The sequence below is a fragment of the Somniosus microcephalus genome, chromosome 5 (assembly GCF_052327205.1).
Source record: "Somniosus microcephalus isolate GS21.2 chromosome 5, FLI_Smic_1.0, whole genome shotgun sequence".
Lineage (NCBI taxonomy): Eukaryota > Metazoa > Chordata > Chondrichthyes > Squaliformes > Somniosidae > Somniosus > Somniosus microcephalus.
In genome coordinates, this window is record NC_140991.1 from 47,216,898 (window position 1) to 47,361,076 (window position 144,179).

At 48.8% G+C, this 144,179-nt stretch overlaps 1 pseudogene; it reads right to left on the reverse strand.

Moving 5' to 3' along the window:
• Positions 1-13,769: 13,769 nt before the first annotated feature.
• On the reverse strand, positions 13,770-76,241 carry LOC147117026 (uncharacterized; annotated as a pseudogene).
• Between the last annotated feature and the right edge of the window lie 67,938 nt (positions 76,242-144,179).

A 144,179-nucleotide genomic window follows, 5' to 3' on the forward strand; every position in this document is an offset into this window, starting at 1 on the left:
TAGAAACCTGGACTAATAATTCAGAGTATGTGAGTTCAAATCCCACCACAGCAGTTTGAGTTTGGATTCAGTATTAAAAAATGTCAATTTAAGTAAAAGCTGGTAAAAGTGAAGCTGTTAGATTGTCATAAAAACTCAACTGTCTCACTAATGTCCTTTAGGGAAGGAAACCTGCCGTCCTTGCCCGGTCCGGCCTATATGTTACTCCAGTCCCACACCAAGATAGTTGACTCTTAACTTCCTCTGAAGTGACCTAGGAAACTGTTGTGTCAGTACCTTTCTACCTAGACACAATTTAGGACTCAGAACTCAGAGATTCAAACATGAAGTGCTTTATTCAGGAAGGAAAGGAAGTTCTGGAAAGTTCTGAACAAAGAGAGCTAAACTTAACCAAGAGAACACCCAACCATTTATCTGCTGTGACAGCGCCACCACAGGTGGGAGGAGAACACACAATACATAACATATTCCTCCCCTCTTAAATGAAAGGACCACATTATTCCTCAACAGGTAAGTTACTTTCAATGCACTCACTAACCAAGGATAGAGGTAGACTGCCTCAAACCCTGACTTTACCCTGGGGTTTATTTTGCCCCAGTCTTGTGGGTAAGTCACTAAGCCTACAGATCCAAGCGTCTTGGAGGCCGCCGCTCCCTGACAGGATACCGGTGGTCATCGCTGGCTTCCACAGCAGTAGGCATTGACACAGGCCTGGATGGAGAAGGTGCCTATGTCAGTCGAAAGTCAGGAGTTTGCACAGGTGGAACAGTCTCTGTCTCCAACAGACTTCCTGTGTTGGAGAAGAGCACTGTGGCAAAGGATGCTGGTTTGCGGTATCATCCATAAACAGTTCAGGCCAACCAGCCGTTGGAGCCTCTGTGGCTGTCTCTGCTCCTAGCAACAGTTGATCTGTGTGTCTTCTCGAGACGACGTCCTCAGCAGTCTCAACCGTGTAAGACACAGGGCCTGTCTGCGCGATCACCATAGCAGGAACCCATTTCGGTCCAGTGTTGTAGTTGCGAGCTAGGACGTGCTCTCCAGGGTGAAACCGCCTCTCCTTGGCTCTTTTCTCTCTCTTTTCAACTTGAGCTTGTTGTTGACAATGGACAACCTGTTCTGCCCTTGGAGGTTTGAGTAAGTCAAAACTTGTCCGCAACTGCCACTTCATCATGAGCGAAGCGGGGGAAGTTTTGGTTGTGGCATACGGCTCGTTCCTGTAAGACAACAGGAAGCTGTTCAGACTTTGGTGGATGGAGCCCTGACCTTGCGATGCCTTCAAGGCGTGCTTCAAAGTTTGCACGAACCTTTCTGCCAGGCCATTAGTAGAGGGATGATAGGGCGCAGACCTGATGTGTTGGACACCATTCACATGTAGGAAGGTTGCAAACTCCTGTGATATAAATTGTGGACCGTTGTCACTTACGACTTGTTCCGGTGAGCCATAACGGCTGAACATCTCACCAAGTTTCTCAATTGTTTTCTCTGCCGTGGTAGACCTCATCACAGCGACCTCCAGCCACTTGCTACGAGCGTCCACAACCACCATAAACATCTTCTCTTCGAAAGGACCGGCGAAGTCCACATGTACTCGCTGCCACACTTCTGCAGGCCAATCCCAGGGGTGTAGGGTTGCCAGCTGTGGAACATTCTGGACCCTTTGACATGGGGAACATGTTTTGGCTTTCTCCTCAATATTTCCATCAAGACCTGGCCACCAGAAGTAGCTTCTTGCCATTTCCTTCATCCGAACCATCCCACTGTGGCCTGTATGAAGTTGTTGCAGTATAGGTTCCCTCAGAGGTGGCGGAATGATGACACGGCGTCCCCAAAGAAGACAACCTGCCTGGACGGAGAGCTCATTTCTTTTTGAAACGTAAGGTTTCAAACTAGGAGAATCTCCTATAGCTCTCCCTCGAATGACATCGTCCATTACCTCAGACAGGACTGGATCGTTGCGGGTGTACCTTTGCACCTGAACTGCCGTGACAGGTGCTCCCTCCACTTGTCTAAAGTAGAAGATGTCTATCTGACGAGGCTCTGGGGGAGTAACAGGCAAGGGTAGCCTCGAGAGACCATCTGCGTTGCCGTGCAAGTCTGATTTGCGATATTTGATGTCGTATGTGTGTCCTGACAACAGTAAAGCCCACCTTTGCATCCTGCTTGCAGCGAGAGACGGAATTCCGGTGTGGGGCCCGAAGATTGAAGTCAATGGACGGTGGTCTGTCAGGAGTGTGAACCTTCTCCCAAACAGGTACTGATGAAATTCTCGAATTCCAAAAACGATTCCCAAGGCCTCGCGCTCAATCTGTGCATAGTTACTCTCGGCCTTGTTCAAGGTGCGTGATGCGAAGGCGATAGGTTTCTCTTCACCAGAAGGCATGATGTGGGATATGACTGCTCCCACACCATATGGTGACGCATCACATGCTAGCTGCATGGGTAGCTTTGGGTCGAAGTGTGTCAGGACCTCCGATTTCAGCAATGCTTTCTTTGCTTGGGCGAAAGCTTCGTTGCACAGTTCAGTCCATTTCCATGTTTTGCCTTGACCTAGCAACTGATGTAACGGCTTCAGCAATGTTGCTAAGTCTGGAATAAACTTCCCATAGTAGTTAAGTAGCCCCAGAAATGAATGTAACTGGCTCACATTCTGGGGTGCTGGGGCCTCCACGATCGCCTCGACCTTTAACAGCGCCTTATGCAGGCCAGTAGCGTCAATCACATGCCCCAGTTACTCAACTGAAGACTGAAAGAATTCACATTTGTCCTTACGAACTCTGAGTCTGTACTCTTTCAGTCGTTGTAGTGTCGCATCCAAGTTCAGAAGATGATCCTCCTCATTTGTCCCAGTAACAAGGATGTCGTCCAGGTAGCACTGGACTCCTGGCAGTCCACTCAAAATCTGATCCATTGCTCTTTGGAATAGAGCAGGGGCCGACGTAATTCCAAACGAAAGGCAGCAGTACCTGTATAGCCCCTTGTGTGTCACAATTGTCAGCAGCTCCTTTGATTTGTCATCGACATGCATTTGTAGATAAGCCTGGCATAAGTCTATTTTGCTGAACTTTTGCCCTCCGGCCAGGCCCGTAAAAAGATCATCAATGAGGGGAAGAGGGTACTGTTCCGCAGACAGCACCGGGTTAATAGTCACTTTAAAATCCCCGCAGATTTGAACAGATCCATCCTTTTTCAGGACAGGAACAATGGGTGTGGCCCATTTGCTCACGCTCGCAGGCTCCAGGACTCCATTCTCAACTAAGGCCTCCAAGTTAGCCTCAACTTTTGGCCTAAGTGCATAGGGTACAGGTCGGGCTTTGTGAAACTTCGGCTTGCTGTCAGGTTTAATGTCCAATCTCACGCTAATCTTTTTCATGCTCCCAAGTTCCCCATTGAAGAGTTCTGCATGTTTGTTTAACACTGCAGTCAGACCTGACTCCCCTTTTGACATCATGCGGACTGCAGGCCAGTCCACCGTGATTTTCTCTAGCCACGCACGTCCCAGTAGCAATGGGTAATTTCCCTTTACCACATATAGTGGCAGTTTCACAGTCTGTCCGTTCAATTTAACTGTCACCTCAATGGCGCCTCTCATGGCCACAGGTCCGCCAGTATACGTCTTTAGCACAATGTTTGTTGGCTGAAGGGTAAGATGCTTTAGCATTTTGTTGTAGACAGTGTCTGAAACAAGGGACACAGCCGCGCCTGTGTCCACCTCCATCTGCACTGATTGTCCCTCCACCAGTGGTGACACCCAGTAGCCATTTGGACCACCTGCAACCATCAGTATGTGCACCGCTTCCTCCTCAGAGGTGTCGCTCCCCTCTGTTTTGCTTGTTCCATCATACTGCACTGAATGAACACTCCTTTTCCTCTCTTGTCCAAATACAGACATTTTGCTTTCATGCTTCCCAGCTCTGTCTGTTCTTTTTTTTACCTCTACAGGCACGTCCAATGTGACCCTTTTTGCCACAATTTCGGCATTCGAGCTCCGTACACCAGCAGTCATTAGCGTGATGGCCCATTTTCCCACAACGGTAAAATGTGCCGTTCCACGCACCTTTAGGCTCAGACGACACCTTGTGAACTCTCCCTGTTGAACTCAACTGGTGAGCCTCCTTTTCCGCCATCTCCATGGAGACACTAACTTCAATGGCCTTTTCAAGAGTAAAGTTGTCCTCAGTAAGAAGGCGCTTCTGTGTGGCTGCATTTTGCAGACCACACACGAGTCTGTCTCTAATGGTGTCCTTCAGCACCTCCTTGAACTCGCAGTGTTCTGACAACCTTTTTAAAGCAGCAATAAACATCGTCACTGATTCCCCCTCCTCTTGATTCCGTTTGTGAAATCTAAATCTCTCAGCAATAACCAGAGGTTTTGGTGAAAAATGTGCTCCAAGAATTTCCACTAGTTGCTTATATGTTTTAGTTCCTGGCTTATCTGGCTGCACGAGGCTGCGAAGTAAATTGAATGTCTTCGGCCCCATTACACTCAAAAAGGTACGCACGACCTTTTCGTTTGCCACCGCATTCGCCAATACAAAATAGTCAAAACGTTCCGTATATGCGCTCCATTGCTCCACATTTTCATCAAAATCACCGATGTTTCCGAATATAGTAGCCATCTCACGTTTCAAATTAAAATTTCTGTTTATTCACTGCCGTAACATTAATGTGATGCTGCAATCTCTGTTCCGAGTGTTTTGTAGTTGAAAACAAGAAATTTCCCACAACGCAGATTCATCCGATCCTCGTCGCCACTTGTTGTGTCGGTACCTTTCTACCTAGCCACAATTTAGGACTCAGAACTCAGAGATTCAAACATGAAGTGCTTTATTCAGGAAGGAAAGGAAGTTCTGGAAAGTTCCGAACAAAGAGAGCTAAACTTAACCAAGAGAACACCCAACCATTTATCTGCTGTGACAGCGCCACCACAGGTGGGAGGAGAACACACAATACATAACAGAAACCACTCATTTGTATTGAAGAACTCAGCAGTTTAAGAAGAAGGCTCACTACCACCTTCACAGGCCAGTGATGCTCACATCCTGAGAATGAATAAGTATGTTTGTTAAAAAATATTTAGCACATTATAACCAAGGACATTAGTATTTTAGCATTTTGGTTTTCATCTTCCAGAATTCCCTAGACTCTAGAACGGTCCCCGTGGATTAGAAGGTAGCAAATGTAACCCCACTGTTCAAGAAAGGAGGGAGAGAGAAAACAGGGAGAGAGAAAACAGGGAACTATAGGCCAGTTAGCCTGACAACAGTAGTAGGGAAATAGCTAAAATTTATTATTAAGGACCTGACAACAGGGCACTTGGAAAATCACACTATGATTAGGCAGAGTCAACACGGTTTTATGAAAGGGAAATTGTGTTTGACAAATCTAAGAGTCTTTTGAGGGTGTAACTAGCAGAGTAGATAAGGGAGAACCAGTGGATGTATTTTTTTGGATTTTCAGAAGGCATTCGATAAGGTGCCACACAAAAGGTTGTTACGCAAGATTAGGGCTCATGGGATTGGGGCTAATATATTTTTTTATTCAGTCATGGGATGTGGGTGTTGCTGGCAAGGCCAGCATTTATTACCCAGCAGTGGCGGCGACAGTGCGGACCTGGGAGGAACAGCGAGGCGGCGGCGGCGATATAAAGAGAGCCCGAGGTGCAGGTAGGCCCCACAGCAGCGGCGGCGGTGGCAGTGTGGACCTGGGAGGAGCGGCGAGGCGGCGGCGGCAATACCAACTCAGAACCGGCAGAATTTTCAAAGAGTGACGTCAGAAGTCAAAAGTGGCGTCGGCACAAGGGGAGGGAGCTGATTGAGGCCAGTGTCGGGAGCGGAGAGAGTGGCGGTACAAGGCTTACCAATCTCGCAGACCGGTGGCGACGTTCCGGAGCCACGTCACGATTCAAAAAGTGACGCGGGCAAGAGGAAGCAGCTGATTGGATGAGTACGGCCAGGTGAGTATTTATACTACTCTGTAGTTTGACAGTGAAGATTAATAGTTTATAAAGTTTAGAAGGTCTTAATTTTTGTGGTTATAGTTTCTAAGGTCCCTGTTGTGTATCGGGGAGTGCTAGTAACCAAGGGCCCTTGAGTATATCATTTAATTGTAGTGTAATTAGTGGTATTGATTTGATTTAAATTAATTTAAATTAATTAAAGGGTAAGTCATGGCAGGACAGCTCGGCCCCGAGGCATGCTCCTCCTGCGCCATGTGGGAAATCAGGGATACTTCCTGTGTCTCTGATGACCATGTGTGCAGGAAGTGTATCTGTGGTAAACCACTGTTATCGTTTTCATTGTTGTTCACTACTGTTATCATTATTGCACATTGTTACCTCTTGCTACTCACTGTGTACCAATGCATGTCTCAGCTGGCTCCACCCATGGTTCCGCCTACATGACCTGGTATAAAGGTGGCTGCTCAGCAACCCACTTCCTTCTTGGAACCAGTCGTCCACGAGAGGCATGCTCTGTTCTTTAGTTAATAAAAACCTTTTCATTACCATCCTAATTCATCGCTTTTTATGGATTAATTGATAAGCGTATCAATTTTATTAACTAAAGTTAAAATGTCGGCACCTGAGCAGCAACAACAGCAACAACAGCAGGCGTTGCTGCGAGCCCTCAGACCAGCATGCCTGGACCTCGACCCTCAAGCGGCGGGTTCATCTACCAATTTCGAACACTGGCTGAGCTGCTTTGAATCCTTCCTAGAAGCCTCCGCCGTGATATCGGAGGAGAACAAATTAAAAGTTCTGACCGCCCAGGTGAGCCCTCAAGTATATACACTCATCCGGGATGCTACTACGTACACGGCGGCTCTCGACCTGCTAAAAGGGCAATACACGCACCCAGTGAATACGATTTACGCCAGACACCTCCTGGGATCCCGCAGGCAGCAACCGGGGGAATCGGTAGAGGCATTTTTACGGGCGTTACAGACAATCTGCAGGGACTGCGACTGTAAGGCGGTATCGGCTGTGGCGCACGCGGAGGGACTTATCTGTGATGCCTTCGTTAAGGGCCTTCAGTCCGACTACTCCCGGCAGAGACTGCTCGAAAGCAGGGAGCTTGACCTGAAGACGGCCGTAGCCCTCGCGCTCTCATTAGATGCGGCCCACCGAAACCTCGAAGCATACTCACGTAACGGTGCCGCGCCATGGTCATCGCGACCTTGGGACATGGGACCGCTGCCCCCGGTACCAACTACTGCAGCGATGTCCCGAAATCAACTGGGACCGCCACCCCCGGTACCAACTACTGCAGCGATGTCCCATAACCAGGCCCAAAAATGCTATTTCTGTGGCCAGTTAAAACACCCTAGAGCGCGCTGCCCGGCGAAGACCGCTACCTGCTCTGGCTGCGGGAAGAAAGGCCATTACGCCAACGCCTGCAGAGGGAAACCCGCGAACGCCAGCAGCGCCGCGTGTGAACCATGGGGGCAGCCATCTTATCCGCCATTTTGTGCACCTCCGGCCGCGTGGGGATCGGAATCATGGCCGCCGCCATTTTGCCCGCTGCACTCAACCGCCATTTTGTCTCCGGACTTGACCACCGTCTCGTCTGACGACCACACCGGCTCACTCAGCCATACACTGGCCTCCGTTACGCTGGATCAAGCTCTCCCTCATCATCTGTCCAGGTCCATGATGGACATTACGGTAAACGGCCGCGCCACTACTTGCCTGTTTGACAGCGGGAGCACGGAGAGTTTTATTCACCCGGACATGGTGCGTAGCCACTCCCTCACGGTCCTGCCAACGCGCCATCGGATTTCTATGGCGTCCAAGTCCCATTCAACGGACGGCGGCTACTGTGTGGTGACCCTTTCGGTTAGGGGCACAGAATATAAAAATTTTAAACTTCTTGTCCTGCCCCGTCTTTGCGCTGCCATTCTGCTAGGGTTGGATTTTCAGTGCCACCTTAAAAGTGTCACATTGGCATACGGTGGACCCCTCCCCCCACTCGCAGTCTGCAACCAACAGATTTTAAATCGCCCGCCGCGCACCATTTGCAGTCTTTCCACACCCAAAGTCTCCCCCCCTCCCTTGTTCGCTAACCTCACCCGCGACTGTAAACCCATCGCTACCAAGAGCAGGCGGTACAGCGCCGGGGACAGAGCTTTTATTAGCTCTGAGGTGGAGCGGCTCCTGAAGGAGGGCATTATCGAAGGGAGCACCAGCCCCTGGCGAGCCCAGGTTGTAGTCGTTAAGACCGGCAATAAACACCGCCTGGTCATTGACTACAGTCAAACCATAAACCGGTACACTCAGCTGGACGCGTACCCCCTTCCCCGCATATCTGATATGGTCAATCAGATTGCGCAATACAGGGTATTCTCCACCATTGACCTTAAGTCAGCATACCACCAACTCCCTATCCGCCCTGAGGACCGCCAGTATACTGCCTTCGAGGCAAACGGCCGCCTCTACCACTTCCTTAGGGTTCCCTTCGGCGTCACCAACGGGGTTTCGGTCTTCCAAAGGGAGATGGACCGGATGGTTGACCAGAACGTGCTGCAGGCCACCTTTCCCTATCTGGATAACGTCACCATCTGCGGCCACGACCAGCAGGACCATGACGTTAATCTAGAGAAATTCCTCCATACGGCCCAGCGGCTGAATTTAACATTCAATAAGGAGAAATGTATGTTTCGCACCACGCGCCTTGCCATTCTCGGCTGCGTAGTGGAGAACGGAGTCATCGGCCCCGACCCCGACATAATGCGCCCCCTTATGGAGCTCCCTCTCCCCCACTGCCAAAAAGCACTGAAGAGATGCCTGGGGTTTTTCTCTTACTATGCTCAGTGGGTGCCCAACTATGCGGACAAAGCCAGACCCCTCATCAAGTCCACCTCCTTCCCCCTGACATCAGAGGCGTGTGCAGCCTTCACTCTTATTAAGAGTGATATTGCGAAGGCCACAATGCACGCAGTGGATGAGTCCATCCCTTTCCAAGTGGAGAGCGATGCATCCGACTTCGCCCTAGCTGCAACCCTTAACCAGGCGGGGAGACCCGTGGCCTTTTTCTCAAGGACCCTCCAGGGCCCCGAGATTCGACACTCCTCTGTCGAAAAGGAGGCCCAGGCTATTGTGGAAGCGGTGCGACACTGGAGGCATTACCTGGCCGGAAAACGATTTACCCTTCTCACTGACCAGCGTTCAGTTGCTTTTATGTTCAATAATAAGCAGAGGGGCAAAATCAAGAACGACAAGATCTTGAGGTGGAGAATTGAACTCTCCACCTACAATTACGATATCTTGTACCGGTCTGGGAAACTCAATGAGCCCCCAGATGCTCTATCACAAGGTACATGCGCCAACGCGCAAGTTGATAGACTGCGGACCCTCCACAATGACCTCTGCCACCCCGGGGTCACCAGATTCTGCCACTTCATTAAGGCCCGCAACCTGCCCTACTCCATCGAGGAGGTCAGGACTATGACCAGGAACTGCCAAATCTGTGCCGAATGCAAACCGCATTTTTATAGGCCAGACAGAGCATGCCTGATCAAGGCCACTCGTCCCTTCGAGCGCTTGAGCATCAACTTTAAGGGGCCTCTCCCTTCCTCTGACCGCAACGTGTACTTCCTCAACATAGTTGATGAGTACTCCCGTTTCCCTTTTGCCATCCCTTGCCCAGACATGACCAGTACCACGGTCATCAAATGTCTGAATGACCTCTTCGCCTTGTTCGGGTTCCCTAGCTATATATATAGCGACCGGGGCTCATCTTTCATGAGCGACGAACTTCATCAGTACCTGCTCGCGAGAGGTATTGCTACGAGCAGGACCACCAGCTACAACCCCCGGGGGAACGGCCAGGTGGAAAGAGAGAACGCGACGGTTTGGAAAGCCGTCCTCTTAGCCTTAAAATCTAAGGGCCTTCCAACCTCTCGCTGGCAGGAGGTCCTCCCTGCGGCGCTCCACTCCATCCGGTCACTGCTTTGTACTGCCACTAATGCCACCCCACATGAGCAAATGTTCATTTTCCCCAGGAAGTCCACATCGGGAACCTCGCTGGGCCCGTCCTACTGCGGAGGCACGTGAGGACCCATAAAATGGACCCCCTGGTCGAGAGGGTGAACCTCCTACATGCCAACCCCCAGTATGCCTACGTGGCATACCCAGACGGGCGGGAGGACACTGTATCCATACGAGACCTCGCACCCTCGGGTGCCCCTGAATCACCACCGTTATTCTCCACCACTTCTCCCAACCCAACCCCTGTAGACGGCATGCCGGAGCCCCAGGACCCTTCGTTGACCACTCAGACACCAGATTCGACGTTGGATACTGCACCGCCGCCGCCGCTGCTACGACGATCAGGACGGCATACAAGGCCTCCTGATAGACTTACCTACACGAGCTTTTAGTACACTTCACCCCGCCGGACTCAATTTTAAACAAGGGGTGAATGTGGTAAACCACTGTTACCGTTTTCATTGTTGTTCACTACTGTTATCATTATTGCACATTGTTACCTCTTGCTACTCACTGTGTACCAATGCATGCCTCAGCTGGCTCCACCCATGGCTCCACCTACATGACCTGGTATAAAGGTGGCTGCTCGGCAACCCACTTCCTTCTTGGAAGCAGTCGTCCTCGAGAGGCATGCTCTGATCTTTAGTTAATAAAAACCTTTTCATTACCATCCTAATTCATCGCTTTTTATGGATTAATTGATAAGCGTATCAGTATCCAGCTGCAGCTACTGACAGACTGCATTGCGGTGCTGGAGCTGTGAATGGATACATACTGGAGCATTCGCGATGCTGAGGACATCGTGGATAGCACATTTAGGGAGATGGTCACACCGCAGGAAAAGGCTGCACAGGAAGGAAGGGAATGGGCGACCACCAGGCAGAGCAGGTAGTGCAGGGGTCCCCTGTGACCATCCCCCTCTCAAACAGATATACCAATTTGGATATTGTCGAGGGAGATAGCTTATCAGGGGAAGACAGTCGCAGCCAACCTGCTGGCACAGGACGGGAGGAAAAAGAATGGGAGAGCTATAGTGATAGGGGATTCTATTGTAAGGGGAGTAGATAGGTGTTTTTGCAGCCGCAGATGAGACTCCAGGACGGTATGTTGCCTCCCTGGTGCAAGGGTCAAAGATGTCTCGGAGCAGCTGCAGGGCATTCTGGAGAGGGAGGGGGAACAGCCAGTTGTCATGGTGCATATAGGTACCAACGATATAGGTAAAAACCGGGATGAGGTCCTAAAAGCTGAATATAGGGAGTTAGGAGGTAAATTAAAAAATAGGACCTCAAAGGTAGTAATCTCAGGATTGCTACAAGTGCCATATCTAGTCAGAGTAGAAATAGGATATTTCAGATGAATACATGGCTGGAGGAATCGTGCAAGGGGGAGGGATTCAAATTCCTGGTACATTGGAACCGCTTCTGGGTGAGGTGGGACGAGTAAAAACTGGACGGTTTGCACCTGGGCAGGACCAGGACTGATATCCTAGGGGGAGTGTTTGCTAGTGCTGTTGGGAAGGGTTTAAACTAAAATGGCAGGGGGTTGGGGACCTGTGCAGGGAGACAAAGGAAAGGGAAGCAAGGATAGAAGCAAAAGACAGGAAGGAGAAAAGCAAAAGTGGCAGTCAGAGAAATCAAGGGTTTAAATCAAACATGGTCACAGTAAATAATAATTCTAAAAGGTCTAAGAGTGTTAAGAAAACAAGCCTGAAGGCTTTGTGTCTTAATGCGAGGAGCATTTGTAATAAGGTGGATGAATTAGCTGCGCAAATAGATGTAAATGGATATGATATAATTGGGATTAGGGAGACATGGCTCCAGGGTGACCAAGGCTGGGAATTCAACATTCAGGGGTATTCAATATTCAGGAAAGACAGGCAAAAAGGAAAAGGAGATGGGTTAGCATTGCTGGTTAAAGAGGAGATTGACACAATAGTAAGGAAGGATATTAGCTCTGATGATGTAGAATCTGTATGGGTAGAGCTGAGAAATACCATGGGGCAGAAAACATTAGTGGGAGTTGTATACAGACCCCCAAACAGTAATGCTGAGGTTGGGAATGGCATTAAAGGGGAAATTAGAGATGTGTGCAATAAGGGCACAGCAGTTATCATGGGTGACTTTAACCTACATATAGACTGGGCTAACCAAATTAGTAACAATACTGTGGAGGAGGAATTCCTGGAGTGTATACGGGATGGTTTCCTGGACCAATATGTTGAGGAACCAACTAGAGATCACACCATCTTAGACTGGGTATTATGTAATGAGAAAGGATTAATTAGCAATCTTGTTGTGCCAGGCCCCTTGGGGCGGAGCGAACATAATATGATAGAATTCTTCATTAAGATGGAGAGTGAAGTATTTGACTTAGAGACTAGGGTCCTGAATTTAAATAAAGGAAATTATGATGGTTTGAGGCGTGAGTTGGCTAGGATGGATTGGGGAACGTTACTTAAAGGGTTGATGGTGGATAGGCAATGGCAAACATTTAAAGATCGCATGGATGAACTGCAGAATTTGTTCATCCCTGTTTGGCATAAGAATAAAACAAAAAAGGTGACTCAACCATGACTAACAAGGGAAATTAGGGATAGCATAAGATCCAAGGAGAGGACAAATAAATTGGCCAGAGAAAGCAGGGACAGGGCACTGAATTTGAATGATCAGCCATGATCTCATTAAATGGCGAAGCAGGCTCGAAGGGCCGAATGGCCTACTCGTGCTCCTATCTTCTATGTTTATATGTTTCTATCACTAATGGCTCTTGAGATAGTGGTGGTGAGCCGCCCCCTTGAACCGCTGCAGTTCATGAGGTGAAGGCTTTCCTAGCGGTTTGATACAACTGAGTGGCTTGCTAGACCATTTCCGAGGACAGTTAAGAGTCAACCACATTGCTGTGGGTCTGGAGTCATTAGCATGGATTGAGGATTGGTTGGTGGACAGAAAATAGAGAGTAGGGGGTGATTTTGCCAATGGGGGCGTGTTGGAGGCGGGACTGCTGCTTGGCGGATCGATGTCCCGCCTCCAATGATTTGTTTCCAACTCACGCTATTTTCCCTTGATTGACCTTGTTAAGCCCGCCCAGCGGGTTTAGCAGTCCAATTAAAGGAAAGCCAGTTACAGAGAACATCAGCGTATGACGTTTCATCTGTCAAAAATTTTTGACAGATGAATTGTCATCGTTTGACAGATCTGTGAAACTGTCAAACACTGACATTCTCTGTAATTTGATGAGTTCTTGAATTGGGCAAGAAGGTGGCAGGCAGAGTATAATGTGGAGAACTATGAAATTACTCACTTTGGTAGAAAGAACAGAAAAGCAGAATATTTTTTAAAGGTGATAGACTAGTAAATATTCGTATGCAGAGGGATTTGGGGGGTCCTTGTACACAAATCACTGAAAATTAAAATGCAGGTACAGCAAGCAATTGGGAAGGCAAATGGTATGTTAGCCTTTATTGCAAGGGGGTTGGAGTATAACAGTAAAGAAGTCTTGCTGCAATTATGTAGGGCTTTGTTGGGGCCACACCTGGAGTACAGTTTTAGCCCCCTTACATAAGGAAGGATATACTTGTCCTAGATGGGGTGCAACAAAGGTTCATTTGGTTGATTCCTGGGATGAGAGGGCTGTCCTATGAGGAGATATTGAGTAGAATGGGATGATATTCTCTGGAGTTTAGAAGAATGAGAGGGGATCTCATTGAAATGTATAAAATTCTTAGAGGACTTAACAGGGTAGATGCTGAGCGGCTGTTTCCCTTGGCTGGAGAGTCTAGAACTAGGGATCATGGGTCTAGAAGTTTGGGGGGTTTTGAGGCCCGATTTGATGGAAAAATGGTGGCTGCCTCACTTCCGGTGGGTCCAGTGGTGGCCGCCATTTTGGGCAGGTTGGCAGCCGTGCCAATGTCTGCATTTGCTGCAGATATTTAGATTAGGCACATCATGACATCAGTGAGTGTGCAATGCTCACTTGATGCCCTATCTGCTATTTTCACATTTGCCGCTTCACTTACCAGCCTGTGTTAATCACGACCAGCTGACGAAGCATTCACAAGCAGGAAGGAATCTCCAGCAGCGCTATCTAAAGGGAACATCATCGACAACTTGAAGCTGACTGGCTCTGTGTAACTTTCTTCAACTCTTGCAGCTTTCTAAACTTGTTCCTAAATAAGTTCCTGAGGGGACAGGGAGTATTGGTGCAAGTGGAGAATTCCTTAATTCTCATTTAAAGGCTTCTGCTCACACCACTTGCTCACAGTCATGGGGGCTCTACTTGCAGTCCCCCTCACGCTCAATTATCTTCGGGAGAGGGAGCGGTGGCAGTGAAGAAGAGGAGAAGATGCACGTAGAGGGAGGAGAAGGGCCAGGAGGGCTCACAGCAGGAGGCCTTATCCACCTAAGGTCTTCCAAGAGCACTTCTTGTATCTCCAATCAAGCAAAGAGCAATCTCCAATCAAGCAAAGAGCAGTCTATTAGGAGGCTCCGCTTCACCAAGGAGGTGGTCATAGAACTCTGCCACCTCCTGCAGCCAGAACTGCAGCCTCAGAGCATGGTGAACATGGCTCTCCCAGTAGCCCTCAAGGTCACTGTGGCCTGCAATTCCTTTGCCAGTGGATCTTTCTAGTCTGCAGCAGGAGACATAGCTAACATCTTACAGCTTGCAGTCCATCACTGCATCCGGGAGATCACAGAGGCTCTCTACACCAGGAGAAGGGATTACATTGTCTTCTTTCTGAACAGAGAGAAGCAAGAGAGGCACACATGTGGCTTTGCCAGGATAGTGGGCTTCCCCATGGTGCAGGGTGCCATCGACTGCAACCACGTGGCTTTGCAGGAGCTGCATATCAATCCTGAGATGTTCAGTAACTGAAAAGGCTACCACTCATTTAAAGTACAGTTGGTGTGCGACCACACCCAGTGATGCCTGATGGTCAATGCCCACTATCCTGGCAGCAGTCATGATGCCTTCATCCTGCGTCAGTCCGGTGTGCCGGCAATCTTCCAGCCACCACGTCAAACCCGAGGGTGGCTGCTCAGAAACAAGGGCTATCCGCTCTACACCTGGCTGATGACTCCCCTCCGCAAACCCACCACTCATGCCCAGCACTCATATAATGAGAGCCATGCTGCCACCAGGAACATCATTGAACAGACCATCATGCTGCTGAAACAACGGTTCAGCTGTCTTGACCGCTCGGGAGCTGCCCTCCAGTACTCGCTGGAGTGGGTGTCCCATTTCATTGTGGTCTGCTGCATGCTTCATAACTTGCGGGCAAAGCCCTTGCCACCAGGAATTGTGGGAGTACCTCAGGAGGAAGAGGAGGGAGAGGAGAAGGTGGAGGAGGAAGAGGACAAGGACTAGGAGGAGGACAAGAATGAAGTGAGGTGGCAGGCAGTCAGCAGATCCCTGTTCCGGACGGGCTGTCGGTGAAGGCCTCATCAGATTCCGATTCCAGTGAATGAAACCCCAGATTCCCGTTGATCACCATATCCCCATCATACCATCCCTCTGTCACGGAACATCACAGCTTCCTCCTAGGCGCAAATCTGAAATGAGAGCCACCACAAAACAAACACTCTAAACAAAATTAATAAAATTATCACTATTCAATCAACATTACAATATGAACTAATCACCCTTGTACAATTCCTTAGTGCCTGTCATTCGTGTGCCTTTTCCTATTCTGGTGCTCTTACACAGTGCTCCCCCAGTGGCTGCAGCATGGCTGGTGGAAGGCTGCTGAGTTTCCGTGCTGAAGACTACAGATGGCCTTGCAGGATAAGCACGACCAGCTCAAGACCTAGAAGGCCTGGCTGTAGATTGAACCACCTCAGCATGGGCGGCAGCAGTCTGGGCTGGCTGGCTGACAGACATGGGCAATGGCAGAATGGCAGTGGTGGGAGTAGGAATGCTGTCATCCTGAGTGAGGACAGCAAGTTCTTGCTCCACAGATCCACTGTCATGCCCCCGGGGCAGCACCTCAGCATTCCTAGCATTCTGCTGGAGGACAGATTGTTGGCCTGCTGCAATACTCTGCAATTCCCTTTCGACACTGATCAACCCAGCCGACACTGATCAACCCAGCCGAGATGGCAGCAGTCTGAGCTTGGGTGGCAGCAAGCTGAGATTGCATGATAGCTGTCTGAGCTTGCGGGCAGCAAACTGAGCCTGCAGGAGAGCAGTCTGCGTTTCCACTGCAGCACTGAGACGTTGGGTCGCTTCCACCTGTGCTACAATGGAAGCTGCAACATTGCCCATCACACGCAGCATCATGGCTGGGGCGACAAGGTCACTCCTGGAGTTGTCCATCATTTCCTTCCTGAAAATCATGGGCTCCAAGCTCTGTGCAAAGCCCTGTCCAATGCTGGAACCAGACTCCTCCATGCTTCTTGACAGTGACAAGAGGCTCTTTGGCAAGCTTGCCATTGCACCTAGCATTTCAATGTGCATGCCCATCACCCTTCTTCTGAAGGCTGCCACATCGAGGTTTTCTTCTGAGTCCTGTGCAGCAGAACTCATGCGCAAATTCGCCCACCAGGGAGCTCACTCCCAAGCTACCCTTTTCCCCTGGCCTTGCAGCAGCCCACTCGTGCCTGGCACCTCACAATGTGCAAATCCTGTTTCTATACTACCCTCAACATTCCGCACGGTGCCAATTTCTGAGCTGGTGTCTGCGAGTGTCAGATGCAATGACGGTGTGTCATCTTTTTCTCCTCCACTCTCCTCCACAGCCTGAGGCTGGCATTTCTTGGCCACCTGTAAACAGAAGGCACAAGAGTTGGGTTATGGTGAGGGGAAGGGGGGAAAGCAAGATATCCATGCATACACCATCAGCAGCTTGTAAGTGAGAAGAGATTGTGGGATGACGGGAAAGTGGGATGTGAGAAGAAGGATTAGGAATAACATACCGTCATTGTCAGCCAAGGCTTCAACTTCTCCCATTGCCACGGCCTCAGTGCCTGCCCCTCCAATGATGTCGAGCACGGACTCCTCCAGTTGGCTCAGGGTCTGTGCAGCAGCTTGGCTGCCTCCCGTCTGCCGTTGTTCCCAGCGGTTATGAGCCTCCTTTGCCTGCAAGAGAAAGGCAAGTGTTTCAGTGCGTGTACTGCAATGTGTTTAGGTGATGTGCCTGCCATAGTTGAATAGCTATCAATGTGTGCAAGGTGTGAGATGTGGGTGTGAGTGTTGCAGCAGTGGTAAGGTTGTGAGGGTGAAGTGAAGCTATGATTGTGAGGTATGAGTGGTGAAAGGTAGAGGTTGTTGGTAGCTGAGCGATGGGGTGTGGTGCTTTGAGCAGTGTGTGAGGCATATGGTACAGATGGTGGGATATGGCATTTGCTGAAGTTTTCACTCACCTTGCCCTGCTGTGTGAGATCATTAAACTTCTTTCGGCACTGTATCCATGTCCTTGGCACGACACTGTTGGCCATGGGGTAGGTAGCTATCTCCTGCTAGAGCCTTTCACTGGTAGCCTTGGATGGCTTTCTGCCACCCTGTGGGAACAGCACATCACGCCTTCTTTCAACTGCCACTAGCAAGGCCTCAAGTGCAGCATCCAAAAACCTTCTTGCTCTCTCTCTGGGTTGTTGTGCAATGGCTTTGTTTAGACAACAATGAGGTGCAGCTGCAACAAAGCATCTCCCCTTTGGGTAGTGGGGAGAGCCTAGGCTAAGCATTACTGTGGTCATTAGACTGTACCCGATATTGGCCCACTCGTTGAGAGCTAAGTGTTCAGCGCTGAGATCAGCACTGCAATCATTATAATGAGCAGGCAGCTCAAATTTTACGTGCTGCCTAGACCACTTTGAATGGGTGCAGGCAAATAGCGCTGGCCCTTGACACCACCCATTTTCGTGCCTTATCCAATTTCTAGGCCAGAGTCTCAGAATAAGGGGGCGGCCATTCAGGACTGAGATGAGGAGGATGAACGTTTGGAATTCTCTATCCCAAAGGGCTGTGGATGCTTTGTCATTGAGTATATTCAAGACTGCGATCGATAGATTTTTAGGCATGAAGGAAATCAAGGGATATGGGGTGGGAAAGGAGTTAATGTAGAAGTTCAGCCATGATCTTATTGAATGGCGGAGCAGGCTCGAGGAGGCATATGGCCTACTCCTGCTCCTATTTCTTATGTTCTTATTATGAATGCTTGTTTATTTTGAGCAGCATTACTTAGAATGGATTCCGAAAAGAGCAACAAAAAGCTTGTTTGAAAACATAGGCCCAGAAATTCGGTGGCCTGGGTGCCGGAAGTCCCGCCCCGGAAGGAGCCGATTGCGCCAGCGCGATATTCAGTTTCAGCGCCCCAAACGGAAGCGGGGTGTTGCTCCAGGCGCCCCACGTCCCTCTTGGGGCGCTGAATATCGCAGCGCAACGTGCCGGAGTGCCACACGCTGCGGCACGGTGCGCTGCGGTACTGCAGGCCTTCCTCCCCTTCTTAAAGGGGAGGTGCCTGCACCAGCATGATCAGAGATCGCGAGTGCCGGCAAAAGAGCCCGGCACCGAGGAGAGGTGCTGGGCTCTTGGGACACAGCTGGCACTGCCCGGGGGGGTGCTCAGGAGGCCGGGGACGGCGGCGCGAGGAGGTGCTGGCAGGTAGCCAGCAAAAAAAATGGCCGCCCTGCACCTCCCCTTTAATTAGCGCCACTACCGCCGCAGGTCGGCCCCCCTGAACCGGTCGCAGATTGCGACTGGCGTTACAGCAGGGGGCGTGACCCAATATCGCGATCGGGGCGGTAGTGGGGCGCTGCGCACACCGATGACATCATCAGTGGCGGTGCAGCGCTACAGGCTAACGCCGCCATTAGTGCCCCGCTAAGTTTCACGGGGGGCGTGGCCAGTGGCGCTAAAGCCACTAAGTGCCCTCTTCGGGCGCTAACTGGTGGCGCAGCCCACCGAATTTCTATAATCTGTGATTCAGCAGGATGTGCTGCAATCTAAAGGCTGTTTGTCCACGTGGTACATTGTGTACTGTTCCAAAGAAAATCATTTGTTTTCTTTTTTTTTATAATCCGATAATCTGGTCATGCCAAAATGTATGACTGGAATTGCTCTTGTTGCTGCACTGTGATCTTGCTGCCTTAATATAAACAGTGTCTCAGAAAAGCTTGGTTGAAAATGCATGCCAACGTAAACCTGGAATGGATTATGTTTCACCTCAATGTAAGGGACAATCCAGCCACAGTTAATGAAGGAAATTACCTTCACACTAAGATGGCTTGGGATGATTAAACACCATTGATATAGACTGAAGAAGGGTTAAGTGCTAGAGTAAGACAATGGCCCGTATTTTCCGATGCCTACGGGTGTGTACGCGCTGTGTACCCACCCATAGGGACATCGGAAATGCCGGTTTCAGGCATGCGAAGTGCATGCACTGAAAACCGGCATTTCCGATCTGTCAAGAATCGGACACCTGCCCTGGAGAAGGGCCTCTGCGGGTGGAGAGTTCCGCTTTCTGCAGAACCTCCGCCCGCTGAAAACACTTAAAAGTCTGCTTTTACCAGCATAAGAGTTTAAAAAAAGTAAAAAAAATATTTTTTTTTCACTCATTTATAATTTAACAATACTTTTAAGAAAGGTAAGTTTATTTTTAGCCTCGTAAAAAACTTTAATTATATTTTTCAAACTATTAAATTTTTGTTTAAAATTTAATGTAATTTAAACTCATTTTAAAAACGTGATGGTTTTTGAAAACATTTATTTAATGTTTTAGTGTCTTTTTGGGGTGATCTCCATTTATACTTTTGACAGGTCTATCTGTATGAAGGGGAGATTTCCTTCTTTCATTAGCTCGCCTGGCCCACGTGATCCCAGGGACACTTGCGAACCGCATGCGCCCCTGGGATACGTGGGCCCTGCGCATTTCGACTGTGGAGAGGCCCAGGAGCGGAAGTGTCCAGACCTCGGGAGCCCTCAGGGAAGTGCGTAGATTTTTTTCCGATAGGAGGCATCTGCACACAGGAAGCCTCCGATCGGAAATTACAGGCCATTATTTTTTAGTTGCCACTACAATATTTCATCTCACAGAAAATGAGAAAGAACAGTTAACATAAATGGGCTAACGGCATATTTTTGGAGAATCTTCAGACAGGCTTTTTGCTCTGTCTTTCTTTAATATACTACTGTACTGGCAAAATATTAAGCTAGCCAATCATAAACTAATTGAATTTAGTTAAATATACCACCTTGATGTGCTGGAAGGAGCCACTTGAACTGTGTAGCTGAAATATCTTATTGTGCTGCTGATGGTTGAGAGTGGACAATGGCAACTTAGACTGGGCACATGATGACCTTACACTGAGGTGAAACTATTTCTATTAGTCACAAAGTACAGGATCCATTCTTGGGAACATAATCGAGCTTACCAGAAACAGAAAGACATTGGAAGGAAGCAGTCAATGTTGTTACTCAAAGGTACCCAGAACTAAAGATGAAAGGATTGCTGATGTCAAAAATTGAAATTTAATCCAATCTGAAAAGCAAATCAACTGCAGATTAAAGCCATGAGGTATAAACATAAATCTGTCGATCCCTGAGAAAATGATAACTCAATTGTGCCAGAGTATGATGTATGAATGTTTGCATTATATGCAGAATATACAAGGTGAAGTTATAACCATTAATTTGTATCTGTCAGCCTTGGCTCAGAGGCAGCACTCTTGCTACTGAATCAGAATTTTGTACGTTCAAGTCCCACTCCAGAGATCTGAGCACATAGGCTGACACTCCAGTGCAATACTGAGGGAGTGCTGCACTGTCGGAGGTGCTGCCTTTTGGATGAGATGTTAAACTGTCTGCTCTCTCCTGTGGACGTAAAAGATCAAATGGCACTATTTTGAAGAAGAGCAGGGGAGTTATCCTTGGTGTCTTGGTCAATATTTATCCCTCAATCAACATCACTAAAACAGATTGGCCTAGAAATTCGGTGTGTAGCGCCAGCAGTTAGCGCCTAAAGAGGGCGGTCAGTGGCTGTAGCGTCACTGGCCGCGCCTCCCACGATATTTATCGGTGGCGCTAATGGTGGCGTTAGCCTGCAGTGCTGCGCCACCACCGATGATGTCATCGGTGTGCGCAGCGCCCCACTACCGCCCCGATCGCCATATTTGTTTGCGTCCGCCTCCGCTACTATTCAGTTTCAGCGCCCTAAGAGGGACGCAGAGTGCCTCGAGCAGCGCCCCGTGTCCCTCTTGGGGCGCACAAGATGAATTTCCAGCAGGCGCAAGTGGCTCCGTGCACAGCGCAAATTCCGGCGCCCAGGCGAGCTTGGCGCCCCGTTTGGGCCTCCACCGAATTTCTAGGCCATTATGTTTATTATCTCATTGTGTGTGATGTCATTGTGAAAAAACAATAATCTATTCCTCTTCTCCCTTTCCAAACAAGAAGAGAAGGTTATTATTAAGGATATTGTGGCAGAACCACCAGGAGACTCAGGACAGTTATACATAATTCCTTTAACAGCAATGTAGTGCAGCCCATGGCTGTACCTTTAATGTATCTGTTAACTGTACTATGGCTCGTTACCTTTACTCTGCATGGTGACGTCATGCCGCCCATCACGTGATCTCCCAACGGCGGGAAGAACGTGATGATGTCATGACATCAGCGATCGGAATATTCTAGCAGTCCTCGAGGAGCTTCCAGCAAGACCAGACCTGTTTATAGTGTATCCAGCAGTTTACTGTTCAGCTTCGTTTGTTCAATAAATTTCATTGTTTTTTGATTCTCTGAGTCGATCTCAATTCTTCAGTTAGGAACCTCCGTTCCTGTTAGATCCGTGATTCTGAGAGTATGATGTTTTTCAATAACTACACGGATGCTGTAACTTAACAATCAATAGGTGTTTACTGGAGTAGGGTAGTCTCAAGACTGGGGGTACAGAGGCATGCTCAAGGCTTATATACAGGTGTGGTCACTGCCGGTACTACAGTATACAGGAGCTGTAAAAGTAGTTCTATCTTAAAGGTACATACAGTACAATTCCTCCCCTTTTAGATTAGCAGTACCCATAATAGTCAAATAACAATCAGCACTTTAACATGCACATTAAACAATGATAGTCCATTTATAGATTCAGTCTTTGGGGCGGCTTCCTGATCCTTTCGGGATAGCGCCTTTCCTGAGGTTCTTGTTCTTGGTGCGGAGGCGATTCTGGCCCCTTTTCGTCGGTTAGTTCATCGGTTTCCACTGCTACTGGTTCTGAGGTAGATGCTACCGGTATGTCGGGTTCATCCCCACGTACGCGAGTCATGGGGCTGACTCGTTCCTGTGACGCTAAGATCTGATCGACGTGGCATCTCACAATGTTCTCCCCGACATCCACTGTGTACATTAATGGCCCCTGCCTTGTGCATATCGTTCCGGGTTGCCATTTCTCTGTTCGGTAGTCACGGGCCAAGACTGGTTGTCCGACATTGAAGCTCCTTATCGGCTTCTCATTGATGTGCTGGAATTGTTTATCCTCAACATTTCTTCTCACATTTGGTCTGAGCAAATCCAGACGAGATCTCAACCTTCGGTTAAAGAACATCATGGCCGGGGTCTGGTTGGTAACTGCATGTGTCGCATTTCTGTAGGCTAATAGCAAATTGTCTACCTTATGCTGTAGTGGAATTTCATCGTCGCACATGGCCTTTATCGCCTTTTTAAAGGTTTGTACGAACCTCTCAGCCAATCCATTTGTGGCTGGATGATACGGGGCGGATGTGTAATGCCTTACCCCATTCCTTCTCATATATTTCCGAAACTCTTCGGACACAAACTGTGGTCCATTATCAGAGCAAATCTGCTCTGGCAAGCTGTTCCTGGCAAATATGGTCCGTAGGACTGCAATCGTTTTCTCTGTAGTGGTTGAGGACATTTTTAACACCTCAGGCCATTTCGAGTGAGCATCCACTGCTATTAAGAACATTGAGTCCATGAATGGACCAGCAAAATCAATATGCACCCGTTGCCATGGAGAGGAGGGCCACTCCCATGGGTGTAGAGGGGCATGTGGTGGTGCATTTTGGACCTTCTGGCATCCTGAGCAGCTCTTGCTTAGGTCTTCAATTTGTTGATCGATCCCCGGCCACCACACATAAGCCCTAGCAAGGCTTTTCATTTTCACCCCTCCCAGATCACCTTCATGAAGCTCATTTAGCACTCTCTCCCTTAACTTGGGTGGAATCACCATTCTGGATCCACACATCACTGTCCCCTGGCATACTGACAGCTGTTCTCTTCTGGATGAGAATGCTGGCAACTGTGAGTCACCATGTGTTGGCCATCCCTTCACCGTCAAATCATATACCCGAGACAGTGTCGGATCACTGCGGGTCTCCTTCTCTATAGCCGCGTTAGTTACTGGCAATCGTTCAATTATTGACGAATAAAATATCTCGATAGGGTCCACTGCTGGTGCTTCCTCCACAGTAGGCAGTGGCAGGCGTGATAGCCCATCAGCGTTTCCATGCTGTTTCGTGCCTTTATATTCTATTTCATATTGGTTCGCCCCTAGAAAAAGGGACCATCTTTGTAACCGTTGTGCAGTCATCACCGGAACGCCCTTCTTTGGATTAAAGATGGAGACAAGTGGTTGGTGGTCAGTCAGCAAGGTGAACTTCTGCCCGTGCAGATAGTGGTTGAATTTTTTTACTCCCCATATTGGCTGAGGGCCTCCCTGTCAATCTGGGCATAGTTGCGCTCGGCTGAGGTTAGTGACCGAGACGCAAAGGCTACTGGCCTCTCCAACCCGTCTGGGAATTGGTGCGACAGCACCGCTCCAATACCATAGGGTGATGCATCACATGCCAAATGAATTGGTTGTGCTGGGTTGAAATGGGCCAACACCTCTTTTGATGTGATCAATTCTTTGCACTTCTGGAAAGCTCGTTTACGTTCGTCATTCCACTTCCATGGTACCCCTGTTTGCAATAGGGTGTTCAGTGGGTGTAATACTGTAGACAAATTTGGTAAGAACTTATGGTAGTAGTTCACCAGCCCAAGGAACGACCTCAGTTGTGACACATTTTCCGGTGCTGGAGCCTTGACTGTTGGATCCGTGGTTCAGTGGATATGCTGTTATTAAATAATCACACGGATGCTGTACATTAACAATAAACAGGTCTTTATTGGAGGAGGGTAGTCTCAAGACTGGGGGTACAGAGGCATGCGCAAAGCTTATATACAGGTGTGGTCAATGCCAGTACTGCAGTATACAGGAGCTGTAAAAGTAGTTCTGACTTAAAGGCACATACACTACAATTCCTCCCCTTTTAGATTAGTAGTACCCCTAATATTCAAATAACAATTGACATTTCAACATGTACATTAAACAACAAAAGTCAATTTAAAGATTCAGTCTTTGGGGCGGCTTCCTGACCCTTTCGGCATAGCGCCTTTCTGGAGGTTCTTGTTCTTGGTGCAGAGGCGATTCTGACCCCTTTTCATCGGGTAGTTCATCGGTTTCCACTGCTACTGAGTCTGAGGTAGATGCTACCGGTATGTCGGGTTCATCCCCAGGTACTTGAGACATAGGGTTGACGCATTCCTGTGACGCTAAGATCTGATCGACGTGGCATCTCACAATGTTCTCCACGACATTCACTGTGTACATTAATGGCCCCTGCCTTGTACATATCGTTCCGGGTTGCCATTTCTCTGTTCGATAGTCATGGGCCAAGACTGGTTGCCCTACATTGAAGCTCCTTGTCGGCTTCTCATTGATGTGCTGGAATTGTTTATCTTCAACATTTCTTTGCACATTTGGTCTGAGCAAGTCCAGACGAGATCTCAACCTTCGGTTAAAGAACATCATGGCCGGGGTCTGGTTGGTAACTGCATGTGTCGCATTTCGGTAGGCTAATAAGAAATTGTCCATCTTATGCTGTAGTGGAATTTCATCGTCGCACATGGCCTTTATCGCCTTCTTAAAGGTTTGTACGAACCTCTCAGCCAATCCATTTGTGGCTGGATGATATGGGGCGGATGTATAATGCCTTACCCCATTCCTTCTCATAAATTTTTGGAACTCGTCGGACACAAACTGTGATCCATTATCAGAGCAAATCTGCTCTGGCAACCCGTTTCTGGCAAATATGGTCTGTAGGACTGCAATCGTTTTCTCTGTAGTGGTTGAAGACATTTTTATCACCTCAGGCCACTTTGAATGAGCATTCACTGCTATTAAGAACATTGAGCCCATGAATGGACCAGCGAAATCAATATGCACCCGTTGCCATGGAGAGGAGAGCCACTCTCATGGGTGTAGAGGGGCATGCGGTGGTGCATTTTGGACCTTCTGGCATCCTAAGCAGCTCTTAGTTAGGTCTTCAATTTGTTGATCGATTCCCGGCCACCACACATAAGCCCTAGCAAGGCTTTTCATTTTCACTCCCCCCAGATGACCTTCATGTAGCTCATTTAGCACTCTCTCCCTTAACTTGGGTGGAATCACCACTCTGGATCCACACATCACACAGCCCCAAGACCGGAGAAGCAGCGGACCTGCGCGGGAGCAGCCCGAGGCGGCTGAGTATAAGAGGGAGCAGTCAGAGGCCCACAGCCCCGAGACCGGAGAAGCAGCGGACCTGCGTGGGAGCAGCCCAAGGCGGCTGAGTATAAGAGGGAGCAGTCAGAGGCACCGAGGCCCACAGCCCCGAGACCGGAGAAGCAGCGGACCTGCGCGGGAGCAGCCCGAGGCGGCTGAGTATAAGAGGGAGCAGTCAGAGGCACCGAGGCCCACAGCCCCGAGACCGGAGAAGCAGCGGACCTGCGCGGGAGCAGCCCGAGGCGGTTGAATATAAGAGGGAGCAGTCAGAGGCACCGAGGCCCACAGCCCCGAGACCAGAGAAGCAGCGGACCTGCGCGGGAGCAGCCCGAGGTGGCTGAGTATAAGAGGGAGCAGTCAGAGGCACCGAGGCCCACAGCCCCGAGACCGGAGAAGCAGCGGACCTGCGCGGGAGCAGCCCGAGGCGGCTGAGTATAAGAGGGAGCAGTCAGAGGCACCAAGGCCCACAGCCCCGAGACCGGAGAAGCAGCAGACCTGCGCGGGAGCAGCCCGAGGCGGCTGAGTATAAGAGGGAGCAGTCAGAGGCACCGAGGCCCACAGCCCCGAGACCGGAGAAGCAGCGGACCTGCGCGGGAGCAGCCCGAGGCGGCTGAGTATAAGAGGGAGCAGTCAGAGGCACCGAGGCCCACAGCCCCGAAATCGGAGAAGCAGCGGACCTGCGCGGGAGCAGCCCGAGGCGGCTGAGTATAAGAGGGAGCAGTCAGAGGCATACCAATCCAGGTTCCGGGAGAGAGGTAAAAAGTAATCCAAGTGTGACGTCAGCAGGAAGCAGGTAAGTGATTGGTTGGTGAGTATTTCTCTCTTTTCAATACAAGCTTGAATTCTGTGGTGTTAAATTTCTAGGGTCTCTGTGGTGTAGTGGGGACAGTTGGTAAATAAAGCACCCTAGAGTGTACCTGTAACTGGGGTATTGAATAAATTTTTTAATTAATTAAAGGAGTAAGCCATGGCAGGAGAGTTCAGACCCGTGTTCTGCTCCTCTTGCTCCATGTGGGAAGTCAGGGACGCTGCCAGTGTCCCTGACGACCATGTGTGCGGGAAATGCATCCAGCTGCAGCTACTTGTAGACCGCATTGCGGCGCTCGAGCTGCGGGTGGATGAATTTTGGAGCATGCGCGATGCTGAGAGGGTCGTGGATAGCACGTTTAGCGAGTTGTTCATGCCTCAGGGTAGGGCTGCACAGGGGGTGACCATCAGGCGGAGCAACAGAGGCAGGCAGGAAGTGCAGGGAACCCCTGCGGACATCCCCCTTTCAAACAGGTATACCAAGTTGGATACTGTTGAGGGGGATGACTCACCAGGGGAAGGCAGCAGCAGCCAGCTTCCTGGCACCAGGGACGCTTCTGCTGCTCAGAAAGGGAGGAAAAAGAGTGGGAGAGCAATAGTGATAGGGGATTCTATCGTAAGGGGAACAGATAGGCATTTCTGTGGCCGCAAACGTGACTCCAGGATGGTTTGTTGCCTCCCTGGGGCCAGGGTCATGGATGTCACTGTGCGGCTACAGGGCATTCTTAAGGGGGAGGGGGAGCAGGCAGAGGTTGTGGTCCACATTGGGACCAACGACATAGGTAGGAAGGGGGATGAGGTCCTGCATCAAGAATTTAGGGAGCTAGGTAACAGATTAAAGAGCAGGACCTCAAAGGTTGTAATCTCTGGATTACTCCCAGTGCCACGTGCTAGTGAGTATAGGAATGGGAGGATAGAGCAGATGAATGCGTGGCTAAAGAGTTGGTGTAGGGGGGAGGGTTTTACTTTCCTGGATCACTGGGCCTGCTTCTGGGGAAGGTGGGACTTGTACAAGTCGGACGGGTTGCACCTGAACCAGAGCGGGACAAATATCCTTGTGGGGAGGTTTGCTAGCACGGTTGGGGGGGGTTTAAACTAACTTGGCAGGGGGATGGGATACAGAGGGGAGCTGAAATAGGGGGTGATGTGCTGCCAATTATAGAGAAAAAAACAAGTCAGCTTGGTAGACAGGGCAAACATATAAGGGCAAGGCTGGATGGCATCTATTTTAATGCAAGGAGTCTTGCAAACAAGGTGGATGAACTGAAGGTGTTGATAAACACATGGGAGTATGATATTGTTGCTATCACGGAGACATAGTTGAGGGAGGGGCAAGACTGGCAGCTCAATATTCCGGGGTACAGAATCTTCAGGCGAGACAGAGGGGGAGGTATAAGAGGAGGGGGTGTCGCAATATTAATTAAGGAGTCAATTACTGCAGTAAGGAGGGATGATATATTAGCAGGTTCCTCTAATGAGGCCATATGGGTGGAGCTTAAAAACAAAAAGGGGGCAAGCACTTTGCTGGGAGTGTACTATAGGCCTCCAAACAGTCAGGGGGAGATAGAGGAACAGATATGTAGGCAAATCTCAGAGAAATGTGCAAATAATAGGGTAATAATAATGGGGGATTTCAACTTCCCCAATATTAACTGGGATAGTCAGAGTGTGAAAGGCTCAGAGGGTGTAGAATTCTTAAAGTGCATCCAGGAGAGCTTTTTGAGCCAGCATGTAGAAAGTCCTACAAGAGAGGGGGCGGTACTGGACCTAATTCTAGGGAATGTGGCCGGCCAAGTGGAAAAAGTGCTAGTAGGTGAGCACTTTGGTGACAGTGACCATAATATGGTGAGATTTAAGGTGGTCATGGAAAAGGACAGGGATGGGCCGGAAATAAAGGTTCTAAATTGGGGGAAGGCCGATTTTAATAGGATAAGGCAGGATCTGGCCAAAATGGACTGGGATCAGCTACTTGTAGGAAAATCCACATCGGAGCAATGGGAGGCTTTCAGAAGGGAGATTGAGATCATACAATGGCAACATGTTCCCGTAAAGGTCAAGGGTGGTTCCAAAAACCACAGGGAACCTTGGATGTCAGGGGATATACGAGAATGGATTAGGAAAAAAAGGAGGGCTTTTGGCAGATATAAAAGGCTAAAGACGGAGGAAGCCCTAGAGGAGTACAAAAAGTGCAGGGGGATACTTAAAAAAGAAATTAGGAGATCAAGGAGGGACCATGAAATAACACTGGCGAGCAAAATAAAGGAAAATCCTAAGATGTTTTATAAGTATATTAAGGGTAAGAGGATAACTAGGGAAAAAATAGGGCCCATTAGGAACAAAAGTGGCAATCTGTGTGTGGAGCCGGAAGATGTAGGAGGGGTTCTAAATGAATTTTTTGCATCTGTTTTCACTATGGAGAAGGACGATGTAGACATAGAAATAGGGCGGGGGGACTGTGTTATGCTCGAACATATTAACATCGAGAGGGAGGAGGTATTGGCGGTTTTAGCTGGCCTAAAAATGGATAAATCCCCAGGCCCGAATGAAATGTATCCCAGGCTGCTGTGTGAGGCAAAGGAAGAGATTGCGGGGGCTCTAACACATATATTCAGGACCTCTCTGGCCACAGGGGATGTGCCAGAGGACTGGAGAACCGCTAATGTAGTACCATTATTCAAGAAGGGAAGTAAGGAAAAACCGGGGAACTACAGGCCAGTGAGCCTAACATCAGTGGTAGGAAAATTATTGGAAAAAATTCTGAGGGACAAAATTTGTCTCCACTTGGAGAGGCAAGGATTAATCAGGGATAGTCAACATGGCTTTGTCAAGGGAAGATCATGTCTGACTAATTTGATTGAATTTTTTGAGGGGGTGACTAGGTGTGTGGATGAGGGTAACGCAGTGGATGTGGTATACATGGATTTCAGTAAGGCCTTCGATAAAGTCCCGTACAGGAGATTGGTCAAGAAGGTAAGAGCCCATGGAATCCAGGGTGCCTTGGCACATTGGATACAAAACTGGCTTAGTGGCAGAGGGCAGAGGGTAATGGTCGAAGGTTGTTTTTGTGACTGGAAGCCTGTGGCCAGTGGGGTACCACAGGGATCGGTGCTGGGTCCCTTGCTGTTTGTGGTCTACATTAATGACTTGGATATGAATGTAAAAGGTATGATCAGTAAGTTCGCGGATGATACAAAAATTGGTAGGGTGGTAAATAGCGAGGAGGGTCGCCTCAGTCTGCAGGACGATATAGGTGGGTTGGTCAGATGGGCGGAACAGTGGCAAATGGAATTTAACCCGGAAAAGTGCGAGGGGATGCACTTTGGGGGGGCTAACAAGGCAAGGGAATACACAATGAATGGTAAGACCCTAGGCAAGACGGAGGGTCAGAGGGATCTGGGTGTGCAAGTACACAGATCCCTGAAGGCGGCGGAACAGGTGGATAAGGTGGTAAAAAAGGCATATGGGATACTTGCCTTCATTAGCCGAGGCATTGAATATAAGAGCAAGGAGGTTATGATGGAGCTGCATAAAACACTGGTTAGGCCACAGCTGGAATACTGTGTGCAGTTCTGGCCGCCACACTACAGTGATCGCGTTGGAGAGGGTGCAGAGGAGGTTCACCAGGATGTTACCAGGGCTGGAGCGCTTCAGCTATGAAGAGAGACTGGGCAGATTGGGTTTGTTTTCCTTGGAGCAGAGGAAGCTGAGGGGGGACATGATTGAGGTGTACAAAATTATGAGGGGCATAGATAGGATGGATGCTGAGGAGCGTTTTCCCTTAGTAGAAGGGTCAATAACTAGGGGGCATAGATTCAAGGTAAAGGGCGGGAGGTTTAGGGGGGATTTGAGAAAGAACTTTTTCACCCAGAGGGTGGTTGGAGTCTGGAACTCACTGCCTGAAAGGGTTGTGGAGGCAGGAACCCTCACAACATTTAAGAAGCATTTGGATGAGCACTTGAAATGCCATAGCAGACAAGGCTATGGACCAAATGCTGGAATATGGGATTAGATTAGACAGGGCTTGATGGCCGGCGCGGACACGATGGGCCGAAGGGCCTCTATCCGTGCTGTATAACTCTATGACTCTATGACTCTATGACATCACTGTCCCCTGGCATACTGACAGCTGTTCTCTTCTGGATGAGAATGCTGGCAACAGTGAGTCGCCATGAGTTGGCCATCCCCTCACCGTCAATTCATATACCCGAGACAGCGTCAGATCATTGCGGGTCTCCTTCTCTATATCCGCGTTAGTTACTGGCAATCGTTCAATTATTGACGAATAAAATATCTCGATAGGGTCCACTGCTGGTGCTTCCTCCACAGTAGGCAGTGGCAGGCGCGATAGCCCATCAGCGTTCCCATGCTGTTTCGTGCCTTTATATTCTATTTCATATTGACTCGCCCCTAGAAACAGGGACCATCTTTGTAACCGCTGTGCAGTCATCACTGGAATGCCCTTCTTAGGATTAAAGATGGAGACAAGTGGTTGGTGGTCAGTCAGCAAGGTGAACTTCTGCCCATGCAGATAATGGTTGAATTTTTTTACTCCCCATACTAGGCTGAGGGCCTCCCTGTCAATCTGGGCGTAGTTGCGCTCGGCTGAGGTTAGTGACCGAGACGCAAAGGCTACTGGCCTCTCCAACCCGTCAGGGAATTTGTGCAACAGCACTGCTCCAATACCATAGGGTGATGCATCACATGACAAACGAATTGGTAGTGCTGGGTTGAAATGGGCCAACACCTCTTTTGATGTGATCAATTCTTTACACTTCTGGAAAGGTCATCTACGTTCGTCATCCCACTTCCATGGTACCCCTGTTTGCAGTAGGGTGTTCAGTGGGTGTAATACCGTCGACAAATTTGGTAAGAACTTGTGGTAGTAGTTTACCAGCCCGAGGAACGACCTCAGTTGTGACACATTTTCCGGTGCTGGAGCCTTGACTACAGCCTCAATCTTGTCAGGGGACTTATGTAACCCCTCTTCATCAATGACGTGGCCACAATACGAGATCTGTTTCTGGAAAAACTCGCACTTGTGGCGATTAGCTCGTAGCCCATACTCCTTTAATCTGGTGAGCACCTTCTCCAAGTTGGCGAGGTGATCACCGTCATTTCCGCCCGTGATCAAGATGTCGTCCAAACAACACTGGGTCCCTGGAATCCCTTGCAGGACCTGATCCATCGCACTTTGCTGGATAGCCGGAGCCGAGGCTACACCAAACACCAGCCGGTTGTATTGATAGAGACCTTTATGAGTGTTGATCGTAAGGTATTGTTTCGAAGCTTCTTCTACCTCCATTTGCAAGTACGCCTGGTCTACATCAATTTTGGTGAAGCGTTTACCTCCAGATAGCAAGGCGAAAATATGCTCAATTCGTGGAAGCGGATATCGTACTGTGTGAAGGACTGGGTTCACTGTCACTTTAAAATCCCCACAGATGCGGACCTTCTTTGGTTCCCCAGGTGTATTACTCAACGACCTCTTCATTACAGGAACGATGGGTGTAGCCCACTCGCTCCAGTCCACTTTGGACAGTACTCCTGAACATTCCAACCCTTCCAGCTCTGCTTCAACAGCTGGTCTGATCGCATAAGGCACTGGTCTGGACTTCAGAAACTTTGGGCTTGCATTTTCCTCTATTTTAATCGTTGCTGTTATTCCTTTTAGTGTTCCTACTCCCTCCTGGAACACTTCTTTTGCGTCAGTTAGCATTTTTGACAGTCGTCCAGGTGTGACGTCGTCATCCTTTTTGGCCTCAACCTTCAGTGCCTGTATGGAATGCCAATCTAATTGTATCTTCCGGATCCATTCACGTCCTTGCAGTGGTGGTCCTCCATCTGGCAATACATATATATCCATTTTCGGTATTTCCTGGCCTTTATATGTCACTTTCACCCTTATTTTTCCTTTGGGGTAGACTTTTTGCCCCGTATATGTATTCAAGACAATCTCTGTAGCTTTCAAGGGTATGTGTGAAAATAGCCGCTTGTGTATTGATTTCTTTGTGGGTTCAATGACGAGACATTTGTGAAAGAGAATGACTTTTTATCCAAAGTATGTTCAACTCAGTTAACAGCATTTACAGGAGACACCATCTTAGAGATCCCTCTAAAGTGAAACTGAAACTAAACCTAAACTGCTTGTCTCTCACATGACCTCTGCTGGTCAGGCATAAGTAATCAATACATGCAACTATGCTGGTAAGGCATGAAAATCAAACAGGCAAATAACATCACTTTTTGCTGATATCGTTACATCTCCCTTTCTTAAAACAAAAGTATTTTACTTTTAACTAACAACATGTTTTCTTTGTATTAATCTGCATTTTAACTGTAACACTTAATGAACTTACATTATCATTATCATGATCAAGGTTTTTTAACCTTGCTTTGTGTGTTCACATGAAATATGTCAATACACTAGAACTTGAAGAAAGAATAAGATAACATTACTTCCTTCTATAACAATAGTCCTTAAATTTGCTCAATGAGTCTCTCAGGAGGCTTCACGTGTCTTGAGGATTTTCTGATTGATTGTCCTTGAATCTGAGTTGTTGCCTCAGATGATTGGTTCTCAGCTGTGTGATCAGGTTGTTCAACAGTATCAGTCTCTTGACCTGCTGTGGCTGGTCCCATGAGAAGATCCCTACAATTTCTTCTCAGAACAGCACCCTCATCTGTCTGAATGGTGTATAATCTTGGTTGAACTTCACTCAGGACAGTTCCCTTCTGAGTCCATGTGTTTTGTCTTTGAACCTTACTTGGTCACCAGTGTGGAGTTCAGGTAGGTTTTGTGTTCCTCTGTCATAGTAGTACTTTTGCTTTTCTTTCTGTTGCTCTTTGAACTTCCTCACTTTCTCCCCCTCTTTTGTTTTCAGGAGGTTCTCCGTGATGGGTAGGTTTGACCTTAGCCAACGTCCCATAAGGAGTTGGGCTGGTGACTTACCACACTCGAGCGGCGTTGTGCGGTATACAAGCATGCTTTGGTAGAAGTCAGTTCCACTGTCTTTTGCCTTGTACATCAGTCTTTTCACTGTGTTTGCGGGCTCTCCTGGGTCAACAGCTCTGGACAACGTGTCTGCTGTATACATCAGCTTACCCGGTGTGTACGCAACATTCAGTTCATCACAGACTGTCTCTCCTTCGCTTTCCACAACGAGGACTCTCTTTACCAGGTTCAGTCTCTCACAGGCTTTTAAACCTAGTATGGCTTGCACATCCTTTGGCACCACGATTAATGCTAACGTGTGCTCTCTGTCCTTGTGTGTTACTTTGACAATGCATCTTCCTTTCACTGGTATATCAGTACCTGTGTATCCTGTCACTTTCACTTTTATTCCATGTATCTTTGGTCTGGGTCTAATTTTCGTAAAATCAGTCTCTGATATCACATTAACTTGTGCTCCAGTATCCAATTTAAATGGAATGTGTATGTCATTCACTTTTAGTGTCAACCTCCAGTCTCTTTCTTCTTTTTTGTTTTCAGACACAACATCTACATAGAACTCCTCTATGTCGCTTTCATCTACTGCATGGACCTTGCTTTGTTGCATTTGGTTCTTACAGCAACGGGCATAATGGTTGTTCTTGTTGCAACTATTGCATGTTTTACCATATGCTGGACACTTTCTTGGTGGATGCTGTGTACCGCATCGACTACATGACTTTCGATTGTCCCTTTCATTTTCGTTCGCTGCCCACGCCTCTTTTTTCACATTGGCGCGCTCTTTTTGTTAACCGGTTTGTGTCCGTTCATTCTCACTGCATCCACGTTGCAGCTATTGTCACTGAACAGCTCCTTTGCCTGCGACTTCACAGTCTCTGTAGCCCTACACAGTGCTATGGCTTTTCCCAGGTCTAGATCTTGCTCTCTTAGCAGTCTTTCCCTTAGACCATTATCTGGAATACCACACACCAGTCTGTCTTTTATCAGCGAGTCTGTCAGTCCCCCAAATTCAGACGATTTGCTTTTGTTTCTCAGTTCAGTCACATACTGATCAATAGTCTCTCCCATTTTCTGTACACATGTGAAAAATCTGTGCCTCTCAAACGTCACGTTACGTTTAGGTATGCAGTAGGCCTCAAACTGTTCCATTATTTTATCTAGCTTCATTTTGTCTCCATCAGCAGCGAATGTGAAGTTATTATACACCTCCAGTGCTTTATCACCCACGACATGTAAGAACAGTGACGATTTCCTTTTATTACTTTTCTCGTCAGCTCCGATTGCTGATAAATACAACCCCACACGTTGTTTGAACCTTCTCCAATTTTCAGCCACATTACCTGTCAACTGAAGCGTCGCCGGTGGGTGTAATCCTTCCATTTTTTCACTTCGTTAGCTATTCTCTAATGGTAAGTAACGATGTTCTCTTTTGGCTTGCTAATTTGTGGAGAGCTGATTTAACTTCAGGTTTTTTCTCTTCATTTCTTTCAATCACTTCTGACACCATGTATTGATTTCTTTGTGGGTTCAATGACGAGACATTTATGAAAGAGAATGACTTTTTATCCAAAGTATGTTCAACTCAGTTAACAGCATTTACAGGAGACACCATCTTAGAGATCCCTCTAAAGCAAAACTGAAACTAAACCTAAACTGCTTGTCTCTCACATGACCTCTGCTGGTCAGGCATAAGTAATCCATACATGCAACTATGCTGGTAAGGCATGATAATCAAACAGGCAAATAACATCACTATTTGCTGATATCATTACAGCTTGTAGTCTCTTTGATTTATGACTGTTAGAGCTGACCCTGTGTCCAATACCATTTTCACTTGGACTCCATCTATCTTGAGTGTAACCCAGATAGTCTGGTGATCCTCCATTTCTGTTACCTTATGTAGTTTCATACAACCCAGCTCCTTGATTCCAGAGTCTGTGTCACTTTTCTGTTCGTCTGAACCACTGTCCATCACCTGGTGTACATTTTTGTACTTCTCCTGTGGAGATTTCTTACTGTTGGTTTTCTTCCCAGACCTGCAGACTCTTGCTATGTGTTCTGCTTTCCCACACTGTCTGCACACTTGGTCCTTGAACCAACAAACATTCTGGTCATGTGTTGTTCTGCCGCAGCGATAGCACTTCCCTGTTCCATAGAACATTTCATTGGTGCCATATTCTTGCTGTCTCCGTTGTATCTCTGCAGCGCCCCTTGCGGCTGCTTTGTGTGATACTGCCATACTGAAAGCTTTGTCCAGCCTAAGGTCCTTTTCTGATAGAAGCCGTTTCTGGGTTCCTTCACTTTGTAGCCCACACACAAACTTGTCCCTTAATGTATCTGCTAGTCCCGCTCCAAACTGGCAGTGTTTCGATAGCTTGCGCAGTTCCGTTAGGTACTCAGCATTGCTTTCGTCTTTGTGTTGGTTCCTTTTATGGAACTTAAATCGTTCTGCTATCAGCAGCGGTGTGGGGTTTAAGTGGTCCTGTAGGATTTCTACTATGCTTTCAAAATTCTTGTTTACCGGTTTCTCTGGGGGTATTAGGTTTCGCAGTAACCCATAAGTTTTTGCACCCATGGAATTTAACAGAACCAGTGCTTTATTAGCATCTGGCACTTCATTCGCCCTGCAGTACACCTCAATACGTTCCACATATGTCACCCAATCTTCGATTTCATTGTCGAACGTAGAGATACTGCCACTCTTCGGCATCCTTGGGTGTGAGTTAACTGTCAAAAATGGCACCTCCCGCGCTTCCCCTTCTTCTCCGCTGGCACAAAATGGCATCTCCCGCGCTTTCCTTCCTTCCCGCGCTCGCCCTTCTTCTCTGCTGCGGCTTCTAAAAATGGCGTCTCCCGCACTCTTTCTTCTTCTCCGCAGCTCAATGGCGTCTCCCACGCTCCCCTTTCTTCACCTCGTGGACCCTGTTCAGCCCGTGAGCCCTGGCTGTGCTCTGCGCATTTTTATTTTTATTTTTTTCGATGCCGCTCGGTCTCGAACCCCGCTGTTTCTCTACCCTCTCTCTCTCTCCGGTTTGTTTTCTTTTTCTCGACGCCGCTCGGTGTTCAACCCCCGGCTGCGCCCTGTGCTCTTCACCCTCTGTCTTACCCCGTCGACGCTGCTCAGCTTTCTCTCCGCCGTCGGTCAGCTCCAGCCGCCGCTGCTCGGGAAGGGTCTGCGCTGGACCTGCCATCGGTCTCTTGCTGCTCGTCGTGGCTGGGGAACCAAGCCCGGCTCTCCACAGCCTCCCCTGCGAAGTTCAATCTCTGCCTGACTGCTGGGCGATTGCTCGTGGTTGACGCCCGTGTTCCTGGCCTCAACTATTTTTTTTCTTTGTTGCAGGTAGATTCGAATCAACACTCATCGCCACTGTTGGATCCGTGGGTCAGTGGATATGCTGTTATTAAATAATCACATGGATGCTGTCCATTAACAATAAACAGGTCTTTACTGGAGGAGGGTAGTCTCAAGACTGGGGGTACAGAGGCATGCGCAAAGCTTATATACAGGTGTGGTCACTGCCGGTACTACAGTATACAAGAGCTGTAAAAGTAGTTCTGACTTAAAGGCACATACACAACATTGACTACTGCCTCAATCTTTTCAGGGGACTTATGCAACCCCTCTTCATCGATAACTGTAGTGTATGTACCTTTAAGAGAGAACTACTTTTACAGCTCCTGTATACTGTAGTACCGGCAGTGACCACACCTGTATATAAGCCTTGAGCATGCCTCTGTACCCCAGTCTTGAGACTACCCTAATCCAGTAAATACCTGTTGATTGTTAAGTTACAGCATCCGTGTGGTTATTGAAAAACATCATACTCTCAGAATCACGGATCTAACAGTGGCGACGAGTGTCGATTCGAATCTACCTGCAACTCTGCATTTCCCTTCGAGGACTCGCTCCGGAGGGCGGTGGAAGAAAGTCGAGGCCAGAAGCACGGGCGTCGACCACAAGCAACAGGCCAGTCGTCCAGCAGAGAGTGAACATCGCAGGGGAGGCTTTGGAGAGCCGGGCTTGGTTCCCCAGTCACGACGATCAGCAACAGACAGACGACAGGTACAGCGCAGACCCTTCCCGGACAGCGGCAGCTGGAGCTGACCGACGGCGGAGAAAAAAAGCCGAGTAGCGTTGATGGGGTAAGATAGAGGGTGAAGCGCACAGGGCGCAGCCGGGGGTTGAAAACCGAGTGGCGTCGAGGAAAAACAAAATGGAGAGAGAGAGGGTAAAGCAGCAGCCGGGTTCAGGACCGAGCGGCGGAAATGGGAAAGGCGCAAAGAAAGAAAAAAACAAAACGCGCAGAGCACAGCCAGGGCTCAAGGGCTGAACAGTGTCCGCGGGGAGAAGAAGGGAGAGCGCGGGAAACGCCATTGCGCCGCGGAGAAGAAGGGCGAGCGCGGGAAGGAAGGAAAGCATGGGAGACGCCATTTTTTGCCAGCGGAGAAGAAGGGGAAGCGCGGGAGACACCATTTTTGACAGTTAAATCACACCCAGGGATGCAGAAGAGTGGCAGTATCTCTACGTTCGACAATGAAGTCGAAGATTGGGCGACATATGTGGAATGTATGGAGGTGTACTGCAGGGCGAATGAAGTGCCAGATGCTAGGAAAGCACTGGTTTTGTTAAATTCCATGGGTGCAAAAACTTATGGGTTACTGCGAAACCTAATAAGCCCAGAGAAGCCTGTGGGCAAGAATTTCGAAAACATAGTAGAAATCCTACAGGACCACTTAAACCCCACACCGCTGCTGATAGCAGAACGATTTAAGTTCCATAAAAGGAACCAATACAAAGACGAAAGCAATGCTGAGTACCAAACGGAACTGCGCAAGCTATCGAAACACTGCCAATTTGGAGCGGGACTAGCATATATGTTAAGGGACAAGTCTGTGTGTGGGCTGCAAAGTGAAGGAACCCAGAAACGGCTTCTATCAGAAAAGGGTCTTACGCTGGACAAGGCTTTCAGGATGGCAGTATCACACAAAGCAGCCGCAAGGGGCGCTGCAGAGATACAATGGAGACCGCAAGAATATGGCACCAATGAAATGTCCTATGGAACAGGGAAGTGCTATCGCTGCGGCAGAAGGATTGTTGGTTCAAGGGCCAAGTGTGCAGACAGTGTGGAAAAGCAGGACACATAGCAAGAGTCTGCAGGTCTGGGAAGAAAACCAACAGTAAGAAATCTCCAAAGGAGAAGTACAAAAAGGTACACAAGGTGATGGACAGTAGTTCAGATGAACAGAAAAATGACACAGACTCCGAAAGCAAGGAGCTGGGTTGTCTGAAACTACATAAGGTAACCAAAATGGAGGATCATCAGACTATCTGGGTTACACTCAAGATAGACGGAGTCCAAGTGAAAATGGAATTGGACACAGGATCAGCCCTAACAGTCATAAACCAAAGGGACTACAAGCGGCTATTTTCACATATACCCTTGAAAGCTACAGAGATTGTCTTGAAGACGTACACGGGGCAAAAAGTGTACCCCAAAGGAAAAATAAGGGTGAAAGTGATATATAAAGGCCAGGAAATACCTAAAATGGATATATATGTATTGCCAGATGGAGGACCACCACTGCTAGGACATGAATGGATCCAGAAGATACAATTAGATTGGCATTCCATACAGGCACTGAAGGTTGAGGCCAAAAAGGATGACGACGTCACACCTGGATGACTGTCAAAAATGATAACAGACGCAAAAGAAGTGTTCCAGGAGGGACTCGGAACAATAAAAGGCATAACAGCAACGATTAAAATAGAGGAAAATGCAAGCCCAAAGTTTCTTAAGGCCAGACCAGTGCCTTATGCGATCAGACCAGCTGTCGAAGCAGAGCTGGAAGGGTTTGAACATTCAGGAGTACTGTCCAAAGTAGACTGGAGCGAGTGGGCTACACCCATCATTCCTGTAATGAAGAGGTCGTTGAGTAATACGCCTGGGGTACCAAAGAAGGTCCGCATCTGTGGGGATTTTAAGGTGACAGTGAACCCAGTCCTTCACACTTTACAATATCCGCTTCCACGAATTGAGGGTATTTTCGCCTCGCTATCTGGAGGTAAACGCTTCACCAAAATTGATCTAGCCCAGGTGTACTTGCAAATGGAGGTAGAAGAAGACTCAAAACAATACCTTACGATTAACACTCATAAAGGTCTCTATCAATACAACCGGCTGGTGTTCGGGGTAGCATCGGCTCCGGCTATTTGGCAAAGGGCGATGGATCAAGTCCTGCAAGGGATTCCAGGGACCCAGTGTTATTTGGATGACATCCTGGTCACAGGCAAAAATGACAGTGATCACCTCGCCAACTTGGAGAAGGTGCTCACCAGATTAAAGGAATATGGGCTACGAGCTAATCGCCACAAGTGCGAGTTTTTCCAGAAGCAGATCTCGTATTGTGGCCACATCATCGATGAAGAGGGGTTACATAAGTCCCCTGAAAAGATTGAGGCAGTAGTCAAGGCTCCAGCACCGGAAAATGTGTCACAACTGAGGTCGTTCCTCGGGCTGGTAAACCACTACCATAAGTTCTTACCAAATTTGTCCACGGTATTACACCCACTGAACACCCTACTGCAAACAGGGGTACCATGGAAGTGGAATGACGAACGTAGACGAGCTTTCCAGAAGCGTAAAGAATTGATCACATCAAAAGAGGTGTTGGCCCATTTCAACCCAGCACTACCAATTCATTTGGCATGTGATGCATCACCCTATGATATTGGAGCGGTGCTGTCGCACAAATTCCCAGACGGGTTGGAGAGGCCAGTAGCCTTTGCGTCTCGGTCACTAACCTCAGCCGAGCGCAACTATGCCCAGATTGACAGGGAGGCCCTCAGCCTACTATGGGGAGTAAAAAAATTCAACCACTGTCTGCATGGGCAGAAGTTCACCTTGCTGACTGACCACCAGCCACTTGTCTCCATCTTTAATCCTAAGAAGGGCGTTCCAGTGATGACTGCACAACGGTTACAAAGATGGTCCCTGTTTCTAGGGGCGAATCAATATGAAATAGAATATAAAGGCACGAAACAGCATGGAAACGCTGATGGGCTATCGCGCCTGCCACTGCCTACTGTGGAGGAAGCACCAGCAGTGGACCCTATCGAGATATTTTATTCGTCAATAATTGAACGATTGCCAGTAACTAACGCGGATATAGAGAAAGAGACCCGCAATGATCCGACGCTGTCTCGGGTATATGATTTGACAGTGAGGGGATGGCCAACACATGGCGACTCACTGTTGCCAGCATTCTCATCCAGAAAAGAACAGCTGTCAGTATGCCAGGGGACAGTGATGTGTGGATCCAGAGTGGTGATTCCACCCAAGTTAAGGGAGAGAGTGCTAAATGAGCTACATGAAGGTCATCTGGGGGGAGTGAAAATGAAAAGCCTTGCTAGGGCTTATGTGTGGTGGCTGGGAATCGATCAACAAATCGAAGACCTAACCAAGAGCTGCTCAGGATGCCAGAAGGTCCAAAATGCACCACCACATGCCCCTCTACACCCATGGGAGTGGCCCTCCTCTCCATGGCAACGGGTGCATATTGATTTCGCTTGTCCATTCATGGACTCAATGTTCTTAATAGCAGTGGATGCTCATTCGAAGTGGCCTGAGGTGAAAAAAATGTCCTCAACCACTACAGAGAAAACGATTGCAGTCCTACGGACCATATTTGCCAGAAACGGCTTGCCAGAGCAGATTTGCTCTGATAATGGACCACAGTTTGTGTCCGAAGAGTTTTGAAAATTTATGAGAAGGAATGGGGTAAGGCATTACACATCCGCCCCGTATCATCCAGCCACAAATGAATTGGCTGAGAGGTTCATACAAACCTTTAAGAAGGCGATAAAGGCCATGTGCGACGATGAAATTCCACTACAGCATAAGGTGGACAATTTCTTATTAGCCTACCGAAACGCGACACATGCAGTTACCAACCAGACCCCGGCCATGATGTTCTTTAACCGAAGGTTGAGATCTCGTCTGGACTTGCTCAGACCAAATGTGCAAAGAAATGTTGAAGATAAACAATTCCAGTACATCAATGAGAAGCCGACAAGGAGCTTCAACGTAGGACAACCAGTCTTGGCCCGTGACTACCGAACAGGGAAATGGCAACCCGGAACGATATGCACAAGGCAGGGGCCATTAATGTACACAGTGGATGTCGGGGAGAACATTGTGAGATGCCACGTTGATCAGATCTTAGCGTCACAGGAACGAGTCAACCCCATGACTTGCGTACCTGGCGATGAACCCGACATACCGGTAGCATCTACCTCCGAACCAGTAGCAGTGGAACCTGATGCACTAACCGATAAAAAGGGTCCAGAATCGCCTCCGCACCAAGAACAAGAACCTCAGGAAAGGCGCTATCCCGAAAGGATCAGGAAGCCGCCCCAAAGACTGAATCTATAAATGGACTATTGTTGTTGAATGTACATGTTAAAGTGTTAATTGTTATTTGAATATTATGGGTACTACTAATCTGAAAGGGGAGGAATTGTAGTGTATGTACCTTTAAGAGAGAACTACTTTTACAGCTCCTGTATACTGTAGTACCGGCAGTGACCACACCTGTATATAAGCCTTGAGCATGCCTCTGTACCCCATTCTTGAGACTACCCTACTCCAGTAAATACCTGTTGATTGTTAAGTTACAGCATCCGTGTGGTTATTGAAAAACATCATACTCTCAGAATCACGGATCTAACAATAACGTGGCCACAATACGAGATCTGCTTCTGGAAAAACTCGCACTTGTGGCGATTAGCTCATAGCCCATATTCCTTTAATCTAGTGAGCACCTTCTCCAAGTGGGCGAGGTGATCACTGTCATTTTCGCCCGTGACCAGGATGTCGTCCAAATAACACTGGGTCCCTGGAATCCCTTGCTGGGCTTGATCCATCGCCCTTTGCCAAATAGCCGGAGCTGATGCTACCCCGAACACCAGCCGGTTGTATTGGTAGAGACCTTTATGAGTGTTGATCGTGAGGTATTGTTTCGAGGCTTCTTCTACCTCCATTTGCAAGTACGCCTGGGCTAGATCAATTTTGGCGAAGCGTTTACCTCCAGATAGCGAGGCGAAAATATCCTCAATTCGTGGATGCGGATATTGTACCGTGTGAAGGACTGGGTTCACTGTCACCTTAAAATCCCCACAGATGCGGACCTTCTTTGGTTCCCCAGGCATATCACTCAATGACCTCTTCATTACAGGAATGATGGGTGTAGCCCACTCGCTCCAGTCTACTTTGGACAGTACTCCTGCACGTTCCAACCCTTCGAGCACTGCTTCGACAGCTGGTCGGATCGCATAAGGCACTGGTCTGGCCTTAAGAAACTTTGGGCTTGCATTTTCCTCTATTTTAATCGTTGCTGTTATGCCTTTTAGTGTTCCGAGTCCCTCCTGGAACACTTCTTTTGTGTCAGTTAGCATTTTTGACAGTCGTCCAGGTGTGACGTCTTCATCCTTTTTGGCCTCAACCTTCAGTGCCTGTAAGGAATGCCAATCTAATTGTATCTTCCGGATCCATTCATGTCCTAGTAGTGGTGGTCCTCCATCTGGCAATACATATAGGTCCATTTTAGGTATTTCCTGGCCTTAGTATATCACTTTCACCCTTATTTTTCCTTTTGGGTAGACTTTTTGCCCCGTGTACGTCTTTAAGGCAATCTCTGTAGCTTTCAAGGGTATATGTGAAAATAGCCGCTTGTAGTCCCTCTGGTTTATAACTGTTAGGGCTGATCCTGTGTCCAATTCCATTTTCACTTTGACTCCGTCTATCTTGAGTGTAACCCAGATAGTCTGGTGATCCTCCATTTTGGTTACCTCATGTAGCTTTAGACAACCCAGCTCCTTGCTTCCAGAGTCTGTATCACTTTTCTGTTTGTCTGAACTGCTGTCCATCACCTTATGTACCTTTTTGTACTTCTCCTGTGGAGATTTCTTGCTGTTGGTTTTCTTCCCAGACCTGCAGACTCTTGCTATGTGTCCTGCTTTTCCACACTGTCTGCACACTTGGTCCTTGAACCAACAATCCTTCTGGTCGTGTGTTGTTCTGCCGCAGTGATAACACTTCCCTGTTCCATAGGACATTTCATTGGTGCCATATTCTTGCGGTTTCCGTTGTATCTCTGCAGCACCCCTTGCGGCTGCTTCGTGTGATACTGCCGTGCTGAAAGCCTTGTCCAGCGTAAGATCCTTTTCTGATAGAAGCCGTTTCTGGGTTCCTTCACTTTGAAGCCCACACAGAAACTTGTCCCTTAACGTATCTGCTAGTCCCACTCCAAACTGGCAGTGTTTTGATAGCTTGCGCAGTTCCGTTAAGTACTCAGCATTGCTTTCGTCTTTATGTTGGTTCCTTTTATGGAACTTAAATCTTTCTGCTATCAGCAGCGGTGTGGGGTTTAAGTGGTCCTGTAGGATTTCTACTATGCTTTCGAAATTCTTATTCATGGGCTTGTCTGGGGTTATTAGGTTTCGCAGTAAGCCATAAGTTTTTGCACCCATGGAATTTAACAAAACCAGTGCTTTCCTTGCATCTGGCACTTCATTCGCCCTGCAGTACACCTCAATATGTTCCACATATGTCGCCCAATCTTCGACTTCATTGTTGAACGTAGAGATACTGCCACTCTTCGGCATCCCTGGGTGTGATTTAACTGTCAAAAATGGCATCTCCCGCACTCTCCCTTCTTCTCCGCTGGCACAAAATGGCGTCTCCCGCGCTTTCCTTTCTTCCCACGCTCGCCCTTCTTCTCCGCTGCGGCTTCTAAAAACGGCGTCTCCTGCGCTCTTCCTTCTTCTCCGCGGCTCAATGGCGTCTCCCGCGCTCTCCTTTCTTCTCCCCGCGGACACTGTTCAGCCCTTGAGCCCTGGCTGTGCTCTGCGCGTTTTTTTTTGTGCGCCTTTCCCGTTTCCGCCGCTCGGTCCTCTTTACCCTCTCTCTCTCTCCGTTTTGTTTTTCCTCGACGCCACTCGGTTTTCAACCCCCGGCTGCGCCCTGTGCGCTTCACCCTCTCTCTTACCCCTTCGACGCTGCTCGGCTTTTTCTCTGCCGTAGGTTGGCTCCAGCCGCCGCTGTCCGGGAAGGGTCTGCGCTGTACCTGTTGTCAGTCTGTTGCTGCTCGTCGTGGCTGGGGAACCAAGCCCGGCTCGCAACAGCCTCCCCTGCGATGTTCACTCTCTGCTGGACGGCTGGGCGGTTGCTCGTGGTCGACGCCCGTGCTTCTGGCCTCGACTTACTTCCACCGCCCTCCCGGAGCGAATCCTCGAAGGGAAATGCAGAGTTGCAGGTAGATTCGAATCGACACTCGTCGCCACTGTTAGATCTGTGATTCTGAGAGTATGATGTTTTTCAATAACTACACGGATGCTGTAACTTAACAATCAACAGGTGTTTACTGGAGTAGGGTAGTCTTAAGACTGGGGGTACAGAGGCATGCTCAAGGCTTATATACAGGTGTGGTCACTGCCGGTACTACAGTATACAGGAGCTGTAAAAGAATTTCTCTCTTAAAGGTACATACACTACAGTTCCTACAATATATTATTTTTCTTGGCATTAGTGCTCCTTGTAAGAAGTCCAATTCAGGGAGAAAAAAGTCTTACGGGTGTAACTTTTCAAATGTGTTCCACTCGTGGAATTGGACGTTGGAAATTTGGGCACGTGGAGTGCACCATTTTGTGTAAAATGTGCTGCCAATTTGTTATCATCCATTTTTTGCTACCAAAACTCTGCTGCTTGTATCCTAACTAGGACCAAGTACACTCACCGTCACCCCTGTGCTCGCTGACCTATATTGGCTCCTGGTCCGGCAATGCCCGGTTTTATTATTCTCTTCCTTGTTTTCAAATCCCTCCATGGCCTCACCCCTTCCTATTTTTGTAACCTCCTCCAGCCCTACAACACGCCGGGATCTTTGCTCTCCTCCAATTCTGGCATCTGCGCATCGCCGATTTCCTTTGCTCCACTATTGGTGGCTGTCCCTTCAGCTGCCTCGTCCCTAAGCGCTCTAATTCCCTCCCTAACCCCCTCCGCCTCTCCACAACTCTCTCCTCCTTTAAGACGCTCCTTAAAATATACCTCTTTGACCAAGCTTTTGGCCACCTGTCCTGATATCTCTTTATGTGGCTCGGCATCTGATAATGCTCCTGTGAAGCAGCTTGGGATGTTTTACTACATTAAAGGCTCTATATAAATTCAACTCCTCAGATAATGGATGACATTCAGGCTTTGGCTGATAAGTGGCAAGTAACATTCGCGCCACACAAGTGCCAGGCAATGACTATCTCCAAAAAGAGAGTCTAACCACGGCCCCTTGACATTCAACTGTGTTACCATTGCCAAATCACCCACCATCAACATCCTGGGGGTCACCATTGGCCAGAAACTTAACTGGACCAGCCACATAAATACTGTGACAACAAGAGCAGTCAGAGGCTGGGTATTCTGCAGCAAGTGACTCGCCTCCTGACTCCCCAAAGCCTTTCCACCATGGCTTAAGTCAGGAGTTTGATGGAATAATCTCCACTTGCCTGGATGAGTGCAGCTCCAACAATACTCAAGAAGCTTGGCACCATCCAGGACAAAGCAGCCCGCTTCATTGGCACCTCATCCACCACCTTAAACATTCACTCATTCCACCACCGGCGTACCGTGGCGGCAGTGTGTACCATCTACAAGATGCACTGCAGCAACTTGCCAAGGTTTCTTTGGCAGCACCTCCCAAACCCACAACCACTGCCACCTAGAAGGACAAGGGCAGCAGGCGCATGGGAACACCATCACCTCCAAGTTCCCCTCCAAGTCACACACCATCCTGACTTGGAAATAGATCGCCGATCCTTCATCGTCGCTGGGTCAAAATCTTGGAACTCCCTGCCTAACAGCACGGTGGGAGTACCTTCACCGCACGGACTGCAGTGGTTCAAAAAGGCAGCTCGCCGCCACCTTCTCAAGGGCAAGTAGGGATGGGCAATTAATGTTGGCCTTGCCCATATCCCGTGAACGTACAGAAATTTCTTTTTTTATTGTTGTTGTGATAAGCTTGTCAAAGATGAAAGGGATTAAATTGGGCTGTGTAGCACCCATTTTTTAGGCACTTTGCTGCTATTTATGATTTCAAAATGGGGTCCACAATGGTGTGCATACATCAGACAGGAACTGCGCAGGATGCCATCTTGGTAAAGGGGTTGCACATGCGTGTGCACCTAATGACCACTGGCTGCATGCAGAGCAGTGAGATCCTGACACGTATCAACATGCAACACTGATTTGAGGCCACCACTGCCATTTTGCAACTCACATTCCAGCCAATCTCGCACAGCTGAATACAACATTAAACAACATGATGGACCCTCCATCAGTGCTATTTAAAGGGCTCTTGGAGTACTTACAGGTTAGTTGCTGGATTATTTATTCTGGCTGCTGGTACAATTTTGGAGGTTTCCTATACTTGGCTAAAGTTTTAGTACTCTACAGGGAGTGATCTGGCTGCTCTGGCAGCATTTTTTTGTCATTTAAAATACTTACTGAATGAAGTTGCTTCCAGGCATGGGTGGCTTGGTAGGGCTACCTCTGGGAATTGCACATAACTGGAAGAATGAAGAGAGGCCATGCAAAGCAGGACAAGCTGCTAGAAGAGGGAAGGAAGAGTAGGGGGAGAAGGGCTCTCAGCAGGAGGCCATATTCGCCGAGAGTCTTCAGGGAGCAATTCTCTTACCTGAACCTCAGCAAGCACCAATGTATGAGATGTCTTTGCTTCACAAAAGAGGTTGTGAGTGAAATTAGGAAACATTTCTATGCACAAAGGGTGATAGAAGTTTGGAACTCTCTTCCGCAAAAGGCAATTGATGCTAGATCAATTGTTAATTTTAAATCTGAGATTGATAGCTTTTTGTTAACCTTAGGTATTAAGGGATATGTGCCAAAGGCGGGTATATGCAGATCAGCCATGATCTCATTGAATGGCGGAACAGGCTGGAGGTGCTCAATGGCCTCCTCCTGTTCCTATGTTCCTATAAATCTGTCAACTGCTGCAGCCTCAAAGCAGGGCAAGGATAGCATTGCCTATGGTTGTCAAGGTGACCATGGCTCTTAGTTTTTATACCTCTAGCTCCTTTCAGGCTGCTGCTGGAGATATAAGCAACAGTTTGCAGTGCATTGCTATATAAGGGAGGTCACTGAGGTTCTCCATACAATGAGAAATACATTCATCTCATCGCCTCCTGCCAGTGTCAAGCAGGCAGAGTGAGCATAAGGGTTTGCATGGATTGCAGGTTTCCCCATGGTGCAGGGTACCACTGACTGCATGCATATTGCCTTGCATGCTCCTCATCTGCATTCAGCCATATTCATCTACAGAAAGAGATTTCACTTCCTCAATGTGCAGCGAGTGTGCGATCACAGGTAGCGCATCATGCAGGTGAATGCTCGTTATCCTGGCAGCAGTCACAATTCCTTGATTCCGTGGCTGTCCTCTGTGCCACCTCTATTTGAACCAACACAGCAAGTCAAAGGCTGGCAACTGGGCGACAAGGGTTATCCCCTCATGGCATGGCTCATGAGTCTGGTCAGGAACTCACGTATACATGCACAGCAGGCCTTCACTGAGAGTCATGCTGCCACAAGTAACATTATAGAGCTCACCAATTCTTGCCCCACCCTCTTTATCTTTCCTCTATCCCTGACCATCACATCATCCTCTTTCTAACAACACAGAAATAAAACCCACCAGCAAATGTAAATTTAAATGCAAATTTATCAATTCACTCAGTAAATAATGCATACAAAATGAAGCGAATCACCCTTGTGCATACCCTTAGTGCCTGTCTTCTGTGTACCTTTAACATTTCCTAGTGCTCCTACAGGGTGCTTTCCCAGTGTCTGCAGCATGGGAGGTGGAAGGCTGCTCGCCTCCAATTGAAGTGACTGCAGATGGCCTTGGAGGATAACCTCGAGCAGCTCTGGGCTTCAGACTGCACCATGTCAGCCTGGGTTGCAGCAGTCAAGGCTGGCTGGCTGACAGGCAAAATCAAGGCACTGTTGGAGTGGCAGGTATGGGAGCAGGTTCCTCTTCCATGGAGCCATTGCCACTCTCCCAGGGCGGCGCCACGATGGCAGCAGTCTGAGCTTGCAGGGCAGCAGTCTGAGATTCCACTGCAGCGCTCAGACCTTTTGAGTGAAGCTGTTTGTGTTGCAATGCAAACTGTGACATCGGTCATCAGACGCTGCATCATGGTACGTTGATGGAGGTGACAACCTGCTCCATGTTGGAAAGGATGGGCTCCAAGCTCTGCGCAAAGCCCTGTGCCAAGTTGGCATTGGACTCCTCCATGCTCCTTGACATTGTGTGCAGGCTTTCTGGCAGGTTTTCCAATGCACCAAGCATTTGGTTGTGTATGCCCTTCAACCTTCTTCTGTAGCCTGGCCCATCGAAGTCCTCATCTGAGTCCTCTGCAGCAGAACTAGCCCTCTGGGGAGCTGACACTTGTGGTATCCTTTCCCTGCTCCTGGCTCCTGCGCACATGTGCCTGTTGTCTCAACACGTGCAGATCCCTCCTCTATCCTAGCCTCTGAAATACACACAGTGTCAGTCTCTGAGCTGGTGGCTGCAAATGTAAGATTGTGTGACGGTGTCTCTTCATCTCCACTGTCTTCTTCCTCTTCCTCCATTGTCTGGGAAGGTTCCAGTTCTTTGATATCTGAAATGAGACAAGGACAAGCGTTGGGTTGTGGTGAGGGGAGAGGGGAAAGCAAGAAGGGCGTGCTTACACCACCAGCAGCTTGTGAACCAGAAGCGGTTGTGACATGAGGGAGAAGTGGGAAGAGAGAAGGAGAATTAGGTATGCAGAGACCCTCATCATTGCTCCCTCCAGTGCCACCCGTGGCCATGGCCTCAGTGATGGCCCTTCCCATGATGGCCAGCACTGTCTCCTCCATGAAGGTTAAAACGTGCAGGAGCGCTTATCCTCCTCCAGTATTTTGCTGCTACCTCCTGTTATGCGTCGCCTTCTCCTGCAAGAAAGAGGGAAGTGTGCCAGTGAATGTCCTGCAATATGTTTTGGGGAATGTGACTACCATGATTGAATAGCGGCTAAATGTGTACAAGCTGTGAGTTGTGCGTGTGAGGCTTGCAATAGTGCTAAGTGTGTGAGAGTGAGTGTAAACCATATAAATTTTAGGGTTGAGTATTGATTGATAAGAGATTGTTGGTAGGTGGGTGATGCGGGTGCAGTGAATTGAGCAGTGGATGAGGCTAGTGGTACAGTTGGTAGGATGTGCCATTTGAAGATGAACTCACTCACCTTGACAACTGATGTCAGATTGTTAAAACTTCTTCCTGCACTACATCTATGTTCTTGAAGCTATACTCTTGGTATTGGCCGCCGCTGCTGTAAGATTCGAAAATTTTCAGCAAAAATCACGCAAGAAAACTGGATAAAAAAATAAGACTGTTTATTGACCAAAGTAAGCTTGCACAGAAAAACCTTTGATAAAAGGGCATACAAAATGGCCGCCAGGCCCCGTGATCAGTTTCTGAACCAGTTTATTTCTGTTACTGCAAGCTAGACAGGCTTGTGGATTGAAGACAGTAAACCCGCGAAAGCCAGTATCTGGGAACCGAAACTCAGAGCAACAGCATACATATTCAATGGATTATAAGTACAGGATGGGGCCCATCAAGATATGGGCGGACAATGTAAAAACACTTATACCCATTTATCGTACAAAGGAAAAACCGTTTAGCAGCCATCAAGGAAAATGTCCGGACCGATCAATATGCGAACCGAGCCGCGGTGACAATGCAAAGGACATTAAAAGACATTATCGGCCAGGAAGGCCAGTTTAAGTTATCACCGGCTCCGTTACAAGACAAAGCGCCCCTGCAGAGATTTCTGCCCGCCAAAATTAATACAAAGACAGGACTATGATTTGGCGGGAGATAAGACTGTCCCAAAAGAGTATAACTATGGATTGAAAGTCCATCTAAGTTACTTCTTCACTGCTACGGCTTCTTGTTGGGCGACTTCAGGCTTCCATTTCTTCAAGAACTTTCTTCTACGAGGAACGAACGAAGGGCGGACGGTGCCCGGATCGGCGCCTCTTCTACTTCGGCAGATCGATGAAAACGTTTTCGTCTTTTTAAAGACGGACGGTTTCGGAAAAAGGACAACGTGGCCGGTGTTCAGCCAAACAAGGCTCGGCCACGACGAGAAGACGACAAGGGTGGCCCGGGTACTGGGGTCGGGAGATCATCGACGACCCAGGCCGACGGAGAAGAAACCCTCTGGAGAACCGGCGATCGATGCCACAAGATTCTCCCATGTGCATAACCTGCATCTAGGTCTACTCCACGAACAAAAATCCACGACAGGCCTAGTGGATCTCAACCTTGATGAGCGCTCATCGAGGCTGGGTCTACCCCACCGCCTCGAGGGAGGAGAGAATATCGACTGCGCCAGAAGCTTCCAATCCACGTGACGACGGGAAGCGGTGTCAAAAAGGCTGCGAACCCCTTTTCGCGATTTCGAGAGTGGTGAGCATGATCCCAAGTTCCCCAGGTCGAAACTTAGTTTAGGTATAGGGGAGGGAGTTAAGGGAAATCGTAATGTGTTTCCCCTTTTACGATGTGCCGTGTGTTCCCCATTTCCATAGAGTCAAGTTCATAAATTTGTGCATGATTGTAGTTACTTTAATCTGTGCCTATGACATGTATTTTGTAATGCTTCAAACTGCTCAAAAATAAAAGCATCCATTTTGTGCTATTCAGCCTGGTCTATTGAGTCCTCTTCTCTGCACTACTGTTCTCTGCATCTAAGTCCAAGGTCTAGAACCGTAGGGGGGGGGTGGGTCGAACCACTCAAGGGTAATTCTTGCACGAAGCCTGGCAGGGGGCCAGAACGGGCAAGAGAGCAGGAAAAAAACCCCTACAGAAATGGCGACCGCAGCAGGACCTTGGCAGCAGGAAAGTAGTGTGTTAGATCAAGATCTGAATAAACGAAATGTGATGGATGAAAGAATAGCAGATTATGTTTTCGGAAAAGTCAACCTCACAAAACAATGGATATCTGATCTACTAAGGGATAGGCGCCCGCTAGACGCAGCCATCAAGTGGACAGCGGGTAGAGAGCATAAGAAATCTGTAGAAAAGGCGGTCTGGCTGATGTGCTACAAGAAGCAAGTCCAGCTTTTGGACCAGGTAGTTGCAGCACAGACAGTCCAGATCAACGGCTTGCTTAAAGACGTGGAGGAAAAGGTTGCGGGAGGTCAAAAACTGATTGAATCGCTTGACGCGCTGAATCAGGAATGCCGCTCTGTAATTCGCTGCCACGAAACCCGGGTAGAATATTTAAAATGTCAGGTCGTTGAGGCCAAGGCCAGTGAAGGTAGAATGAGAGAGAGGTGTTTCCGTCTAGCCAAACAAGTAGATGCCCAAGAGGAAAAGCTCCTGGGAGCCAGGGCAGCATATAAGATGGCCATGGAGGATAGATCTGAGAACACCGACCACAGCGCTTGCCGCCAGGAGCTAGAGGACCTGAGAAAGGCCCTAGCGAAGGCAAACGGGTTGGTGTGTCTCATAAATCCACCAGCGAGTCAGCTGTTGCTAGCCAAGGAATCCAAAAGACCGATTCCACAAGAGGCAGTTGGGGTACCAACCCCCGAACCTTCTGCGCCTCCTGCCTATGAGGAGTCTTGGACTCCGGGACAGGAGATGGAGACGGTAGAGGAAGAGAGCCCTGAGGTAGAGCAACCCCAGACAGTAGAGTCGGGGCCGGCGCCGATGTGTCCAACGAGACACCGGAGGCTCGGTCCAAATGAAGAAAATGGCGATGACGGACCCCTTGAGAGTCAGATCATAATGCCTCATAGCGCACGACAGCTAAGAGAGATGATAAGTCACATCCCAAAACTCTCCGAGTCAGGAGATCCCTCTGTGCATTTCAGGGACGTGGAGCAGACCGCAGCAGTCAATGACTGCGACGGGGTTGAACAGTCTAAAATGCTGCTGTTCTCCCTGGACAGTTCGCTCCTCCAGTGTCTCCCTGACGAGAGCAAGAGAGGGCACAGGGACTATGAGTTGCTACGGGATGAGATTCTGGAGATCATGGGAGAGGGGGACGGAACTCCGTTCCTCCGTTTAGAAAAGACAGTGCAGCTAGAGGGAGAACCCCCACGGGTTTTCGCCGACAGGTTGTGGCCAGTGTATCGGCGCAGCTGCCCGGGCGGGCCGGCCCGGGCCGGGCTGGATGGCGAACAAAGGGCTCACTGGCTTCGGTGCCTGGTAGCAGGTTGCCTGCCAGTAGTGAAGGAACAGGCCAAAGCATGGTTTGACCCCACTAACGCCCGCTCCACGGAGGAAGTAGTACTAGATCAGCTCACAATCAGTTATAGAAACAACAAGGGCAAGAAAACGCCTGTTGTGAAAGGAAAGGTGCATGAGGTGAGACCCGCAGCCTCTGCTAAAAAGGAATGGCGTCAGGAGGGAAATCGCCATCCCCAAGCCAATAGCAGTTGTTACGGGTGTGGGAAGGAGGGTCATTGGCGCAAGGACTGTAGGAATCCTTGGAAGGATAAGAGGGAGAGAGCGTTCGCCGCAGCCCAAGATCAAGCCCAAGCCCGAGTCGCCAACGGCCCGAGAGTTTACCCAACACCAGCACAACCACAAGTGCAGGCCGCTGCCCCAACACCAGTCCAGAACCCAACCGTAGCCTCTGCCCCGAATAAAGGGGGTGGTGCGGTTGTGGACCCCGCTGCGATCGAGTCAGTCTTGGAGACTATGCGGTCTCTGATGACCTGGCAGGGGAAGGTAGCGGTTGCTAACAGCCCTATCGCCCCCGAGACCCCAGCCGAAACACCTAAATGACTGATGCCCGCGCAGCCCGTCTACTTGTGTCCGCTCCGCTATGACGCTTGGAGAAGACCTGTGGTGGAGATGGAGGTGGAGAAACAAAGGGGTAGTTACCTGTTGGATACGGGAGCTTCGTGTACCGTGATCCACACGGACAAACCTTTTGCCTCACCTCTGTCCGCCCAGGCTCCATATTTAGTAGCGGGTTTCACAGGTAGAGAACAGGCTGGCGCGTACTCCCTCCCGCTCTCCATTCAGTTGGGAGCGCTCCACACCACATGGACGTGCATCCTATTGAAGTGGAATGAGGGGGGGGGGAAAGGCATCCTCGGGGCTGATTTCTTGGTGGAACACGGGATCCTCGTGGACCTGAGAAATCACTGTCTCTGGGGAGCCGAGGGCGGTTTAGGTAAGGTAGTCGTAATCCCGGGGAAGGAAGAAAAGGGGGCCCTGTGCACTATGAAGCCGTCAGGAGGTTACGATCTCGAGCTCATGGTAACAAACGTCCCAACGGACTTGCAGGCGCGTGTGTCAGAAAATCTGACCGCGTTCGCCACCCACAAGCACGACTGCGGGAGAGTCACTGGGTTCGAAGTCAGCGTAGACGGGGACCCCATGATCCGACCCCAAAAGCAGTATAATTTCCCCAAGGAGGCAGAACCCGACATGGAGACAGCAATATCTTCATTGGTACAGCAGGGCGTGTTGAGGACGATAGCCACCCACGTGAACTCCCCATTATGGCCGGTAAAGAAACCGGACAATTCGTGGAGAGCCACGGTGGACTACAGAGTCCTCAATAGTAATATCCCAGCCTGCGCGCCCACGGTAGCAGCAGTTGCAGACTTAATAGGGAGTATTCCAGCATCGGCGACCACATTCACGGTGCTAGACATCTCGAACGGTTTTTGGTCCATTCCGCTGCGGCGGGAGGACCAGTACAAGTTTGCCTTTACTTTCAAAGGGCAACAGTACACTTGGAACTGCTTACCACAGGGTTTTCACAACAGCCCCAGCATTTTCCATCAGTGCATGGCGGGGAGTTTGAAAGAGTTCAGCCAGCCCAACCAGATAGTGCAGTATGTGGACGACTTACTCCTGTTCACAGATACAAGGGAGCAGCATGGCCCACTGTTAGCCGAATTGTTGGAACTGTTAGAAAGGAAGGGTTTCAAAGTAAACCCAAAGAAAGCCCAGATCGGCCAGCAGGAAGTGAAATTCCTGGGTCTGGCCATCCGCGCTGGGGAAAGAGCCATAGATAAGGCCAGACGGGAATCTATACAAGATCTGCCGATTCCCAACACAGTAACGGGTGTAAGGTCCTTTTTGGGATTGACCGGGTACTGCAGAGATTTCGTCGAGGACTATGCTGCCACAGCGGCCCCGCTACTTCGACTCTTACACAAGGGAGTCGAGTGGTCTTGGGACGAGGGGTGCCAGGCAGCATTCAAGAAGTTGAAAAGAGATCTGCAGACCGCGCCAGCCCTAGGGGCCATAGATGGGGGAGAGGAGTTCTTTCTGGAGGTAGCCGCTAGTGGGGACAGCCTGAGCGCAGTGCTGCTCCAAGAGCGGCACGGCAAGCTAAGACCAGTAGTTTATTCCTCCAGGGTGCTCACGGATGTGGAGAGGAGTTTCTCCAATTGCGAACGGCATCTCCTGGCCACGCATTGGGCTGTGAACAGATCAGTGATCTTCACAGGGACCTCTCCCATTACGCTCCTCACCCATCACACCCCCACGAAGATGCTTCTGGACGGGAGGATTAAGGATGGGACCGTAAGCAGCGCTCGGATTGCGCGCTGGACCCTCCTCCTTTCCCAGATGGATCTCAAAGTTAAAGGCCTCTGCGCGCCAAGGCTCGCAGCCAATATGGCATATCCAGGGACAGCCCATCAATGTTCCGTAGAAGGGGGATGGGAAGTTAACATAGGTTTACGGGCCGGGATACATCCCACAGGCCGCGAGATCTACGTAGACGGTTCTAGCACTGTAGCTGACGGCAAGCGACTCACAGGGTGTGGAGTTTATGACCCTGCGGCAAACATTGCCCTGGCAATTAAGCTCCCCAGCACTATGAGCGCGCAGCAGGCTGAACTGTCCGCGGTGGCGTACGTGGTTACCCACCCCGAGATTTTCCCAACCCCATACACGATTTGCTCAGACAGCATGTTCACGTGCAATTCGTGTACAGAGTACCTCGCCATCTGGTCCCGACGCGGGTACACCTCCGCGGACGGGCGGCCTTTAACAGTTAAGCCCTTGCTGGAGAAGATCCTAGCAGCTGTGGGGGAGAAAGGAGAGGTGTTCATCCATAAGGTGAAGGCTCACTCCACTACAGAACCCCGCAGTCAGGGCAACCAGCAGGCGGATGCGCTAGCCAGGGAGGGTGCCCGCAACGGCATTCTCTGGGACCCATACGAACCCGGACCCGTGGCGGCGATCCAAGGCAGGGAGGGAATTCCCGGGAACACAGGGGTGACACCACCCCCAGACCTAAAGACCGTCCAAACCCTGGATCCCGCCCTAAAAGCAGTCCTAAAAGCCATCACAGAGGGCAAACAGGTAGAAGGTCCGTACAGTACGGCAGCCCTCACAGTCAAAGAAGGTATGCTGTTCCGAGAGGAGCAGTGGGTTGTGCCGCAGCAGCACCGAAGGGAATTCCTGCAATTGGCCCACGAGGGTCCAGGAGCGGGACACCCCGGACCTGAGGTCACCTGGCAACGGGTGGAGCAGGCGGGATGGTGGCCGGGACTTCGGGACGATGTCCGCGAGTTCTGCGCAAGCTGTCTTGTGTGTGCTGCTAACAACCCAGACCCCCACAAAAGGAAGGTGCCCATGGGGCACATCAGGAGGGTAGAGGGACCATGGCAGTCGATTCAGGTCGACTACATAGGGCCCCTGCCCGCCGCCCAGGGAGGCTATAAGTACTGCCTTGTCCTGGTAGATGTGTTCACCAAATGGGTAGAAGCCTTCCCGTGCAGAACAGCTACGGCACTGGGTACTGCTAAGATCTTGATTCGGGAAGTGTTCTCACCTTGGGGACTCCCCCGTTTTGTAGAGTCCGACCAAGGGAGTCAGTTCACCGGTCAAGTAATGCAGAACGCCCTCATGCTCTTGGGCATTGAGGGAAAGTGGCACGTAGCATACAATCCCCAGTCATCCGGGATTGTTGAGCGTATGAATCGGACCCTCAAGGAAAAGCTGAGGAAAGAGACAATGGGCTCGCCCCAGAAATGGGCGGAGGTCCTGCCTTTAGTCCTCATGGGGATCCGAGCCAGCCAGTCCAAAAGCACGGGGTATTCCCCGCACGAGTTAATGACTGGAAGGATCATGCGAACACCCACCCATGTGCTAGCCCCGGTGCTCACTGAGGGCCAGCTCCGAGAGGTGAAACGGGACAAATTCGCCCAAACCCTCTTGGAGCGCCTGAGACAGATTTATGGACAGGCGGCTGGGAACATGGGAAGACAGTACCAGGGAAATAAACTGTTGTTGGAACCTCGGAAACAACAAGAGTGGGTAGTCGGAGACCAGGTCATGGTCCGAAACTACGCCAGGATAGGGAGTTTTGAACCACTGTACATGGGGCCATACAGCATTGTAGACAAGGCCAGCCCCATGGTTTATGCAGTGAAGACGCCCCGACGTACCAAATGGTTTCACATCAACCAGTGTAAACTGTTTAAACCGGGTACACAAGGGCCACCAAAGGGGACCAGGTCTGAGAACAAAGATCCTCAGCCTGTAACAGAGTCACAGACCACACAGGCTGGAGCAGTAGCCTGCGTGAAGGGAGAGGCCATCCCATTGGAGTGGGAGGTCTCATCTTTTGAATGGGATTTAGGCAGGGGAGAGCCCGAACAGCTCAACCTCGCTTTAGACCCAATCACGGAGGAGGAAGAGTCAGAGGACGGCAGTCCCGCCCTCGACTCAAGCTTGGGGGAGGTAGGGAGTGGGGGTGGAGACTCGTTACCTGTAGGGACAGGTGAGGTGGAGTCAGAAGCCACAGATCCCGACCCCGGGGGGGCGGAGCCTGAGGGAGGGGAGCTGGAGCCGGCAGCTGTGGAGGAACCACAGGCTGTAACGGTAACAGTCACAACCCCCGGTCCATCGGCCCCGGGAGCCCAACCCAAAGCAGCTCCTCGTAGGTCGGCTCGAGCGCCCCAGCCCAGAAAATTTTGGCCAGATTCTCCCCATCCTTCCCAACCACGGTTTAAAGCAGCCCCAGGAAGACATGATCCCCGTTCAGCAGCGACAGGCTGCGGGGGATCAAAGCCAAAGATCAATGCAGCCCCACCGCAGGGTGTGGCACACGACAGACCTCACAGGGATTCGGAAAGCCGCCCCACGGAGGGCGGCGCTGTACATAAGTTAAGTTAGGTAATTATGGTCATAGTTTAAGGAATGTAAAGTATATGGTGTTAAGAGTACAATTTTGAGGTCTGCCCGGTATGTGTGTTTGTTAGGGAGCGGGGTCCAGGAACCCGCGCGTCCAATTAATTTAGGCCAGCACCTATCGGGAGCCCGGCTACATCATTTTGTTGGTTACAGAAACCTGGGATACGATGGAAAGGATTGTCATCGCGCTCATGGCAATCGGGTGCGGGTGGGCCTACCAAGGCCGCACCAAGGACGTCATCATTTTCGGGTGCTCCGGGGACACGGCCCCCATCGCAACGGATGGGACGGGGGAGCGAGAGGTAGAGGAAACCGCCACCTACTTCCACCAAGGGAGATGGCCAGGTTGGCTGGGAACGAATTCTGCGGAATATTCCAGCAATTTCGGTTTTGCCTACCAAGAGACTTCATTAACGTGCCCTCGAGTGAGGATCCTAGCGCCCAGAGTCAGCGTCACCGTGGGAAAGAGGATTTGTCTGGTGTGCAATGGGAACGTACCACCAAGGCGATGGTGGTGGCTACGAAAGCTGGGAAAGGACATGAGAAACTCTACGGTCGAGTGGGAGCGACTGGGTAATAATACCCATCGGAATATTACGGGAACTCACGGACAATTACGTGTGTGTTGGGACAAATGGTGGGAACCAGATGAGGGAATATATGTCTGTATGTGGGGTTCGAGACACGTCTGCTCCAAGGGCGTGTCCATCTTCTTCCAGAGGCAGTGGCAGGATGAAGGGAAGGGGATGAGATGGGATGTTAGCACTCGAGCGTGCGGAGCCCCATACTCCCCTATTCCGGTGAACGCCACTGAACTCATCACCCGCCCACGCAAGCCCCTGCCCACGCTTCCGGTAGCACTAGCCCAGAAAGGAGGGTGCCCAACCACCACCAAGGGACCCGGGAACGGTTTAGTATTGGTACCCACCGGTCAGGTGCTGTACCAAGGGGTACACTACGCGGTGGCCTCAGTGATTTTAAATCTCACTGAGGTAAGATTGCCGGAGTGGTGTCCCAAAGAAACGGAACAATTATACCAGGTCCTGTTAACCCGTATGTTTAGACAATTTTACGAATTTGACTTTGCCGACATCGACAGAGACAAATTATACACCACACCGCCAGAAGTTTTGGATCGAGTCGGGAGGCAAAGAAGGGGTACTGTAAATGACATATTCACTGCTTTTAATACCGGGACATCTGTTGTCAACGCTCTAGATAACGTGGAGCTGCAGACACAGATCAACGGTTTAAAAGCCCAGTTAAGGAACATATTGACAGACGAAAACAAGGTAGTGGGTTCTGAGTTGCATGAGGACCAGGCCATGACACTACACTTTAAGGACATAATTGCTGAGCTGGAGAAACACGCGAGAACGGTAAATGCACTCATTAAGGAGGATCGGAATGCGTCCGATCAAGCTGCGCAAAACGAGGCCTGTGTGCTGTACGGGGCGTGGTTACTGGGCGAGAGCCGCAGTAATCTTGAGGATTTAAAACAGGGTTTGGTCCCGTCCTGGATCAGCAACAAGCACTTGCAAGCGCTCCACCCTTTTGAGAATGCATTAAGCCCGTGCCAGCTCAGGCTAGCCGCAGAAGCATACCCAGTTCCAGTGGACTGCGGACATTCGAATCACACTATTATGGGAATAGTAGTAAGAATGCTGGTGTTGGGTCCCGCAGCAAAGCCCGCCCCGGTATACAGAGCAGAGAACATTGGAGTCATTCAGGGGGGCGCACACATTCGTTACACAGTGGTCCCGCCTTACGTCATCAGATGGGAGCGTACGATGACAGGCACCGACCTCTCGGGATGTCGGAGCCGGGGAGCACACATCATCCTGTGTCCCCAGCACTTGAACGCCTTTTTGAAACCACAGTGCGGGTTCAGAACCGCTAGCGCGAAGCCGGTGAATTGCACCATGGAGGCAATGGCAGAGGACCATGTGCCCCCACAGGTAGCATATATCGGGGGTGGGACATACTGCGTCACCACTGCAGCGCCTCAGTACCGATATGGACAACACGAGTGGTGTTCGGTCGGTGATAGCAGTTTCTGTTTCAAACCCAGGGCCGAGGTTCAAGTGGCACAACAACGAATTGTTCCCATTCCTGCGCCCTCCACCGTACACATCACTATCAAAGAGAATTTCACAGACTTACAACGATTTGTCGCGCATTTTGGTTATGTCATTCCCCCTCTTCCCGAACACCTCACCAAGATTTTAAAAGCCGTTATAATTTCGCAGAAACATTTCTACACACTGGAGCAGAAGACTTTAGAGATAGGAAAAGACATATTGGACATAACCATCCCACCATGGTGGGACTTGTTCACCAACATAGAGGTCCCCGCCTGGATTAGAATAGCATCCCATATCCTAGTAGTATGTCAGGTTTTGATTGTGATATTTTTGCTCTTCGTGCATTGCAAAAGAGGCAAACGCCTCCAGAGGCACGAGAACACAGGCGAATGGAAAGAACGCTATGTGCAAATGGGGGAAGAAGACACCCCACTTTAAGCTGCTAGTAGAAGATTAAGAGTCCATCCATTTTAAGATTTTTTTTTTTTTTTTTTTTGGATTTTTGTTTCTCTTTTGAACATCCGTGTTTTCTTTTGCGTTTGGTTTGGGTTATAAGGAATTAAGTATTGTTATGTTATTAGTTGTTCTTAAGTTTTTTTGGATTAATAAAAGATGCATGCAGATGGTGCCAGGGGGTATCAACCCCCGCACATCTGACAAGTGAATGTGTTATAGTTTAAAATACGCTGTCTATGATTGTCCAAATGTTCAAAAGGTAATTTTCGTTTTCTGCGGAAATGGGAACTGCATGTGTCGTGAGGGTCATAGATAGCTAAGTGCCAGGAATGTTTGGATGTGGGGAATCAGGGAAAATTTGCTCATCAAGGATTATTGATACTTTAAGCAAGCTATCAGTATCACAGGGGGGCCTGTAAGATTCGAAAATTTTCAGCAAAAATCACGCAAGAAAACTGGATAAAAAAATAAGACTGTTTATTGACCAAAGTAAGCTTGCACAGAAAAACCTTTGATAAAAGGGCATACAAAATGGCCGCCAGGCCCCGTGATCAGTTTCTGAACCAGTTTATTTCTGTTACTGCAAGCTAGACAGGCTTGTGGATTGAAGACAGTAAACCCGCGAAAGCCAGTATCTGGGAACCGAAACTCAGAGCAACAGCATACATATTCAATGGATTATAAGTACAGGATGGGGCCCATCAAGATATGGGCGGACAATGTAAAAACACTTATACCCATTTATCGTACAAAGGAAAAACCGTTTAGCAGCCATCAAGGAAAATGTCCGGACCGATCAATATGCGAACCGAGCCGCGGTGACAATGCAAAGGACATTAAAAGACATTATCGGCCAGGAAGGCCAGTTTAAGTTATCACCGGCTCCGTTACAAGACAAAGCGCCCCTGCAGAGATTTCTGCCCGCCAAAATTAATACAAAGACAGGACTATGATTTGGCGGGAGATAAGACTGTCCCAAAAGAGTATAACTATGGATTGAAAGTCCATCTAAGTTACTTCTTCACTGCTACGGCTTCTTGTTGGGCGACTTCAGGCTTCCATTTCTTCAAGAACTTTCTTCTACGAGGAACGAACGAAGGGCGGACGGTGCCCGGATCGGCGCCTCTTCCACTTCGGCAGATCGATGAAAACGTTTTCGTCTTTTTAAAGACGGACGGTTTCGGAAAAAGGAAAACGTGGCCGGTGTTCAGCCAAACAAGGCTCGGCCACGACGAGAAGACGACAAGGGTGGCCCGGGTACTGGGGTCGGGAGATCATCGACGATCCAGGCCGACGGAGAAGAAACCCTTTGGAGAACCGGCGATCGATGCCACAAGATTCTCCCATGTGCATAACCTGCATCTAGGTCTACTCCACGAACAAAAATCCACGACAGGCCTAGTGGATCTCAACCCTGACGAGCGCTCATCGAGGCTGGGTCTACCCCACCGCCTCGAGGGAGGAGAGAATATCGACTGCGCCAGAAGCTTCCAATCCACGTGACGACGGGAAGCGGTGTCAAAAAGGCTGCGAACCCCTTTTCGCGATTTCGAGAGTGGTGAGCATGATCCCAAGTTCCCCAGGTCGAAACTTAGTTTAGGTATAGGGGAGGGAGTTAAGGGAAATCGTAATGTGTTTCCCCTTTTACGATGTGCCGTGTGTTCCCCATTTCCATAGAGTCAAGTTCATAAATTTGTGCATGATTGTAGTTACTTTAATCTGTGCCTATGACATGTATTTTGTAATGCTTCAAACTGCTCAAAAATAAAAGCATCCATTTTGTGCTATTCAGCCTGGTCTATTGAGTCCTCTTCTCTGCACTACTGTTCTCTGCATCTAAGTCCAAGGTCTAGAACCGTAGGGGGGGTGTGGGTCGAACCACTCAAGGGTAATTCTTGCACGAAGCCTGGCAGGGGGCCAGAACGGGCAAGAGAGCAGGAAAAAAAACCCTACACCGCTTGTTCCTCCCACTGCCTACTGAGCAGAAGTCTCGAGGGCACCCTGCCCCCCTGCAGATACAGGATTTCCTTCTCTCCCGTTCTTGCATGGAGCTCTCCAGCATATTTGGCCGAATATTCCGACCCCCACGGGTGTGTACGAGGTGTTTACGCACCCGTGGGGGCCTCGCAAGTGCCGGGTTCAGTCATGCAAAGTGCATGCACCAAAAGCCGGTACTTCCGATCTGTCAAGAATTCTCTTGACAGATCATCCGCCTGCCCAGGAAAAGGGCCTCTGCGGGCAGAGAGTACCGCTTTCTGCAGCAATCTTGTTGTACGAGGCCCCTTGGGTCGGAGCGATCATAATATGATCGAATTCTTCATTAAGATGGAGAATGAAGCAGTTGACTCAGAGACAAGGGTCCTCAATTTAAATAAAGGAAACTACGATGGTCTGAGGAGCGAGTTGTGTAGGATTGATTGGGGAATGCCACTCAAAGGGTTGACAGTGAATAGGCAATGGCAAACATTCAAAGACCAAATGGATGAGCTACAGAATTTGTTCATCCCAGTTTGGCATAAAAATAAAACAAAAAAGGTGGCTCAACCGTGGCTAACAAGGGAAATTAGGGATAGCATAAGATCCAAGGAGAGGACATATAAATTGGCTAGAAAAAGCAATAATCCTGAGGATTGGGAGCAGTTTAGGAGTCAACAAAGGAGGACAAAGGGATTAATTAAGAAAGGGAAAATAGAATATGAGAGTAAGCTAGCGAGGAACATAAAAACTGACTGTAAAAGCTTTTATAGATATGTGAAGAGAAAAAGATTGGTGAAGTCAAGTGTAGGTCCCTTACAGTCAGAATCAGGGGAATTTATAATTGGAAACAAGGAAATGGCAGGCCAACAAAATACATACTATGGTTCTGTCTTCACAAAGGAGGACACAAATAACCTCCCAGAGATGTCAGGGAACATAGGGTCTGATGAAAGGGAGGAACTGAAAGAAATCAATATTTGTAGGGAAATGGTGTTAGGAAAATTGATGGGACTGAAGGCCGATAAATCCCCAGGGCCTGATGGTCTACATCCCAGGGTACTTAAGGAAGTGGCCCTAGAGATAGTAGATGCATTGCTGGTCATCTTCCAGAACTCGATAGACTCTGGAACGGTACCCATGGATTGGAGGGTAGCTAATGTTACCCCACTATTCAAAAAAGGTGGTAGAGAAAAAGCGGGGAATTATAGACCGGTAAGCCTGACATCGGTAGTGGGGAAAATGCTTGAGTCTATTATAAAAGATGTAATAGCAGAGCACTTGGAAAGCAGTGACAGGATCGGACAAAGTCAACATGGATTTACAAAAGGTAAATCATGCTTGGCTAATCTACTGGAATTTTTTGAGGATGTAACTGGTAAAATAGATAAGGGAGAACCAGTGGACGTGGTGTATTTGGACTTTCAGAAGGCTTTCGATAAGGTCCCACATAAGAGATTAGCGTGCAAAATTAAGGCACATGGGATTGGTGGCAAGGTATTGACTTGGATAGAGAACTGGTTGGCGGACAGAAAGCAAAGAGTTGGAATAAACGGGTCATTTTCCGAGTGGCAGGAAGTGACTAGTGGGGTACCGCAAGGATCGGTCCTAGGACCCCAGCTGTTCACAATATATATTAATGATCTGGACGAGGGAATTGGATGTAATATCTCCAAATTTGCAGACGACACAAAGCTGGGTGGGAGGGTAAGCTGTGAGGAGGATGTCGTGAAACTCCAGTACGATTTGGACAGGTTGGGTGATTGGGCAGAAACATGGCAAATGCACTATAATGTGGATAAATGTGAGGTTATCCACTTTGGTGGCAAAAACAGGAAGGCAGATTATTATTTGAATGGCAATAGATTGGGAGAAGGGGAAGTGCAAAGAGGCCTGGGTGTTCTTGTGCACCAGTCGCTGAAGGTAAGCATGCAGGTGCAGCAGGCGGTTAAGAAGGCAAATGGTATGTTGGCCTTCGTAGCAAGAGGGTTCGAGTACAGGAACAAGGATGTCTTGCTACAGTTGTACAGGGCCTTGGTGAGACCGCACCTTGAGTATTGTGTGCAGTTTTGGTCACCTTACCTGAGGAAGGATGTTCTTGCCATGGAGGGAGTGCAGCGAAGATTCACCAGGCTGATACCTGGGATGGCAGGAATGACGTATGAGGAGAGATTGTGTCGATTGGGCTTATACTCACTGGAGTTTAGAAGATTGAGAGGGGATCTCATCGAAACCAATAAAATTCTGTCAGGTCTGGACAGACTAGATGCAGGAAGGATGTTTCGGATGGCCGGGGAGTCCAGAACCAGGGGTCATAGTCTAAGGATAAGGGATAAGCCATTTAGGACTGAAATGAGGAGGAACTTCTTCACCCAGAGAGTGGTGAACCTGTGGAATTCTCTGCCACAGAGGGCGGTGGAGGCCAGTTCATTAAATATATTCAAGAAAGAGTTGGATATATTTCTTGAGGCTAAAGGGATCAAGGGATATGGGGAGAAGGCAGGGACAGGGTACTGAATTTGGATGATCAGCCATGATCTTATTGAATGGCGGAGCAGGCTCGAAGGGCCGAATGGCTTACTCCTGCTCCTATCTTCTATGTTTCTATGTTTCCACCCGCTGAAAACCTTTAAAAATCTTACACCTGGTAAAAGCAGGTGTAAGGCCTGTTTTTACCAGCATAATTAGGGGGGGAAGTTCAGTTGGTTTGCGCCTCCCGTTAGCGACTTAAGAGGGTGCTAATGGGGCGCAAAGCAACTCGTGCCCGGGTGTGGCGATGTTTGCGCCGCTCACGAAATTAACCAGACATTTTGTGGTGGCTCTATATACTACCGCCACGATCTCCTGTGCCGGCAGATCGTGACATCAGTCAAGTGTGCAATGCCCCGGTAGCGCCCCGGACTGGATATTGAGTGGTGCCCCCTGCCGTACCACCTGCCGCTAGCAACAACAGGTTGAGGGGAGCATTTTGCAGTGAGGAAGGGACTGGGGAGCGCTATTTAAAGGCGACCGCTTTCTGCCTTTTTTTATTGGTGACATTTTTGCACCACGCATTCTGAGAGAGAGAGAGAGAGACTTCTGGAGAGATTCAACACTCTGTGAAGGAGTTTTGGGTACTCAGCAGCAATGAGCAGGGTGTGGCTGGAGAGCAAGATCGACCCTCCCATTTAAGAATTGGCCAGCGCCAGTGTGACTGTGTTCCATCGCTAACTGACATCACCTGAGCTTCACCCGCGCTCTGAGGTAGCGCCTCGCTCCTCGGCCTTTGCGCCTTAAGACAGATGTAAAGTGCCTGATTTAGTGCTCCAATCACTTCCAGGGGTGATAAAAGCCAAGTTTGCAGTCGGAGGCGATAATTAGCGGCAGGCGCTAATCTTTGCGCCCGGCTGATAATCGCGCCCCAAACGGGGCTATACTGAATTTTTCCCCTAAGAGTTTAAAAAAATTTTTTTTTTAATTTCCACTCATTTATTATTTAAAAATACTTTTAAAAAAGGTAAGTTTATTTTTAGCCCTGTAAAAAACCAATTATTTTTTTCAAAAAATTAAATTTTTGTTTAAAATAGTTAATGTAATTTTAACTAATTTTAAATACGTGATTTAAACATTTTTAAATTTCATGTTTAAGTTTTTTAAGTGATCCCCATTCATACTTTTGACAGATCCGTCAAAAGTGTGAAGGGGGATTCCCTTCTTTGATTGGTTCCCCATGGCTCACGTGATCCCAGGGACGCTTGTGAACCGCCTGCACCCCTGGGATACCTGGGCCTCAGCACATTTCGTAGAGCAGAGGCCCAGGATCGGAAATCTCAGCACCTACGGAGCCAGCACGTAAGTGCGTAGATTTTTTCCGATCGGAGGCATCCGCCCGTAGGAAACCTCCGATCGGAAAATCCGGCCCATTATCTGAAAACCTGGGTGCACGCGCTCTCGCATGTTCAGCCATTCTTCAATATATTCGAGCAGAGATTCAGTCCCCAAGGGACTCCCACCACCTCCTGCAGCCACAGTGCACCTCCCGATTAAGAGGTGCAGGCTGGCTTTAAGTGGCGCCAGACACTCGCGATATCAGGCCCCCTGCTGATGCGTGCAGCCAATGATCACAAATTTAACATGCTGCGTGCAACGCAATGACCAAGCGCGGGTTAATCGCGGACCGCGATCCCCACGCCCTTTTTCGGGGATTATCTAATTTAACTCCCAAAGACTGCAACACCGCTCTTATGTCTGCCACCATCACTATATAGATGTCTGAGACAGAGATGCACTATCTGGAGCAGTGCAATTTAACAAGATTGCTGTAGATAGAATTCTGTTACCATCTATTTCCCCCACCTCCCAACACACACACTCACACACCCATGATCATATCCATGGATCTTCACTGGATAACAGAAGAGTTGGCTGCAAAGACCACAGCTAGATTGCCAAAGAGCCAGACACATAGAGCACTGATGAAATCATCAACGAATAATTGCAACAACCGCCACTGCATCATTACGGAATTAAATGCATAGAGTCGGACAAGACAGCAAGGGAATTGGACTAAGTCAAAACATTTGTTGCTCAAAGCACATCACTGCTGAGTTACAATGTATGAGCTCATTCATGTACATTGTAGCCTGATGCTTTCTTTATAAAGATATATGGACAATAAATGTTATTAAAACTGTATTTGGTTAACTTTCTTCTTCAAAGTTGTGTGTATTGTGTTGCGTTTACATTTTGCTCTAAGTTCTTTCCATAGTTTGGTACAAGGTCTTCTCAATGGTGGCACTTTGGGGAGGATAACTCTTAGGGTCTATGGCCTAGAAATTCAGTCGCGTTTGCGCCCACTTATGGGCTATAGAGTGGTTTGCGCCGGAAGTTTTTTCGCGCCCGAAATTCAGTTGGTCCGTAGCATCGACGTTAGCCGGTAGCGCAGCGCCGGCACCGATGACATCATCGGTGTGCGCAGCGCCCCGGTTCCAATGCAATTCCGGTCCGACCGCCAAATTCAGTTGCGGCCGCCTCTCCCGTGGCGGCCGCAAACAGCGTTTGCAAAACGGTGCCTTGCAGCTCCAAGAGGCCGGCGCATAAAGGTGGAGGGGCGGCCGGCCGCTTTCCCGGCGGCTGCCTGGCCGCACCTCCCTCCCCGGACTCCTGCACCACCCCCCCGCGGCATTGGTGTGTGACTCCCGCGAGCCCGGCACTTCTCCGTGGTGCCGGGCTCATTTGCCGGGGGAATCCAGCGGCGATCTCACGGCTGAAGGCAGCTCCTCCTTAAGAGAAGGAGGAGGCCTGCATTACCCCAGCCTGCCGCACCGCATCGGGTGCCGCAGCGGCAGCTGGATGCCTGAAACTGACATTCTTCGCCCCAAACGAGGCGGCCAAACCCTCCAATAGCGCCCGCCTCCGTGTTGGGGCGGTGTTAAGTATGTGTATTGTATTGAACAATTAACACAAAGACTTAAACGTATAACTCAAACAGGTCTTTACTGGTTGGAGGTAGGGACTACACGTAGGTCTTTACTTCATGCCCACAGGCGGGAACTGAGGGGAGATCAGTACCCACAGTACTATTTATACCCCTATGGCCAGGAGTGGTACTGCGTATCACTACGCCCTACAAGTAGTGCAGTCCTGTCCATAGGTTTAAAGTAGCACACATATTACATACACAACATTCCTCCCTTCTTAGCTTTACAGTCATCTCCCCATTTAACATAACGTAATAACATATATACATATATAACTTCAGGTTTACATAATAGAATAACATAGATACATAGATAACTTCATGTCAAAACAGATCACAGATTCAGTCTCTGCGGAAAACAGTTCACAGATTCAATCTCTGCGGAAAATAGTTCACAGATTCAGTCTCTGTGGTGTAGTCGGTTCACGTTGCTGGAGTGACTCATTCAATAGTCCTTCCATGGATTTAACAGCTTGAACATCCGAACTGATTTGGCTCCGTTCGGAGGGACCACGTGTGTGATCTGGTAGGGGTGATAATGGTTCAGATGGTTATCATCTTCTGCTTCGTCTTTTCCTTTTCTGCTTCTTAGAGACTCTCTGGGCTCCCCTGTCAGCTGCCAGCTGTAGCGCCACCATCTCCCTATGTTCCTTAGACTTTAAGTGATTCATCCTGATTTCTGCACTTTGGGAGTTTTCATCACAAGCTGGGCAGACCAGGTCACTATAATATTCAGTGTCACTCAATAGGTCATGGTAATATTCGGTGTCGTCCTGATCTAGGCCAGCGAGAGGGTCTTCTATTTCCTCCATACCCAGCTGGGCGTTAGCCAGCTTTTGTTCCAAGTCCAGACATCTTTCCTGAAGAGACTTGTTCATGCGTACCTCTTCATCCAGCTTTTTCTGGGCTTTCAGCAAGTCATTTACTAATGACCCCATTTGAGATTTTACTACTTCAACTTCTTTTGGAGATTGATTGATCGGACTATTCAATCCCTCTACCGTAGCAGCTGTTTCAGCGGTCTGTTGTTCTACGTTGACGTGAGTCAGCGTACTTTTGGCATCCAAGGGCTGCTCTGTTGCAGTCATCTCAGGCTGTGTTGCCACCTCAGCTCTTCCAATAACCTTTGAGAGCTCCGAACCCCTTTCGTTTGAATATTGAAGTTCGTGTTCAAGTTTTTCCCATTTCAGAGTCCTGTCCTTCAGCATATGCAGGAGTTGGCTGACCGTTAACTCCTCTGACATCAGACGTTTTGTGTGCTCCTGCTCCATTTGCTCCAGCAGCTGCTTCTGTTGTCTTTCCAGATGTTCCCACTCTATATCAAAGAACTCTTTCATCGCATTCATCTCTTGCTCAAAACGGCGAATCATTTGTTCTAATTGCTGTTGCAGTTTGAAATGGAGTTGAGTTCGAGCCCGGTGTCCCTCAGAAATGTGCATGTCAGTAGACTGGACAGACTCAGAATTCTCTATCTCAGTGGAATTCTGTGCTGAAACTTTGTCTTTTGCACACGGGTTGGTCTTACCATCATCAGTTCCAGAGTGTGGGTTGATTATGTTCACCGAGTTCTCACTCGTTATTGTTTGTAGGAAATGCCAGTCGATATTCATTTTCCTAATCCACTCCCGTCCTAGTAGTGGAGGACCTCCTTCAGATAGCACATATAAGTCCATTATTTGACTTTCTTCGCCCTTGTGGACCACTGTGACCTCAATTTTCCCGATGGGGTACACTCTTTGCCCCGTGTATGTTTTCAATATGAGCTCCGTATCCTGTAGGGGAATATGTTGGAATAACCTTCCATAATCTTTCTTATTTGTGACCGTCAATGCCGATCCAGTGTCCAATTCCAGTTTTACTTGGACTCCTTCTATCTGAAGAGTGACCCAAATTGTCTGGAGGTCTGCACCCTTACCCACGTTGAGTACCCTTAAGCTAGCCAGTTCAATACTGCTTAAGCCAGCCAGTTCATTACTGCTAGCGTCTGAATCGGACTCCTGTTCGGCCACCTTGTGTACTTTTGCCTATTTTCCTTGCGGTGACTTCTTGTTGCTGGTCTTCTTCCCTGACCTGCATACTCTAGCTATGTGTCCAAGACTACCACAAGTTCTACATTCTTGGTTTTTAAACCAACACTGGTTCTGATCATGCGTTGTCTTTCCACAATGATAACATTTGCCAGAACTCACACCCAATTTGTGTGCACTGAGCTCCGGTGACCGTAGCTGCATTACTGCCGTGCCTCTCGCTGCGGCTTCGTGTGCTGCTGCCATAGTGACCGCCTTCTCAAGCGTCAGCTCATTCTCCTTGAGCAGTCGCTTTTGTGTATCCTGTTTAAATAAACCACACACAAATTTGTCTCGTAGTGCATCTGTCAGTCCCGTTCCAAACTGGCAATATTTCGCTAATTTACGCAGTTCCAGCAAATATTCAGCATTGCTTTCATGCTGTAGCTGCCTTCTGTCGTAAAATTTAAATCGTTCCGCTAGCATCAGCGGCGTGGGGTTTAGATGATCTTTCAGGACAGTAACAATCTCATCGAACGTCTTATCTGCCGGTTCACCTGGTGATAACAGGTGTTTCAATTGCCCGTATGTCTTCGCACCCATTAAATTTAATAATGTTAGAGCTTTATCTTGGTCACGAATTTTATTGGCCTTACAATAACTTTTTTACTCTTTCAACATATATGGCCCAATCTTCGAGGTCACTATCAAAGGTGCTAATATTCCCGTGTTTAGGCATTGTAGATTTGCAATTTCTCAGATTTTATTTTCTTTACTTGTTATCAAAGATGGCGGCTTCCCGCTCTTGCCGTCGTCCTCCGCCCACAAAATGGCGGTTTTCCCGCGCTTGGTGGTCTTCACCCGTCCCCCGACGCCGTCTCCCTTCAGCCCCCGAGTGCGGCCCTTATCTTCGCCACGATCGATGGCCCGCGCTTTTCACCGCGGCTCTCGCGCCTTCAGTGTCTGCCGACGCTGCGCCTTTCAGCCCGAGTGCGGCCCTTATCAGGGATTGCGATCGATGGCCCTTATCTCCCGATCGCGATCGCCCTTGTACCTCCGACTTCCCCCAGCCCTGTCTTTGCAGCCAACGCTGCTCGGCTTACCCACCACCGAGGTTGAAAAAGAAGCTGCAGGATGTCTTCTGTCCTCCAGTTTTCAGTCGCTGATGGAGGCTTCAGGGTCCTAATGCCTGTCGCTTCCAGTGGGGTGGTGCGGTTTGAAACCTCTCTTCAACCGCCGTGGAATAACTGCCGCAGGGTAAGAACCTGACTCGTCGCCAGTGTTAAGTATGTGTATTGTATTGAACAATTAACACAAAGACTTAAACGTATAACTCAAACAGGTCTTTACTGGTTGGAGGTAGGGACTACACGTAGGTCTTTATTTCATGCCCACAGGCGGGAACTGAGGGGAGATCAGTACCCACAGTACTATTTATACCCCTATGGCCAGGAGTGGTACTGCGTATCACTACGCCCTACAAGTAGTGCAGTCCTGTCCATAGGTTTAAAGTAGCACACATATTACATACACAACAGGCGGCGCAACTGAATTTCAGGCGGGCGCTACGGGAATCCGGGCAAGCGCTAAATTTCGGGCGCTACAGACCTGGCGGGGCTATACCTAATTTCTAGGTCTATGTCCCTTCACTCAAAGAAAATACATGATTACACTGGTTTACAATCCATCCACAGTCCAAATCAATCCTTTCTCTCAGTGGACAGCTAAAATAATAGTTCCACTCTGTTTCCCCAAAAGAGCGAAATTTTGGTAACATACAATTCTGCTCTCAGATAAACTCAGACGCACGCATGCAGACTGAAGTCATTTCATTTTTGGGGCTCACTCTGGTGCCTGCATAAATGTTGCCCAGTCGGCAATTCAAAAGCCAAAAATGAGCAGGTACTTTATCAAAATGGAACAGAATTCAGAGTAGCCCTGTTCATCTGCACAAATTACTCACAGTTGCAGCTACACTGAAATATGCGCTTTTTTGAAACTGAAATACTGGCACCTGTCTTTCAGTGTCAGAAAAAATTAACCTCCCCATTCTGCATTTAACCTGCACCGAGAGCTTATTAAGAGTCTGAAATGAAGCATTATATGGACTTCAGCACTGTATTGGTGCAATGCAGAACAGCTTTGCTGCAAAAATATAGCCAGTGTGACAGCAAAACCTTACAGAGTTTAACGTGTTCTCATTACATTAGAGGCCAGCACGGTTTAAAGAAGGTACTTTGTCACGTTCATTGTTGATAGTGGTATAATCACTGATGTACTGCAACAGCAACTTGCATCTAAAAAGCACCGTTAATGTAGAAAAATGTTCAAATGTGCTTCACAGAAATGTAAAATTGACACTGAGCCAAAGGAATAGCTATTAGGATGATAGCAAAATACTGCAGATGTTGGAAACAGCGATTTACTTGTACTTCTCGCAATCTAGTATACTGTATTCGCTGCTCACGATGCGGTCTCCTGTACATTGGGGAGACCAAACGCAGATTGGGTGACCGCTTTGCGGAACACCTCCGTTCAGTCCGTAAGGGTGACCCCGAGCTTCCGGTCGCCTGTCATTTTAATTCACCGCCCCATTCCCACTCGGACCTCACCGTCCTCGGCCTCTTGTATTGTTCCACGGAAGCTCAACGTAAACTCGAGGAACAGCACCTCATCTTCCGATTAGGCACTCTGCAGCCTTCCGGACTCAATATCGAGTTCAACAATTTCAGATCATAAGCTCGGCCCCCATTTCATTTTTTCTTGTAATTGTTCCACTCCTTCCCCGCCCCCCCCCTTTCCTTTTGTTTCTCTCTCACACCTGGCAGCTATCTTTTGCCCTGCCAGTACACTTTACACCTAATCCCAGCCTATTACCATCTCGTCTAGCTTCTAATCTCTTTTACTTCTTTTGTTTCTTTTATTCTTTTGTCCGATCGCAGCCCTGCCTTCGATCTAGTTTCTTTTTTTTCCAGTTTTGAAGAAGGGTCCGACCCGAAACATCAACTCAGATTTCTCTCCACGGATGTTGCCTGACCTGCTGAGTTTTTCCAGCATTTTCTGTTGTTATTTCGAATAGCTATTAGGAGGTGTGATCAAAAGCTTGGTCAAAAAGGTAAGTTTCAAGGAGGGTCTTAAAGATGGGGAGAGGGCCGGGAGGCTTATGGAGGGAATTCCAGAGCTTGGGGCCAAGACAACTGAAGGCATGGTCGCCACAGATTGGCCAAAGGGAATGGGGGATGCACAAGAGCCCAGAGTTGAGAGACGCCGAGTTCTCGGAGGGTTATAGGCCCGGAGGAGGTTACATAGATGGGGAAAGGGGAGGCCATGAAGAGATTTGAACACAAGGATGAGAATTTTAAATTGGAATTGTTGGGGGAACTGGGAGTCAATGTAGGTCAGTGAGCATCGGGGTAATGGGTGAGCGGGACATGGTACAGGTTGGGAAATGGGCTGCAGAGTTTTGGATGAGCTGAAGTTTATGGAGGGTGTAGGATAGGAAGCCAGCTAACAGAACATTTGAATAATTGAACCTGGAGGTGGCAAAGGCTTGGATTAGGGCATCGGTAGCAAATGAGCTGAGGCAGGGGTGCTGGCAGGTGATGGTTCAGCGGTGGAAGTAGGCGGACTTTGTGATGGAGAGAATATAGGATTGGAAGCTCAGCTCAGGATCAAATAGGCCACCGAGATTGCTTCAAGCTGAGACATGGCCAGGGAAGGGGATGGAATCGAAGGCGAGGATATAGAGTTTGTGGCGCAGCCCAAAGAAGATGGCTTCGGTCTTCCTAGTGTTCAACTGAAGGAACTTGCGACTCATCCAGGACTAGATGTCGGCCAAGCAGTCTGATGATTCAGAGCAATGGAGGGGTTGAGAGAGGTGATGGAGAGGTGGAACCAAGTGTCATCAACGTATATGCAGAAGCTAGTCCCATGTCTTTGTACGATATCACCCGGGGCAGCAAGTAGACGAAGAGGAGGAGGGAGCCAAGGATCAATTCTTAGGTGCCTCCAGAAGTAACTGTGAGGGCAGGAAGAGAAGCCATTGCTGAAGATGCTCGGCTACAATTGCATAGGTAAGAATGGAACCAAGCTTGGGCAGTGCCACTCAGCTGGACAGTGTAGGAGAGGTGTAAGAGAAGGATGGTGTGGCTTACTGTGTCAAAGGCTGCAGAGAGGTGAGAAGGATGAGGAGGGATCGAGCACCACGGTCACAATCACATAGGATCTCATTTATGGCTTTAACTAGGGCCTATTTAGTGCTGTGGCAGGGGTATAAACCTGAATGGAGAGGTTCAAACACGGGGTTGCATGAAAGATGGGCACCAATTTGAGAGGGGATAACGCATTCAAGTACTTTGGGGAGGAAAGGGAGATTGGAGAAAGGGCAGTAGTTTACAAGGCCAAGTGGGAAATTCCAATTGAGGTTGGAGTTACAGCAGGAGTCTGGTGGAATGGCTGAGAGAATTCGGCTTCTATCTGTATGCTATAGCCTTCAGACAGATGTTATTGGTTCTTTACAAACATAAGGATTCAATTTCATGCTAAATTTAAAAGTACTTGAGACAATTAACTTCACCTCAAAGGGACTAAATGCTCCTGACTGGAAGCAACTCAAACATTTATTGAGTCCTTCAGCTCATAAAATTGACACAATCATAATGGAAAAGCAATTTTATGAACACTGTAAAAGGATTAGACAAATTATTTTACATTCATTGCCCCATTGCAAAACTTTGGTATTTGTCACATTGAGGCGTTCAGATGCTTGGCAGGCAGCGTTCAAGTGTCATTATAGTACATTATTTACCCAGTTTGAATAACGTAAAGTGATTTCTGTCGGCGCTTCTCCTTAAATTGCTTTAACTTTTAAAAGGATGATGAGCCCCATCGATTACATACAGAGCCAGGGCTGTGTTAGATTGTCATTACCTCAAAATGTTTTAACAACGAGGACAACTCATTTACACAATGGCCTGATCTGTGTCTAAAAACTGAGTTCTAAATAAAAAGACAGAGCCTGCTATTGAAGATTTATATTTGGCATTGGGGAGCATGTGATACAGAAGGTGCTTTATAATAACTGTTAAAGCTGCTTGCAGTCAGGAGGATTTAATTCCATTTGAGGTGTTTGCACTATACTTTTTGTCCCCTTTTAAAATTACAACTACTTCTACCAATAGGTGTGATAAATTAATTATTTAATTACACATCAATTAAAAGTATGCTTCAGTTTTCAAAACAAAAGAATGTGTAGGAAAGTAAAAAGATTTCGCCTGGTCCAGGTTTACTTTTGTGACTCATTCAGGGTCAGGATTTCTATTCCAGACCAAGAGTGACCAACTGGCATCTCATGAGCTGCACGTTTCTCTTCTGTGGTACAAGACATTTGGGGGGAAAGATTCAGTTGTTTGCGCCTCCCGTTAGCGCCTTAAGAGGGCGCCAATTGGGGCGCAAAGCAACTAGAGGCTGGGCGCGGCGATGTTTGTGCCGCTCGTGAAATTAACTGGACATTTTGCGATGGCGCTAAACACTTCCGCCATGATCTCCTGCGCCGGCAGATTGTGAAGTCATTCGAGTGCGCAACGCCCCGGTAGCGCCCCGGACCGGATATTGAGTGGCGCCCCCTGCCTTACCGCCTGCCGCTAGCAACGACAGGTTGAGGGGAGCGTTATGCTGTCAGAAAGGGACTAGGGGAGCGCTATTTAAAGGTGACCGCTTCCTGCCTTTATTTGTCGGTGACATTTTTTCACCATGCAGTCTGAGAGAGAGACTTCTGGAGAGATTCAACGCTGTGTGAAGGAGTTTTGAGTACTGAGCAGCACTTTGCAGGTTTATTTTGATTTGCCCTTCCTTGCTTCACCAGCACTCTGAGGTAGCGCCTCGCTCCTCGGCGTTTGCGCCTTAAGACAGGTGTGAAGCGCCTGATTTAGCGCTCCAATCACCTCCAGGGGCGATAAAAGCCAAGTTTGCTGTCAGAGGCGATAATTAGCGCCAGGCGCTGAACTTTGCACACGGCCGATAGCGGCCCCCCAAATGGGGCGATACCTAATTTTTCCCCCTTCATTTCCTTTTAGGTTAAAAGAAGCACTGTAGCCTGTGCAATCAATTGCCCTTCTTGGCTTTCTGGCCCCTTTTTATAAAGAGTAATAAAGGAAGAACTAAAATCGGGAAATAATGCTTGGATGACGCCAAGTGTAAGTTTCAAAAGTCTGAAGACTATAGGAAGAAGGAAAATCTGAAGGAGGAATTATGACCAGGACAGTGGGAGAACTCACTGCTCCTCTTTGACAGGTGTGATGGGATCAACCTGATTCTCAGTTCAATACCTCATCCGAAAGGCAGCACTTCCAAAAATGCAGCAGTCACTCAGTATTGCACTGCAGTGTCAGCCTAGATTACACACTCAGTTCTTAAAAGGGAACTTAAATCCATAACCTTCGGACTCAGAAGCAAGACCACTACTAACTGAGCTAAGCTGACACTACTGAAAGAAGCACCCTTTTCCTAGTCCCACTGAAGGATACAGAGGAATTTCTGATGTTGTGATTCAACTGTTGCCTTAAACTGCTTCTAGTCTGGCACAGCATGCCACACAGAAAAGCGACGGTGCCTTAAGAGTTCATTTTGGAACGTAAGGATGTTTTTTGGGTAACAAACAAGAAGATAAGAATATTTAAGCAACAATGAACAAGAAGGCTCGGATTTACCTGAGCTTTGATACATACTAAAATTTGCAATAATTATACACTTTTTCCTGTACAATACAATAGCATTATGTCCCATAGAGTTCAGTGTATTGGTGACACTGGTGTAAAAGTCACACCCGTGATTTAGTGTCCAGAAGTAGTAAAATCTTTTTCGGTCACTACCCTATATTTGTAGATTACAAAACAGCCAACTTTAAATGGGCATAATTTGTACAAGATGTGCACACATTAGATGTTTGACTTACCAATTAGAAAATGAACTGTGATGAATATCACACTGGAATCCACTATTTCATATAGTATTTTTTATCCTGATGTTGCTTTCTATGCATAATTTTTACCAACCTCCTCAATTTCCCAATTGCCTACGGCTTAGAATTTAATTTAAGTTGTTAATAATGCATTCATGAACCCTGACAAGACTACGTGCATCATTTCTTTTGGACTCCTACAATCTCTTGATCAACCTGGCAAGTTTATCCTTGAATCAAAGAAGGTCATTGAATCTCACATGAATTTCAAGAGGCTGAGCTGGGCTAGCTATCCTTCAGCCGTAGGCTGCTGTCCGAGAGAAACTTAACCCAGCGCAACAGCCTCCATCTTCTCCCTTGATAGCTGCTGCTGCAACCTGGAACCACTTAAGACATCTGGGGAGAAAAATTCGGTAGGTTAGCGCCTCCCGTTAGCGCCTGCAGAGGGCACTAACGGGGCGCTGAAGCAGTAGTGCCGGGACGAGGCAAATCTAGCGCCACACGACAAATCCGGGCCTGCCCCTCCTGTTGCGCCGCCAGTGCGAGGTACCGCCGGGGACTTCAACGCCAGGCAGATTGTGACATCAGTGGGCGCCCGATCTGGAAAATTCATTGTCGCCACTTACCTTAGCGCCTCAACCAAACAGCGACAGGGAGAGCTGGTGTGCAGCTGCAGGAAGTCAGTTCCAGCGATGTTATTTAAAGGCATCAGCATTAATCTGTGATAAATCCATTAAGTGGAACAAGGACTCAAAGAGGCGATATCGTAGAATTAACATGAGTACTTTATTAACAACTGGGAAACACATACATCAGGCCTGCATCCTGGCATTCGACCTTTGCTGACCTTAACAGGAAGTAAAACCGCCGACCTTAGCAGCAGCATTGGCTACAGCACCACCCGGTGGACAACCCCAACCATAACAACCCAGATCACTATATCCCTCCCCCCTTAAGATTTCAGTATGACTTTCTTAACAAACAACCATTCCTAAGGTTCACATAAGAAGTCTCCATTCACCATGTTCCATACTTGACGAATCTAACAGGTCAGTATCAATCTCTCTGGTGGCTTGCGAGGCCTTTGTGAATGTCTAACAGTAAAGTCCCTGCTTGTTTGTGCTGAAGTCACCAGTTGCTCCTGAGCAGTGCTCGGTGTATCTGACTCTGCAACGATGGTTCCCTCTTGATGAATGGGTTCCTGTGGAATTTTCTCTGTCCCTGGTGGTGGCACCACAGATGCACTTGGATAACTGGGGGTAAACCTGTCCTCAGTCATTGCATCTGGAACCTTCATTTCAATTTCCCCATGTCTGGGAAGTATCTGATCTACATGTCTGCGTACTACCCTACCATCTCCCAACATTACCTTGAATGATACTGGACCGGTCATTGAGTTTATGTAGCCAGGAATCTACTTTGGTCCATAACTGAAATCCCTGGTAAGGACCGCATCTCCTTCTCCAAAACTTTGGCTTTTTGTTCTTTTGTCATGGTTCTCTTTTTGTTTGTTTTGTCTGTTTTCCATTTTCCTTTTTAGGTCTGGGTGGACAAGGTCAAGAGTGGAGCGTAGTCTACGACCTAATAACATCTCAGCAGGAGATAGTCCTGTGGTGGATTGAGGTGTTATTCTGCAGCTGAACAGAACCCGTGACACTTTGGCTGCTAAACTCTATTCTGCACTTTTTTTCCATCATCTCTTTAAATGTTTGTACGGCTCTCTCCGCAAGTCCATTTGAGGATGGATGATATGGAGCCGAGGTCACCTGCACTATGCCATTTTTTCTCAAGAACTCTTTTGTCTCTGTACTCACAAAACAAGTAGCATTGTCACTTACCACAATCTCCGGTAGCACTTGATCACTGAAGCTCCGACGCAGGCAGTCTATAGTAGTAGTGCCGGAAGCAGAATTTACAGGATAAACATCCATCCATTTGGAATGTGCATCAATGATTATGAGGAACATCTTCCCCATGAATGGACCCGCATAATCCAAGTGCAATCTTCTCCGTGGTTTATCCGGCCACTCCCAGGGGTGGAGAGGAGCCGCTGCTGGTGCCTTCCGGTGTTCCTGACAAGTGCTGCATGTCTTGACTAGATTTTCTATCTCCTCATCTAGCTTTGGCCACCACAAGTAACTCCTAGCCAAGGCTTTCATGCGCGAGACCCCAGGATGACACTGATGTAGTTGCTCTAGGATAGACTGTCGTGCCGGCTGTGGAATAATCACTCGTGCTCCCCACAACACGCAACCATCCTGCACACTCAGCTCTGTTTTCCTGACACAAGTAGGGTGTGAAGTCAGCCCCTTCCGGATGCTGTGGCCATCCCCTCACCACATATTCTCGAACTCTAGACAGTACTGGATCTTTACCTGCCCATGTTCTTACTTGCTCTGCAGTCACAAGTGCCGTGTCAGTGTCCTCCAACATCAACACTCTGTCCTCTGGAGCTGCACGGATAGGTGTGCCTGGCAGTGGAAGATGGCTCAAGGCATCTGCGTTCCCATGGTACTTGCCCGCCTTGTAGACGATGACATACTCATATGCCCTCAACGTCACGGCCCACCTCTGGATCCGGGGTGACACCATCTGTGGAACTGCTTTCATTTCATTGAAAAGAGAGAGAAGAGGTTTATGATCGGTGCATATGGTGAACTTCCTGCCATATATGTACTTGTGGAACCTCTGTAACCCAAACATTACTGCTAACCCCTCTTTGTCTAACTGGGAATAGTTTTTTCCACTGGTGTTAGAGTTCGGGACATAAACCCTATTGGTCTTTCAGTTCCATCTTCCATGCAGTGTGAAAGAACTGCCCCCACCCCGTAAGGTGAAGCATCACAAGAGAGAATGATGTCTTTCTCTGCATTGTAGTGAACCAGCACATCCGACGACAGCATCAGTTTCTTGGACTGTTCCAAATGAAACCCCCTGCTCCTCTCCCCACTGCCACTGTGTCTCCTTGCGCAGTAGTTTGTGAAGACGTGCCAACACTTTTGACAAGTTTGGTAAAAACCTGTTATAATAGTTCAACAGTCCCAGGTAAGCTTTTAACTCAGCCACATTTGTAGGAGCAGGGGCATCCTGCAGTGCTTGTACCTTCTCCTTGAGTGGATGGAGCCCGGTGGTGTCCACTCTGTGTCCCAGGAACACTGCCTCATTCCCCAGGAAAGTGCACTTACTCCTCTTGAGCTGGAACCCTGCCCTCTCCAATCTCTGTAGTACCTCTCTCAGAGTGCTCAGATGCTCCTGCTCGGTTCTTCCCATCACCAGAATGTCATCCAGATAGATGGGAACATGTGGAATCCCTTGCAGTACACCTTCGATTGTCCTCTGGAAGATAGCTGGACTAGATGAGACACCAAACGGTAAGCGGTTATATGTAAACAAGCCCTTGTGTGTATTTATGGTGACATACGTCTTTGATTCATCATCCAGTGTAATCTGCAAATAGGCATGAGTCATATCCAACTTTGTGAATTTCTTTCCTCCAGCCAGGTTTGCAAAGCGATCCTCTGTTTTGGGAATAGGATACTGCTCTAGTTTGGACACCCGATTGACTGTCAATTTATAGTCTCCACAGAATCTTACCGAATTGTCCGGTTTTAAAACAGGTACTATGGGAGCTGCCCATTCCGAACATTTCACTGGCTCCAGTATGTTCTCTCTCAATAGACGGTCAAGCTGAGCCTGTACCTTTGGCTTCATGGCATAAGGCACAGGTCGTTGTTTAAAAAACCTTGGCGGTGCCTCCTTGTCTACATAAATCTTAGCTGGGGGGCCATTAAATGTGCCAAGTTCCTCCTTGAACACATTCTCATGGTCACTCAACACTTCTTGCAAAGTCAACTGTTTGCCCGCATCTATTTGATGTACTGCTCCCCAGTCTAATTTAAGTTCTTTTATCCAGCCCCGACCTAACAGGTTTGGTCCAGTACCCAACACTATAACTACAGGTAGCTGTTCCACTGTGTCCCTGTGTTGCACAGTTACCTTAGCTGTACCTAATGTCGCTACTCGTTCACCTGTATATGTTTTAAGATGCAGGGAGCAAGGCTTTAACTCTGGAACTTTTGCTCGGTTCCACAATTTTGAGTACACTGCCTTGTTCATTATGGTCATGCTGCACCCTGTATCCACTTCAAAGTTCACCTTAGAGTCATTTATAGTCAGTTGCAAGGTGATAGGAGCCACTTTTGGAATGTTCTCTAACATGCTATACATTATGAACATGTCCTCTTCTTCCTCAGCTTCCCCGCTGATGTGGTGTGCTCCATGTTTTTTCACTTCTTTCCCTTGGTTTTGCTGTCCTCCCCCTTTTGGTTTGGATTCCTCCACAGGTGATTTCGCCCTGCAAGCTCATTTTATGTGTCCTTGTTTCCCACACTTGTAGCACTTTTCCTCCAGAAACCGGCATTCACTCACCAGGTGATTGCCCTTGCATCTATAACATGCCTTCACATGCTCACGTTGTGGTTTCTGATGCATGTTCAACTTGTGCACAACAACCTGACCTGCAACTTGTGTAGCATTAGCCCTGTCCGAACCCTGTATTTCTTTTACATCTCAGTTCGCTGTCTCTATGGCTTGAACCAGTTCCAATGCTTTTTCATAAGTAAGCCCAGTCTCGGATAATAATCTACGCTGCATTCAGTCATCCATAATTCCGCAAACTAGCCTATCTCGCAGCATTTCCTTCAGGTTGTTCCCATAATTGCAATCTTGTGCTAATTTACGCAACACCGCTACATAGTCCATTACGCTCTCTCCCTCTTTTCTGTTCCTTGAATTAAACTTGAACCGCTGTACAATCTCATTAGGCTTAGGGTTGAAATGTCCTTTTAGCAAGGCCACTAATTCACCAAATAATTTGTCTCCAGGCTTTTCAGGACTGAGCAGATTCCTCATCAAACTGTAGGTCTGGCTTCCCACTGAACTAAGCAGAATGGCTTTCCTTTTTCCGGCATCATTTATTTCATTTGCTTCAAAAAAATAACCCAACACTTCACAGTATTCCTCCCAAGTTTGTGCTTGAATATCAAAAGCGGAAACCGTTCCTACCGTGGCAGCCATGCTCTCTTCCAACTGGTAGCTAACCGTAGCTTGTAATTTTGTTGTTTAAACATCCCGGCAGACTTTTCTTCGTTATTCAGGGTCCTTTAGTTACCTCGTCGCCAAATGTGATAAATCCATTAAGTGGAACAAGGACTCAAAGGGGCGATATTGTAGAATTAACATGAGTACTTTATTAACAACTGGGAAACACATACATCAAGCCTGCATCCTGGCATTCGACCTTTGCTGACCTTAACAGGAAGTAAAACCCCCGACCTTAGCAGCAGCATTGGCTACAGCACCACCCCAATCATAACAACCCAGATCACTATAAATCACTCCCAGCTGTCAGGGCAGGTTAGTTTCAGTGGCTTCTTGTCAGTTTCAGCCAGTGGAGCAGTTTGTATGAGTAATTTCAAGCTTCCTTTTTATCAGCAGTTTTCTGGCAAGTGAAAAGTGGCTACATTTATTGCTCAAAGATTCAAATTGCTACACTTGGCAACATTAATGGGGGCTGTATGGCACACCACCTCACCCTCCAGGATCTATGGCGGAGGGAGTGTGGGCAGCCATAAATAAGTGAACATGTGCGTAGAGGGATGAGGAGGGACATCGGGGCTCTCACCAGGTGGCCTTACCCTTCGAGGGTATTCCAACAGCACCTCTCCTACCTTTTAATTAAGCGAGGAGCAGTGTATTAGACAGCTCTGCAGCACCAAAGTGGCGGTCACAGAACTCTGCCACCTCCTCCAAACAGACCTCCAGCCTCACACCAGGATGACTTAAACCCCAGATCCCTTTAGCTCACCACATGCCCATCATACCATCCCTGTGTCATGCCATATCACAGCATATATACAGGTGTGGTCACTGCTGGTACTACAGTATACAGGAGCTGTAAAAGTAGTTCTCTCTTAAAGGTACATACATTACAATTCCTCCCCTTTCAGATTAGTAGTACCCATAATATTCAAATAACAATTAACACTTTAACATGTACATTCAACAACAATAGTCCATTTATAGATTCAGTCTTTGGGGCGGCTTCCTGATCCTTTCGGGATAGCGCCTTTCCTGAGGTTCTTGTTCTTGGTGCGGAGGCGATTCTGGCCCCTTTTTATCGGTTAGTTCATCGGGTTCCACTGCTACTGGTTCGGAGGTAGATGCTACCGGTATGTCGGGTTCATCGCCAGGTACGCAAGTCATGGGGTTGACTCGTTCCTGTGACGCTAAGATCTGATCAACGTGGCGTCTCACAATGTTCTCCCCGACATCCACTGTGTACATTAATGGCCCCTGCCTTATGCATATCGTCCCGGGTTGCCATTTCTCTGTTCGGTAGTCACGGGCCAAGACTGGTTGTCCTACGTTGAAGCTCCTTGTCGGCTTCTCATTGATGTGCTGGAATTGTTTATCTTCAACATTTCTTTGCACATTTGGTCTGAGCAAGTCCAGACGAGATCTCAACCTTCGGTTAAAGAACATCATGGCCGGGGTCTGGTTGGTAACTGCATGTGTCGCGTTTCGGTAGGCTAATAAGAAATTGTCCACCTTATGCTGTAGTGGAATTTCATCGTCGCACATGGCCTTCATCGCCTTCTTAAAGGTTTGTACGAACCTCTCAGCCAATCCATTTGTGGCTGGATGATACGGGGCAGATGTGTAATGCCTTACCCCATTCCTTCTCATAAATTTTCGAAACTCTTCGGACACAAACTGTGGTCCATTATCAGAGCAAATCTGCTCTGGCAAGCCATTTCTGGCAAATATGGTCCGTAGGACTGCAATTGTTTTCTCTGTAGTGGTTGAGGACATTTTTTTCACATCAGGCCACTTCGAATGAGCATCCACTGCTATTAAGAACATTGGCCTAGAAATTCAGTTTGCACAGTTTTGGGGCGCTAAAGTCGGGCGCTCGGTAAATTTAGCGCCCGCCGGAAACTGCAGGCCAACTCGCCGAAATTCAGTGAAGTTGGACCAGATTCTGGCCGAGCGCTGAAACTGGCGCTGCAATGCTGTGTTCAGGCGCTAATCCGGCGATGCGGCTTGATATCGCCGATTCCGGGCGCAGCGCAGGTGCGGTCATGTGTTGAGTGTCAGCAGACACCCTGACGCCGGCCAGCTCTTAAAGGGGGAAGGGTCAACTTTGACTGCTGCCACGCCCTGCATGCTGTAGCGCTGCAACTAGGCCTCAGCACTGGTGGTGTGCCAAAACAGCGCCTGGAGGAATGGAGAGGGCCCATGACAGAGCACAGCGCTTCTCTGAGCATGCGCTGAGTGTGCTCATCCATGGGGTACACAAGAAAAGACGGATTGTGTGCCCGGCTAGTGGCAGGAAGGCTCCCAGGAGCCAGTTCAGGAACGCCTGGAGCAGAATTGCCCGCAGGGTCTCATCCAACTGCGATGTTCCCAGGAATGCGGACCAGTGCCGCAAGAAATTCAATGACCTCAGTCGGATGGTGAAGGTGTGTACCCTTTCCACTGTCCCCCTCATCCTTGCATGTGCACCTCCCATTAGGGCCAAAGGGACATCAAAGGCCTAATGCCCAGCCCTCCTCCCGCTGCAATGGCACTTGCATGTTAATCAAAGCTCTTTCTGCACTTATCACACTGTCCAAGCTATTCAGCCATGGGAGGCCTCCCACACAGCAACAGGGCAGCACACTGTACTTAGAGGCCCTCCTTTCTCTTGCAGGCCAAGCTGGCGAGGAACGCCAGGAGCCAGGTAGCGACTGGTGGAGGGCGTCCCGACTACCAGGAGCTGACTGATCTGGAGGAGAGGGTGGCACGACTCCTGCGTACCCGGGTGACAGGCCCTGTCGCGATCGGCGATGCGGACCCTGTACTGGAACCCACTGGTAAGGACATGACCGGGTGCACCTCTCTCCTTGCCCTCACGCATCAGATGTACATCCTTCCCCACTGACCGCAAAATGCGCATAATGCACCACTGCGGCCTCCCTGGCTGTCAGCCTGTCCTCACTCTAAAGCTACACTTGTGCCTTCCTGCTTTCAGCTGCTGAGGAGGAGGTGCTCCCTGAAGCACAGAGAGCCAGGCCCTCGGAGGAGGAGGACGTGGAGGACCAGGAGGAAGGCGGCACCTCCGGGGAACCCTCCTCCGCGCCAGCAGATGGCAATGGAGGGGAGACGTCTGGCGTGCAGGAGAGCCGGGGGGAGGCGGTGGAGGGGAGGCCAGAACCTGGTACCAGTGGCGTGGACGCACGCGGCAAGGGCCCGGCAGCAGGGCAGCCTTCTGGCCAGAGGGGGGAGGTGGTGGAGGGGAGGCCAGAACCTGGTACCAGTGACGTCAACGCACGCGGGAAGGGTCCGGCACCACGCCGCCCTTCTGCCCAGAGGGGGCAGGTGGTGGAGGGGAGGGGAGAACCTGGTCCCAGTAGGGTGGCCGAACGCAGCAAGGGTCCGGCGCCACGCCAGCCTTCTGCCCAGAGGGCGAGTCCGCCCTCCAGTCCGGAGTCGGACGTCGCCCAGGAGGTGCGCCTCCTGCACGACATGTCGGCGGTGTCGGAGCGGCGCCACGTGGAGTTTATGCAGGTGGTGGAGCAGATGCCTCGCGCCATGGAAAGCCTGGCACATAGTGTGGTGGCTTTCGCCGAATCACAGGCCAGGGGCCTGGAACAATTCGCGGCAGCGCACGCCAGGGGGGTGGACCTACTTGTGGCAGCGCATGACAGGGGGGTGCAGCAACTCGCCGCAGCGCAGCACGCCAGTCGCCACATGAGAGGTGCTGGGCAGTCACTGGCACAGCAGCTGCGGCCACATGCCAGGGCAGTTGGGGCACTAACTTCTGCCACCCTCGCACTGGCGCGGAGGCATCGCCAGGCTAGCCGCCACCGTGCTGCAGCACAGCGGTCTGGCGGCCAACACATTGGTGCGCTTGCTCCCCTGCCAGGCCGGCCGAGTGCCAGTGTCTCTGGCGAGCAGCGCGCGCCTGCCATCAGCCAGCTTGTCCCCATTGGTGCAGGCGACACTGCCACTCCCCCAGCCAGGGTGCGACGAGCTGCTGCAGGAACTGAAGATGGCCACCCACAGCTGCAGCAGCCACCAGCCGGCCCCTCCCGGGCCGGCCCTCGTGTAGGGCGACCCCCAAGGGCATCTGGCGAGACGCATTGTCGCCCTGATGAGCCTTCCCCCAGCCTTGCCCCAGCCTCAGGGCCCAGCTTGAGGCGCAGCTGCAGGTCGGGCTGGGGCAAGAGAACGCTCTCTAAGGACTCGCCCTCTCGGCACGCCGAGTAGAGTGTGGCGAGCACGGGTTTTGGTCATGCGGGGGCTTCTGTTCTGGGGGGCATTGTCTTGTTTGTTTTTATGGGGGTGTTTGTGTTGGGGGGGGCGTTTTTTTGTAAGGCCGGTGAGGAAGGCCATTTGCATGTGGAAGTTTTGTTAGTCCTCCCCAGGTTTTGGGAGTGACAGAAGTTTTCGACTGTTTTTTGGAGGTCTTCTCTGTTTTGCTGTTCCATGTGGGAAGGGCCCTGAGTTTGTGAAATAAAGATTTTTATTTTTTCACCATGTGCAGGTGTCATGTTTCAACTGGTTGTTGGGTTAAGCGGCTGAGGGCTTGCGGAGCGGTTGCCTTCAGCTGCATTCATTGGCCCAGGCCATTCCCTGACAGGGGGCCTAGAAGTGTCGAGCAATAAGCCACCGGCGGACGGCCCTTGGACCTTGTCGCTCCCTCCTAGGCTGCTCCTCCTCCTCCTCCTCCTCATGGTCCTCCAGCTCATCCTCTTGAGGTGGTGGGGCAATGTCAGGTGGCAGTGCCTGAGTCCTGCGGATCGCCAGGTTGTGGAGCATGCAGCACACGACGACGAACTGGGAGACTCTATCCGGCGAATACTGAAGAGCTCCTCCGGAACGATCCAGGCAGCGGAACCGTTGCTTGAGGACGCCTATCGTTTGCTCTATTAGGTTCCTTGTGGCTTGATGGCTTTCGTTGTATGCCACCTCCGCTGGGGTCGTGGGCGCGCGGAGCGGGGTCATGAGCCATGGACACAAAGGGTAGTCCTTGTCCCCGATAAGCCATCCCCTTGGTGGAGGCTGTGCCTCGAACATGTCAGCCACAGTAGTCTGGCGCAGGATAAATGCATCGTGGCTGCTTCCTGGGAAGCGGGCATTGACAGCTAGGATGCGCTGCCTGTGGTCACACACCAGCTGCACATTTAGGGAATGGTAGCCCTTGCGGTTGCGGTAATGCTCGGCATTGTGGATAGGTGCCCGCATAGCCACATGCGTGCAGTCAATGGCGCCCTGCACCATGGGGAAGCCCGCGATCCTGCCAAATCCAACTGCACGCTGCTCCTGCTTGTGTTGGGTCATGGGGAAGGAGATGAATTGGTGTCTCCTCGCGTAAAGTGCATCGGTGACCTGCCGGATGCAGCGATGCGCGGCGAACTGGGAGATGTTCGCTATGTCCGCAGCAGCGGCTTGGAACGAGCCGCTTGCATAAAAGCTGAGAGCCACCGTGACCTTCACTTCCACTGAGAGAGATGTCCTGCACATGAGCTGTGGCCGCAAATCTGCGTGAAGCAGCTGGCAGATCTCTGCAACCACCTCCCTCCTGAAGCGCAGCCTCTTCACACAATGCGCCGCAGTCATGGTGAGATAGGACACCTGCTGCCGGTATTGCCTGACTGGGTAAGGCCTACGTTGGCGACGCCTGATGGCCCCTCTGCGTCTAGGCATGGCTGGCCCTCTGTCACAGCGTCTGCGAGCCCTTCGCACAAAATGCTGCAACTGAGGGTTGGCACCCCATACAGCCCCCATTATAAAGTTCCAAACAGCCAAATCACAAGGATGCAAATGTCAAAGCACTGGCTAGAAGCCAAAAATACCTCTCCTATGTTGTCCGAAATCAGAAATCTCTGTGCCTTGCTCTCTGTCCAGAAATCCAAAGCAGTAAAGTCATTGCAGCGAAATGGCTGGCCTTTATGGGTGAGTGGATGTGCCCTTTAATTAGCGCTCCCCGAATCCCACAGGGCCTCTGTTGAGTTCCACTTCACAGTTCTTAACAGCGCCACGCCCACATTGGGCGGGCGCCACTGAATTTCCGGTTTGGGGCGCACAAACGGCGTTGCACACCCAAATGACGTCATAAGATGCGCGCGCAGCTGAGCGGGCGCTAACACTTTGCGCCGGCGCTAAATCCCAACTGAATTTTGGCGTAGGCGCAGATCCGGCGGCGCCCGGACGCTAAGTGGCTAGCGCCAGAAATATACCCTTTTCTGGCGCTAACGGCTGGCGCAAACAACTGAATTTCTAGGCCATTGAGTCCATGAATGGACCAGCAAAATCAATATGCACCCGTTGCCATGGAGAGGAGGGCCACTCCCATGGGTGTAGAGGGGCATGCGGTGGTGCATTTTGGACCTTCTGGCATCCTGAGCAGCTCTTGGTTAGGTCTTCGATTTGTTGATTGATTCCCAGCCAACACACATAAGCCCTAGCAAGGCTTTTCATTTTCACTCCCCCCAGATGACCTTCATGTAGCTCATTTAGCATTCTCTACCTTAACTTGGGTGGAATCACCACTCTGGATCCACACATCACTGTCCCCTGGCATACTGACAGCTGTTCTCTTCTGGATGAGAATGCTGGCAACAGTGAGTCGCCATGTGTTGGCCATCCCCTCACCGTCAAATCATATACCCGAGACAGCGTCGGATCATTGCGGGTCTCTTTCTCTATATCCGCGTTAGTTACTGGCAATCGTTCAATTATTGATGAATAAAATATCTCGATAGGGTCCACTGCTGGTGCTTCCTCCACAGTAGGCAGTGGCAGGCGCGATAGCCCATCAGCATTTCCATGCTGTTTCGTGCCTTTATATTCTATTTCATATTGACTCGCCCCTAGAAACAGGGACCATCTTTGTAACCGTTGTGCAGTCATCACTGGAACACCCTTCTTAGGATTAAAGATGGAGACAAGTGGTTGGTGGTCAGTCAGCAAGGTGAACTTCTGCCCATGCAGACAGTGGTTGAATTTTTTTACTCCCCATACTAGGCTGAGGGCCTCCCTGTCAATCTGGGCGTAGTTGCGCTCGGCTGAGGTTAGTGACCGAGACGCAAAGGCTACTGGCCTCTCCAGCCCGTCTGGGAATTTGTGCGACAGCACCGCTCCAATACCATAGGGTGATGCATCACATGCCAAATGAATTGGTAGTGCTGGGTTGAAATGGGCCAACACCTCTTTTGATGTGATCAATTCTTTACACTTCTGGAAAGCTCGTCTACGTTCGTCATTCCACTTCCATGGTACCCCTGTTTGCAGTAGGGTGTTCAGTGGGTGTAATACCGTGGACAAATTTGGTAAGAACTTATGGTAGTGGTTTACCAACCCGAGGAACGACCTCAGTTGTGACACATTTTCCGGTGCTGGAGCCTTGACTACTGCCTCAATCTTTTCAGGGAACTTATGTGTTGAGTCTGAGTGTCCCAGATATGCTTATTCTAAATTACTGGACACAGACAACAAGAATAACTTAAACAGGTCTTTACTAATCGAAGGTCAAGGCTGAACTGCTTAGCAAATTACTACACAGAGTTTATATACCGGTGTGGTCGCCACCGGTACTACAATATACAGTAGCCAAGAGAAAGTAGTCCATCTCTTAAGGTAGTCTCTTAAGGTGGTACAGGTTACATACACCACAATTCCTCCCTTTTTAGCTTAACAGTGTACATCCCAATTTAAACATAACATGGATAACATATATACAACTTCATGCAAAACTTTTCAAAGATTCAGTCTCTGAGGAGGCCTCCTGATCCGAGTTGGATAATGCCTTTCAGGGGTCTCTGATTCTCGTTGCTGGGGTGACTCATCTAGTTGATCTCTTATGGGTTGGACATCATCAGGTACATTGGCGTCTGAGGTAGATGCTTCAGGTTCACTAACTTCTTCCACTGGTGTCTCTGTCGTAGTCATGGGTTCGACCCTTGTTCTCAATTCTACAAGTTGGTCAGCATGACGTCATATTACGTTTTCACCAATATCCACTGTGTACATCAGGGGTCCTTGTCTGGCACGAATTGTTCCAGATTGCCATTTCTCATTCTTATAGTCCCAGGCTAACACTGGTTGTCCTATTTCGAAACTCCGAGTGGCCTTGTTATTTATATGCTGGAACTGTTTGTTTTCGACTTCCCTCCGCACATTTGGTTTTAACAAGTCCAACCTGGACCGCAACCTCCTGTTATAGAACATCATGGCAGGGCTTTGATTTGTCACTGCATGAGTGGCGTTTCGATATACCATTAGGAAATTGTCCACCTTGTGTTGTAGTGGAATCTGGTCTTCGCTCATGGCCTTTATCGCCTTTTTGAACGTTTGTACAAATCTCTCGGCCAACCCATTTGTAGCCGGATGATATGGGGCAGAGGTATAATGTTTCACCCCATTCTTCTTCATGAATTTCTGGAATTCTTCTGACACGAACTGCGGTCCGTTGTCTGAACATATTTGTTCTGGCAATCCATTTCTTGCGAATATCGTTCTTAGAACTGCGATCGTTTTTTCCGAGGTAGTGGTCGCCATCTTAATCACTTCTGGCCATTTAGAATGTGCGTCTACCGCAATTAAAAACATGGAGTCCATGAATGGACCTGCGAAGTCAATATGTACACGTTGCCATGGGGTTGAAGGCCATTCCCATGGATGCAGCGGTGCAATTGGAGGTGCATTTTGAACTTTTTGGCACCCTGAGCAGCTTTTAGTCAGATCCTCTATTTGTTGGTCGATACCTGGCCACCACACATAAGCCCTAGCAAGGCTTTTCATCTTGACTCCCCCCAGATGACCTTCATGCAGTTCCTTTAGAACTCTCTCCCTTAATTTAGGGGGAATAATCACCCTTGTTCCATACATCAATGTTCCTTGACAGACGGACAGCTGTTCTCGTCTGGCTGAGAATGCCGGTAACAGTGGTTCTCCATGAGCTGGCCATCCCTTCACTGTCAATCCGTAGACCCGAGACAGTGTCGGGACGTTCCTGGTTTCTCTCTCAATACTTGCATTGGTGACTGGTAAACATTCGATGATGGTCGAGTGAAATAACTCAACAGGGTCAACTGTCGGTGCCTCTTCCGCTGTAGGTAGTGGCAGGCACGACAGCCCATCAGCATTACCATGTTGCTTTGTACCTTTGAATTCGATCTGATATTGATGTGCCCCTAGGAAAAGGGACCATCTCTGGAGCCTCTGCGCTGTCATCACCGAAACACCCTTCTTAGGGTTAAAAATGGAAACCAATGGCTGGTGGTCTGTCAGCAGCGTAAACTTTTGCCCTTGCAGGTAATGATTAAATTTTTTTACTCCCCACACAAGGCTGAGAGCCGCCCTATCTATCTGAGCATAGTTACGCTCAGCGGAGGTCAATGATCTGGATGCGAACGCGACTAGTCTTTCCAAGCCATTTGGCAACTTATGTGAGAGCACTGCCCCAATACCATATGGAGAAGCATCACAAGCTAAACGAATAGGCAGCGTTGGGTTAAAGTGAGCCAACACTTCCTTAGAGGTGATCAATACCTTGCTTTTGTGAAAGTCCCGCTTACAGTCCTCGCTCCACTTCCATGGCACTCCCTTCTGCAAAAGAGCGTTCAGCGGGTGTAGCACCGTGGATAAATTTGGCAGAAACTTATGGTAATAGTTAATCAACACTAGGAACGACCTCAACTGGGATACATTTTCACAACAGCTTCGATCTTGTCAGGTGGCTTGTGAAGCCCCTCCTCGTCAATGACGTGACCACAGTACGAGATTTGCTTCTGAAAGATCTCACATTTCTGGCGATTAACTCGAAGTCCATATTCTTTCAATCTGGTGAGCACCTGTTCCAAATTTGTAAGGTGTTCCTCATCATCATGGCCCAGAAATTCCAGAACGGGGCTTGCAGCGCGTGCAAGCCCCGTATTTACACTTACCCTGCGCTACTGCCGATCAGCTCCAGGGACGCCTGGAATTGGTGTTTCCAGAAGAAGAATCCCGGGCAGCGTATGACATCACGCCGCCCAGGAGTGCAGCCAGCGCGAAGTCAGGAGTGTGCAGTGCAAGTGAGACACGCCCCTTGAGGTCTCAGTTTCACTGGACACGCCCCCAATGTTTCTGTCAAGCTGCTAACCATTTTTACATGCAAAGCAACAGTTTAAATAGGTTTTTGGAAGTTTTTTGAAGATTTTGGTAACTTTCATAAACTTTTTAAAATGTTTACATTATTTTGAGTAATCTGAAGTAGTTTTAAAGAGAATTAAAGCAATTTAAAGACTTTTAAAAGCCCTAAAAGAATTTTTTAAATCCATTTATTTATTTAGCAATGTCGTCGTCATACGTGTCTTCACACTGTTCCCTTTGGGGAACTGTATGAAGTGGTGGAAGGATTTATGGCCATGATTAACGCTCATTCCGTGACCGTAACCATCTTTGAACCAGCCATTAGGGCGGTTAGTCCTATGGCGGGAGGGTTTTACGGGCTCCCACAAGCTATACAAGGAGGGGGGCCACCCACACCCACGGACGCAAATATCCCACTGGATGTCAACCCAGAATTTAGAGCCGGAGCTCCGACTCCACTTGCCGGGACTGTCTGGAGCGGGGTTCGAAACCCTACCCTGATCTGGCCCAGCGGCGGGGATCCTACCACTATGACAAAGGCCCAATCCAATTAGCAACGTGAAATGGCAGCATAGGGCTCCAGTCACGGGGAGGGAAAAGGCGCAGGAAACGTATGGGTGTCACCTTTTGTGCGGAGTGGGCCTTTTGCGTAGCAGTAAGCATCCCCGCCGCTGGGCCAGAAGGAGTAGGGTTTTGAACCCCACTCCAGACAGTCCCGGCAAGTGGAGTCGGAGCTCCAACTTTAAATTCTGGGTGGACATCCAGCGGGATGCTTGCGTCCGTGGGTGTTGGTGGCCCCCCCCACCTCAGATGGGTTGTGGGAGCCCGTAAAACCCGCCCACCATAGGACTAACCACCCTAATGGCTGGTTCAAAGATGGTTACGGTCACGGAATGAGCGTTAATCACGGCCATAAATCCTTCCACCACTTCATACAGTTCCCCAAAGGGAACAGTGTGAGGATACGTACGATGATGACCTCTTGCGCAATGCACCTCCTTGGACCCTCAGTCGCAGATGCGAGGGGGCAAGTTGTGCAATTGTTAAATTTTTTATTTTATTGCCATGTAAAATGTTGGCCCAGTAATTCCCTTCCAAATGCGCTAGTACGGTCGGGGTACTTACGCATCTGGCCGGATGAAATGCCGGTTTTCAGCATGCACAGTGCATGTGGGGAAAACCGGCATTTCCTGTCCTCTGAACGAAGGGGTTCAGAGGCAGAACGCGTGCGACTGCACAGGCAGCGCGTGCGCAGTATAATTCGCCGCTTTCATTAATGCTTTCAGTGAGGTCCAGTCATTACAACTTACACATGAAAAAAGCATGGGTACAGTTGCTCCAGAGGCTGCGGAGGAAGATATTTCTTATCGTGGAGCTTCTGAAAGTATGTATGTCTGTATATATTCCTTTGCGTGTTATGTATATATTCCTTTACTTATGTGTATGAATGTATTATTTAATTATGACTTTCAGAGAAAGTAACTTATTGGAAAATCATAATTAAAAATATACATTCATACACATTAGTAAAGGAATATAAAACATACATACATATACGTAAAGGAATATATGTGGACATACATACATAACTCATTCTCACATTCCATTCACACAGCCACAATTGCTCCTTCTACCGACCGTTCTGAAAACCCGTTTAAAAAAAAATAATAAAGTTTAAAACTTAGTTAAAATTACTTAAAATAACTTCCCTCCCTTTCCCAAACCTAAATATTGCATTTCATAAGCTCCTCCATAAAATATATCTCCTTCCCCAGCCAATGAACAACTTTACACTTGCTTTTTTTAAGTGCAAGTTCTAGGGACTTACCCTCACTGAATCCATCAGTGAAATCTACAAAGTTCACTGCGCAAGCGCTGCCTGTGCAGTCGCACGCGCTGTGAATAGACCTCGGGTCTGGAAATGCCGGCGTTCCCCGCATGCGCTGTTCCTGCTGAACGCCGGCATTTCCAACGGCCAGATGCGCGAGTAACCCGACGGTACTCACGCTTCTGGCCTGGAATTTCTGGCCCCATCTCCTGTAATCAGAATGTCGTCCAGGTAGCATTGTGTGCCTGGAATTCCCTGTAATACCTGCTCCATGGCACTTTGCCAAATCGCTGGAGCCGATGCCACTCCAAAAACCAGTCTATTATACCGATATAAGCCCTTATGTGTGTTGATCGTGAGATACTGGCGTGACGCTTCATCAACTTCCATCTGTAAGTACGCCTGCGCCAGGTCTATCTTGGTGAAGTGTTTCCCGCCAGACAGCGAAGCGAAGATATCCTCAATCCGCGGAAGCGGATATTGCACCGTGTGAAGAACCGGATTAACAGTGATCTTGAAATCGCCACAGATGCGAACCTTCCCAGGTTCCCCCGGCTTGTTGCTCAACGAACGCTTCATGACGGGAACAATGGGCGTGGCCCATTCGCTCCAGTCCACCTTTGACAGTACTCCTGAACGTTCTAGCCCTTCCAGCTCTGCTTCCACAGCAGGTCGTATCGCATAAGGTACCGGTCTGGCTTTGAAAAATTTTGGATTTGCATGTTCTTCAACCTTGATGTTTGCCGTAATTCCTTTCAGTGTTCCCAGTCCCTGTTGGAACACATCCTTAGCATCGTCCAATATTTTGGACAGTCGTTTAGGTTTGACGTCGTCCTCTTTACAGGAATCTACAGTTAGTGCTTGTAAGGAATGCCAGTCCATATTTATTCTCCGGATCCATTCTCGTCCCAGTAGAGGTGGACCTCCCTCAGGTAACACATACAAGTCCATTCCCTGACTTTCTTTACCATTGTAGACCACCTTTACCTTTATCTTTCCGATGGGGTATACTCTTTGCCCCGTGTATGTTTTCAATACAATCTCCGTATCCCTCAGGGGAATGTGTGAGAATAACCTTTTGTACTCTTGCTTATTCATGACCGTCAATGCCGATCCAGTGTCCAATTCCATCTTCACTTGGACTCCTGCTATTCGAAGCATGACCCAGATAGTTTGGTGGTCTGCTGTGTTACCCACATTATGTATTTTTAGACAACCCAGTTCCTTACTGCTGGAGTCTGAATCCGTCTTCTGTTCATCCGAACTGTTCTCTGTCACCTTGTGTACTTTCTTGTACTTCTCCTGCGGCGACTTTTTGTTGCTGGTCTTCTTTCCTGACCGGCATACTTTCGCTATGTGACCAAGTCTGCCACATTTCCTGCATTCTTTAACTTTGAACCAGCACTGGTTCTGATCATGCGTTGTCCTTCCGCAACGATAACACTTTACTGCACCCAATGCCATTTCATTGGTGCTGAATTCCGATGGCCTTTGTTGCATTTCCGCAGTGCCTCGTGCTGCTGCCTCGTGCGATGCTGCAATGCTGAAAGCTTTGTCCAGCGTAAGATCCTTTTCCTCTAGCAGTCGCTTCTGGGTTCCTTCCTTTAATAGCCCACACACGAACTTATCTCTCAGAGCGTCTGCTAGTCCTGTACCGAACTGACAGTACTTTGATAACTTGCGCAGTTCGATTAAGAATTCAGCGTTGCTTTCCTCTTTAAGCTGAATTCTTTTGTAAAATTTAAATCGTTCCGCTATCAGCAGCGGCGTGGCGTTTAAATGCTCTTGCAGGATAGTAACAATCTCCACAAAACTCTTTCCTATCAGTTTATCTGGTGTTACAAGGTGCCTTAATAACCCGTACGTCTTCGCACCCATCGAGTTTAATATGGTTAGTGCTTTCTTATCTGCTGGTACCTCATTCGCTGTACAGTAAACTTCAACGCGTTCCACATATGTGGCCCAATCTTCTACATCGCTATCAAAAGCAGTGATGTTACCCGTTTTTGGCATCTTGCTGAGTTTCCTTTATTTTATTTATTTTCCAAAATGGCGGCTTCCCGCGCTTGGTGGCTTTTCCCGCGCTTGTCTTCTTCCCCCGCCGACTAAAATGGCGATTACCGCGCTGTTGCCGTTCTCGCCTCCCAGCAGTTCTTTATTTCCCCCGACGCTGCTGCTCTTGTTCCCCGCCGCTCCCGCGGTCCTCGTGGACATTAACGCTTCTCTGGCTGCTGCGCGTCTCTGCCCGATTGCAGTCCGGCCCCTTACACCGGCTGCGGTCGTGTTCTCCGCCCTTTTCTTCGGTTTCCCTCCCCTTCTCCCACTGACAACTCGGCCGACTTTCTCTCCGTGTCGCTAGATCGGGCTTACCCGCTGCTGTCGTAGAAGGGATGATCACTGCCTGTTGCTGATGGTGGATTTCGTGGCCAGCAAATCCAACCCGGGTTCTCGATGCCTCCCGTGCGCTGCGGTGCTCAGCAGGATGATGAGGGCGGATGCCCCTTTTCGACGCCCGTTCTGAGGACGAAGCTTCAAAACTGCCGCTAGGTACGATCAGACTCGTCGCCACTGTTGAGTCTGTGTTTTCCCAAGTGTAGTTATGCTGAATAACGGGACACAGACAACAGAATACTTAAACAGGTCTTTAGTAGTTGAGGGTCAGGGCTGAACTGAAATACAAACTGCTCCACAGGGTTTATATACCGGTGTGGTCACCACCGGCACTACAATATACAGGAGCCATCAGAAAGTAGTTCATCACCTTAAGGTAGTCTCTTAAGGTGGTACAGGTTACATACACTACAATTCCTCCCCTTTTAGCTTAACAGTGTACACCCCAATTTAAACATAACATGAATAACATATATACAACTTTTATACAAAACTGTTCAAAGATTCAGTCTCTGAGGAGGCCTCCTGATCCGGGCCGGATAACGCCTTTCAGGGGTCTCTGGTTCTCGTTGCTGGGGTGACTCATCCATTTGATCTCTTATGGATTGAACATCATCATGTACGTTCGAGTCTGAGGTAGATGCTACAGGCTCAATAACTTCTTCAACTGGTGTCTCTGTCGTAGACATGGGGTCGACCCTTGTTCTCGATTCCACAAGTTGGTCAGCATGATGTCGTATTACGTTCTCACCAACGTCTACCGTGTACATCAAGGGTCCTTGTCGGGCACGAATTGTTCCGGATTGCCATTTATCATTCCTGTAGTCCCTGGCCAACACTGGTTGTCCTATTTCGAAACTCCGAGTGCCCTTGTTATTTACGTGCTGGAATTGTTTGTTTTCGACTTCCCTACGCACATTGGGTTTTAACAAATCCAACCGGGACCGCAACCTCCTGTTATAGAACATTATTGCAGGGCTTTGATTTGTCACTGCATGCGTGGCGTTTCGATATGCCATCAGGAAATTGTCCACCTTGTGTTGTAGTGGAATATGGTCTTCGCTCATGGCCTTTATCGCCTTTTTGAACGTTTGTACAAATCTCTCGGCCAACCCATTTGTAGCCGGATGATATGGGGCAGATGTATAGTGTTTCACCCCATTCTTCTTCATGAATTTCTGGAATTCTTCTGACACGAACTGTGGTCCGTTGTCTGAACATATTTGTTCCGGCAACCCATTCCTTGCAAATATGGTTCTTAGAACTGCGATCGTCTTTTCCGAGGTAGTGGTCGACATCTTAATCACTTCTGGCCATTTAGAATGTGCGTCTACCGCTATCAGAAACATGGAATCCATGAATGGACCTGCAAAGTCGATATGCACACGTTGCCATGGGGTTGACGGCCATTCCCACGGATGCAGCGGTGCAATTGGAGCTGCATTTTAAACTTTTTGGCACCCTGAGCAGCTTTTACTCAGATCCTCTATTTGTTTGTCGATACCTGGCCACCACACGTAAGCCCTAGCAAGGCCTTTCATCTTGACTCCCCCCAGATGACCTTCATGCAGTTCCTTCAGAACTCTCTCCCTTAATTTAGGAGGAATAATCACCCTTGTTCCATACATCAATGTTCCTTGACAGACGGACAGCTGCTCTCATCTGGCTGAGAATGCCGGTAACAGTGGTTCGCCATGTGTTGGCCATCCCTTCACTGTCAAATCGTAGACCCGAGACAGTGTCGGGTCGTTTCTGGTCTCTCTCTCAATACTCGCATTGGTGACTGGTAAGCATTCGATGATGGTCGAGTGAAATATCTCGACAGGGTCAACTGCCGGTGCCTCTTCCGCTGTAGGTAGTGGCAGGCGCGACAGCCCATCAGCATTACCATGTTGCTTTGTACCTTTGAATTCGATATCATATTGATGTGCCCCTAGGAAAAGGGACCATCTCTGAAGCCTCTGCGCCGTCATAACTGGAACACCCTTCTTAGGGTTAAAGATGGAAACCAACGGCTGGTGATCTGTCAGCAGCGTAAACCTTTGGCCTTGCAGGTAATGGTTAAATTTCTTAACTCCCCACATGAGACTGAGAGCCTCCCTATCTATCTGAGCATAGTTGCGCTCAGCGGAGGTCAATGATCTGGATGCGAACGCGAATGGCCTTTCCAAGCCTTTTGGCAACTTATGTGAGAGCACTGCCCCGATACCATATGGAGAAGCATCACAAGCTAAACGAATAGGCAGCGTTGGGTTAAAGTGAGCCAACACTTCCTTAGAGGTGATCAGTGCCTTGCCTTTTTGAAAAGCCCGCTTACAGTCCTCGCTCCACTTCCATGGTACTCCCATTTGCAAAAGAGTGTTCAGCGGGTGTAACACCGTGGATAAATTTGGAAGAAACTTGTGGTAATAGTTAATCAACCCAAGGAACGACCTCAACTGGGATACATTTTCCGGAGCGGGAGCTTTCACAACAGCTTCGATCTTGTCAGGTGACTTATGAAGCCCCTCCTGGTCAATGGCGTGACCGCAGTACGAGATTCGTTTCTGAAAGAACTCACATTTCTGGCGATTAACTCTGAGTCGATATTCTTTCAATCTGGTGAGCACCTGCTCCAAATTCGCGAGGTGTTCCTTATCATTATCTCCTGTAATCAGAATGTCGTCCAGGTAGCATTGTGTGCCTGGAATTCCCTGTAATACCTGCTCCATGGCCCTTTGCCAAATCGCTGGAGCCGATGCCACTCCAAAAACCAGTCTATTATACCGATATAAGCCCTTATGTGTGTTGATCGTGAGATACTGGCATGACGCTTCATCAACTTCCATCTGTAAGTACGCCTGCGCCAGGTCTATCTTGGTGAATTGTTTCCCGCCAGACAGCGAAGCGAAGATATCCTCAATCCGCGGAAGCGGATATTGCACCGTGTGAAGAACCGGATTAACAGTGATCTTGAAATCGCCACAGATGCGAACCTTCCCAGGTTCCCCCGGCTTGTTGCTCAACGAACGCTTCATGACGGGAACAATGGGCGTGGCCCATTCGCTCCAGTCCACCTTTGACAGTACTCCTGAACGTTCTAGCCCTTCCAGCTCTGCTTCCACAGCAGGTCGTATCGCATAAGGTACCGGTCTGGCTTTGAAAAATTTTGGATTTGCATGTTCTTCAACCTTGATGTTTGCCGTAATTCCTTTCAGTGTTCCCAGTCCCTGTTGGAACACATCCTTAGCATCGTCCAATATTTTGGACAGTCGTTTAGGTTTGACGTCGTCCTCTTTACAGGAATCTACAGTTAGTGCTTGTAAGGAATGCCAGTCCATATTTATTCTCCGGATCCATTCTCGTCCCAGTAGAGGTGGACCTCCCTCAGGTAACACATACAAGTCCATTCCCTGACTTTCTTTACCATTGTAGACCACCTTTACCTTTATCTTTCCGATGGGGTATACTCTTTGCCCCGTGTATGTTTTCAATACAATCTCCGTATCCCTCAGGGGAATGTGTGAGAATAACCTTTTGTACTCTTGCTTATTCATGACCGTCAATGCCGATCCAGTGTCCAATTCCATCTTCACTTGGACTCCTGCTATTCGAAGCATGACCCAGATAGTTTGGTGGTCTGCTGTGTTACCCACATTATGTATTTTTAGACAACCCAGTTCCTTACTGCTGGAGTCTGAATCCGTCTTCTGTTCATCCGAACTGTTCTCTGTCACCTTGTGTACTTTCTTGTACTTCTCCTGCGGCGACTTTTTGTTGCTGGTCTTCTTTCCTGACCGGCATACTTTCGCTATGTGACCAAGTCTGCCACATTTCCTGCATTCTTTAACTTTGAACCAGCACTGGTTCTGATCATGCGTTGTCCTTCCGCAACGATAACACTTTACTGCACCCAATGCCATTTCATTGGTGCTGAATTCCGATGGCCTTTGTTGCATTTCCGCAGTGCCTCGTGCTGCTGCCTCGTGCGATGCTGCAATGCTGAAAGCTTTGTCCAGCGTAAGATCCTTTTCCTCTAGCAGTCGCTTCTGGGTTCCTTCCTTTAATAGCCCACACACGAACTTATCTCTCAGAGCGTCTGCTAGTCCTGTACCGAACTGACAGTACTTTGATAACTTGCGCAGTTCGATTAAGAATTCAGCGTTGCTTTCCTCTTTAAGCTGAATTCTTTTGTAAAATTTAAATCGTTCCGCTATCAGCAGCGGCGTGGCGTTTAAATGCTCTTGCAGGATAGTAACAATCTCCACGAAACTCTTTCCTATCAGTTTATCTGGTGTTACAAGGTGCCTTAATAACCCGTACGTCTTCGCACCCATCGAGTTTAATATGGTTAGTGCTTTCTTATCTGCTGGTACCTCATTCGCTGTACAGTAAACTTCAACGCGTTCCACATATGTGGCCCAATCTTCTACATCGCTATCAAAAGCAGTGATGTTACCCGTTTTTGGCATCTTGCTGAGTTTCCTTTATTTTATTTATTTTCCAAAATGGCGGCTTCCCGCGCTTGGTGGCTTTTCCCGCGCTTGTCTTCTTCCCCCGCCGACTAAAATGGCGATTACCGCGCTGTTGCCGTTCTCACCTCCCAGCAGTTCTTTATTTCCCCCGACGCTGCTGCTCTTGTTCCCCGCCGCTCCCGCGGTCCTCGTGGACATTAACGGTTCTCTGGCTGCTGCGCGTCTCTGCCCGATTGCAGTCCGGCCCCTTACACCGGCTGCGGTCGTGTTCTCCGCCCTTTTCTTCGGTTTCCCTCCCCTTCTCCCACTGACAACTCGGCCGACTTTCTCTCCGTGTCGCTAGATCGGGCTTACCCGCTGCTGTCGTAGAAGGGATGATCACTGCCTGTTGCTGATGGTGGATTTCGTGGCCAGCAAATCCAACCCGGGTTCTCAATGCCTCCCGTGCGCTGCGGTGCTCAGCAGGATGATGAGGGCGGATGCCCCTTTTCGACGCCCGTTCTGAGGACGAAGCTTCAAAACTGCCGCTAGGTACGATCAGACTCGTCGCCACTGTTGAGTCTGTGTTTTCCCAAGTGTAGTTATGCTGAATAACGGGACACAGACAACAGAATACTTAAACAGGTCTTTAGTAGTTGAGGGTCAGGGCTGAACTGAAATACAAACTGCTCCACAGGGTTTATATACCGGTGTGGTCACCACCGGCACTACAATATACAGGAGCCATCAGAAAGTAGTTCATCACCTTAAGGTAGTCTCTTAAGGTGGTACAGGTTACATACACTACAGATCTGCCATGAGCTCACCTGCTTCAGTCCTCAGGCTCCTTCTCTTTGTTGAGCTTCTCCTTGCTGAGGCAGCTGCACAGCCAGCAATGCTGAGAATGAGGTGCTGCCGGATCAATGAACCTCCCCTTTAAATACTGGGAAAAGCCTGTGGCAGTGATGAGTTGAGATTAGACTGCACCCAATATTGGTCCACCCTTTGAGTGTAATGCCACTGAGCTAGGCCTTTAAGACTTGATTGGGCAGTGAGAATGAATTTTGCGTGCAGGCTAAAGCATTAGCGCCTTCCGCTAATTCTCAAACTTTTCTAAAGATATCGCCCATTCCTGGGCTATAATGAATTTCTAGCCCCTGCTTTCTGGTGGACCACTCCGATCTGAGATTATTAATGGCCAACTGGGAAACGACTTATTATTCTGGACTCCTCTCTTATGGTTTCCAGCAGAGACCTAATCATCGAGGCAGGAAATATCTCATCAAAAGACCTCTAAGGCTTTAGTCAAATGAACCAGGTTTCAGATTTCCGAAGAACAGGATTTCCCTCATCTGTGTATGATTCCTAAGGCCCCTTCCACAATCTGGGTATGAGAGACAAGTCCTTTCCAACTTGACTTCCTTTGGAAATTCTTCTTGCTAATTTGGAGATTTAGCTGGTGGTAGCTTCTCTGTTTGCCATTTCTTGGGTTGCTGAAGTTTTAGATCATCATCCAGCAGTTAATTCACCAGTTACATAGCAAGGACTGTGAGCTAATGTAGGTCAATGGGCACAGGGGTGATGGGCGAACGGGACTTGTTGCGAGTTAGGTTACGGTCAGCAGAGTTTTGAATGAGCTCAAGTTTACGGAGGGTGGAAGATGGGAGACCTTCCAGGAGACCATTGGAACAGTCGAGTCTGGAGGTAACAAAAGCATGGATGAGGGTTTCAGCGCAGATGGGTGGAGGCAGGGGTGGAGACGGGCGACATTATGGAGGTGGAAATAGGCAGTCTTGATGATGGAGATGAGTATGGGGTTGGGGTCTCAGGGTCAAATATGGCGCCGAGGTTGTGAACAGTCTGGTTCAGCCTGAGACAGTGGCCTGGTAGAGGATGGAATTGGTGACTAGGGAATGGAGTTTGTGGCGGGGGCCAAAGATAATGGCTTCGGTCTTACCAGTGTTTAATTGGAGGAAATTGCAACTCAACCAGGAATGGATGTTGGGACAATCAGTCTGTCAACATAGAGGTAGTAGAGGGCTCGAGAGAGAGAGGTGGTGGTGAGGTAGAGCTGGGTGTCGTCAGCTTACATAGTAAACTTGACGTCATGTCTTCGGATGATGTCGGCAAGGGACAGCGTGTAGATGACAAATAGGAGGGGGCCAAGGATAGATCCAGAAGTAATGATGCGGGAGCGAGAAGAGAAGCCATTGCAGGAGACTCTGCAGCTACGACTGGATGGGTAAGAAGCCAGGTGAGGGTGGTCCCACTGATCTGGACAATGGAGGAGAGGTATTGGAGGAGGATGGTGTGGTCTACCATGTCTGCAGACAGGTCGAGAAGGATGAGGAAGGATAGTGCACCATGGCCATAATCAGAGAGGATGCCATTTCTAGTAAAATTGTAAGAATTTACATAGATACATAGAGATAGGAACAGGAGTAGGCCATTCGGCCCTTCGAGCCTGCTCCGCCATTCAATGAGATCATGGCTGATCTTCGTCTGAGATCATAGCTGATCTTACCAGTTCAGTACCCCGTCCCCGCCTTTTCTCCGTAACCCTTAATCCCCTTAGCCTTCAGAAATATATCCAATTCTCTCTTGAAAATATTTATTGAATTAGCCTTCACAGCCCTCTGTGGCAGGGAATTCCACAGGCTCACCACTCTTTGAGTGAAGAAATTCTTCCTCATCTCTGTTTTAAATGATTTGCCCGCTATTTTTAGACTGTGGCCCCTGGTTCTGTGCTCCCCGGCCATTGGAAACATTCTCTCTGAATTCAGCCTGTCCAGGCCTGCCATAATTTTATATGTTTCGATGAGATCCCCTCATTGTTAGAAAAGCAACCAAAAGGAATCTTCCTGCTATATTTATTATGTTACTAATACACCGTGATCAGAGGAAATCCTTGCCTGGAGAATAGTCATCAATAAATTAACTAACTACAGCGTACAGCAGTTTTGTCAGACTGTGAGGTTCTTTGAATATAGAAATCTAGTGTAGAAATATGATTGAAAATCATTTACATCTACATTCATTCCAGTAACGTGATTTGAATATAAATCTGTTGTTCATCATTTTTAAAACATATCTAACATGCCAGCCCCTACTAGAATCATTTTAACGTAACTTTATTTGAAATTAAGATTCATAATCCATTTCTATTGCTGGTTGCATTAGATAGCTACTTGAATCTGTTTTATGTCAGCTCCATGAGCAAGATGTCATTGAAGTCACCTTATATATTAATAAAATATTCTTTCAAAATAATTAAAGTTAAAAAGCCATCCAATAATTTAAGTTGTTTATAACTGGATATTTTTTAAATAAAGGTAGCCTATGGTGATAAATGCAGTAGAAGCATAATATAGAAACATAGAAAAATAGGAGCCGGAGTAGGCCATTCGGCCCTTCAAGCCTGCTCCGCCATTCAATATGATCATGACTGATCCTCCACCTCAGGACCATATTCCCGTGCTCTCCCCATACCCCTTGATGCCTTTTGTGTCTGGAAATCTATCTATCTCCTTCTTAAATATATTCAGTGACTTGGCCTCCACAGCCTTCTGTGGTAGAGAATTCCACAGGTTCACACCCTCTGAGTGAAGAAATTTCTCCTCATCTCAGTCCTAAATGTCCTACCACCTACCCTGAGACTGTGGCCCCTTGTTCTTGACCCAAGGGGAAGCATCCTCTCTGCATCCAGTCTGTCTAACGCTGTTAGAATTTTAGATGTTTCAGTGAGATCCCCTCACATTCTTCTAAACTCTAGTGAATACAGGCCTAGTCGAACCAATCTCTCCTCATACGGCAGTCCTGCCATCCCAGGAATCAGTCTGGTGAACCTTCGCTGCACTCCCTCTATGGCAAGTATATCCTTTCTTAGGTAAGGAGACCAAAACTGCACACAGTACTCCAGGTGTGTTCTCACCAAGGCCCTGTATAACTGTAGCAAGACATCCTTGCTCCTGTACTCAAATCCTCTTGCAATGAAGGCCAACATACCATTTGCCTTCCTAACTGCTTGCTGCACCTGCATGTTTGTTTTCAGTGACTGGTGTACAAGGACACCCAGGTCCCTTTGTACATCAACATTTCCCAATCTATCACCATTTATATAATACAGGAAACTTTGTGCAATCCGGCACCGACGGGACCGAGCTGTTGCCGTTCCCTCAAAACTGCCGGACAAACCAGCGCTAATGTTGAAACATACGGAGATTTTGAGCTCCGTATCTGGCAACAAACCCTGTTGCTTAACAGCTTCTAAACAGTCGTCCGTACTCTCTGTAGCATCTCTGTAGCTTAGCAACAGCTTCAGCGAGACCTTGCAGAGCTTGACTGTTGAGAAAAAAGCAACGAAAAGAAAAAAGCCCTAACGAAATGGCTCCTGATTTTTGCCAGTGGCTTGAGCTTGCCGGATATTTAGCCTCCGGATAACACAAAGTTTCCTGTACTCTGCCTTTCTGTTTTTCCTACCAAAGTGGATAACTTCACATTTATCCACATTATACTGCATCTGCCATGTACTTGCCCACTCACTCAACTTGTCTAAATCGCCTTGAAGCCTCTTGGCATCCTCCTCACAACTCACAATCCCACCTAGTTTCGTGTCATCAGCAAACTTGGAAATATTACATTTGGTTCCCTCATCCAAATCATTGATATATATTGTGAATAGTTGGGGTAACACAGGGGATATCACTAAGGAGGAAGCAAATAACATACTATGAGGACAAAAGCAAAATACTGCGGATGCTGGAAATCTGAAATAAAAACAGAAAATGCTGGAAACACTCAACAGGTCAGGCAGCATCTGCGGAGAGAGAAACAGATTTAACGTTTCAGGTCAATGACCTTTCATCAGAACTGGAAAAAGTTTGAGATGTAACAGATTTTAAGCAAGTGCAGGGGCAGGGAAAGAGGAGAGGGGAGGAAAAAACAAAAGTGAAGGTCTGTGATAGGGTGGGAGGCAGGAGAGATTAAAAGACAAAAGGGATGATGGTGCGAGGCAAGAGGAGATGGTAATGGGATAAGTGAAGAAACGAAAGATGGGTCTAGAGGAGGTGTAAATGGGGGTAGCAGAATCATTATCAACAGCTGCTGTCTGAAAAATGGGAGCGGTGCTTATGATCTGAAATTGTTGAACTCAATGTTGAGTCTGGAAGGGTGTAAATTGCCTAATCGAAAGATGGGGTGCTGTTCCTCGAGCTTGCTCACATACGATGAGGAGCTGGGATTGGTCTATAAAAAGTGCTGTTTAAAAAAGTGCAATTTTTATTACGGGTATGGGAAAATGATGAGCAGGAAGAGGCCAGCTGATCCAACAAGCCTGCCCTACACTCAGGTCGGCTGGAGCATGATGACTAGACACTTCCGACCACCTCCAGCGCGCAGCCATGTAATCTCCTGCGAGAGGCAAAGAAACCCCAAAAAAACAGGGCCAATAAGAGAAAAATTACCCTCGAAAATTCCTCTCTGACCTCAGGCGATCAAAACTAGGTCAAAGTTCACATTAAGGGGGAGAAATTCGATATCGCCCCGTTTGGGGCGCAATTATAGGCCGGGCGCAAAGTTTAGCGCTGGAGCTATTATCGCCTCCGACTGCAAACTTGGCTTCTATCGCCCCTGGAGGTGATTGGAGCACTAAATCAGGCGCTACACACCTCTCTTAAGGTGCTAACACCAAGGTGCAAGGTGCTACCTCAAAGTGCTGGCGAAGCTCATGTGATGTCAGGTAGCAATGGAACACAGACACACTGGCGTCGGCCAGTTCTTAAAGGGGAGGGTCAACTTGCTCTCCAGCCACACCCTGCTCATTGCAGCCTTGAATCTCAGCCTGGAGAGACCTGTACATCAAATCTGCTGGAAAGAACAATGGAGAGGCCCAGGGAAAGAGCTCAGAGTGCAGCCCCCATAGTCTCTTCTAAATCAATGCAAGGAAGGTCAAATCAAAATGAACCTGCAAAGTGCTGCTCAGTACCCTGAACTCCTTCACACAGCGTTGAATCTCTCCAGAAGTCTCTCTCTCTCAGAATGCGTGGTGCAAAAATGTTGCCGACAAAAAAAAGGCAGGAAACGGCCGCCTTTAAATAGCGCTCCCCCAGTCCCTTCCCGACTGCAAAACGCGCCCCATAACCTGTCGTTGCCAGTGGCAGGTGGAAAGGCAGGGGGCGCCATTCAATATCCGGCGGGTCGTTGCCCGCTCGACTGATGTCACGATCTGCGGGCACAGGAGATCGTGGCGGTAGTGTTTAGCGCCACCGCAAAATGTCTGGTCAATTTCGTGAGTGGCGCAAACATCATCGCGCCCAGGCGCTAGTTGCTTTATGCCCCGTTTGCGCCCTCTTAGGGTGCAAATAGGAGGCGCTAAGCAACCAAATTTTTCCCGCTAAGGGTTTTATTAACAGTTTTACGCATTATTTATAGTTGAGTGATCTAAAAGATTGAAGTCTACAGCACTAATTTGCTGTTGGCACTTAAATTTAGGGAGCGATTTTCCCAGCCCTGTGGAGGCGGGACTGCCGGGAAAATGTCAGAATCTGAAAGCGGGTACCCATCCCACCCCCAACCCACCTCCATGCCACCTTCCCGGGAGGCGGGTACCCGACCCGCGCCGGGTCCCGTCTCCTCGAGGAGAGTTCTTCTTCTTCTTAGGCAGTCCGTCGGAACCGAGGATGACTTGCTTCCACATTAAAAATGAGTTCGCAGGTGACTGATGAGTCCAATGCGGGACCTACAGTCTCTGTCACAGGTGGGGTAGACGGTGGTTGAAGGGGCAGATGAGTGGGGCGCTTGGGTTGATGTGCGCTCCTTGTGCTGCCTGCGCTTGGCTTCCGCTTGCTCCCGGCGAAGAGACTCGAGGTGTTCGGCGCCTTCCCGGATGCTTTTCCTCCACTTTGTGCGGTCTTGGGCCAGGGATTCCCAGGTGTCAGTGGGGATGTTGCACTTTTTCAAGGAGGCTTTGCGGGTGTCCTTGAAGCATTTCTGCTGCTCACCTGGGGCTCTCTTGCCGTGCCGGAGCTCCGAGTAGAGTGCTTGTTTTGGGAGTCTCGTATCGGGCATGCGGACGATGTGACCTGTCCATAGGAGCTGATTGAGCGTGGTCAAAGCTTCGATGCTGGGGATGTTGGCCTAAGCGAGAACACTGACATTGGTGCGCCTATCCTGCCAATGAATTTGCAGGATCTTGCGGAGGCAACGTTGCTGGTACCTCTCCAGTGCTTTGAGGTGCCTGCTGTAGATGGTCCATGTCTCTGAGGCATACAGCAGGGCGGGTATCACTACTGCTCTGTAGACCATGAGCTTACTGCCGGGTTTGAGGTCCTGGTCTTCAAACACTCTCTTCCTCAGGCGACCGAAGACTGCACTGGCACACTGAAGGCGGTGTTGGACTTTGTCATCGACGCCTGCCAGGTAGTTAACAGGTAGTTAACAGGCAGTTTTTTGGCTAATCCCTACTTTGTGCCCTAAAATGTGGGCTTCCCGACGGCTCCAAATCTCACCAGGGTCAGCGAGGCGAGCCGTGGGTCTGCGGGGGTTGGAGGGGCCGAAATGTGCAGGTGAGTGAAGAGTGCAAGTGTGGAGAGGTAAATGTGTGAGGTGAGTCTAAAGTGTTTTAATAAGATTACTTACCTTTGCTTCTTCCTCCAGGCTTCATCCCTTTAGACTGCGGAGCTGCCTCATCTCCACGGTAGAGATGACAGAATGGCTGCTGCATTCTCCGATGAAACAGCCATCTGATTTCTGCTCAGGAAAGAGGTTTGGTGAGTCTTGAGTACAAGGACTCACCAAAGAACAGAGAATGTCAGTGCTTGACAGCTTCTCAAAGCTGTCAACTGATGACAATTCATCTGTCAAACATTTTTGACAGATGAAACGTCATGCGCTGACGTTCTCTGTCACTGGCTTTCCCTTAATTGGCCTGCTAAGCCCGCTAGGCGGGCTTAACAAGGTCAATCAAGGGAAAAGAGCGTGGGTTGGCCGGACGGCGATGGAGGTGGGACTAAAACCCGATGAGTAGCAGTCCCGCCTCCATCACGTCCCCATTGATAAAATCACCCCCCTTAGTCATTGGTCAGGTAGACAAGTGACTGTTTTGTTTAGTTTCTCTTTAATTGGAAACTAGTAATTCCCTGCCTGCCCAATTCTCTGCTCGCTTATCCTAACTCATGTTAGAATATTGCTCCATGGGCAACAGCAATCCTCCAGCACTTTGCCCAAGTGGTCATTCGTCATCTTTCAGACTAGATAATGAATGTTAGCAGGTTATTTTGCTGGGCAAGGCATTCAAGCCTGTCCTTCCCTGATATTTAGACTAGAAGAGGCGACTGGTTAACAGTCAGACACCTGTCTGAACTTCCTCCTTCCTACCCTAGGCGAGGAGCTCAATTGTAGAACCTCTACGAAGATGTCAACCTTGGGTCAGTTGGTAGCACTCTCACCTCTGAGTCAGAAGGTCATGGGATCATAGTCCCACTCCAGAGTCTTGAGCATGTAATCTAGGCTGACACTTCAGTGCAGTACTGATGAAGTGCTGCAGTGTCTGAGGTGCCGTCTTCTGGATGAGACGTAAAACTGAGACTCCTGTCTGCCCTCTCAAGTGGACATAAAAGATTCCATGGCATTCTTCAAAGAAGAGCAGGGGAGTTCTTCCCGGTGTACTGCCCTCATTTATCCCTCAACTAACACTACCAAAAACAGATGATCTGGTCATTATCCCATTGCTGTTTGTGGAATCTTGTTGAGTGCAAATTAGCTGCTGCATTTCCCTACACTACAACAGTGACTACACTTCAAAAGTATTTCATTGGCTGTAATGTAGGAACGGTAGCATAGTGGTAATGTCACTGGGCTAGTAATCCAGAGGCTTGGACTAATGATCCAGAGATGTGAGTTCATAATCCCACCATGGCGACTGGGTTAAGTTCAGTTCATTAAATAAAATCTGGAATAAAAAGCTAGTATCAGTAATGGTGACCATGAAACCACTGGATTGACGTAAAAACCCATCTGGTTCACTAATGTCCTTTAGGGAAGGAAATCTTCTGGCCTATATGTGACTCCAAACCCACAGGAATGTGGTTGGCTCTTAACTGCCCTCTGAAATGGCCGAGCAAGCCACTCAGTTGTAACAAACCACTACAAAGAAGTATACAGTGGTTCAAGATGCACCACCACATTCTCAAGGGCAATTAGGGACGGGAAATAAATGCTGGCCTTGCCAACGATGCCCATATGTGAAACAGTGATTTACCTCTACCTCCTCTGATCAAGTATGCTAGAATTTGCTTCTCCTATTGCACTCTCCTGTACATTGAGGAGACCAAACGCAGATTAGGTGAGCGCATTCTGAACACATGAACGAATAAAAAAAAGTGCTTTGGGACATCCTGAGGTGGGAAAGGCGCTATATATATTTCTTCTTCTTTACTCTACAAAGGCCGAGAACAGCAAGGAAAAAAAAATGAACCTGGGACATTATTTGGTCTGTCTGGATCAGCATCACCACAGGCAGTGCATTCATGTACTGAACAAATTGGCCAATTTGTGTCTCCAAGTGAACTCTGATCTATTCCAGTCTGTGAAAATCAGGGCTGCGCATCCCCTTGGACACCTCGCTGCCTCAAAAGGTGTGAGGGCGCCTGGTCTGACCAGACTTTCTGACATAGGCCCTGCCCCTTCATTAGAATGGGTTCCTTGCATGTGGAAAGGAGTGGAACCTAAATGCTGGTTGGCTGCCAATAGATAATTTGGGCCAGCCAGTAGCTCTTAATGGACGGGAACTGGTCCTTAAAAAAAAAACATTTTTGGGCAGGATTTTGGAGCTACAGAACACTGTAGCTGAGGTTGCTGAGGAATGGGCCGCTGGAGGTGCGGAGCCTGGACCAGGAGAAGCAGCTGCGGCTCTTCACCTCCCTGTCTAAGGACTTGCTGTTGCTCAGCTCAGACGGTGCTACCGTAGGAAGCAACGAGAATGATCAGAGTGCTATCTGTGGGAGAAGTCAAGGGCACCAATCTATGGGAAGCCACCCTTGGTCAGACTGTGCAGGCACTCGAGAAGAAGGTATGAAATTAAAAGAGATTTGAACATGAGGATTAGAGCTCAAGTATGAAGATATTGTTCTGATTAGAAGGATGAGATATAGTTCCTGCAACTTGCATTAAGCTTCACTGGAACAGTGTATGAGGCCAATGACAGAGAGATCAGAGTGGGTATGGGAGTGGGAGTTAAAGTGGCAGACCACAAGTAGCTCAGGGTTGCACTTGCAAACATAATGGAGGTGTTTGGAATGCACTCACCTAATCTGCGTTTGGTCTTCTCAATGCACAGGAGAGTGCAATAGGAGAAGAAAATTATAGCATACTAGATCAGAGGAGGTAGAGGTAAATTGCTGTGCCACATGGAAGGAATTTTTGAGGCACTGGACAATGGCGTGGGAGGAGGTGAATGGATAGGTGCCAAAAGAAGGACATCTGGAAGTTGGGATGGAGGAAGAGTGGACCAAGGTATTGCGGAGGGAAAGGCCCTTCAGGCAAATGGGGAGGGGAGGGGAAGATGTGGTAATGTGGCAGAAATAACAGAAGATGATCTGGACAATATGGAGACTGGTGGGGTGGAAGGTGAAGAACCAAGGGGACTCACTCTGTCATGATAGTGAGAGCAATGGAAGGGATGTTGGGCATAAGTATGGGAAATGGGATGGAGCCAATTCAAGCGCCAATTTGACCACTGCAGGAGAAAATCCTTGGCTCAGAGAAAGGGAGGACATTTCAGAATCTCTGGGGTGGAAGATAGTCATCAGAAGAGATGTGACTGAGATGAAGAAACTGGGAGATTGGGGGTAATTTTAATTTTTGGAGATGGAAGGGATAACCAGGCGGCAAGGCAATTAGGGATGGGCAATATATGCTGGCCTTGAAAGTGATGCCCACATCCCAGGAACGAATATTTAAAAAAAAGTATAATGGGAGGCTATTCTGATTTTGCCCATTTTACTGTCACCAATTGAGTCTTCATAGAGTGCAGGGTGGGATTAAGCATACTCCAGGTAGTTGGGGTCGACAATTTATATTATATGTTGGTTGAAAGATATTAAAGTCCAGGATGGAAAGCAAGGATTCAGAAAAGGGCTGTGTGATGGTGAAGAATGGGTGCCAATTAGAAGCATAATTAATGAAATTCTCAAGATCAGAACGAGAGCAAAGAGCAGCAACAACACAATCATCATTGTGATGGAATAAGAAGTCTGGGAGGGAGCCTGAGTAGAATGATACAAAGACAGACAGCTGGAACCCATGCAGGTGCACATAGCAACACTTGCCTGGGGAAAGTTAGTGGAATTAAAAGAGGAGTTGTTCAAGGTGAGAACAAGTTCAGTCAGGCTGCGGAGGGTGTTGGTGGATGGGGATTGGTTGTGCCACTGTTTAAGGTAAGAAGCAGAGGGCCCACAGGCTGTTTTGGTGAGGGAGGATGGTATAGTAGCCTTGAAATTCTGTGAGGGTTCACTCAGTCACCCATCGTAACTATGGTGGGAGACCAACAGAACCTGTAGGGCAACTGCATAAATAGCTGAATACAGCCATTTGCACCATTTATCTGCATGTTCTGCCAGCCTCCTCTCTGTTGGACACTGATAGAACTCCCACTGAATTTCAGGACCAGTACGCCCATGGTGAAAAGCAGACGATTTGGCACAAAGAGTCTGAAATCGTTGAAGTGGCCGAGGCCATCAGAGGAGTCACGGATGTAGGTGAGTAGAGAGTGGGCAAGGGAAGGGAAGTATTTTGTGAGGTCATAGATCTAATGATTCCCATTTTGAAATGTGTCCAGGTAAGTGGAAATTAGTTCAGTGGGACAGGAGCAAGAGGAAATGATCAGTCTACCAGGACGGACCAGTATGTGAACTTTGGGGAGAAGGTTGGAACAGGCTGTGTGAGGTTGGGGCAGTGAGGGGGGGCGGTGGGGGTAATCTCCAGAAGGGATGAGATATGTAACAGTTTGGAGAACAATGGGTTGACCTTCAAAAACCGTTTGTGAGTTGAGAGAAGCAGGTGGCAATCCATGAAACATCAAACCAACTATTTGGCCTGTGTGAGGTTGACGGATATCTGAAGCTCAGCACACATTTGAATGATGGATTACAGCCTCTTAAGCATTGTTTTACTTTTTGTTTTCTTTTATTTATCTGTGTTACATTCTCCAACTGTTAAGCACAGTTTGGGGGATCAGTGGTAGTCCCCATGGCAGCCCTTGTCAGATTGCTGATGGATGTTCGATGATCATAAGCCAACAGGGAAGGGCAGAGCTGTATTTAGACAATCTACCCGGCGGGGACTATTACTTTGATCTGTGATACGCTGGGAAAAATTGAGAGGAACCAAAATAGCAAGCACTGGCATTAAACCCATTTATCAACGGCTGCTGTGCAAGGAATGGAAGCCTTCTTTCTGAAGATAGTCTATTATCTTCTAGTTGGTACAGATTGCTAGCTCCATGACACCGTATGTTTTTCCAGCAGTCAATAAATTAATCCAGGACACAGCTGGAGAGTAAATTCCATTACACAGCTAACACAATGAATGGTGCTGTTATTTACATCAACCTTTAACCTGTTTGCTGCCATAAACCCTAAAGAAATACTGCGCTGATTTTTATTTTATTTTCTCATATATTTGCTATAATTATTTTTGAGTAAAACATTAAGGATTTATCTACTGCATGATATTAATAAAACTATCTATGTAAATGTAATCTCTGAGGTACATGATACAGCCAATTAAATGTGGCAGAGGTTTACTCTGTGGTCAGTCTCTGCTTTATTTTTTTAGTAGTCCATTGGATTTCCATTCTACTAAATGTGGTACTTTGTCACATTTGTGAGCTCAGTCCTTCTCTTTTCCGTTGCTGTTTTATATCTCAACCACAAAATAAGCTCCACATGGAAAACTTTACTATCTCTTAGAACATTTTTGTCAGGCAATAAATATCTGTACAACGTGACAATGAACAACCAGGCTTCTGTGTCTATAATTTAGCTACTTTGAGTCATCGTGAATTGTGGCACCTGCTTTAAGTCAATCATATGTTCTTAATTATTCCGTAGATGTTACATGTTCCGTAGATGTTAATTCTGAAGACTTGTCCTTGCTGTAAGGTCTCTTTACTTGAACGTATCCACATTCTAACTCGGTTATGGTAAGTGCTGCACAGCAGAAAAAAACAGACACTAAAAATTATTTTAGTGTAAAAACTTGCACAGGTGAGGAACTGACTTGACCAGACTTTAGTTCTTGTCAAACGCAATAAAATTCAAGAACAAAAACTGATCATTCACCTTATTCGTGCTTGTGGAACGTTGCTTGTGTGGAATGGCAGCCACATTTGCTTACATAACTACAGTCACTGCACTCGAAAGTTAATTCATTGTATGAAACACAATTCAACATGATAAAGTGCTATATGAATGCAAATAATTGCAATGTGACATATTTACCATTTTAATTTAATTAGATATCATAGTCACTAACTTAAGCGTGCAAAAAATACAGTCATCTCAGCATAGTTAACTATGAGGCAGAAGGTTGTGGGTTCAACTCCCACTGCAGAGGCTTGAGCACAAAATCTAGGCTGGCACTCCAGTGCAGTACTGAGGGAGTGCTGCATTGTTGGAGGTACTTTATAGATGATATAATAAACCTCCTGAGGTGAACGTAAAAGATCCTGTGGCACTATTTCGAAGAAGAACAGCGGAGTTATCCCCGGTGTCCTGGCCAATATTTATCACTCAACCAACATCACTAAAACAGATTATCAGGTCATTATCACATTGGTATTTTGGCATATTGACTGTCACTTTCCTACAATACCACAGTGACTACACTTCAAAAGTACTTCATTGGCTGTAAAGTGCTTTGGGACGTCCTGAGGTCGTGAAAGGCGTTATATAAAATGTAAGTCTTATTTATCTTCCATGGTTGCCATAACTTCAATGATTAATGTTGCCTATTTCTCTTCAAAGGTATTGCTGTGATGCAATAGGTTTAAAGTAAAATGTGCAAAGGTAGTGGTATCCGCGATGCTTTCAATGTTGTCTGATGTTATGGCATAAAAAAGCAAGGTAATTGACTTTGATGAGTAGATATTAAAATTATATGTACAGGGGGAAATTGACTTTTTAAATAATTGTGTAAATAAAAGGAACTTCTGCCCTTTAGGTGAACTGCACGGAAACTAAAGGTGAACAAATATGTTGCGTAATACATGAAAAACAGTCATTAGGAGTCTTTTAACTTATGATTTGGAGGAGGCTAACATCGATGAACAAATGTACGATAGCAAAATACTGCAGATGCTGGAAATCCAAAATAACAACAGAAAATGCTGGAAAAACTCAGCAGGCCAGGCAACATCCGTGGGGAGAAAATAGAGTCAACGTTTCGGGTGAAAACCGAAAGGGTCTTGACAAAGGGTTTTCACCCAAAACGTTGACTCCATTTTCTCTCCATGGATGTTGCCTGGCCTGCTGAGTTTTTCCAGCATTTTCTGTTGTTATTGTAAAGTCCACGCCTCAATAATACACGGACTTCGGGAGAACAGTTTAACAGGTACTTTATTGAACAGGAGGATAACGTCAGACTGAAATACAGAAGCCTGCTAGGGCCTTTTATACAGGGGTGGTCACTGCCGGTACTGCAGTCTAAAACCAGTTCTTCCCTTAAAGGTACATACACAACAATTCCTCCCCTTTTAGATAAACAGTACATAATATTCATTTAACAACTAAATAATAACTAATTATAATTTTCTGGGTACTATATACATCAACTGAAATAATCATTTATAAGTTCAGTCTTTGAGGAGGCTTCCTGATCCTGACTGGATAGCGCCTTTCTCGAGTGTCCTGTTCTTGCGGCGGAGTTGATTCTGGTTCATTGTCATTGGTTGGTTCGTCAGCTTCCAATACCACTGCTTCTGAGGTAGACGCAATCTGTACTTCGGTTTGATTACCAGGTGCACCTGCTCGTGGTATGGGTTTGGCTTGTTCCTGTGACTCTAGAATCTGGTCAGCATGGCGTCTCACGATGCTCTCTCCAATGTCCACTGTGTACATTAGTGGTCCCTGCTGTGTGCATATCGTTCCTGGCTGCCATTTTTCTGTTCGGTAGTCGCGGGCCAAGACTGGTTGTCCTATCTTGAAGCTCCTGGTTGGCTTCTCATTTATGTGCTGGAACTGCTTATCCTCAACATCTCAACTTATGTTTGGTTTGAGCAAATCCAGGCGACATCTTAGCCTTCGGTTGAAAAACAGTACGGCTGGAGCTTGGTTGGTGACTGCATGTGCCGCATTCCGGTAAGCAAACAAGAAATTATCCACCTTGTGTTGTAGTGGTATGTCGTCATTATACATTGCCTTTATGGCCTTTTTAAAGGTCTGAACAAACCTCTCAGCCAATCCATTTGTGGCTGGATGATATGGGGCAGATGTGTAATGTTTCACCCCATTATTCCTCAGAAACCTCCGGAAATCCTCAGACACGAACTGTGGCCCATTGTCGGAGCAAATCTGTTCTGGCAACCCATTCCTGGCGAAGATGGTCCTTAGGACTGCAATAGTTTTCTCCGTGGTGGTGGAGGACATTTTAATGACCTCTGGCCATTTCGAATGGGCGTCCACAGCGATTAGAAACATTGAGTCCATAAATGGACCAGCAAAATCAATGTGTACCCATTGCCATGGAGATGAGGGCCACTCCCATGGAAGTAGCAGGAGTGTGGTGGAGTGTTTTGGACCTTCTGGCATCCTGTGCATCTCTTGGTCATATCCTCGATTTCTTTATCGATTCCCGGCCACCACACAAACGCCCTGGCTAGGCTCTTCATTTTTACCCCTCCCAGATGACCCTCGTGAAGCTCATTGAGCACTCTATCTCTCAGCTTAGGTGGAATTACCACTCGGGATCCACACATCAAGGTCCCCCGGCACACTGACAGCTGTTCTCTCCTTGGCGAGAATGCTGGCAACAGTGAGTCGCCATGTGCTGGCCATCCCTTCACCGTCAAATCATAGACCCGAGAGAGTGTCGGGTCATTTCGGGTTTCCTTCTCTATACTTGAGTTTGTAACAGGCAAACATTCAACTATGTTCGCATGGAATATCTCAACAGGGTCCACTGCAGGTGCTTCTTCTACCATAGACAATGGTAGGCGCGACAGCCCATCAGCGTTTCCATGCTGTTTCGTACCCTTGTACTCTATGTCGTACTGATGTGCCCCTAGAAAAAGTGACCATCTTTGCAGCCGTTGCGCTGTCATCACCGGAACGCTCTTCTTTGGGTTAAAAATGGAGACCAGGGGCTGATGATCAGTCAGTAGGGTGAATTTCTGCCCGTGCAGATAGTGATTGAACTTCTTCACCCCCCACACCAGGCTGAGGGCCTCCCTGTCAATCTGGGCGTAGTTACGCTCGGCTGAGGTTAGCGAGCGCGACGCAAAGGCTATTGGCCTCTCTGAACCATCAAGGAATTTGTGTGACAGCACCGCTCCAATGCCGTAAGGTGACACATCACATGCCAACTGAATCGGTAGTGTTGGGTTGTAGTGGGCCAATACTTCTTTTGAAGTGATTAGGCATTTACATTCCTGAAAGGCATGCTTACACTCATCACTCCACTTCCATGTGACTCCAGTTTGCAGCAGGGCGTTCAGTGGGTGCAGAATTGTAGATAAATTCAGCAAGAACTTATGGCAGTAGTTCACCAACCCGAGGAACGACCTCAGTTGCGACACATTTTCCGGTGCTGGAGCCTTGACTACAGCCTCAATCTTGTCTGGCGACTTATGCAACCCTTCCTCATTAATCATGTGGCCACAATACGAGATTTGTCTCCTAAAGAACTCACATTTGGGGCGGTTGGCTCGTAGCCCATATTCCTGTAATCTCGTGAGCACCTGCTCCAGGTTGGCAAGGTGTTCACTGTCATTTTCGCCCGTAACCAGGATGTCGTCCAAATAACACTGGGTCCCCGGGATCCCTTGCAGGACTTGTTCCATCGCCCTCTGCCAACTAGCCGGGGCTGATGCTACCCCGAATACCAGTCGATTGTACTAGTAAAGGCCTTTGTGAGTGTTTATCGTGAGGTATTTTCTAGATGCTTCTTCCACCTCCATTTGTAGATACGCTTGGGCCAGATCAATCTTTGTAAAACGTTTCCCTCCAGATAGTGAGGCAAAAATATCTTCTATCCGCGGAAGTGGATATTGTACTGTGTGCAGGACTGGGTTCACAGTCACCTTGAAGTCCCCACAGATGCGAACCTTCTTCGGCTCCCCAGGCGTGCTGCTCAATGCTTTCTTCATTACAGCAACGATGGGTGTGGCCCACTCGCTCCAGTCCACCTTGGACAGCACACCCGAATGCTCCAGACTCTCCAGTTCAGCTTCAACGGCTGGGCGGATCGCGTATGGCACCGGTCTGGCCTTAAAATTTTTTGGGTTTGCGTTATCTTCAACCTTTATGGTTGCCTTTACTCCTTTTAGAGTCCCAAGTCCTTGTTGGAACACCTCTTCCGCATCAGATAGAATTTGTGACAGACGTCCAGGTGCGACGTCATCATCCTTTTTGTCAGTCACAGTTAGCGCTTGAATGGAATGCCAATCCGATTGTATTTTTCGGATCCATTCACGTCCCAATAATGTTGGTCCTCCATCTCGTAGTATATACATGTGGTAAACCACTGTTATTGTATATTGTTACCTCTGGGTGGCGCTGTGTACCAAGGCATGCCTCAGCTGACTCCGCCCACATGACCAGGTATAAAGGTGGGGGTTTCGCCGACTCACTTCCTTCTTGGAACCAGCCACCCACGAGAGGCATGCTCTGTTCTCTAGTTAATAAAAGCCTTTTCATCACCTTCCTGATTCATCGTCTTTTATGGAGTAATTGATAAGCGTATCAATTTTATTAACTAGAAGTAAAATGGCGACACCTGAACAGCAACAACAGCAGGCGTTGCTGCGAGCCCTCAGACCGGCATGCCTGGACCTCGACCCTCAAGCAGCGGGTTCATCAACCAATTTCGAACACTGGCTGAGCTGCTTTGAATCCTTCCTAGGAGCCTCCGCCGTGACATCGGAGGAGAACAAACTAAAAGTTTTGACCGCCCAGGTGAGCCCTCAAGTATATACGCTCATCCGGGACGCTACTACGTACACGGCGGCCCTCGAACTACTAAAAGGGCAATACACGCGCCGAGTGAACACGATTTACGCCAGACACCTCTTGGGATCCCGCAGGCAGCAACCGGGGGAATCGGTAGAGGCATTTTTACGGGCGTTACAGACACTCTGCAGAGACTGCGACTGTAAGGAGGTAACGGCTGCGGGGCACGCGGAGGGACTTACTTGTGATGCCTTCGTCAGGGGCCTCCAGTCCGACTACTCCCGGCAGAGACTGCTCGAAAGCAAGGAGCTCGACCTGAAGATGGCCGTAGCCCTTGCGCTCTCGCTAGATGCGGCCCACCGAAACCTCGAAGCATACTCACGTAACGGCGCCGCGCCATGGCCATCGCGACCGTGGGACATGGGACCGCTGCCCCCGGCACCAACTGCTGCAGCGATGTCCCGAAATCAACTGGGACAGCCGCCCCCGGTAAGAACCGCAGCGATGCCCCGTAACCAGGCCCAAAAATGCTATTTCTGTGGCCAGTTAAAACACCCTAGGGCGCACTGCCCGGCTAAGACCGCTACCTGCTCGGGCTGCGGGAAGAAAGGCCATTACGCCAATGCCTGCAGGGGGAAACCAGCGAACGCCAGCAGCGCCGCGTGCGAACCATGGGGGCAGCCATCTTATCCGCCATTTTGTGCACCTCCGGCCGCATGGCCGCCGCCATTTTATTCGCCGCACTCAACCGCCACTTCGTCTCCGGACTCGACCACCGTCTCGTCGGACGACCATACCGACTCACTAAGCCATACACTGGCCTCCGTTACGCTGGATCAAGCCCTCCCTCATCATCTATCCAGCTCCATGATGGATATCACGGTAAACGGCCGCGCCACCACTTGCCTAATCGACAGCGGGAGCACAGAGAGTTTTATTCACCCAGACACGGTACGTAGCCACTCCCTCACGGTCCTGCCGACGCACCATCGGATTTCTATGGCGTCCAAGTCCCATTCAATGGACGTCGGCGGCTACTGTGTGGTGACCCTTTCGGTTGGGGGCACAGAATATAAAAATTTTAAACTTCTAGTCCTGCCCCGTCTCTGCGCTGCCGTGCTGCTAGGGTTGGATTTTCAGTGCCACCTTAAAAGTGTCACATTAGCATACGGTGGACCCCTCCCCCCACTCACAGTCTGCAACCAACACCTTTTAAATCGCCCGCCGCAAACCACCTGCAGCCTTTCCACACTAAAAGTCCCCCCCCCTCCCTTGTTCGCTAACCTCACCCACGACTGTAAACCCATCGCTACCAAGAGCAGGCGGTACAGCGCCGGGGACAGAGCTTTCATTAGCTCTGAGGTGGAGCGGCTCTTGAAGGAGGGCATTATCGAAGGGAGCACTAGCCCCTGGCGAGCCCAGGTTGTAGTCGTTAAAACCACTGATAAACGCCGCCTGGTCATTGACTACAGCCAAACCATAAACCGGTACACTCAGCTGGACGCATACCCCCTTCCTCGCATATCTGATATGGTCAACCAGATTGCGCAATACAAAGTATTCTCCACCATTGACCTTAAGTCAGCATACCACCAGCTCCCCATCCGCCATGAGGACCGCCAGTATACTGCCTTCGAGGCGAACGGCCGCCTCTACCACTTCCTTAGGGTTCCCTTCGGCGTCACCAACGGGGTTTCGGTCTTCCAAAGGGAGATGGACCGGATGGTTGACGAGAACGCGCTGCAGGCCACCTTTCCCTATCTGGATAACGTCACCATCTGTGGCCACGACCAGCAGGACCATGACGTTAATCTAGAAAAATTCCTCCGTACGGCCCAACGGCTGAACCTAACGTACAATAAAGAGAAATGTATGTTTCGCACCAAACGCCTCGCCATTCTTGGCTGCGTGGTGGAGAACGGAGTCATCGGGCCCGACCCCGACAGAATGCGCCCCCTAATGGAGCTACCCCTCCCCCACTGCCAAAAAGCACTGAAGAGATGCCTGGGGTTTTTCTCCTACTATGCCCAGTGGGTTCCCCACTATGCAGACAAATCTAGACCCCTCATCAAATCCACCTCCTTCCCCCTGACACCAGAGGCGTGTGCAGCCTTCACTCTTATCAAGAGCGATATCGCGAAGGCCACAATGCACGCAGTGGATGAGTCGATCCCCTTCCAAGTGGAGAGCGATGCATCCGACTTCGCCCTAGCTGCGACCCTTAACCAGGCGGGCAGACCCGTGGCCTTTTTCTCAAGGACCCTCCAGGGCCCCGAGACCCGACACTCCTCTGTCGAAAAGGAGGCCCAGGCTATTGTGGAAGCGGTGCGTCACTGGAGGCATTACCTGGCCGGAAAACGGTTTACCCTGCTCACTGACCAGCGTTCAGTAGCTTTTATGTTTAATAATAAGCAGAGGGGCAAAATCAAGAACGACAAGATCTTGAGGTGGAGAATCGAACTCTCCACCTACAATTATGATATCTTGTACCGGCCCGGGAAACTAAATGAGCCCCCAGACGCCCTATCACGTGGTACATGCGCCAACGCGCAGGTTGATAGACTGCAGACCCTCCACAATGACCTCTGCCACCCGGGGGTCACCAGGTTCTTCCATTTCATCAAATCCCGTAACCTGCCCTACTCCATCGAGGAGGTCAGGACCATGACCAGGAACTGCCAAATCTGTGCCGAGTGCAAACCGCACTTTTATAGGCCGGACAGAGCATGCCTGATCAAGGCCACTTGCCCCTTCGAGCGCCTGAGCGTCGATTTTAAAGGGCCCCTCCCCTCCTCTGACCGCAATGTGTACTTCCTCAACATAATTGATGAGTACTCCCGTTTCCCGTTTGCCATCCCTTGCCCAGACATGACCAGTACCACGGTCATCAAATGTCTGAATGACCTCTTCGCCTTGTTCGGGTTCCCTAGCTATATACATAGCGACAGGGGCTCATCTTTCATGAGCGATGAACTTCGGCAGTACCTGCTAGCGAGAGGTATTGCTACGAGCAGAACCACCAGCTACAACCCCCGGGGGAACGGCCAGGTGGAAAGAGAGAACGCGACGGTTTGGAAGGCCGTCCTCTTAGCCTTAAAATCTAAGGGCCTTCCGACCTCTCGCTGGCAGGAGGTCCTCCCTGCGGCGCTCCACTCCATCCGGTCACTGCTTTGTACTGCCACTAATGCCACCCCTCATGAGCAAATGTTCGTTTTCCCCAGGAAGTCCACATCGGGAACCTCGCTACCGGCATGGCTGACTTCTCCTGGGCCCGTCCTACTGCGGAGGCACGTAAGGACCCATAAAATGGACCCCCTGGTCGAGAGGGTGCACCTCCTACACGCCAACCCCCAGTATGCCTGGGTGACATACCCAGACGGGCGGGAGGACACGGTCTCCATACGAGATCTCGCACCCTCGGGTACCCCTGAACTACCACCGTTATCCCCCACCACCCCTCCCAATCCAACCCCTGTAGACGACATGCCGGAGCCCCAGGACCCTTCGTTGACCACCCAGACACCAGATCCGACGTTGGATGCTGCAACACCGCCGCCGCCACCACGACGATCAGGACGTCAGACAAGGCCTCCTGATAGACTTAACTACACGAACTTGTAGTACCCTTCACCCCGCCGGACTTAATTTTAAACAAGGGGTGAATGTGGTAAACCACTGTTATTGTATATTGTTACCTCTGGGTGGCGCTGTGTACCAAGGCATGCCTCAGCTGACTCCGCCCACATGACCAGGTATAAAGGTGGGGGTTTCGCCGACTCACTTCCTTCTTGGAACCAGCCACCCACGAGAGGCATGCTCTGTTCTCTAGTTAATAAAAGCCTTTTCATCACCTTCCTGATTCATCGTCTTTTATGGAGTAATTGATAAGCGTATCAATACATATATAGTTTCTGTGTTTCCTTGCCGTTATATTTAACTGGCACCCTTATTTTTCCTCTGGGGTAGACCTTTTGCCCCGTGTATGTCTTCAATACAATGGACGTGTCATTTAAGGGTATGTGTGAGAATAGCCGCTCATAGTCTCATCGATTCATGACAGTTAGGGCTGATCCTGTGTCCAATTCCATCTTTACTGGGGACCCTGCTATCATGAGGGTGACCCAAATGGTTCGGTGATCCTCCTTTGCGATCACGTTGTGTAACTTTAGACAACTTAGTCTCCTGCTCCCAGAGTCCTTATCACTCTCCTGATCTTCCGAACAACTGTCTGTCAGTTTCTTTACTTTCTTGTACTGTTCCTCAGTAGTTCTTGTTGTGTTGGTTTTCTTTCCCAACCTGCAGACTCTTGCTATGTGTCCCATTTTTCCGCATTGCCTGCATACTTTGTCCGTAAACCAGCAGTCCTTCTGCTCATGGGTTGTTCTGCCGCAGCGATAGCACTTTTCTGCTCCATACGCCATTTCGTTAGCGCTGTATCCTTGTGGTTTCTGTTGTATTTCCGCAGCTCCCCGTGCTGCTGCTTCGTAGGATACTGCCACGCTGAAAGCCTGTTCTAGCGTCAGGTCCTTTTTCGAAAGTAGTCATTTCTGGGTTCCTTCACTCTGGAGCCCGCAGACAAACTTATCCCGTAAGGTGTCTACCAGTCCTGCTCCGAACTGGCAGTGCTTCGATAACTTGCGTAGTTCCGTAAGATAGTTAGCATTGCTCTCATCTTTGTGCTGGTTTCTTTTATGGAACTTGAATCTTTCTGCTATCAGCAGCGGTGTAGGGTTTAGGTGTTCCTGTAAGATATTAACAATCTCCTCAAAACTTTTCGCCATTGGTTTAGCTGGGGTAATTAAATTCTGCAATAGGCCGTACGTACTCGCGCCCATCAAATTCAATAATACCGACGCCCTCTTTCCATCGGCCACCTCATTTGCCTTGCAGTACACTTCAAATGTTTCCACATACATGGTCCAGTCTTTTACCTCGTTGTCGAAAGCAGTGACACTGCCACTTTTCGGCATCTTGGGTGATTTAAAATGGCGCCTCCCGCGCTTTTTCTTCTTCCCCAATGGAATAAAATGGCGCCTCCCGCACTTTTCCTTCTTTCCCAATGGGATAAAATGGTGCCTCCCGCGCTTTTCCTTCTTCCCCTTGCTGCCACGCTGCTCCTACCATTCTACAGGGTAATGGCGGCGACCCACGGCTTCGGCGTGTCTCACTTTCCTTCCCCCCGTTTATTTTCTCTCCGCTGCCCGGTTCTTGAGCACCGACCGCGCCCTGTGCGCTCCACCCTCTCTCTCTCTCTTGTTTTCTTTTCCCGGCGACGCTGCGCGGCCCGTTTTGTAGAGCCGCTCGATCGAGCTTGAGCCCGCCGCAGTCCGGAAGGGTCAGCGCACTACCTGCTACCAGCACGATTTGCTGGAACACCTTAACTGGGGAGCCAAGCTCAGCTCTCCACAGCCTCTCCCGCAATTCTCCGAACACCGATGAATCCTTTGGGCGGTTGCCCGCGGTCGACGCCCGTTGCTCAGACTACGACCTCCAAAAAACCTCCTCTCAGGGTGAGATCCCCGTGAGATGATGCAACACTGCAGGTGAGTTCGAGTTTACTCGTCGCCACTGTAAAGTCCGCGCCTCAATAATACACGGACTTCGGGAGAACAGTTTAACAGGTACTTTACTGAACAGGAGGGTAACGTCAGACTGAAATACAGAAGCCTGCTAGGGCCTTTTATACAGGGGTGGTCACTGCCGGTACTGCAGTCTAAAACCAGTTCTTCCCTTAAAGGTACATACACAACAGTTATTATCGATGAACAAATGACTGCTGCTAACAATGAGAAGGAGAAACAATGTTACACCACGCAAAGAGAAAATTTAAACAAGGATAATGGGAAGTTGACAGAATTAGAATTGTACTTAGCTGCAATAATATTGACATTATTACTGGTATCAGAGAAAATGCTCCAAGGAGAACATGGATAAGAGATGGAGTTGAGGGTGCAGGATGTTTTGAAAAGATATCCCGATTAAGCTAGGTGCCATTATTGTTGATGGATGATTTAAGAGTTGAAAGGAAAAGACTGAAGGGTGGGTTTTGGGTGGGTGGGGTGGGAGGCAGGGCAAGCCATCAAGTACCTCACCCACCCCACCGTCGTCAGTTTGGGACCTGGGGCTATTTTAACGTACAGGCTTCATTTACATCCCAGCGGCTGCCCGCCCGAAATGGGCGTAAAGACAGGCAGTGACTGGCTGCTGGCAGGCAAGGATTGAGTGGTCTTCAGCGCTCGAGTAAGTTGCAGGGGGATGGTTCGGGAGGGGGGTGGGGGGGGGGTTGGGGGTGGCATGCTCTCGCAGGTGGGAAAGGGGAGAAACCTGTGGCAACAGAGGCCCAGACTTTCCTGTGGATCCCGGAGATTTAATCCTGCTCTTCCTGCCCCCAACTTACCATTTAGGGCCCCCACTACTTCAGGCTCTGCTGAGCAGGTTGGCCGTGGGGTGGGTGCCCCACTCAGTCTGCGGTTCAAATGCCATTGGAGACCCAGTCTCATCATAATACCCTGATTTGCTTGTGAGGCACCTTGGCTGCCAGAACAAAAAGTGCGGGCAGGATTAAAGTGGGAGCAGGGTAGTAAGTTTCCTCAGGCAATTATAACTGTATGGGCATCCCATTCCCGCCAGGCGTGGTGGGTTAAAATCTCTTCCGTAGATTGAGAGACCCGAAAGTTTGATTGGCATTGCGGAACTCGTGCACGTCCAGCTGACCCTACGTTGACCGCATCCTCAATTCTGGAGTCAGCAAATTTAAATACTGCTGAGTGGGATAAAAGTACATGAGCCACCAGCAACTGCCCAGTTATGCCTTAAGGCCTAGAAAATGAATTGGTGGTTGTCTTGTTTTGCACACTTTGTACAAAAATAATAAATTGCAGGACAACGGAGTATTACAGTTTAAACTCTTTTAATGAAGCATCAGGTCTGTGCTTACTCATATCAGTACAGCACCGTGTGGACAAGATGGAGTCAGGACCCCTGGGTCTTCCCAAATAATAGCAGTCCTTACAGATGCCTGCAGGCCAATGACAACTCAGCATGTGATCACATGTGAATATAATAGGTATTCCTTACAGATGCCTGCGGGCCAATGATAATTCAGTATGCAAATGTTACAGTGGTAGGTGTTAAATCTGTGAATCTTGAGGTATGGTGTCCGTTAGTAAATAGACAGAGACTGCAGAGGAACAATCAACAGGTGTTTACTGGATGAGGGTTGCTCGAAAACTAACAGTACAGATCCCTACTCAGGGTTTATATACAGGTGTGGTCACTGCCGGTACTACAGTATACAGGAGCTGTAAAAGTAGTTCTCCCCTTAAAGATACATACACAACAATTCCTCCCCTTTTAGATTAACAGCACCATAACATTCATTTAACAACTAATTACAATTAACACTTTTAACATGCAACATTAACTGAAAATAGTCCGTTTATAAATTCAGTCTTTGGGGTGGCTTCCTGATCCTTTCTGGATAGCGCCTTTCCTGAATGTCTTGCTCTTGGTGCGGAGGCGATTCTGGCCCTCTGTCGTCGGTTGGTTCATCACCAGGTACGCGAGACATGGGGTTGACTCGTTCCTGTGACTCTAGGATCTGGTCGACATGGCGCCTCACAATGTTCTCCCCAAACATCCACTGTGTACATTAGTGGCCCCTGCCTTGTGCATATCGTTCCTGGTTGCCTTGGAGAGGAGGGCCACTCCCATGGGTGTAGAGGGGCATGTGGTGGTGCATTTTGGACCTTCTGGCATCCTGAGCAGCTCTATGTCAGGTCCTCGATTTGCTGATCGATCCCCGGCCACCACACATAAGCCCTAGCAAGGCTTTTCATTTTCACCCCTCCCAGATGGCCTTCGTGAAGCTCATTGAGCACTCTCTCCCTTAACTTGGGTGGAATTACCACTCGGGATCCACACATCAAGGTCCCCTGGCATACATCTCTTCTGGATGAGAATGCTGGCAACAGTGAGTCGCCATGCGTTGGCCATCCCTTCACCGTCAAATCATATACCCGAGACAGTGTCGGGTCATTTCGGGTCTCCTTCTCTATATCCGCGTTAGTTACTGGCAAGCATTCAATTATAGTCGAATAAAATATTTCAACAGGGTCCACTGATGGTGCTTCCTCCGCAGTAGGCAGTGGTAGGCGTGATAGCCCATCAGCGTTTCCATGCTGCTTCGTGCCCTTATACTCGATTTCATATTGGTTCGCCCCTAGAAAAAGGGACCATCTTTGTAGCCGTTGCGCAGTCATCACCGGAACGCCCTTCTTGGGATTAAAGATGGAGACAAGTGGTTGGTGGTCAGTCAGCAAGGTGAACTTCTGCCCGTGCAGATAGTGGTTGAACTTTTTTACTCCCCACATTGGCTGAGGGCCTCCCTGTCAATCTGGGCGTAGTTACGCTCGGCTGAGGTTAGTGACCGAGACGCAAAGGCTACTGGCCTCTCTGAGCCGTCCGGGAATTTGTGCGACAGCACTGCTCCAATGTGCCATAGGGTGATGCATCACACGCCAACCGAATTGGTAGTGCTGGGTTGAAATGAGCCAACACCTCTTTTGATGTGATCAATTTTTTGCACTTCTGGAAAGCTCGTTTACCTTCATCATTCCACTTCCATGGTACCCCCGTTTGCAGTAGGGTGTTCAGTGGGTGTAGTACTGTAGACAAATTCGGCAAGAGCTTATGGTAGTAGTTCACCAGCCCGAGGAACGACCTCTTCATTACAGGAATGACGGGTGTAGCCCACTCGCTCCAGTCCACTTTGGACAGTACACCAGAACGTTCCAAACCTTCCAGCTCTGCTTCAACGGCTGGGCGGATCGCATAAGGCACCGGTCTGGCCTTCAAAAACTTTGGGCTCGCATTTTCCTCTATTTTGATTGTCGCTGTTATGCCTTTTTGTGTTCCGAGTCCCTCCTGGCATACTTCTTGTGCGTCAGTTAGCATCCAGGTGTGACGTCGTCATCCTTTTTGGCATCTACCGTCAGTGCTTGTATGGAATGCCAATCTAATGGTATCTTCCAGATCCATTCACGTCCTAGTAGTGGTGGTCCTCCATCTGGCAATACATATATGTCCATTTTTGGTGTTTCCTTGCCGTTGTATATCACGTTCACCCTTATTTTTCCTTTGGGGTAGACTTTTTTCCCCGTGTACGTCTTCAAGACAATCTCTGTATCTCTCAAGGGTATAAGTGAGAATAGCCGCTTGTACTCCCTTCGGTTTATGACTGTTAGGGCTGATCCTGTGTCCAATTCCATTTTCATTTGGATTCCGTCTAGCTTGAGCGTGACCCAGATAGTTTGGTGATCCTCCATTTTGGTTAGGAGAGAGGTAAAAAGTAATCCAAGTGTGACGTTACCAGAAAGCGGGTAAGTGATTGGTTGGTGAGCATTTCTCCCCTTTGAAGCTTAAATCTCTTTGGTTTATAGTTTCTAAGGTGTGATATTCACCATCTAAAATTGGGGCAGAGGGTATTTAAGAATAATAATAAATTTAATTAATTACATAGAATGGGAGATCAGGTGATGTGTTGCTGCTGCAATATGTGGGAGCTGGTGGACACCATTGATGCTCACGGTGATCACATTTGCAGTAAGTGTTGGCTGCTCGAGGAATTCCGGCTCCGTGTTGAAGAGCTGGAGTCCGAGCTTCAAACACTGAGACACATCAGGGAGGGGGAGAGTTACCTGGACTCTGTGTATCACGAGGTATTCACACCAATTAGATTAATTAATTCAGATGTAGTCCATGGCCAGGGTCAGGATGGTGTGACTTAGAAGTGAGGCAGGTACGGGGATCCAGGAGGTAGTGTTGGAGGAGCCGCAGCCCTTGCACTTGTCCAACAGGTTCGAGGCTCTTACTCCCTGTGAGGTTGGGAACAGAGACTGCGGGGAGGATGAGCAACCTGGCCACAGCACCGTGGAGCGGGGGGCCATTCAAGTGGGGGGAGTTAAAAGAAATGTTGTAGTGGTAGGGGATAGTATCATTAGGGGGATAGATAGAGTTCTTTGCAGCCGAGAGCGAGAGTCCCGAAGGCTGTGTTGCCTGCCCGGTGCCAGGGTTAAGGACATCTCCTCTGGACTGGAGAGAAACTTGGAGTGGGAGGGGGGGATCCAGTTGTCGTGGTCCATGTTGGTACCAACGACATAGACAGGACAAGGAAAGAGGTTCTGCTGAGGGAGTTTGAGCAGCTAGGGGCCAAATTAAAAAGCAGAACCACAAGGGTAATAATCTCTGGTTTATTACCTGAGCCACGAGCGAATTTGGCTAGGACAAATAAAATCAGAGAGGTAAATGTGTGGCTCAAAGACTGGTGTGGGAGAAATGGGTTTTGCTTCCTGGGACACTGGCACCAGTACTGGGGCAGGAGGGAGCTGTTCCGTTGGGACGGGCTTCACTTGGCCAGTGCTGGGACTAGAGTCCTGGCGGATCATATAACTAGGGCTGTAGAGAGGGCTTTAAACTAACTAGTGGGGGGGAGGTTCCTAGAGAGCAAATAATAAAAATGACAACAGAGAAGGTCATAGACTTAGGTAGCAGTGGGGAAATTGAAAACCAGAGCGTGTCAGGAAGGGGCAGAAGGTATGGAGTAAAAGGTAAAGTAATAAAAAGGGCAAAAGCAGGAACTAAGTGTCACAAAACATCTTTGAAAGTTCTCTATCTGAATGCACGTAGCATTCGTAACAAAATAGACGAGTTAATGGCACAAATAATTACATATGGGTATGATCTTGTGGCCATTACAGAAACATGGCTGCAGGGTGACAATGCCTGGGAATTAAACATACCAGGTTATTTAACGACCAGGAAGGACAGGCAAGAAGGAAGGGGAGGTGGGGTGGCTATGTTAATAAAAGAAGGAATCACTGTAATACAGAGAAATGATATTGGGTCAAAAGATCAGGATAATGAAACAGTTTGGGTGGAGGTAAGGAATAATAAGGGGAAAAAACATTAGTGGGCGTAGTTTATAGGCCTCCGAACAGTGGTAACTCTGTTGGACGGAGTATCAATCAGGAAATAGTTGAGGCTTGTAATAAGGGAACATCTATAATTATGGGGGATTTTAACTATCATATTAATTGGACAAATCAAATTGGGCAGGGCTGCCTTGAGGATGAGTTCATTGAGTGTATTAGGGATGGGTTTCTTGAGCAGTATGTAACTGAACCGACCAGGGGGCAAGCAACCTTAGATCTGGTCCTGTGTAATGAGACAGGATTAATTAAAAATGTCCTAGTAAAGGATCCCCTTGGAATGAGTGACCATAACATAGTTGAATTCCATATTCAATTAGAGGGTGAGAAGGTTGGATCTCAAACAAGCGTGCTAAGCTTGAATAAAGGAGACGATGAAGGTATGAGAGCGGAATTGAGTAGAGTGGATTGGGAAAATAGATTAAAGGGTAAGACGATACATGATCAGTGGTGTACATTTAAGGAGTTATTTTACAACTTCCAAAAAAAATATATTCCACTGAGAAGAAAAGGGTGTAAAAGAAAAGACAGCCATCCATGGCTAAGTAAAGAAATTAAGGATAGTATTCGACTAAAAACAAGGGCATATAAGGTAGCCAAATCTAGTGGGAGGATAAAGGATTGGGAAAACTTTAAAAGACAGCAAAAAATAACAAAAAGATTGATTAAGAAAGGGAAGATAGATTATGAAAGTAAATTAGCAAAAAATATAAAAACAGATAGTAAGAGTTTTTATAGTTATATAAAAAGAAAAAGGGTGGCTAAAGTAAATGTTGGTCCCTTAGAGGATGAGGCTGGGAAATTAATGGTGGGAAATATGGAGATGGCAAAAACACTGAATGAATATTTTGTATCAGTCTTTACAGTAGAAGACACTAAGAATATCCCAACACTAGACAAACAGGGGGCTAAATGGGGGAGGAGCTAAACACGATCAAAATCACTAAGGAAGTGGTACTCGGTACAATAATGGGACTCAAGGCGGATAAATCACCTGGACATGATGGCTTACATCCTAGGGTCTTGAGGGAAGTGGCGGTAGGGATTGTGGATGCATTGGTAATAATTTTCCAAAATTCCCTGCACTCGGCAAAGGTCCCGGCAGACTGGAAAACTGCTAATGTAACACCCTTATTTAAAAAGGGCAGTAGACAAAAGGCTGGAAACCGGTTAGCCTAACATCTGCGGTAGGTAAAATTTTGGAGTCCATTATTAAGGAGACAGTAACAGGACATTTGGATAATCATAATTTAATAGGACAAAGTCAGCATGGTTTTATGAAGGGGAAGTCATGTTTGACAAATTTGCTGGAGTTCTTTGAGGAAGTAACATATAGGGTGGATAAAGGGGAACGAGTGGACATAGTGTATTTAGACTTGGCGGAAAAGTGGCAAATGGAATTTAACCCTGAAAAGTGCGAGGTGATGCATTTTGGACGGACAAATAAGGCAAGGGAATACACAATGAGTGGTAGGACCCTAGGAAGTACAGAGGGTCAGAGGGACCTTGGTGTACATGTACATAGATCTCTGAAGGCAGCGGAACAGGTAGATAAGGTGGTTAAAAAGGCATATGGGATACTTGCCTTCATTAGCCGAGGCATAGAATATAAGAGCAGGGAGGTTATGATGGAGCTGTACAAAATGCTGGTGAGGCCACAGCTGGAGTACTGTGTGCAGTTCTGGTCGCCTCACTATTGGAAGGATGTGATTGCTTTGGAGAGGGTGCAGAGAAGATTCACCAGGATGTTACCTGGGATGGAGCACCTCAGCTATGAAGAAAGACTAAACAGGCTGGGGTTGTTTTCCTTGGAGCAAAGAAGGCTGAGGGGGGACCTGATTGAGGTGTACAAAATGATGAGGGGCATAGATAGGGTAGATAAAGAGGAACTTTTCCCCTTAGTAGGGGGGTCAATAACAAGGGGGCATAGATTCAGGGTAAGGGGCAGGAGATTTAGAGGGGATTTGAGGAGGAACTTTTTCACCCAGAGGGTGGTTGGAATCTGGAACTCACTGCCTGAAAGGGTGGTAGAGGCAGGAACCCTCACAACATTCAAGAAGCATTTGGATGAGCACTTGAAATGCCATTGCATACAAGGCTATGGACCAAATGCTGGAAAATGGGATTAGACAGGACAGGGGTGGATGGGCGGCGCGGACACGATGGGCCGAAGGGCCTCTTTCTGTGCTGTAAAACTCTATGACTCTATGACTCTATGACTTCCAAAAGGCATTTGACAAGTTGCCACACAGAAGATTATTGCTTAAGATAAAAAATCATGGGATTGGGGGTAATATTCTGGCATGGATAGAGGATTGGCTGTCTAACAGAAGGCAGAGAGTTGGGATAAATGGTTCATTCTCAGACTGGCAATCAGTAACTAGTGGTGTTCCGCAGGGGCCAGTGCTGGGCCCCCAACTCTTTACAATCTATATTAACGATTTGGAGGAGGGGACTGAGTGTAACATATCAAAGTTTGCAGATGATACTAAGATGGGAGGGAAAGTAGTGAGTGAGGAGGACATAAAAAACCTGCAAGGGGAGATAGACAGGCTAAGTAAGTGGGCAGAGATTTGGCAGATGGAATACAATACTGGAAAGTGTGAGGTTATGCACTTTGGCAGGAAAAATCGTAGAGCAAGTTATTATCTTAATGGCAAGAAACTGGAAAGTACTGAAGTACAAAGGGATCTGGGGGTTCTGGTGTACGAAACTCAATAGGTTAGTATACAGGTGCAGCAAGTGATTAAGAAGGCCAATGGAATGTTGGCTTTCATTGCTAGGGGGATAGAATATAAAAATAGGGAGGTATTGCTTCAGTTGTACAAGGTATTGGTGAGACCGCACCTGGAATACTGCGTACAGTTTTGGTGTCCATACTTAAGAAAGGACATACTTGCTCTCGAGTCAGTACAAAGAAGGTTCACTCGGTTAATCCCGGGGATGAGGGGATGGACATATGAGGAGAGGTTGAGTAGATTGGGACTCTACTCATTGGAGTTCAGAAGAATGAAAGGCGATCTTATTGAAACGTATAAGATTGTGAAGGGGTTGGATCGGGTGGATGCGGGGAAGATGTTCCCGATGATGGGTAAAACTAGAACTAGGGGGCATAGTCTTAAAATAAGGGGCTGCTCTTTCAAAACTGAGATGAGGAGGGACTACTTCACTCAGAGGGTGGTAGGTCCATGGAATATGCTGCCCCAAAAAGCTGGAGAAGCTACATCATTACATAAATTTAAAACAGAAATAGACAGTTTCCTAGAAGTAAAGGGAATTAAGGGTTATGGGGAGCGGGCAGGAATTTGGACATGAGTCTAGGTTCGGATCGGTCATGGCCCTGTGGGTAGCGGAGCGGGCCCAGGGGCCGTGTAGCCTGATCCTGCTCCTATTTCGTGTGTCTAATTCTGTTAGATTCAGGAGATGGTTCTGTGATAGTGGATTGGCGGTTAGGATCAGATCAGCCATGATCTTATTGAATGGCGGAGCAGGCTCGAGGGGCCGATTGGCCTACTCCTGCTCCTATTTCTTATGTTCTTATGTTATGTTCTTATTATGTAGTTCCAGAGAACCCAGCTCCTTGCTTCCGGAGTCTGTATCACTTTCCTGTTCATCTGAACTACTCTTCGTCACCTTATGTACCTTTTTGTACTTCTCCTGTGGAGATTTCTTGCTGCTGGTTTTCTTTTCCGACCTGCAGACTCCTGCTCTGTGTCCTACTTTTCCACACTGTCTGCACACTTGGTCCTTGAACCAACAATCCTTATGGTCATGTGTTGTTCTGCCGCAGCGATAGCACTTTACTGTTCTGTATGACATTTCATTTGTGCCATATTCTTGCGGTCTCCGTTGTATCTCTGCAGTGCCCCGTGCGGCTGCTTCGTGTGATACTGCCATGCTGAAAGCCTTGTCCAATGTAAGATCCTTTTCTGATAGAAGCCATTTCTGGGTTCCTTCACTTTGAAGCCCACACACAAACTGGTCCCTTAACTTATCTGCTAGTTCCGTTCCAAACTGGCATTGTTTTGATAGCTTGCGCAGTTCCGTTAGATACTCAGCATTACTTTTGTCTTTATGCTGGTTCCTTTTGTGAAACTTAAATCTTTCTGCTATCAGGAGCGGTGTGGGGTTTAAGTGGTCCTGTAGGATTGCCACTATGCTTTCAAAATCCTTTTCCACTGGCTTCTCTGTGGTTACTAGGTTTCGCAGTAACCCATACATTTTTGCACCCATGGAATTCAACAATACCAGTGCTTTCCTGGCATCAGGCACTTCCTTCGCCATGCAGTGCACTTCTATGCGTTCTACATATGTCGCCCAATCTTCGACTTCATTGTCGAATGCTGTGTCACTGCCACTCTTCTGCATCCCTGGGTGTGGCTGGCAAAGAATAATGGCGTCTCCCGCGCTCTCCCTTCTTCTCCGCCAGCTCAAAATGGCGTCTCCCGCGCTTCCCCTTCTTCTCCGCTGCGGCTCCAAAAGAAAAATGGCGTCTCCCGCGCTCTCCCTTCTTCTCCGCTGCGGCTCAGCCTCTGAACAGTGGCTGCACGCTCTGCGCACTTCTTCTCCACTGGGGCTCAGCCTCTGAACACCGGCTGCGCGCTTTGCTCGCCCCTCCCATGCGCCTCTCTCTCTGACGCCGTTTGGGCCTGAACACCGGTCTTCTCTGCTGGGGCTCAGCCTCTGAACACCGGCTGTGCGCTCTGCTCGCCCCTCCCGTGCGCCTCTCTCTCCGACGCCGTTCGGGCCTGAACACCGGCTGCGCGCTGTGCGCTCCACCCTCTCTCTTCTTTTCTCCCTTTTTCTTCTTTTTTTTTCCGGCCGCTCGGTCCTCAACCCCGGCCGCGCGCTGTGCGCTTCACCCTCTTTCTTACCCCATCGACGCTGTTCGGCCTTTTTTTCCCAAGCCCAGCTCTCCACAGCCTCCTCTGCGATGTTGAAGTCTTTTCCGGATGGCCGACGCCCATATTCCTGGAATCGGCCTTCTTCTACAGAGTTGCAGGTAGGTTTGAATCCACTCGTCGTCGCCACTGTTAAATCTGTGAATCTTGAGGTATGGTGTCCGTTAATAAATAGACAGAGACTGCAGAGGAACAATCAACAGGTGTTTACTGGATGAGGGTTGCTCGAAAACTAACAGTACAGATCCCTACTCAGGGTTTATATACAGGTGTGGTCACTGCCGGTACTACAGTATACAGGAGCTGTAAAAGTAGTTCTCCCCTTAAAGATACATACACAACAGTAGGGGCCGGAGGAAATCTCGTGAATGTGGAAGTGCTGTACTTAAAGCTGGACTGTTCTTAAAGCAGCACCAGCATTCAGCTATTTCAAACCATAGATCAAAAAGGAACCAGGAGGAAGAGAGGCTGAAACCTCTCGGAGAATGATATAAATATGATTATGACTGAAATTAGGCACAAGAGATGAAACAGTGGGAGTGGCCAATACAGCAGCCAGGTTCCTATGGAAGGAAGTGGCACAGGTAATGAGTGGTAACTCCGTAATCCCTAGGAGCCCTCTCCTTACTGTATTAGAAAAAATTAAAAACTGTGGCTCTACTCTTCTGCCAGTTTAGACAGTCCAATCGATCACACTGTGATCAAATGTCTTGCAAGACCTGACTTTTAAATTTCAAACTCTAATCCCCTCCCCAGGATCCTAGCAACACTGTGCTTGATGGGTGGAAGTTATTTTTTTAAATTTGGAAATGTAATAATTAAGAGAAAAACACTTAACCCTGCTGCAGCACTAGTTGAATGAACAACCAACACAATAGGGAAACTTATAGTGGGAGATATTATGTGACAGGATGCTTGTGCGGGGTGATATTCTCTTGCTTCGAAGACACAATCATATCGAACCATAAAGTTTCAGGAACAGGCCAAATCTGAGTGTTCAGCAAATTAACCAAAATGACTCACTTTGAGGGTTGAAATTCGGTTCGCTGCCCATTCCTCATTTTTTCTCTCTATATGGGGCAAAGTAATTATACTCTTTGCTGGAGGTGCGAAGGGACCATTTGTCCATTAAATGCATGAATACCCACTTGTCAGACAACTGGTGAATGAAATGACCAATTACCTAACTGTTGTAACTTATGGGATGCAGGCAAACTAATTAGGATCAGGAAATGAACTCTACTGTTTTTGAAAGAGAAAGAAATCACCAAGCATTGAGAAATAACAACACTTCTTAAAGAAAATAGCTTTGAAGGGAAATCTTGCATATGCTGTCTGGTCATCTAGCCTTTTATTGCAAAAAGCTGCCTGCAAACCCCATTTTAAAGTCACCTCCTGACATTCAAGGCTAAGATGTCTCTGTGTATCTTCTTTGTTACTCTCTGGTGTGTTCCAATAACAGATTGTTACACCTCTGAAAGCTCTGTCTAATTAACTCTGGGAGTGGATTTGATTGCTTTGATAGCACCATTGCGCCTATTGTTTGCCCATGTAAGCTTCTGTGTCTATATTTATAGAACCGCTGGAAACAGGTGCGGAGAAGACAGTTGCAACCAACATTTTCCAGTTTAATTCTGCTCAATTTTCAAAGAGCATGCGAGACGTGCAAAGTGAACCTGCAAGTCTAATGAGACAATTAGCCTCTGCCTGGGGAAAAGAGGACTGTTGCTGAAGGAACCAATCAGGCAGTGCGCATTTAAAGGGCTTGTGTTCCTATTTAAAGGGATTCAGTAACAGCTGTGGCTGATGGTTTTTCTTTATTGTGGGGAGCTCAAAAAGGACAGAAGATGGTTCCATAGTCGATTTTTCTGAAATATTTAAGAGTGGTCTTCACTGTAATGTATATACCTTTAAGGGGGGAACTACTTTTTACAGCTCATGTATACTGTAGTACCGGCAGTGACCACACCTGTATATAGCACTGAGTAGTAATCTGTACAGTTCAGTTCCAGAGTGAGCCACGTTGAGTAAACACCTGTTGTACCATTCTCCTGCAGTCTTGTGTCTTACTACTGACGGACACAACATTGGCGACGAGGCAAATTCGATCCTACCTGCAACTCTGCATCACCTCCAAGGGATTCGTTCCTGGAGACCAGTAGATTGGAGGTCAAGGCCAGAGACACAGGCGTCGACCACGGGCAACCACCCAGTCATCCAGCAGAGACTCGAGAATTGCGGAGGAGGCTGTTGAGAGCCAGGCTTGGCTTTCCAGTCGCGGTGGTCCAGCGAAACGGGCTGGCAACAGGTAGTGCGCAGACCCTTCCCGGACAGCGGCGGGCTAGAGCCCGACCGAGCGGCACAGCAAAGGGCCGAGCAGCGTCGACGGGAGAGAGAGAGGGCAGAGCGCACAGGGCGCAGCCGGTGTTCAGGGGCCGAACAGCGTCGAGGAGAGGGAGAGAGACGCGCAGAAACCCGTGAGGCGCCGCCATTGCCACGAGGACCGCCGAGAGCGGCGTTGGCAACAGCGCAGGAGAAGCGCGCGAAACCTACAGAGCGCCACCATTGCCACGAGGATCGCCGAGAGCGGCGTTGGCAGCAGCGGGGGAGGAAGGAAAGCGCGGGAGATGCCATTTTAAACCACACCCAAAATGCTGAAGAGTGGCAGTATCACCGCATTTGAAAATGAAGTCGAAGATTGGACTACATATGTCGAATGAATAGAGGTATACTGCAAGGCAAATGAGGTGTCAGATGACAAGAAAGCGCCGGTATTGTTAAATTTAATGGGTGCAAAGACGTATGGCTTATTACGAAATCTAGTAACCCCAGCGAAGCCAGTGGAAAAGAGTTTTGGAGACATAGTGACGATACTACAGGAACATTTAAACCCCACACCGCTGCTGATAGCAGAAAGATTCAAGTTTCACAAACGGAACCAGCATAAGGATGAAAGCAATGCTGAATATTTAACAGAACTGCACAAACTATCGAAACACTGCCAGTTTGGAATGGGACTGGCAGATACCTTAAGGGACAAGTTTGTGTGTGGGCTTCAAAGTGAAGGAACCCATAAACGGCTTTTATCTGAAAAGGACCTTACGCTGGACAAGGCTTTCAGCATTGCGGTATCATATGAAGCAGCAGCACGGGGCGCTGCAGCGATACAACAGAGACCGCAAGAATATGGCACAAACGAAATGTCAAACAGAACAGAGAAGAGCTATCGCTGCGGCAGAACAACACACGACCACAATGATTGCTGGTTCAAAGAGAAAGGCCTAGAAATTCATTGTAGCCACGTTTGGGGCGGTAAAGTGGGGCGGCCGCTAAAGTTTGCGCCCGCCGCCAAATCGAGGCCACTTCTCCGATATTCATTAGCTTCGCCCTAAGAGTTCGCTCGAGCGCTAAAACTGGTGTTGGACGCCTCTGTTTGGGCGCTAAGCCGGAGGTGCTGATCGATAGCGCCGAGGCCGGGCGCAGCGCAGGTGCGGCCATCTCGTGATTGACAGCAGACACCCTGGCGCCGGCCAGCTCTTAAGGGGGAAGGGTCGACTGTGTCTGCTGCCACGCCCTGGATAGTGGAGCCCTGCAGCTAGGCCTGAACACTGCTGCTGGACCCAAATAGCGCCTGAAGCCATGGAGAAGGCCCGTAAACGTGTGCAGTGCTTCTCAGAGCGTGATCTGAGTGTGCTGGTTGGTGCTGTGGAGAAGAGGCGCCATGTTTTGTACCCGCACAATGGCAAGAGGGCGCCGTTCCGCGCCTACAGGAGAGCCTGGAGGCATGTCGCCAGCAAGCTGTCAGCCAACAGCGAGGTCCCCAGGAGCGGTGTCCAATGCCGCAAAAAGTTTAATGACCTCACGCGGATTGTCAGGGTGAGTACCCTTTCCAGTGACCTCCTCATCCTTGCATGTGCACCTCACATTATGGGCAAAGGGACCTGAAAGCCCTAATGGCCAGCCCTCATCCAGCAGCGATGGGACAGGCATGAACATCAATTGCACAATCTGCACTTAACACACTGGCCAGGCTATTCCACCATGGGAGGCAGTGCACACAAGATCAGGGCGACACACTGGCCAGGCTATTCCACCATGGGAGGCAGTGCACACAAGATCAGGGCGACACACTGGCCAGGCTATTCCACCATGGGAGGCAGTGCACACAAGATCAGGGCGACACACTGTAATTAGAGGCCGTCCTTTCTCTTGCAGGCCAAGCTGGCAAATAATCAGAAGAGCCGGACTGCGACCGGGGGAGGCCGACCCCAGATCCAGCCGCTCACCGAGCTTCAACATCGCGTGGAGCGCATCATGGGTGCCCGGGTGATTGGCCCTCTTGCATGTGGAGATGCCGACCCTGTTCTGGCCACCAATGGTAAGGACATCCACATTTGGACCTCTCTCGTCCCACTTGTGCATCAGATCTACATCCTTTGTCACTGTCCGACCAATGCGCTGAATGCCACCACTCATGCATCCCTTGCTGACGCCCTCTCCTCAGTCTAAAGCTACTCTTGTGCCTTCCTGCTTTCAGATGGTGAGGAGGAGGTCCCTGAACTTGCCAGTGACAGCCCCTCAGAAGAGGAGCAGGAGGAGGAGCAAGAGGAAGGCGGCCCATCAGGGGAACCCTCAGCCGCGGCCACCCAGGCCAATGTAGGGGACATGTCTTCCCTGGAGGGGAGCGTGGCGGAAGTTTCGAAGGGGAGGGGAGCTCATGGGACCTGCGGCCTGCAGAAACGCGGGAGGGGGGTGGAAGCTCGGCGGCCTTCTCCCCAGAGAGGGGATGCGTCGGAGGGGAGTCCAATTGCTGGGCCCAGCGGCGAACAGCAACGCAGGAAGGGTCGGCCAGCTCGGCGGCCTTCTCCCCAGAGGGAGAGTCCGGCCCCCAGTCCGGAGATGGTCTTCGCCGAGGAGATGGAACGCCTCGAGGACTTGTCCTTGGACTCGGAGCGCCGGCACATGGAGCTCATGGCGGCAGTGGCACGGTTGCCTGAGGCCATCGAGTCCCTCTCTCGGAGTGTGACCGAGTTCGGGCCCTCAGAGGCCATCAGTCGGGCGGAATTCGGGGCAGATCAGGCAGCGAGTCGGGCGGAATTCGGGGCAGATCAGGCAGCGAGTCGGGCGGAATTCGGGGCAGCTCTGGCAGCGACTAGCCAGGTGATCAGTGGTGCCGTCCAGTCAATGGCTGCTCTGATGCGGTCAGTGAACAGGTCAACACGGGCACTCACTGCTGCCACACTCGCTGTGTCAGCCAGGCATCGCCAGGGCACCCGGTGCGCTGCAGCAGCACAGCGGTCTGTCCCTCGGCAGATTGGTGCGCATGCTGCAGTGCTGACCCGGGCGAGTGCCAGTGTCTCAGGCGACCAGCGAGCGCCTGCCATCCGCCAGCTTGCCCGCATTCCTCCAGCCGCCTCTGCCACTCCCCCAGTGGAGCTGGCAGGAGCTACTGCAGTGACTGATGCTGGCCAGCCACAGCTGCAGCATTCAACAGCCGACCGCTCGACGGCCAGACCTCGACTAGGCTGACCCCCAAGGGCATCTGCCGTCACGACATGTGCCCCTCAGGCGCCTGCCCCCAGCCTTGCAGCAGCCAATGGCCTTACTTTGAGGAGGAGCAGCAGGGCGGGCAGGGGCCACACAAAGATGGCCAAGGCATCGCCCTAGCGGGCCAAATAGTCGAATGTGTGGCCAGTTGTGTTTGTTTTTTGAGGCCGAGATTTGCATGTTTGTTTTTTGAAGGCCGATGATGTGATGTTTGTTTTTTACGAAGGCCGAGAATGACGGCCATTTTAGTTGCACTATTTTGTTAATCCTCTCCAGGTTGTGGGAGCGAGTAATTTGTTTGAGTGTTTTTTGGGGGTTTCGTCTGTTTTTGGTTTTCATGTGGGAAGGGAGCTGAGTTTGATCAATAAAGCATTTTATTTATTAACATTGTCCATGTTTGATCTTTGAAGTGTTTGTTGCCTTAACCGGCTGAGGTCTTGCGGAGCGGTTGCAATCATGTTCTTTCATTGGCACATGCCATTCCAATCAAAATCAAATCAAATTTTATTGTCATTGTTAGTGCACAAGTGCAGTACAACGAAATGTAGGCTTGCGGCTCCCGAGAGTGTACAATTTGGATTAGGACACTTAAACATTTCAACATACATTTGTACATATATATTAGCATAAATATGACCATAATAAAGCGCATCGGCAGATGTGCAGGCTTTAGTGTTTATTTGTGGAGTTCAGTAGGATGACAGCCCTGGGAAAGAAGCTGTTCCTAAATCTGGTCGTACGGGTGCGAATGCATCTGTAGCGTCTTCCAGATGGTAGGAGGGCGAACAGACTGTGGCTGGGGTGGGTAGGGTCTTTGATGATGGACCGTGCCCTCCGTAGGCAGCGTTTCTGATATATATGTTCTATGGTCGGTAGCCGGGTGCCGGTAATGCGTTGGGCAGTTTTGACTACCCGCTGCAGGGCTTTCCGGTCATGGGAGCTACAGCTGCCGTACCATACCGTGATACAGTTTGTCAGGATGCCTAGAAGTGACGTTCAATAAGCCGCCGACGGGCGGCCCTTGGACCTTGTGCCTCCCTCCTGGGCTGGTACTCCTCATCCTCCTCCTCCTCATGCTCCTCCTCCTGAGGTGGTGGTCCAACGTGAGGTGGCAGTGCCTGAGTCCTGCGGATAGCCAGGTTGTGCAGCATGCAGCAAACGACGACGAATTGGGAGACTCGATCCTGCGAATACTGGAGGGCTCCCCCGGAGCGATCGAGACAGTGGAACCGTTGCTTGAGGACGCCGATTGTTTGTTCTATGATGTTCCTAGTCGCTTGATGGCTCTCGTTGTATGCCTCTTCAGCAGGGGTCGTGGGCGCGCGGAGCGGGGTCATGAGCCAGGTACACAAAGGATAGCCTTTGTCCCCGATAAGCCATCCTCTTGGGGGAGGCTGTGCCTGGAACATGTCAGCCACAGTTGTCTGTCGCAGGATAAAGGCATCGTGGCTGCTGCCTGGAAAGCAGGCATTGACAGCTCGGATGCGCTGCCTGTGGTCACACACCAGCTGTACATTGAGGGAATGGTAGCCCTTCTGGTTGTGGTAATCCTCGGCATGCTCAAGAGGTGCCCGCAAAGCCACATGCGTGCAGTCAATGGCGCCCTGCACCATGGGGAAGCCCGCTATTCTTGCAAATCCCACTGCACGCTGCTGCTGCTTGTCCAGGTTCATGGGGAAGGAGATGAATTGATGTCTCCTTGTGAAAAGGGCTTCTGTCACCTGGCGGATGCAGCAATGCACGGCGAACTGGGAGATGTTAGCGATGTCCCCAGCAGCGGATTGGAAGGAGCCGGTGGCATAGAAGTTGAGAGCCACCGTCACCTTCACTGCCACCGACAGAGACGTCCTGCACATCAGCTGTGGCTGCAGATCTCTGTGAAGCAGCTGGCAGATGTCTGCAACGACCTCCCTTCTGAATCGCAGCCTCCTAACACACATCGCGGCAGACATGGTCAGATAGGAGGACTGCTGGCAGTATACCCTGGGTGGGTAAGGCCTCAGTTGGCGACGCCTGTTGCCCCCTCTGCATCTAGCCAGGGCTGCCACTCTCTCACGGCATCTGTAAGCCCTTCTGGCATAAGGCTGAAAGTCAGCGTTGGCACCCAATGCAGCCCCCATTATATGCTGGCAAACACTAAGCTCTCAATGAAGGCAAAGATAATTGCTAAGCTCTGGCCTGAGCCAAAAATACCTGTCCTAGTGTTGGTCCAAACCAGTAAGCTCTCCTCCTTGGCCTCTGTCCAAAAAACCGTGGCACAAGAGTGAATGCTGCAAAATGGCTGGCCTTTATAGTGCAGGGTAAGTGCCCTTTAATTAGCGCTCCCCGCGGCCCGGCTCGGCTGTGTACCGTTCCACTTCACAGTCGTTAGGGCCGCCCGGTGCACAATGGGCCCGCGCGAGTGAAGTTCCGGTTTGGGGCGCACAAAGGGCGTTGCACTATTAAATGACGTCATGATCTGCGCGCGCAGCAGGGCGCGCGCTAAGACTTTGCGTCAGCGCTAAATGTGTCCTGAAGTTGGGGAGAGGCGCAGATCGCGCTGCGCCCGAGCAATAAGTGCCTAGCACTCGAGATCTACTCCTCCTAAGGCGCTAACGGCTGGCGCGCCCGACTGAATTTCTAGGCCAAAGTGTGCAGACAGTGTGGAAAAGTAGGACACATAGCACGAGTCTGCAGGTCAGGAAAGAAAACCAGCAATAAGAAATCTCCAAAAGAAAAGTACAAGAAGGTACATAAGGTGACAGAGAACAGTTCAGATGAACAAAAGAGTGATACCAACTCCGAAAGCAGGGAGCTGAGTTGTCTGAAGCTAAATAATGTGATCAAAACGGAGGATCACCGAACCATTTGGTTCACTCTCAAGATAGGAGGTAAAAATGGAATTGGACACAGGATCAGCCCTAACAGTCATAAACCGACGGGACTACAAGCGGCTATTCTCACACATACCCTTGAGAGACACAAAAATTATTTTGAGGACGTGCACGGGGCAAAAAGTCTACCCCAAAGGAAAAATAAGGGTGACCGTTATATATAACGGTAAGGAAAAACCAAAACTAGACCTGTATGCATTGCAAGATGGAGGACCACCATTACTGGGACGTGAATGGATCCGGAAAATACAACTGGATTGGCATTCCATACAGGCACTGACTGTGGCTGCCAAAAAGGATGACGACATCACACCTGGGCGACTGTCAAAGATCCTAACCAACGCGCAAGAAGTGTTCCAGCAAGGACTCGGAACACTAAAAGGCATGACAGCAACAATTAAAATCGAAGAAAACGCAAGCCCAAAATTTTTTACGGCCAGACCGGCACCTTATGCGATCCGCCCAGCCGTCGAAGCAGAGCTGGAGAGTTTGGAACGTTCAGGAGTACTGTCCAAGTTAGACTGGAGCGAGTGGGCTACAACCATCGTCCCTGTGATGAAAAAGTCGTTGAGCAGCACGCCTGGGGAACCAAGGAAGGTTCGCATCTGTGGGGACTTTAAGGTAACAGTGAACCCAGTCCTTCACACCGTGCAATATCCACTTCCGCGGATTGAAGATATTTTCGCCTCGCTATCTGGAGGGAAACGCTTCACTAAGATTGATCTGGCCCAGGCATATCTGCAAATGGATGTAGAAGAAGCATCAAAAAAATACCTCACAATCAACACCCATAAAGGTCTCCACCAATACAATCGGCTGGTATTCGGGGTAGCATCAGCTCCGGCTATTTGGCAAAGGGCAATGGAACAAGTCCTGCAAGGGATCCCAGGGACCCAGTGTTATTTGGACGACATCCTGGTCACGGGCGAAAATGACAGTGTTCACCTCGCCAACCTGGAGCAGGTGCTCACTAGATTGAAGGAATATGGGCTCCGAGCTAACCGCCCCAAATGCGAGTTTTTAAAAAAACAGATCTTGTATTGTGGCCACGTTATCGATAAAGAGGGATTACATAAGTCCCCAGAAAAGATTGAGGCAGTAGTCAAGGCTCCAGGACCAGAAAACGTGTCACAACTGAGGTCGTTCCTCGGGCTGGTAAACTACTACCATAAGTTCTTGCCAAATTTGTCTACAATACTACACCCACTGAACACCCTACTGCAAACTGGAGTGCCATGGAAGTGGAGTGATGAATGTAAACGAGCTTTCCGGAAGAGCAAATCACTAATCACATCGAAAGAGGTATTGGCCCATTTCAACCCAGCACTACCAATTCGGTTGGCGTGTGATGCGTCACCCTACGGCATTGGAGCGGTGCTGTCGCACAAATTCTCGGATGGC